Source organism: Camelus dromedarius, chromosome 35, assembly GCF_036321535.1.
Source record: "Camelus dromedarius isolate mCamDro1 chromosome 35, mCamDro1.pat, whole genome shotgun sequence".
In the NCBI taxonomy this organism is placed as follows: Eukaryota; Metazoa; Chordata; class Mammalia; order Artiodactyla; family Camelidae; genus Camelus; species Camelus dromedarius.
In genome coordinates, this window is record NC_087470.1 from 7,826,649 (window position 1) to 7,970,827 (window position 144,179).

Sequence of the window (144,179 nt, forward strand, 5' to 3'; positions counted from 1 at the left end):
ATAACCTATGCACATCCTCCTGTATACTTTAAATCATCTCTAGGTTACTTGTAATACCTAATACAATGTAATTGTTTGCAAATAAAATGTAAATGATATGTAAATAGTTGTCAGTGAATAGCAAATTCAAGTTTTGCTTTTGAGAACTTTCTGGGAAAGTTATATATATACTTATATATATTCTTGCTTTTGAGAACTTTCTGGGAAAGTTATATATTGATCTACTGTTTATACCTGTGAATGCAGAACCAATGGATACAGGGGGCTGACTGTACCAGATTTTTGTTGATTCTTAATATAGATGGAATACTTTCAGCATTGTAAGAATCAACTCTGAAGTGATCAGTTTTAAATATTAGAAATTAATTTAAAAGCTTGAATTACCTTCTCAAAATCTGTGAGATATTGTATAGTAACTTGGCCCTTTTTCAGTTTGAAAGAAATTTAACTTTAGATTTAAGTGAAGGATAGAGTTCTCTAAGCTGGCTAATGATATAAGGAGAGAGACTTGTGAAGTGTACAGGAATTCCTACAAGTTCAAAGGAGTTTAAGGATACAGTGTCCTCCAAATAAGAACTTAATCCAGAATGTAGTTGTTTGAGGAACTAAGTAATTTTACTAGGGCAGCTTGTAATAAAATGTATTATACTTCAGAGTATGAAAGTAATTTCCCTCCATAAGAGTTTCTTTTCTTTAGTTTGCTTCAAGGTATTTGATGTTGACCGTGATGGAGTTCTCTCTAGGGTTGACCTGAGAGACACGTGGTTGCACATTTAGAGGTCTGGAAGGACAACTGCACCGATGATACCCTGGTAAAGTCTGATTGTATACATCTTCTTGCATGTAAACTTCCAACAGGAACATAGAGTGAAGAATTTTTTAAAAGAGGTTGAGAAAAAGATTTCTTACTACTTCCAGGTTCTATATTATGCTACTCAAAATATTCATAGCCAAAGATGAAAAATTGGGAAGAGAATTTGCCTTAGAAAATTTAATAAACTGAATGTATTATGTAAAAAAAAAATGAAACCACTGGAAAATTGTCATAATCTTTAAGGTAAAGAAGCAATCTATTTCTGTAATTAAAAAAAAAACTTGACTGAAAATACTTTATACTTCAGCTACTGGCTAATAAAAATGATACCTTCTCTTTCCTAACTACTGACTTGGGTTTCTGGTTTTAAAGGAATTACATGTGGATGTATCCAACATTGTAGAAGACAGATAGAATGCACATGACACCACAAAGCTGAGTCTAGCAGAGATTAGTTTGTTCTTTTCTAAAAATACATTATATTCTAAATTGGTATACATACCTTACATATACATACTTGAATCTCTTCTACATCATCCCTGCTAAATGCTTATTTGGACCTGTGGTTACAGTGCCTCCAAGTTGCCCCTAAGGAAACCCCATTCCACCTTTAAACAACTCCATTAAGTGTTATTTACATAAAAACATTATATTTTATAAGCTAGGCATTTTATAAAATTTAAGTAGAGACAGCCCTTGCCATCTGTAATTTATAATCTTTACTTCTCCCATTTTAATACATTATGGTAAGACAAAGCTTATATTGAGCAAAAGAAGCCACAGAATAAAAGAACACATTGTACAATTCAATTTATATGAAGTTCTAGAACAGAGACAGAACTAATGTCAATAAGTGTTACAATAGTGATTTAGGAGATGGGTGATTTAACTGGGAAGGACCGTAGGATATCTGGGATGATGGAAACTATTTTTTATCTCAATGTGGGTGGTGTATATATTTTAAAAATTTTTTTCAATAATATTGGTGAGGGTCTGTCCTAAGTTCTTTAATAGCAGCCAGAATAAGTGTATAATAGCAGAAACAAGCATGTACTTTACAAAGAATAAGTCCTTGAATTTTTTTAGTTTCACAACATTTATTGAAGATATTATAATTGGTTTGCCTTAATGTCTATGTGAAACTGAAGATAATCCATATATGTGAGACACATATGAGTTAATTTGACCCTTTCTATTCAAATCTTGACATGTACCAAGTAGCAGATGGTAGGATGTAGACCATAGTGGTCTTATACAGGCTTAGAAAAATAAGTAACATTTTTTTAAATCACAAATCCAGAAGAAATCATCATAGTCTTATTAACTGACACTCAGTAGAAATAAATAATAGAAATTAACTTTTCAGGGCTTGATTTTTGTTTGGCAATTCAGATAACCGTCTTCATTTACTTTTCTGCCCAAAGTAAGGTAGCCATTTCTATTTGGTATATATGAAAACAGAAACATAGGAAAGTTTCTTTTAGGAAATACCTTATGTAGAGATACAATTTCCATCGCCTTTTTTCTGGGTGTTTGATAAGTATGGAGGTTATCATTGCTGTCTATTTTTATGTAAGTCTGAGTTTCTTCTTATGGCTGTACTTTTGAACATTAAAAAAAAGATCATTTAGCTGCTCCATCTCCGTGTAACCATAACAATGAAATGGTAAAAATTTAGAATAGAATTTGGACCTTTCAACCAAACCTATTACCCATATTCACTGGTAACTAGACTGTGACAATATTACCCATTATTTTGTATCATTACATTGGTATTAATATACTTTAATGGAAGTTGCATCTTGAAAGATAATAATTACCACCACAGTGCTTTAAAATCTTTTCTTATAATAAGTGGTATTATATATTGAATGAATACATGAATATCATTAATAATAAATATTACTAAGAATCATTAAATAATAAATCGTTAGATAATAAAAATATAATTAAGTAATAAAAGCTAAGAACATTATTATTCATCTAGGATTGTTAAGGTGATTGTTCAAAACATGAAGTAAGAAGCATTTGGCTATATTTTTGCCTCCCAAGAAATATGTCTACTGTATATAAATGTAATTTTTGGTACACTATGACACCAAAAAAAAAATACCACTTTACTCAACTTGTGAAAGTAATTTTAAATTTTATTTTGAGGAAATGTTAATATAGATACTCATTTATTATATATATTTAGTTCTTTTAAATCTCTTAAGAAGTCTAATGATATTTCCAGGTGTTTTAAAGAAGATCTTAGAAAATTATTAGGGTCAATGGGCATAATCCAGAGAGTTTGGAAAGATGCTTTCAAAGTCAGTAAATAGTCCTTTTTCTCTACCCAGAACCTTTTGTGGGTTCTGTTAGTAAACTTCACCTTGAACCAGAAGATACTGTGAGTTATTTCCCAGGTCTTACTGGAGGAAGATTTTTGGTGATAAATTGCCCACGTTATGACTCACTACTTCAGAGTTTGGTTACTTTTGAACTTATTTTTGCTGGCCTACTTTTAGATGAACACATAGCATCTACATTAAATCATTAGTTTTCTTTCAGACAAATGACCGTTGCAAGTTTAATAAAACAGATTTTATTCAAATAATATAAGAAAATGAAGATTTAAGATATTCTTAAACATTGTTTCTCTTTCAGAATGGCCATCTTAACTCTAGAGGAATATCAGATCTGGAGTGTGAAAAATGTTCTTGCCAATGAGTTTTTGAATCTACTTTTCCAGGTATGTTTAAGGTAGGTGACAGAGACCGAGGGCAGTGGTACCAGTAGTTCTACATCTTTTCCATTATGTAGTAGTTAGACAACTAGACTACAAAACCATATATTGTCAAAAGAACTGCATTAACCTGTACACCACCTGCAGATTGTAAGTTAGAGCGTGCGTGCTTCTCAGAGTCACAATGTGCATGATAGGAAAGTAGAGTATAGCTGATAATGTTTATCTTAATAACTCATGATACAGCAGATTGTAAACACATAGAAAAGAATTTAAAATGTAAAAGCCATTATAATTTGCTATTTTTCTTTACTTTGTTTTTTTAAGACCCTTCCTAACAAGTAAGGCAGTGTGGACAGAGACAAAGATCATAAGACGGCAGCTGTAAATTTTTCACAAAGTATACAATCTTTCCAGTTAGGAGGTTATTTTAGATGCAAAGCTGTTTCTTAATTTTCTTTTTTTTTTTTTCTTTTTTTTAATTTAATTCTTTAGAAGGCCCAAAAAAGATTGAAGGAGAAAGGAGGAAAGAAAAGCTGTCAGGGGTGAACATGAAATCATAAAACTTGCCAGATTTTAACTATTTTCCCAGTTAAAGTAGTTCTCTTTGCTCCAATTTAAAGAAACAACTTATAGTTTCCCATTTTTCATAGTTCTTCATAAATATATGTTGACTTAATAGTATTTTACAGGGGGGAGGGTTGTGAGTAGGGACAGACTGGAAGTTCAAGATTTGTAAATACTGACAGTATATATAGAATAGATAAACAAGTTTATACTGTATAGCACAGGGAAATATATTCAAGATTTTGTAGTAGCTCATGGGGAAAAAGTATGAAAACAAATATACGTATATTCATAAAGTACTGAAAAATTGTGCTGTACACCAGAAGTTGACACAACATTGTAAACGGACTATAACTCAGTAAAAAAAAAATCAAGATAAAACTGTTAGAACACTGTAAAAAAAGGAGTATTTTAGATTTTTCTTATTTTATTCTCCTTTTCTTATAAAAGCACCCCTATGAAGATCAATAAGGCTTGATATCTTTATATCTATCATGATCCTCCATTGTAAATACAGAGTAACCTGCCTGTGACACAGCTATGTTAGAATAAATGAAAACTGAACTCTTCCTGACAGCTAATAATTAATGTATATTTAAAGCATATGAAATCTGATAAGCCTATGATACCCATTTATATCAATCAGTTGCTCCACTGTCAGTTATCAGCCAGGATCTAAGTTGATGTCTTTATAAAATATAAGTACATATAAAAATAATATGAACATACTGCAAACAGAAATGACTTGCTTAGTAATATGAAAATTGAGCAGCTATCTTTATCTCATTCAAAATGATGCCCTCAATTACTTTAAGTTATCATTAATTATATAAACATTTTGACCACTTAAGTTTGTGTCTGAGTCATCTTGAAGCTCTTACATAGCAAAGCATTTTGAACTTTTATATTGCCTTTCCTAATTTCTCATACTTATCAGGGAATTGCATAGGCACTATTTTTTCTATGACTCTATAAACAGATGTATGCCTGAGATTTTGTTTTGTGTCTCAGTGTTTCTAGAATTATATTACTGACAGATTTTTTGTTGGTTATCAATCTAATTTTTTTCCTGGAATATATAGTCCTTTCAAATATATATATATATATATGTAGTCAGTTTAAATGTTGTGTCAATTTCTGGTGTACAGCACAATGCTTCAGTCATACATGAACTTACATTTATTCATTTTCATACTCTTTTTCACCATAAGTTACTACAAAACTGTATTGGATATAATTCCCTGTGCTACACAGTATGAACTTGTTTATAAATTGGGAGTTTTAGATTTGCATGTACTAAATATTAACATTGCATTTTATGATGCTCACTTTATCCCATATTCAGACATGCTTTTAAAACTTTATTTTCACTTAATATAAAAGTAAGCACTTACTCTAAACTGTTTTATTTTCTGTCTGTTACTAAAATAGAATTAGCTAGTAAATTCAGTGATAAATGCTTGAATTATACTTTTATTTTATTTGCCAAGATCCCACTCCTGGCTGACCATTTTGCGTATTTAAGTATAAAGTAAGTAAATGTCAGTAGAATTAGGAAAACATTCCTGTGGTAGTATTATTTTCAGTCCTTTCAAATAAACTCAGTGCCCAATATTTTGCAGAGGAAACATTCTAAACATGATCAGGATCTTCTATCTTGTACGTTTGTCAGAAAGCGTCAAATGTTAAACAGTTTGATAAACAGAATAGTGCACCACACTGACCCCTAACTATATGCATGCTCTAATCCTGAAATCTGTGAATATGTTATTTTACATGGCAAAGGGGATTTTGCAGATGTATCAGGTTAAGGACTCTGAGACAGGGAGATTATCCTGGATTATCTACATGGGCCTAGTCTAACAACAGGAGTCCTTAAAAATTGAAAAGCTTTCCCAGCTGTGGTCAGAAAGATATGACTTTGGAAGAAGGATTAGAAAGCTGTAAAGCTTTTAGATTTGAAGATAGAGGAAGCGCCATGGGTAAAGAAGAGTGGGTGAACTCTAGAAGCTGGAAAAGACCAGGAAATATATTCTTCCTTTGACCCACAGAAGGGCATAGCGCTGCTGACATCTTGATTTTTAGCCAAGTGATACCTGTTCCTGACTTGACCTACAGAACCATAAAATAATAAGTTTGTGTTGCTTTAAGCTGCAAAATTTGTGATAATTTGTTACAGCAGTGATAAAAATAAGGGAGATAATCCAAATTTATGGATTGGAGGGCTCGACATTTTAAAGATGTCAGTTCCCCTTCAACTGATCCGAAGATTTATATGTGCACATCAAAATCCCCAAAAGTTAATTGTTGTTACTGTTTTTTTTGTAGAACTTGACAAGCTGATTCTAAATACATAGAGAAGCGTGAAGGGCCAACAATAGCCAAGATGATATTAAAGAACAATGTTAAAGGACTTATTATAAAACAATATTAAGTCTATGTGATAACTACCTAAAGTTAGACATATAGACCAATGGAACAGTATTGAATTAAACCCTGTACCATACATGAACAGTAATTTTAGATAGATTATAAATCTAACAAACTTGAAACATAAAGCAAAGCATCTGGGTGAGGGTAAAGCTCAGGTGGAATGTGTGCTTAGCATGCATAAGTTCTTGGGTTCAACTCCCAGTACCTCCATTAAAATAAATAACCTAATCCCCCACCAAAATAAACATCTAGAAAATGATTTAGGAGATATTTTAATGACTTTGAAGTGGCAAAGAGTTCTTAAACAGGACACAGCACTAAACATAAAAGAAGAGATTTAAGTTGGACTTCAGTAAAATTAAGAATTATTTTTATCAAGAGATACCATTAAGAAAGTGAAAAGCTAAGCCACATGGTGGGAAAATATATTTGCTATACCTATATCCAACAAAAGACTTGTATCTAGGGCATATAAAGAACAAAAACCAGTGGAGAAAAAGCAGAACCTCAATATTAAAATGTGCAAAAAAATTGAACAGGTGCTTCAAAAAAAAAATCCAAATAAGCTATGGAAAGAGGCTGACCTCTTTAGTAATAATGGAAATACGTACTAAAACCACACTTGGAACACCATTAGACATCCACTAGAATAGTTAGTTGTTAAGTGATATGAAGCATTGCTGAGGGCAACAAGCAATGGGGACTCTTACACATGGCCAGTGGGGATATGAATTCTTACAAATACTTTGGAAATAGGCTTTTTGAATGAAAGTTATATATGTATATGTGTGTATATATATGTACACACACACACATACACATACATACACACACACACACCCTATTACCAAGGGTAACCCATGTGTGTACCCTTCAGAAACTTCTACATCTGAGCAACAAAGGACATCCAGAAAATTCTCATAATCACTATTTCTTATAGCCCCAAATAGAAAAGGACCCAAACACCTGTCAACAATAAATATATAACCATAAGTGGTGGCACATGCATACAAGTTGTATACTTTAAAGCAATAAAAATAAATATACTAGTTTACAGAAAACACTAGTGGATGAATCTTACATAATTTTGAGTGGAAAGTACGGGACCAAAAATTTCAAAAGCAAAAAAGCCAATCCATGGTGGCTGAATTTATGATGGTGAGTCCATCAAAGGTGTGCCGTAGTATCTGGGAAAAAACCCAAAGTGGAACAGCAATGTTCTGTTTCTTGACAGGATGAAGGTTACATAGATGTGTTTACTTTGTGAAAAATCACTGAGCTGCATACTTAAGATGTGTTCACATTTAAGCATGTATATTATATTTGCATTTTTTTAAAAAATGTTAGCTTGCAAAAAAAGATACCCAAAGCCTAAGTATTTATCAGTAGGAGAATGGATAAAACAAATGATAGTATATTCAAACAATGGAATACTATTTAACAATAAAAAAGAATCAACTACTGATACAAGGATAAACCTCAGAAGCCTAATTTATACATTTCATTGTCAGGTAAATTTTAACTCAGAAGGTAAACAAAACTATAAACAGGCATGTGCCCTGGGGGAGGGGTGCTGTAGCCTTTGTCTCCTCAGATCTGTGCCATTACTGGCACATCTCGCAAGAAGAGAGGCAGAGCTCAGCCACAGCTACCATCTCCTGTTCATAGTGCCTGGGCGGGGGCAGGGCTGAGACCTGAAACTGCATGTGGGGGCTCCACAACCTCCTAGGCAGGACTGAGACTTGTTTATAGCCCAAGGCAGGGAGGATCTTTCTATCCTGACACCTCAGAGAACTTGTGCTGCCAAGAGAAACAAGGAGCTCAGATTTGGCACAGAGTGTAGGCAGGGCTGTTCCATGGTCTTCCCCGAGCCCACCTACAGACCGCTTACCTGAGGCAGAGCAGGCAGCTGCACAGAGCAGCAGAGTTCCAGCACCAGGAGAGGGCAGGTGGGCAGCCACCCACCTTCCTGGCAGGAAGACAGCACTTGACCACGGTGCTGGGATGGGGTGTGATCTGCCCACCTGCCTCCCCCTGAGCACAGCATCTGACTGTGGCATCAGGAGGGGGAGTGAGCTGCCCGCCCACCGGTTAAGACCTCAGCTCCTGACCTAGTGTTAGGATGGGGAACAATCTGCTAGCCAACAGCCACTGAGAGCAGCACAGATGAGGGCGTCAACAGAAGGCCTATGAAACAGCAAGCTGAGTTCACGAAGCAGGGCAAAGACACAAAGACCTGTCAATAAAATCATTAAGGGCACACCATCTCCAGGTTAAGTACATAACTGATACTCCTTAAGCCACGGTGCCAGAGAGATATGAGCAATGTGAAGAAGCAGAGAAACCACTCACAATTAAAAGATCAAGAGAAATCCCCTGAAAGCATGATCAAGGAAATAGACATTGATGGCCTACTAGATCAAGGTTTCAAAAAAAGAGTGATCAAAGTACTGAAGGAACTAAAAAAATAGGGTTTAGGGATATAAAATATGTCAAAAATGAAATAGAAACTATAGAGAAGAACCAAGTAGAATTAGTAAACTCATTGGCTGAGATGAGAGCTGACCTAAAGGCTGTGCAAAGCAGACTAGAAAATACAGAAGAACAAATATGTGATCTAGAAGACAGGACAACAGAAAGCACCCAATCAGAACAGCTGAGAGAAAAACAAATAAAAAACAATGAAAACAATATACGGGACCTATGGGGTAATATAAATTGTGCCAATCTATGCATAATAGGAGTTCCAGAAGGGGAAGAAAGAACAAAGGGGATTGAAAAGTTATGGGAAGGACTCATGACTGAAAACTTCCCAAACCTAAAGAAGGAATCATATCCAAGCACAGGAGGCTCAGAGGGTCCCAAAAAATAAGAACCCAAACAGACCCACACCAAGGCACATCCTAATCAAGATAGCCAGAGTCAAGGATAAAGAAATGATCCTAAAGGAAGCAAGAGGAAAACAAAGAGTGAGTTACAAGGGAACCCCCATAAGGTTTCCAGCTGATTTCTCTACGCTGTTTACAACAGCTAAGACATGGAAACAGCCTAAAATGTCCTTCAACAGATGACTGGATAAAGACGTGGGATATTTATATGATGGGATACTATTCAGCCACAAAAACTGACAACATAATGCCATTTGCAGAGACATGGATGCTCCTGGAGAATGTTATTCTAGGTTGAGCAGAACAGAAAGAGGAATACCATATGAGATCACTCATGTGTGGAATCTTAAATATATGCAAGATCTTGTGGTAACTCACAGCAAAAAAAAAAAAATGTGACAATGAATATATGAACATTCATGTATAACTGAAAAATTGTGCTCTACAGTGGAATTTGTCATAACATTGTAAAATGAATATTACCTAATAAAAAGTGTTTAAAAATAAGTAAAATATAATATAACCTTTAAAATACTGTATAATGAGAGGTGTGATGTTCTAGCATCTGTTCTAAGAAGTACGTTAGACACACATAAGTATAGCCAGTGGTCAGAAAGAACACATGTTATCAGCTACCACCCCATGTAAATTAATGGCATTTAGTAGATATTCATATATGTGTGTACATATATAAAATATGTATTAGTATATATGTAAATCAAATAAAATAATTATATTATAATCTAATGTAAAATCATATCAGCAAGCGCACTGTGCTGACATAAAAGATGCACAGTTACTATAAGGCCTCTCCCCTTATTTACTATCAGTGTCAGAAAGTCTCTTGGAATAAGTTAGCAGAATTAAAAAGTCTAAAAAGACACAAGAACGCACTCTGTTAAAGAAAATAAACCACAAGAAAAAAACAAATGAATGGACAATGAAGATCCTACAGATAAAAAAGCCAATTTTTATGGGAAATAGCCTTAAAATAAAAAATAAGGAGATTATATTCTAATTTCACCTTTTGAATAAAGATATACAAAATTTAGCTGAATACTTTCATATTTTGCACTTATGAAGAAAACATGTATTTGCAATGAAAAAGCAGATATTATCCTGCCTTTTGAGTATTCTAAAGTTTTAGGTTTGAATATATTTCATCTTAAATGGTCTTAAGCACTATGCAGTGGTTGGTGTTTTAAAAATACCACTGTGTGTGGAACTTCTAAAAGTGATTCAAAAAAATTTATATTTTTGTAATGATTTAGTAAAGGCCTGGATATTATTTTTAACAAGACTACTCACCATGGAAAGCTGCAAGATTTTTTCAATGAGTTTATATTCACACATGTTTAAGATTGTCACTATATTATGAGAAAATGTCAACCGTGGCAGTATTTTGACTTGAAAACGAGGTAAGCTGAGAATCATATTTTAAGTATAAAATAAATGATTGCATTCCTTTAAAGACAAGAAATTAAAAGCATAATAAACTCTGACTTTGACAAACTTAAAATGCAAAAATTAACATAATGTGATTTTACACTATTCTCTTTAACTCTTTCAGTACTTCCTCAGCCCCTTTCCCATTACACCCGCGTCCCCGCTCCTGACCCTTGGTGTACACACCTCCTTTCACACGGGGGAGGGGGACCCGAGCGGTGAGGACCAGGGGCGCGGACACTCACCCGCTCCCGGCGGGCGAAGAGAATAGTCGAAGCGGGCCAGCCAGCGCACCCGTCCCCTCCTGCCCAGCCGGCCGGGGCCCCAGCTCGGTCAGGTCCACACACACCCCGGCAGGAAGAGGGCTCAGGCAGTGGGAAACCGGCGTAAATTCAGACAGCAGGCGGGGAGAGTCCTTCTCCCGCGGACACGCAGGCAGCGCTGACCCAGACCCTCCCTGGCGCCGCCCGCTCAGTCCTGAGGAAAACAAGCTCCGCCCCCAGGGAAGATGCTGGCTGCTGACGCGGACTGCGCATGCGCACCACCACCTAAGACACGCTGGCTTCGCGCGCCCCCTGCAGGTCCTCGAGGGTGGTGCAGGATACTCAGAACTCACTGTAGAACACCTGACCCCTCCCAGCCAGGATGCTAAATCACTGGAAATCTCAGTGCCCTGGCCTCTTTATTGATGGCACTGGCGATGCTCTCATCCAGCCATGCCTGCTCTCTTGCCTGGCACATGCCTCAGTCCTTGGAATCACGCCTGAATCAGATTCTGTTCTGGAGGAAGGACAGGTGCAGAAGAATCTCAAAATTCCAGACTTAGAAGATGATCAGGAACCCAAACTCAAATCTGTCAACCCCATGGGGTCCCTTGAGGAGTGTGGTTTTCTCAGAACCATCTGCCCTGTGTCAGGAGCAGACCAAGCCTCAGGTAGCTTAGAGAGGCTATCATGCAGCCCATGCTTTGGACGGTTCTCAGTTCTGACCTGCATGACCTTGAGACCCTTTTGTAACTCCTAACACTGTTTTCTCATACCTATAGTGATGGTTATTGACGACTGAGTTAATCCTCTTACAATGCTGACATGCCACTGTTCCTTGGATAACAGAATATTTTGAAGGGGTCAACTGTTTATCACTTCCCCCTAATTAAGTATGTTTTTAAAACTAGAACTGTTTCAGGGGGCACTCAGGTCCTCCTATTGCACCAGTTCCTGAGGTGTTGGCAGTTTCTGTTCTGAGCTACAGATCCTGATCCTGCCGGTGGTCTATGGTGATGCCAGTGTGTACATGCTCTTCCTTGTGCACCGGTGTGGGAAGGAGACAGCCCTTCCCCTACATGAGGCTGCAACCTGCTGACACTCAAAGCAGGCACAATGAAGAATCAGCTAGAGTTCCCGGCACCAGCTGTCCCAGGTAGAAGTATCACCTTCACCACAGTGTTCCTGTGCTCCTGTCAGGCCTTCACTACTCCCAGCAGGCCATGCATGAGCAGTGTGACAGGTGACTGCCTGTCCCAGCACAGCACGGTGGTGATGATCCCACCTTATCTGTTTGTCTTTGGAGTGTCCCCACATCTCTCTGAGCTTCACTTTGCTCTTCTCACAGGCAGGGTTGTACAGGCATGAACCTCACAGGGTTATGGTAGGTAGTCATGGTAGCTGCTCACACAGTGGCATGCTCTGCCGAGAGGGCTGCTGGGAGTTCTTTGTGTCTTCACAATTGTCCTTCACTCTCCCCAATGAAATCACACTTGGCCTTATCCTTCCCTGGCCTGTGGCCTCTCTCTGTTTGCAAAAGAATATGGAAAAAATCTGTTTGCAAAGAAGTTTTGAGGTTCTGTCCATTTGGTCCAGGAAATGCTGACTCTGTTAGATGTGCTGTTGGGTGGGCTCTCATGGGAGAGGCTTGGGCAGGACTTCCCTTGGCAATAAGCTGCCCCACCCAGGCCTTTCCATGATCCAGACTCCTGGGACCAGGGTGCAAATCCCCAGCTCCCTACTTGTCAACAATGTGACCTGGGCAACTTTCTCAAACCCAAGCTTTGTCCACCCAAGGTCAGCAGAGATGGGGGATAACAGGATATCTTGCACAGAGTGTCTGTGCAGATAAAGTGAGGTAGAACAGACAGAACAGTGGTGGGGCCTGGCCCGTTGGTTGGCAGAAGGGAGCTTACCATGTGCAGCAATTTCCGCGGGTCACCCAGCAATCTGCCCAGAGGCTTAGCCACTCCATCACTATCATGTCTCTGAAGTCCACTTAACCACATGGGAGAGAAACAAACACATATTCTGAGTGTAGCTGCCACAGGAAAAAGTGCATCTGAGCGGGGAGTAATACCAGAGGGTGATCAGGATGGTGGAAGATGCCCCCTGAGGTTGAGAAGACTGGAGCTGCCCTCCAGAGCCTGGGGTTAGTGAGGATGGGCTTGTAGAAATGCCTCTCTCCTTTACCCATCAATGCTAGGTCCTGCTGGTACTGAGTCCCACAATCGGTGTGCTGCTAGTTCCCTCAGCACAGAGAAAAACCCAGGAGTTCCCACAAGGATTCGGCCACGTCCTCTGCTTCCTGAACTCCCACTCTGGTGACCCCACCTGGGATGCAGAGATGAGGTGAGGCAGGGGCCTGTGCTGACAACACCACTGCTCTACCCTGGGAATCTGGCACACAGTAGGTGCTCGGTAAGTCATTGTTGAATGAACAGCAATACTGGGCCAAGATTCTGTGGGTGTCTGTGCCCCCAGATCAGGGACCCCTCAGGGCCCACCTCACAAGTGACATGAAAATAATAATGCCACCAGGAGCAATAACATTTCCTCAGAATAAGTGGGCTTTTCCAAGCACTCTCCACCTGTTGCAAAGGCCTCCCAGCAGGGAGGTGGGCTGTGAGGGGCAGCACTGCACTCTCCACTGTAACAAGGAGAAAGCCAAGGGCCACAGAGAGGAGTGCCTTTCCAGTGTCACTGCTCACTTTCACACCTTTTGGGAGACTGGGAGGCTTTTCTACTACATTCTGGCTCTGAAGCCCCAATACTGTGTGGACATGCCTCCCTCCCTGAAGCAAGGAACCACTAAGTGACTTGTCACTTGTCACCAAGCAGACAGGCACATTCCAGCTCATTGTGCCACCTGCAGGTTGTGCTAGTAGCAGGATCCTCTGGGAGACATCACACTCTCCCAACCTGAAAACAGGTGAACAGCTCACAGGTTTCCTGGAGAGATGGTCACATGGCCTTGATCTGGCCAGTCAGCATTTTCCATCCTCCCTGGCCACTGTGATTGGCTCAGGGCTGGGCACTAGCCCAGTCAGGCTCCACGGAGGTCAGGCCTCGTTGCTGGAAATCTGGGAGCAGAGAAGTTCTATTTCAGTTGGGAGTTAAGGGGTGGTGATGTCAGCCTGTGGCAGTTGGTGACTATCTTGCTCTCATAAAGGCAGAGCCATGTGAAGATGACAACAGTGGCAGAGCTCATAGTTGGGGAAGTAAGACTTCTGCTGATGTCACTGAGCACCAGGTACAGCCCTGCCTGAAGCTGTCTCCCTGTGGATGTCTCAGGTATGTAAGTCATTCTCTCCTGCCCTGTTTGCTTCTTTAAGCCACTTTTGTTTTCTGTCACTGGTTTTAAGAAAAAGTTTGACTATTCCTTCAAGCTGGCTAAATGGAGACCCTGGAACTGCAACAGTGTGGTGACAGGCAACAATGTGGCTAATAGACTCCAGAGGCCTCTGTTCAAACAGGGGACTGTAAATGACAAGGGAGAGTACACATGGCCTCAGTGAACAGATTTGCTAGTGGTAGCTCGCAGTTCCTGGATATTAGAGTGCATGCACTCAGCCAAGTCTCAGCTCTGCTGTCACACCTGCTAACCCACTCATCTCCTCTCCCACCTGCCCGGCCTAGGGGTGCTGGACAGCCCGGGCATCTGAAACTTCCCAGGGCTTTGTGTTGTAATTTACACAGGCTGCCCCCACTTCTGAGGGTGAGGGTGACTGGGTTCCTGTTTACAGAGAAAACAGACTAGATGGTCTCACTGGTGAGATGTGGGGGTGGGACACCAATCTACCATCTGACCTATGACTTCAGAGTGGACAGCCTCCCCACCCTCAGCCAGGATGCTTGCTAAGCCTAGGGGCTCAGGAGTCCTGCTCCCTCCAGCACCCCTCCTGGAGGTGACAGTGAGAGGGGCTTTTCCCTATAAAACATTCACCCATGCAGGGGCACACGTGGGACCTCACAGTCTGTCATCCCTTCCTTATGACCTGGACCTCCTTGGCAGGGCATGAGAGGTGCCTTGATGTGTGAGTACTGCAGTTCATGGGTGCACACGTGGGCAGGTGCACCATGACTGAGAGGAAAGCACCCCAATTTAAGCCCCCTCCATGATCAGATGATTACATCCTGGAATTGAGGGGTTCCCAGGGGTCAGGTGGCCAATTCTGGCCTTAGGGGCAAATTCTTATCACCCACGGGGCTAAATTTTAAATTAAATTACGCATTTACAATTCAATAGTCAAGCCCCTTTCTCAGCAGCCTTGTAGCCTCTCAGCTTTTAGCCCTCCCTGTGACCATGTTCTTAGCTTCAAATTGAGTGCCATTATGGACATGAACATGTCCCTGTCATGTGTCACCTTCACAGTAAGCGGCCACCACAAACTCCCCTTCCTTCCCCTTGTCGATATCCCCACACAGGGAGTAGGGCTCTTTCGATGCAGTTGTGCAAATGTGTGAACTAAGGGTTTAGAATGACCAGGCTAGGAGGGGTCTGCCCCATATTGCAGGGCAGGTGGGCCGGCAGGGCAGGTGGGATGATTTAGTTGTAAAACCTCAGCTGGTGTCAGGCAGCGGAAACAGACTGGCAGCCAAGGGCTCAGCTGGTGCAGAATAAGCGGATTAAATGTGTTCACCCAGAAGCCTTGGGGATGGCAGCCCTGGATTACGACTACAAGTGAGAAAGGTGGAGGGTCCCCAGTGCCTGTACCTCCACCTTCTAAAAATCAGGACTGAGATGTGGCTTTGAAATCAGAACACTGTGGTTCAAAGCTTACCCCACCACTTGGTCAATAATTCAAAGCAAATGAGCCTCGGTTTTCCCATGCGTAAAATTGGAACATTGAAGCCTCTCCCTCTGAGGGTGTTGAGGGAACTAAATGCGGTGACAGCAGAGCACAGGAGCTGTCTGGGCTGAGCCTGCACACAGGCAGGCCTTTGTTGCTGCCATGACCACCGTCTTCCAGGGCAGGGTCTGCACACTCTTCCTATGAAGGTCCAGACAGTAAACATTCTAGGCCTTGAGGGACCTAGAGTCCCTGTCACAACCACCACCTTCTGCTGTTGGAGGGCAAAGGCAGCTTCTGCAGTAGGTAGTCCAGGCTCGCACCCCCGCTTCCTGAGATAAGTATTCTTTCGATACAATTGTCACATAACTTTGTTGGCCTTTGGTGTGCAGCATAATGTCTTGTTACATGTGCATATTGTGAAATGATCACTGCATTAAGTTTACTTGATGTCTGTCATCACCCATAGTCACACATTATTTTCCTTGTGATCAGAAATTTTAAGAGGTACTCTCTTAACAACTATCAAATGCACAATGCAGTGTTGTTAACTACAGTCACCTTGCAGTACATTATGTCCCCAGGACTTGTTTATCTTCTAAGTGGAAGTTTGTACATTTTGATTATCTTCCCGAATTTCAATCACCCCCTGACTCACCTCTGGCAACCACCAGCCTGATTTCTATTTCTATGGGTTTCGGTTTATTTTGTAGATTCCACATGTAAATGAGATCATAGGTATTTGTCTTTCTCTGTCTTATTTATTTCACTTAGCATAATAGACTGAAGGTCCATCCAAGTTGTCACAAATGGCAGGATTTCATTTTTTTAATGTCTGAATAAGATTCCATTATATATACATACATATGCATCATGTTTTCTGTATCCATTCATCTGTTGACAGACACTTAGGTTATTTACATATCTTGGTTATTGTAAATAATGATACAGTGAACATGAGGGTGCAGTTGTCTCATTGACATAGTGATTTCATTTCCTTTGGATATATTCCCAGCAGTGGACTTGCTGGATCATATGGAAGATCTAATTTTAAATTTTGGGGGAGCTTCCTTACTCTTTTCCAGAGTGATGGCACCAATTTACATTGCCACCAACGTTGCACAAGTTTCCCTTTACTTCGCACCACCACCATCACTTGTTATCTCTTGTATTTTGATGACACCCACCCTGACAGGTGGGAGGGGATATCTCGTTGTGGTTTTGATTTGCATTTCCCTGATGGTGAGTGATGTTGAGCACCTTTTCATGTACCTGTTAGACATCTGTGTGCCTTCTTTGGAAAAATGTCTATTCAGTTCCTCTGCCCACTTTTTAAATCAGATTGCTTGTTTTATGCTGTTGAATTGTAAGAGTTCTCTATATGTTTTGGGTGTTAACCCCTTATCAGATATATAGTCTGAAAGTACTTTCTCCCCTTCTGTCTGTTACCCTAACCTCTGCTTTCTGGATGACAGGGGTCCAGGCACTTGGGTATCTCTGCTTCTCACGTGTTTCCAATGGTGGGTGGGTGAGGGCTGTGTTCTGATAAAACTGTGCACAACCGTGTGTCACTACCCCTTCTTTTAGAAGGTGGGCTCTGAAGAGTGCAGTGTGGGCAGGGATATTTCCCTGAAGTCTTCATTTGGATGGTCATGTGCCCTGGAACTCACATCTTCTAGCCCGAATGAGATGGGGCAATTTGCAAAGGGAGGACCTTGCAGCTAAGACACTTACCAGGTGCTCTTGTGTCTTGTTGGAAGGACCTGGAAACAGAGTTTTGTGGAACAGGGACTCCTCCAGGTCACAAGGCTCAGTTCAGACTTCTGGGATACAGAGACCTGCTCTGAGCCACTGTCACTGAGGAGGGAAGGGCCTCAGGCAGGAGGGAGGAGTTGCTGGATTTCACTTGCCCTGTTTGTCAAGTATCAGCTCTGGTGATGTGTGGCACATGGGCTTAGCTTTGGGCATGTAAGAGGAGAGGTTCCTGGGGAAGGGCTGAGTTTTTCCTCTGATTGAGGTCCTACTGTGTGCCAAGCACAGCAGTCCTCTGAGTCAGGGCTGGAAAGCCAGGCACAGAGAAGTCAGGGAGTTTCCAGGTCACACAACATTTGGGGCATCATTAGGTTCTGATGCAGACCTAACGCTCAGACCACATTCTCTCTCCTTTCCCAGGACCGTCATGATAGCACATGTCAGAATCCCCCAGAGAGGTCCAGGCATGGGCACTGATGGGGGCACAGAGGGCCCGTTTCTCTGATCACTGCTTTCCCAGAAGGCTCAAGGGGTTGACTGTATTCACTGCTGGACACCCAGGCCTGGGCCCAGGCCAGCCACACTGCAAGGCCTGAATCAATGATTGTTGAGTGTATACCTGGAACTCTGCATGTACATGCATGTTGCCCCCGTTTCCTCATCTCCACAGCTGGCTACCCAGAAAACACCTCGTGTCATCAGACCTCTGCCAGGGACAGTCAAGGGGACCAGAGCTGCTCATCTGGGGACAGGGATCCTCAGGGGCCCTGTGTCTGTCCCAAGCATCTCCTGGGCCAATTCACAGGGAAGCCCAGCCAGCTTCCAGGAACAGCAATCAGGACACAATCCCAGGGGTGTAGAGTAGGTCTTGAGGGGTGTTTCCTGAGACTGACTTTGTGTATGAAGGTGTCCTGGGGGTCAGGCTGCTTTCAACCTCCATTCCAGGCCCACACCCCTGCTGGCAGCATGGAGCTAGTCATAAAGGACACAGGCGGTGGGGCCAAGGTTATAGCAGGGCTCTGCTCTCTCTCTATGGCTCAGTGTCCTCAACTGTAACAGAGAACTAGTAACAGGGCCATGGGAGGGCTCACTGAGACCCTCCTCTGTAGCTTTGTTTGGGCACTGCCCTCTCTCTGCTCAGTGCCCTTCTCTGTAATAGGGAACTAGTAACATTTTTCTTAGCCTCTTTTGGCCCCATTTTTCTGAGTCTCTTTCCACATTGTGCCCAGGGCTTTCACAGAGATCACAGACTTGGGAGGTAATCAGAGTGTGGTCACAGCCCTAGTGGTCCCATTTGAGGCCAGAGGAGCTTCGGGAGGGGTGGGAATCCAGAAGTGCTTCATGGAGGAGGTGAGATCTGAGCTGTGTCCCCAAGGATGAGCTGTCATCCAGCTGAGGCCTGGCACTGAGCAGGACCCATGTACATGGTGAATGAGGGTGTGAATGAATGAATGGGCACCCCTCTAACAGAGAGTAAGGGGGGAATTCCCCCAGGCCAAAGCAGGAAACACAAGGCACCCTGGGGGAGCAGAGGGCGGGGCTGCAGTGTGATGCCTGCCTCACCCTTTATGGGTGTCTTGCCCACACTTTAGCCTATGTTCTGGTGGATTGGGAGCCCTTGCCTCTCCTCTGCTCCAGGATCCTGCTTTTCATTCCCAGCAACACCGGCCTGTGTCACCTCAGTGTCCCCAAGTGGACCTGGACCTGTCTTGTGGGAGATTGTGAAGAGGGATTTGCTGTGCAGCCCAAGACTGAAGTGGGAGGGAGAGGATAATAGGGACCTCCAGAGGGGATCATGGGCTGGGGGAAATAGGAGTGGTGGGGAAGGCAGACACTCAGGGCTGAAGGATCCTGCTAGTGGTGTCTCATTCACGAGGGGCTTCACAGGGAGGAAGCATTCATGGGGTAAAGGCAGAGCTCAGTTTGGGGCTCGCTGACATGGAACAGCTCATCACAGAGACGTTCAGAGGAGCTGGATGTAGGGAACGAAGGTGCCACTGATGTCAGGTTCAGAGCCTGAGACCCAGATGAGGTGGGGCGGTGGTGCAGGGGAAGGGGCTTGTGGATGTCAAGATGTTCATTCATTGGGGTCCTCAGGGTGGGGAAATTCATGTTCATTTCACAGCCACCTGGTGCCTGACAGAGCTAGGCTTAGGGAGCTCACTGAGTAGACACGTGCTGACAACCTAGATTCTCCTGTTTCCACATAAAGTCTCTGGTGTGAAGCCAGCTGGCACTCTTTAGAGTCATACACCCTAATTCCTGGGCTCTCTGTGTGCCTAGAGCCCAGTGGCACCTTACCTCCCACTCCCCACTGCAGGACACTTTGCACACCTGCATTTCCACAAGCTATAAAACATCTTCTCTTGCTGTGTGTTTACCCTATGTAAACTCATTGCCCCAGGAAGAGAGGCCTCACATCCTGCCCTTATTAAAGTGGTAAAGCCTGTTGTTCAGAGAAGCCCCTGTCAGATCTCACAACCAACCAGGTACCTGTGCATGAATTGATCATGCAGCCCCCTCCTCCTTGTGTGCACAGCAACCCCCCAGTAACAGACCCTACACACTCAACCTTGGCGCTCGTGTAGGCACTACTTGCCTGTGTGGCCTGATGTTGCCTATAGCAGTGTCCCTATTAAACTTTCCTAGACCCTTCTCAGACGCGGGTAGTTCTTTACCAACCCAAGTAACTAGCCCGCCATTGTGCCCACAACACCTGAAACAGAATTGGCTAAATTATGCAGATTGATGATGCAGGTTAATTTGTATAAAGGTGAAATCAAGGTTTACAAGTAAAAGCAACATACATATCCAAGGCAGGACTTAGAACTCACACGGATAACTAAGAACCTCCACTCGCATCCCACTGTGGCCTCAGGGCCTTTGCGCTGGCTGAACTTTCAGCCAGGAACTCTCTCCCTCTGCTTCTTAAACACCTCCAGGAATCTGCTCAAATGTCCTCCCTGACCTTATTTTTCTCCATGGAACATATCACCTCCGGACATTGTGTATATTTTACTTAATTTTCTCTGTGTCCCCACCAGGCTGTCTGCTGCATGAGAATGGAGACATGCCTGCTTCACTACCTGCTGTGCCCGGTATCTGGAACCCGCCCAGCACACAGTAGGACCTCAGCGAATATGTGACGGGTCTGTGATCACTGTAGGCCACAGACAAAGTTCTTCCCAGCAGTGATGGTAAGAGTCATTCATTCTCTACTTACTGAGCCTTTCTGTGTGCTGGATATTGACCTGGGTGGGAGGCATGCAGTGGGTGAGACACAGTGAGCACACAACATGTTAGGAGGGACACGTGCTCTGGAGAGCACACAGGGCTGGGGGAATTCAGGAGTGCAGGAGTGAAGGAGAAGAGGGCCAGTTGGAGACAGTGGTGGCAGGGGAGACAGAGAGGTGGGGCCAAGGTCATGCAGGGCTTGATGGCTCCCGTGAGGGCTTTCCCTCTAGGCAGCTGAAACATGGCTGGGTGCGGAGAAGAGGCCCGAGTCCTGAATGCTATGCAGGAAATGGAGCAGGTGTCTGCTGGGGAGATATGCTTGGAGGAGGCTGTCCCTTTAGACTGTGCAGGCAGGGAAGGCTCCTTTGAGGATGTGACATCTGAGCTGAACCATTGTATGGACCACCTTTCCACCTTCTGTAGACTGGACGCTTTCATTTGCCCTGCAGGACTGTGCAGGATATGACCTGTTCTCAGTCAACTGGACTTGGCCTCCTGCCTCCATTGTGTGCCCTCCCGCCCCAGAAGGAGTCCTTCTAGATCTAACCCACTACCTCCTCCACTGGACATGGACTCACACTGAGCCACTGTCCAACTGACCAACTCACCCAGAGTCAAGTCCAGACACTTGGGGAGACCCTCCACCCCAGAAAGCAAATCCCAATCCTGCCTATGAAAGTGGCAAATCCTATGGCTTTGGACACTGAGTTCAACCTCAAGGCCTCCTGGAAATTTCAGACCTGATGCATGATGGCTCTGACTGAGCCCCACACGTGCTCGATTGGTAAAATAACCAATTGGTCCCTGAATCTCCAGATGCATTGGATGTGGCCATGGGACATTTCGATAAACACACACTCGCACGCCAGATTGGTTGGTTTCTCATTTGGAACCCAGGCCGGTTTGCTCTCTTGATAGGACCAACCACAATCCAATACACCCTCCAGATCACTGAGATTCAGTGTGTGCCATCATCAACAACCATATCCCTCATCTTGCCCAGCTTCCACTAGCTCAAATTTGGCCACTCGTATCTTGGTCTGGGAATCAACTGTGGGGATATTTTGTGCTGATTTCTTTGAGTTCTGTCACCCAAGCATCTGCTGTGCCCTCTTCTAACACGCAGTACAGGGCTTTCAATCCCTTGTTTCCTGACTGCCTGAGAGTGTGTGTCCAAGTAAACGAGAGTTTCACCTTGGCTGCTCCTTCACCAGAGGTCAGGTCCTGCACTAATTTCCATTCTCTACATTTCTTTCTGCTCCTTCCAGGTTTTGTGAGGCCTCTTCCTGTCTTTGGAAGTAAGAGACCACTCTTCACCAAGTGTCCCAAGCCAAGGGTTTGTTGAGTCCATATATATCTTTCTGAGCACATGTCAGTGAATGAGCGAAATTTGCACCAGTACTCTGCCAAATGGACATCGATAAATCAACATTTCACAGACATAACTCACAGAAATGTGATTCTTGTTTAGCTCAATTTTCTGTACAGACATGGTGGGACGGTTTGTCTGAAAACTCCATTATTGACATTGCGTTGATACCTCAGTGGCAGTCTTTCAAATGGTTAATGGAATTGATTTACATATTTTGGGATTTGTATCAAAATGAAGTTAACTTTCGAAACATACTGAATCTAGCCCCAAAGCACATTTGTCATTTTCTGGTACTAATTTGTCAGCTCAAAATAAAAATAGAAAGAATGTAAAATAGCAGTCCCAAGTGTTGAAGGGGACAGGTGAAAGCTTTATTATTTATGCATTCAACAACAGGAACAATGAGCTAAATATAGGAACCATGAAATAACCCCAACCCTGGGTTTCCCTTGTTGATGTGCTGCCCTTTCCTCCCAATGACACGTACTTGTCAAAGTTGGCTAGTAAAGGGGCAACTTTTCTCTCTAGTTAAACACAAGGAAACACAAACAACATATTTACACGTAGGCTTGGTTCAAATAGCACCTAGAAGCATTATATCTATGAGAAATCTGCTGCAGCTTTGCTAGACTATGGAGAACCAGGTGCTCTTCTATCAACCATGAGAATATATACTCATCCGATCACGTTTGATAAAGCAATTTAACCCATCCAAGACTGCAACCCCATGATATCCTGCACCCGGAACTTGACTGAAGGGAAAAGACAATCCACAAAACATGTGTCCATTCATGTCTATGGTGATTTTAAAGATCATTTCAATAACTGACTTATAAGATTTACCTATACTCTCTTGAAAAACTGAGGCTTACTACATATTCAAGTTCAATCAAAGATTCCCCTCACTTACCACACTCCCTTCACCCCAAAGTAGACAGAACCGCAGCATTTGCTGAATCTAGGGGAAGGTCATCATTTCGCGGTGTGATCTAAGAATTCAATTGCAATCTGTTTTAGTCGAGAGTAATTGACCATGGAGGAGTTCACTGTTGTTCACAGAATGTGAAGGTATTTGAACTCTGATTCTAGGAGCGGCTTGCTCTGCTCCTAATGGCTTCATTGCAGCTCACGTGCTGATGCCTTAAAATGGATGCCTGTGTTGGGGAGGGAAGAGAAAGTGCTTGATAGCTAGGCCCCACCCTGGGCGAAGGCTTACCTGGGCTTGGTGCATGGTGGTCTTAGTGTTTTGAAATTGTCCCTTGTGACGTGTGGATTCTCACGACCTGTTCCAAGAACATGAGCGCTTTTATGATCTCTGCCATCTCTTCTATTTTAGACGTCCAGAATCTTGGACCCGTTCTTGGAGAAGTGAACTGAGAACTTTTCAAGTGCACGTTGCCCCTCCACAGTTTTCTGCCAGTATCAGTGAGGCTCAATATGTCTCATGAATATCTTCCGAGCCTAGTATTCTGTACAGAATTCTCCATACCACTAATCTCCAGTGTAGCAGAACAGCAATCATCAAAGTGTTCACATCTCCCCTCAATCCGTGCATCCAGCTTTTCTGCCAACTTCTCTTCGTGTCTCCCTTAAAGTTGACTTCTACAGGACTGGGCATGTGTCAAACTAATTCGGAGTCTCACCAGTAAGCTGAGGACAGGCAGAACTTCCACTGTCTGACCTTTCAGGTTCTGGAAACTGACCCGTGATCTCAGGCCATTGGGCAGCAGCAGTATCTTCTCTTACACAGCTTCCCGAACAAGAGACATATCCCAAGCTTCAGCGAGGGCGGCAGCCCCTCCATGACACTGATCCACCCACCGTGTTCTGCCCAGTTACCTTGGATCCACCAGCCACAACAAGCCACGCGGGACACACCAGCATTCCACCTGGATTTCAACTGGTAACTGCCATCCCCAATGGTTGCTGCATCTTGTCAGTGTTCGGGGAGGGGCTGCATCAGTCTAGAGTTTCCTAAGGTATGTGTGTTTCTCTCCATTTGTGCCCCATGTTTCTTATTTTCCATTCCTCTTTTCTTATGTGCAGTTTTCTATATAAAGTAGAAACGGAGGAAGTACGTCCATGTTAAGTTTATGGATTCACATGTCTATAAACTTTCTAACAGTTAACAGTACCCAAAGACTCACTACAGTAATCTTATATTTGTGTCATATACATTCACCGAGAATGCATATCTCTCTGTTGCTTTTCTGCTGAAAAACCCACACTCTCAGAACTTGGATTCGTTTGTTTCATTGGGGCTGAATTTCCTAGAAACGAATCCAGTCCCATTATACAATTTACTGTCTGTCTTTTTTACTCTTTTAAGATTTGGCAGAGCTACTTGTCTTTATTATAGGAATATGCCATTTATTCTCCTCGTAGTATTCAATATGCCATTCATTCATCCTAATGGAAGGCTTGTATTTCTATATCACGGACTATGGATCTATTTTATTCAAAATAGTCGTTTGGGTTAGGTCACAATGTGCTCTTATGTATCAATATTTATTAAGAGTTATGCACGCATGTGTTTTCTTAATACAAGGGTGTTGTTTATATGCATTCAGCCAAACTGTGTCAAAGCGTGCTGATTGATCCTTGACATCCCCTTTAGTATTTTCTTTTGAATTTTCTTGGTTTCTGCGGATATATGTCACTCAACCGTACGCTTTTGGTGATTGTTTGTTTGCTTTTTTGTTGTTTGTTTGTTTTGCAAACACATTATGCAATGTATCACTCCATTTGATGAAAATAGTCATATATAGTGATTAAGATACAAAATTGCTGAACATCACCTATGTTTTCCTGCTTCCTTCTCCCATCCTTAGGATTTTGACGTCCTCTTTGCCTACTTCTCTTTTCTTCTTTGCAACTTATATTGTATCTCCTGCATTTCCAATGATGGTTTTCTTATTTCCAGATCATCTTTCTAGTTTTCTATTCAGGGTAGAATTCACAATCTTTCTTTTATGATAAATTTTGAAGTTCTGAGTTCTTTTAAGATTGGCCAGTCAGTGAAATTGTCTACATTGGCCAGTATTGTAAATGGCAGTCTTGTGGCATAGGCTGCACTAGACTGCAGCTTTTTCTCATTCAGAAATGTGTCTGTGTCTTGTCAATGTTAACTGTCCTGCAATGAATCTGTCGAGATATCAGCTGAAACCCCTCTGGAGGTTCTGTTGTGACTAAGTTGCTTTTACCTAGGTGCATTTAAAATCACTCGGTGGATCATGAACTTTGATGATTTGAAAGATAAAACAGCTGCTTGTAGGTCTTTTGGGATTCCACCTTCTTTGGAGGCTTTGTGCCTCATCATTTCTTATACATGATTGTTTCTTGCCTTTCAGCAAGTTTCAGTCTGATATTTTTACAAGTACATTTTCAGATTTTTTTTTATATACATATCATGCTTTTCCTTCTAGGAATCCTATGAATCCTAGCTTTGCATGCTTTGTCTTATCCAGGATTCAGCAGCATTTTTTGCATTGGTTTTCATTTGCTTTTCTATGTCATCTTCTGATCAGGGTATTTCTGTTCTCCTGTCTTCGCAGTCACTCACGAGTCCCTCTGCATTATCTAGTCCGCTTAGGACTGACTTTATCTGCGCTATTATCCCATCCATCGAGTTTTCTGATTTATTTGTCTTGTATATAGATGTTCTCTTCCCTTTTTCTTGTATTCTGCCTTTTGAAATTCTAAGACAATACTGTTCTTCAGTGCTTCTCTCACCAAACTTTTCAAGGCTTGCTCTGGAATTGTTTCAGAGTCTAATTCTTTAAACCATTTTCTGGAACCTTCAATCCCTTTCGGAGTGAAAATGGTACTTCCTGTCTCTTTTACTATAGTTTTGTAACTCTACTGGTCAAGTATTTTCAGGTATATAATGTAGACTTGCTGGGCTTGTTTAAGTGAAAATTTTAGTCTCTTGGGTGTATGCAATTCCATGATATTTCTGTGAGGACAATATTTCCTAGACAGTGATGCAATGTTGTTTTTCTGTGTGTGTAGTGTGGTATATCTCTAATTGCTGGTGTTGCAGTGGTTGTCATGTACAAAACCTACTCTTGTCGTTTAGTAGAACTTAATTTTTATTACGATTATATCACAGCTCTGAACGTGCATGGACCCTCCCCCTTGTGGAAACGAAGCTTCTATAAGGTTTCTGCTTGGCAGGCTGCTGTATGTCAATTTGGAGTGTTTCCAAAACACCATTGTGACAGTGCAATTGTCCTTTTTATTGCAGTGGTATGTCCCAATAGTACAAGGTCCCAGAGCTTCTTTGTCTACAGAAACACCAGTGGAAACATATCTAAGGATGTCATGCATCAGGGACTGCTGCAATGATCCCACAGCCCCACCTTGATGTCCTCGTTGCCGTAACATGTCAGTGCCATCCCAAATGTAGCATCTGCCTTTGGGAGATAATGCTGAATTAAACGCTTCATCTTCTCAAGCAGCGGACAGGAACCACTCATCTTTGTCCTCTCATTCTGGTGGCATGGGACCATGAAGACTACTACAGAGCTGACCTGCATCCACTGCCTCTTACCAAATCCTAATCCCAGTCCTAGCTATGAATATGGAAGATCCTATGGTACTGGACACCAATTTCAACCTCAAGGACCTGTAGATCATTGAAACCAGATGAATGATATCTCTCATTGAGCCCCACACTTGTTCAATTTGCAAAATTCCAAATTGGTTCCTTGGACTACAGATGCTGTGGATGTGGCCATGGGATATTTCAGTAAAGTCAAACTCGCCCGCCAGTTTGGTTGCTTTCTCATTGGGATCCCAGGCCGGTTTGCTCTCTTGATAGGACCAACCACAATCCAATACACCCTCCAGATCACTGAGATTCAGTGTGTGCCATCATCCTTAGCCCTGTCCCTAATCTTGCGCAGCTCCTGCTAGCTCAAATTTGGCAGCTCGTATCTTGGTCTGGGAATCAACTCAGGGGTTATTTTGTACGATTTCTTTGAGTTCTGTCAGCCAAGCATCTGCTGTGCCCTCTGCTAACACTCAGTGCAGCGCTTTCAAACTCTAGTGTCCTGTCCGCTTGAGTGTTTGCGATCCAGTAAAGCAGAGATTCACCTTAGCTTCTACCTCACCAGAGGTCAGGTCCTGCACTAATTTCCAATCTCAACATTTCTTCCTGCTCCTTCCAGGTTTTGTGAGGCCTCTTTCTGTCTTTAAAAGTAAGAGACCACTCTTAGCCATGTTCCTTAGCAAAGGGCTGGGTGAGTCGATAATTATATTGCTCTGTATATGGCAGCAAGTGTGCGAAATTTGCACTGGAACTCTGCCAAATGGACATAGACAAATCAACATTTTTCATTATAACTCACAGAAAAGTGATTCTTCTTTAGCTCTATTATCCTTACCGCCATGGTGGGAGGGTTTTTCTGAAAACACCAGTATTGACATTGTGTTGATTCCTCAGTTACAGTCTTTCACATGGTTAATGGAATAGATTTACATATTTTGGGATTTGTATGAAAATGAAGTTAATTTTCAAAACATACTAAAACTAACCCGAATCCAGTCTAGTCATATTCAGTTACCAGTTTGTCAGCTCTAAGAGGAAAATAGACAGAAAAATGTAAAATACCAGTCCAAAGTGTTGAAGGGGACAGGTGAAACCTTTACTGTTGATGCCTTCAACAACAGGAAACATGAAATAAATATTGGAACCATGAAATAACCCCCACCCTGGGTTCCCCTTGTTGATATGCTGCCCTTTCCCCCAATGACACATACTTGCCAATGTTGGTGATTAAAGGGGCAACTTTTCTCTCTAGGAAAACACAAGGAAACACAAACAACATATTGACATGTAGGCTTGCTTCCAATAGTACCCAGAGGCATCATAGCTATGAGAACACTGCTGCATCTTTGCCAGTCTATGGAGAACAAGGTGCTCTTCTATCAACCATGAGAATACTTAATCATCTGATCATGTTTGGTAAAGCAATTTAACCCATCCAAGACTGCAACCCCATGATATCCTGCACCCGGGACTTGACTGAAGGGAAAGGAAAATCCACACAATATGTGTCCCTACATGTCTATGGTGACTTTTACAGTTCATTTCAATAACTGACTTATAATTGTTACCTATACTGTCTTGGAAAACTGAGGCCTACTAAATATTCAAATTCAGTCAAATATTCCCCTCACTTACCACACTCCCTTCACCCCAAAGTAGACAAACACCCAGCATTTGCTGAATCTAGTGGAAGGTCATCATTTCATTGTGTGACCTAAGAATTCATTTCCAATCTGTTTTAGTCGAGAGTAGTTGACCATGGAGGATTTCACTGCTGTGCACAGAATGTGAAGGTGTTTGAACACTGATCCTAGGAGGGGCTTGCTCTGCTCCTAATGTCTTCATTGCAGCTCAGGTGCTGATGCTTTAAAATGGATGCCTGAGTTGTGGGGAGGGAAGAGAATGTGCTTGATATCTAGGCCCAACGCTGGGAGAAGGCTTACCAGGGCTTTGTGCATGGTGGTCTTATTGGTTTGTTATTGCCCCTTGGGACGTGTGGATTCTCACCACCTGTTCCAAGAACATGAGCGCTTTTTTGATCTCTGCCATCTCTTCTGTTTTAGAGGTCCAGAATCTTGGACCCATTCTTGGAGCAGTGAATTGAGAACTTTCCTCAAGTGCACGTTGACCCTCCACAGTTTTCTGCCAGTATCAGTGAGTCTCAATATGTCTCATGAATGACTTTCGAGCCTAGCATTCTGTACAGAATTCTCCATACCACTAATCTCCAGTGTAGCAGAACAACAATCATCAAAGTGTTCGCATCTCCCCTCAATCCGTGCATCCAGCTTTTCTGCCAACTTCCCTTCGTGTCTCCCATAAAGTTGACTTCAACAGGACTGGGCATGTCTCAAAGTAACTCGGAGTCTCACCAGTAAGCTGAATACAGGCAGAACTCTCACTGTCTGACCTTTCAGGTTCTGGAAACTGACCCATGAACTCAGGCCTTTGGGCAGCAGCACTATCTCGAACTTACACAGCTTCCCTATCAGGACACATAACCCAAGCTTCAGAGGGCTGCACCCCTCCATGACACTGATCTACCCACATGGTTCACCTACTTATTTTGGATCCACCAGCCACAACAAGCCACGCGGTAAACAACAAGTTTCCACCTGGAATTCAACCAGTAACTGCCATCCCCAATGGTTGCAACTTCTTGTCAGTGTTGGGGGAGGGGCTGTATCAGATGAGACTTTCCTAAGTTAAGTGTGTTTCTCTCCATTAGTGTCCCATGGATCTTATTTTCCATTCCTCTTTCCTTATGTTCCTTTCTGTATAAGTAGTACAAACGGAGGAAATATGTCCATGTTAAGTTTATATATTCACATATCTTTAAACATTCTAACAGTTAACAGTACCAAAAGACACACTACAGGAATCTTATGTTTGCATCATATCTATTCAGCCAGAATGCATATCCTTCTGTTGCTTTTCTGCTGAATCACCCACGCTCTCAGACTATGGATCCATTTGCTTCATGGGGGCTGCATTTCCTAGAAACGAATCCAATCCCAATATACACTTTTCTGTCTGTCTCTTTTACTCTTAGTACGGTTTTGCAGAGCTACTTGTCTTTGTTATAGGCATATGCCATTTAATCTGTTCGTAGGTTTGAATATGCCATTCATTCATCCTGATGGAAGGCTTGTAAGTCTATATCACGGACTATGGATTCATTTTATTGAAAATAGTCATCTGGGTTAGGTCACGATATGCTCTTATGAATCAATATTTATAAATATTAGTGCACGCATCTGTATTCTAAATACAAGTGTGTTGTGTAGATGCATGCAGCGAAACTCTGTCAAAGCATGCTGAATGATCCTTGACATCACTTTGAGTATTTTGTTTTGAATTTTCTTGGTTCCTTCGGATATATGTCAGTCAACCGTACGCTTTTGGTGTTTGTTTGTTTGTTTGTTTGTTTGTTTTTTGTTTGTTTTTCAAACACATTATGCCATGTATCCCTCCGTTTGTTTAAGAGAGACATAAAAGCTGATTCACATAGTGAAGTGCTGAAAATCACCTATCTTTTCCTGCTTCCCTCTCCCATCTTTAGGATTTTGACGTCCTCTTTGCCTTCTTGTTTATTCTTTGCAAGTCATTGCACTTCTTGCATTTCCAGTGATGATTTTCTTATTTCCAGATAATCTTCCTTGTTTTGTATTCAAGGGAGAATTCACAATCTTTCTTTTAGGATAAACTTAAAACTGCTGATTTCTTTTACGATTGACCAGTCTGTGAAATTCTCTACATTGTCCAGTATTGTAAAGTGCAGTCTTGTGGCATAGGCTACACTAGACTGCAGCTTTTTCTCATTCAGAATTTGGTCTGTGTCTTGTCCCTGCTTCCTTTCCTGCAATGAATATGTCGAGATATCAGCTGAAACCCCTCTGGAGGTTCTGTTGTGACTAAGTAGCTTTACTCTAAGTGCATTCAAAATCACTCGCTTGATCATGAACTTTGATGATTTGAATGATAATACAGCTGCTTGTAAGTCTATTGGGATTCCGCCTTCTTTGGATGCTCCGTGCTTCCTGGTTTCTTATAGATGATTGTTGCTTGGCTTTCAGCATCTTTCAGTCTGATTTTTTTCAAATAGATTTTCAGAGCTTTTTTCCTTTTTTCTTTTTTCTTTTATTATCTTGCTTTTTCATCTGGGAATCCTATATGTCCTGGCCCTGCATCCTTTGTCTTTTCCTAGGTTTCAACAGCAGTGTTTGCATTGGTTTTCATTTGATTTTCTATGTCATCTTTTTACTGACGTTTTTCTGTTCTCATGTCTTCTCAAACACTTCAAGTCCCTCTTCATTATCTAGTCTGCCAATTCCTTTCTTTAGCCGTTCTATTATGTCACCCATCAAATTTCTTTTTTTAACTTTTTATTGATTCATAATCATTTTACAATTTTGTTTCATATTCCAGTGTAGAGCAGTTTTTCTTTTATGCATGAGCATATATACGTTCATTGTATCTTATCTTCATTTTCAGCCAGCACAAAATCTTGTATACATTTCCCTGTGATACACAGTACAGTCTTGGATATATTTTCTGCATTTTGCTATCCCAGTCCTTTCCCACCCTCATTCCCTTTGACCAGAAGTTTGTATTCTATGTCTTTGATTCTGTCTCTGTTTATATACATGGCATTATGTTGTCAGACTTTATGTCTGAATAGTATTCCATTTTATAAATATACCATATCTCCTTTATCCAGTCATCTGTTGATGGATGTTTACGCTCTTTCCATGTCTTGGCTATTGTAAATAGTTTTGCTATGAACATTGGGGTGCAAGTGTCATTTTGAAGTAGGGTTCCTTCTGTATATATGCCCAGGTGTGGTATCCTGGGTCATATGTTAGGTCTATTCCTAATCTTTTTAGGAATCTGCATGCTGTTTTCCACAGTGGCTGCACCAAACTGCATTCTCTCCAGCAGTGTATGAGGGTTCCCTTTTCTCCACAGCCTCTCCAGCATTTGTCATTTTTGGACTTTTGAGTGATGGCCATTCTGACTTGTTTGAGGTGATAACTCATTTTACTTTTGATTTGCATTTCTCTGATAATTAGTGATATTGAGCATTTTTTCATGTGCCTATTGATCATTTGCATGTCTTCCTTGGAGAATTGCTTATTTGGGTCTTCTGCCCATTTTGGTTTGGGTTGTTTGCTTTTATTCTTATTAAATTGTGTGAGCTGCTTATATATTCTGGAGATCAAGCATTTGTCAATTTCATTTGCAAAAAAATTATTTCCCATTCCCTAGCTTGTCGTTTTGTTTTACTTATGGTTTGTTTTGCTGTGCAGAAGCTTGTAAATTTTATTAGGTCCCATTTGTTTATTCTTTCATTTATTTCTATTGCTTGGGTTGACTGTTCTAGGAGAATATTTTTGAGATGTATGTCAGATAGTGTTTTGCCTATATTTTCCTCTAGGAGGTTTGTTGTATCATGTGTTATGTTTAAGTCTTTGATTCATTTTGAGTTTATTTTTGTGTATTGTGTAAGGGAGTGTTCTAGCTTTATTGCTTTACGTGCTGCTGTCCAGTTTTACCAATACCATTTGCTGAAGAGACTCTCTTGATTCCATTGAATATTCTTGCCTCGTTTGTTGAAGATTAGTAGACCAAAAGTTTGTGGGTTCATTTCAGGGCTCTCTATTCTGTTCCAATGCTCCATGTATCTGTTTTTGTACCAATACCATGCTATCTTGATTAGTGTAGCTCTGTAGTATTGTCTGAAGTCTGGGAGAGTTATTGCTCCAGCCTCTTTTCTTTTTCTTCAGTAATGCTTTGGCAATTCTAGGTCTTTTGTGGTTCCATATAATTTCTTCTTTGAATTTAATAGATACAGAAAAAGCATTTGATAAAATTCAATGCCAATTTATGATAAAAATTCTCACCAAAGTGGGCTTATAGGGAACATATCTCAACATAATAAAAGCTGTTTATGACAAATCTATAGCCAGCATAAAATTCAATGGTGAAATGCTGAAAACCTTCCTACTAAAATCTTGGAAAAGGCAAGGTTGTCCACTCTCACCATTTCTGTTCAACATAATCTTGGAAGTCCTAGCCACTGCACTCAGGCATGAAAAAGAAATAAAAGAGATCCAAATTGGAAAAGAAGCAGAAGGAGATAAAGATCCCTGTGCTATACAGAAGAAATTTGTTTTTTTAATCCAGTTTTTATATATTGTGGCCCAAATTTGCAAATCACAAACTCCCAAACTTATCCCTTCCTACTCGCTTTCCCCCAGTAACCATAAGAATATTTACTATGCTTGCAAGTCTGTTTCTACTTTGTAGATGAGTTCAGTACTTTCTTCCTTTTCTTTCATTTTTTAGATTTCACATATAAGTGATACCATATATTTTCTTTCTCTTTCTGGCTTACTTCACTTATAATGATGATCTCTAGATCCATCCATGTTATGATTTTATTCTTTTTTATGGCTGAATAGTATTCCATTGTATAAATATAACACCGCTTCTTTATAGTGTCATATGTCAATGGACATTTAAGTTGTTTCCATGTCTTGACTATTGTATATTGTGCTGCTATGGACATTGGGGTGCATGTATCTTTTCAATTTAGAGTTCCCTCTGGATATGTGCCCAGGAGTGGGATTACTAGATCATATGCTTGGTGCAGCCATTATGGAAAACAGTATGGAGGTGTCTCAAAAAACTAAAAATAGACTTATTGCATGATCCACTCCTGGGCATATCTATTTCTGAATTATCTGAGTATAATTTATAGAAATCATGTCTCAAATTCAGTGACTATTTTTTTAAGATTTTCTCTTATGCAATCACAATATATTTATCAAAATCAGGATACTTAATACTGATTCAGTATTATTATGTATGCCACAGTTCATATTCAAATTGCACCAGCTGTTCTAATCATGTCCTACTTAATAATTTTTTTCTTGGTCCAAGTGCAATCCAGATATTTGTGGGAAGGTTTTCAGTTTTTCACCATTGAATATTGTGCTGACTGTAGGTTTGTCAAAAATAACTTTTATTAAACAAGATTATGTAAATTTTATTATGATTTGTTCTACTTCTGTGAAATATGTCCTGGGTAAATTGATAGGGATCACCTTAAATCTGTAGATTGCCTTGGGTATATGACCATTTCAACAATATTGATTCTTCCAATCCAGGAGCATGGGATATCTTTCCACTTTTTTAAAGTCTTATTTAATTTCCTTCATCAGTGTTTTATAGTTTTCTGTGTAGAAGTCTTTCATTTCCTTGGTTAGATTTAGTCCTAGGTATTTTATTACTTTGGGAGCTATTTTAAAGGGGATTGAATCTTTACATTCTTTTTCTGTTGATTCATCATTAGTGTAAAGAAATGAAATTTATTTTTGAATGCTAATCTTGTAACCTGCTACCTTGCTGAATTCTGTGATTATTTCTAGTAGTTTTTGGGTTTTCTATATTTAACATCATGTCATCTGCATATAGTGACAATTTTACCTCTTCTTTTCCAGTTTGGATCCCTTTTATTTCTCTCTTGCCTGATTGCTGTGGCTAGGACTTTCAAGACTATGTTGAATAGGACTGTTGATAGTGGTTAACCGTGTCTTATTCCAGGTTTTAGTGGGAAGATTTTGAGTTTTTCACCATTGAGTACTATGCTGGCTGTAGGATGTGTAGACGGATTTTTGATTTAACATTCCCTTTGGATAATTGCCCAGGAGTGGGATTGCTGCATCATAAGTTATTTGTATTTTTAGTCTTTTTAGGAATCTCCATTCTGTTTTCCACAATGGCTGCACCAAACTGCATTGACACCAACAGTGTATTAGGGTGCTCTTTTCTCCACACCCCCTCCAGCATTTTTCATTTGTGGACTTTTGAATGATGGCCATTCTGACTAGTGTGAGATAATATCTCATTGTAGTTTTGATTTACATTTCTCTGATAATTAGTGATATTAAGCATTTTTTTCATGAGCCTATAGGGTATTTATATGTGTTCATTGGAGAATTCTTGTTTAGGTCTTCTGCTCATTTTGGGATTGGGTTGTTTGTTTTTCTTATTAAGTCATATGAGCTGTTTATATATTCTGGAGACCAAGCCATTGTCAGTTTCATCTTTTGCAAATATTTTCTCCCATTCCATAAGTTACCGATTTGTTTTGTTTATGGTTTCCTTTGCTGTACAAAAGCTTGTAAGTTAATTATATCCCACTTGCTTAGTTTTGATTTTATTCCTATTGTTTATGTAGACTGCCCTAGTAGAACATTGTTGAGATGTATGTGAGATAATGTTTTGCCTATGATTTCTTCTAGGAAGTTTATTGTGTCTTGTCTTATGTTTTAGTCTTTAATCCATTTTACATTTATTTTTGTGTATGGTGTAATGGAGTATTCTAACTTCATTGATTTACATGATGCTCTCCAGTTTCTCCAACACTATTTGCTGAAGAGACTCTGTTTATTCCATTGTATGTTCTTGCCACTTTTGTTGAAGATTAATTGACCAAAATTTTCTGGGTTTACTTCTGGGCTTTCTATCCTGTTCCATTGATCCATATTTCTGTTTTTGTACTAATACTATGCTGTTTTGATTACTGTAGCTTGTAGTATTTTCTGAAATCTGAGAGGGTTATTTCCCCAGCCTTATTCTTTTTCTTCAGCAATGCCTTGGCAATTTTGTGTCTTTTGTGTTTCCATATAAAATTTAATATGATTTGTTCTATTTCTCTGCAGTATGTCCTAGGTAATTTAATAAACGTTGCATTAAATCTGTAAATTGCCTTGGGCAGGTGCATGGGATATCTTTCCATTTTTTCAGGTTTACTTTAATCTCCTTAATCAGTTTCATTGTTCTTCATTTATAAAAATTTCACCTCCTTGATTAAATTTATTATTAGATATTTTATTACTTTGGGTGCTATTTTAAAAGGGAGTGTTTCTTTACATTCTTTTCCTGATGATTCATTATTAGTATAAAGAAATGCAACCGGTTCTTGTCCATTAACCTTGTATCTGCTAACTTGCCAAATTCTTTTATTAGTTTTAGTTTTGTGTGAAACTTTCAAATTTTTCTGTATTCAGTATCATGTCATCTGCATATAGTCACAATTTTACCTCTTCCTTTTCCTATTTGGATCCTTTTTATTTCTTTTTTCTTACCTGATTGCTGTGGCTAGGGCTTCAAAGACTATATTGAATACAAGTGGTGAGAGTGACAACCTTGTCCTTTATGAAGATTATACTGTATAGCACAGGGAAATATATACAAGATCTTGTGGAAGCTCACAGCAAAAAACAATGTGACAATGAATACATGTATGTTCATGTATAACTAAAAAATTGTGCTCTACACTGGAATGTGACACAACATTGTAAAATGACTATAACTCAATTTTTAAAAGTTAAAATAAAAAGCTTTTATTATGTTGAGCAATGTTCCCTCCATAACCACTTTGGTAATGTGTTTTATCATAAATTAGTGTTGAATTTTATCAAATGATTTTTCTGCATCTATTGAGATGATTGTGTGTGTGTGTGTGTGTGTGTGTGTTTTCTCTTGTTGTGATGCATTACATTGATTGATTCTTGTATGGTGCAGCATCCTTGTGTTCCTGGGATGAATCCAAATTGATCATGGTGTATGATCTCTTTTATGTGCTGTTGGACTCTGCTAATATTTTGGTGAGGAGTTTTGCATCTATGATCACCAGTGGTATTAGTATGTAATGTTGTTTTTTGGTAGTAACTTTGTTTTTGGTATCAGGCTAACGGTGGCTTCATAGAATGAGTTTGGGGGTACTCTCTCTTTTTCAGTCTACTGGAAGTGTTCGAGAAGGACTGTTATGAGTTCTTTGTATGTTTGGTCGAATTCCTCAGTGAAGCCTTCTGGTCCTGGACTTTTGTTTCTAGGTAAGCCTTTATTTCTAATTCAATTTGATTTCTCCTGATTGGTTTGTTCAAGTGCTCAAGTTTTCTTCATTCAGTCTTGGTGGACTCTATGTTTCCAGAAACTTGACCATTTCTTCTAGGTTATCCATTTTGTGTCCTTATAGTTGTTCATAGTATTCTCATATTACATTGTGTTTTTTGTGGTATTGTTTGTAATTTCTCCATTTTCCTTTCTTATTTTGTTTATTTCTGCTCTCCCTTTTCTCTTCTTCATGAGCTTGGCCAGAGATCTGTCAATTTTGTTTACTCTCTCAGAAAACCAGCTGTTGGTTTGATTTATTTTTTCCATTGTTTTTTAATCTTTATTTATTTCCTCCATGATCTTTCTTATTTTCTTTCTTCTGCTGACTTGCTTTTGTTTGCTCTTGATTTTAGCTAGTAGGTTAGAATTTTTATTTGAGATTGTTCTTCTTTTTTGAGGAAGTCCTGTATTATTATGAGCTTCCCTCCTAGGACTGCTTTTCCTGCAAAGCATAGATTCTCTGTGGTTATGACTAGTAAAACTTTAAATAGATGTTTTCCAAGAGCAGTTTTATGTTCACATCAAAACTGAGAGGAAGGTACAGAGATTGCCCATATGCCCTGTCCCCATACTTGCACAGCCTTCCCTATTAGGCCACTTTGGTGGGGGACGTCTCTATCTGTTACTGTTGATGAACCAATAATGACACATCTTTATCACCTGAAGCTCATGGTTTTTATTAAGTTTCACTCTTGGTGTGCATTCTGTGGATTTGGACAAATGTGTAATGACATACATCCATTATTATAGTATCAAGTGGAGTATTTTCACCAGCTTCAAAATCTTCATTGCTTGCCTATTCAGCTCTCCCACCCAAAATCCCTGGCAACCACCAATCTTTTTACTGTTCATATGGTTTTGCCTTTTCTAGGATGTCACATAGTTGAAATCATACAATATGTAGCCTTTTCAATTGGCTTCTTTCACTTAGTAATAGGCATTCAAAAAAAAAAAAAAAAAGAAACAGGCATTCAAATTTCTTCCATGTCTTTTCATACCTTGATGGCTCATTTGTTTTTAGGATAGAGTATTATTCTATTGTCCAGCTGTACCACAGTTTATTTATCCATTACCTAATGAGGAGCATCTTGGTTGCTTCCAAGATTTGGATATGATGGGTAAAGCTGCTCTAAACATCTATATATTGTTTTTTGTGTGGACATAAGTTTTCAGCTCCTTCGGGTAAATACCAAGGAGTGCAAGTGCTGGATTATATTGTGCATGAGTGTTTAGCCTTTTAAGAAATTGACAAACTGTCTTCCACAGATTCCCTACCATCTTGCATTCCCATCAGCAGTGAATAAGAAGTGCTATAGATCCACATCCTCACCAGGGCTTGGTGTTGTCTGTGTCCTGAATTTGGGGTGTTCTAATATGTTTGTTTCCATTTGCCTAACGACATATGATGTGGAACATTTTTTGATATGCTTATTTGCCCTCTGTGTATTTTCTTTGGTGAGATGTCTGTTAATGACTTTTGGCTACATTTAATCAGGTATTTTTGTTTCACTGTTGAGTTTTAATTGTTTTGTGTATATTGAAGATAACAGTCCTTTATCAGATGTGCTTTTTGAAAAGATTTTCTCCAAGTAAGTGTCTTCTCTGTCATTCTCTTGGCATTATCATTTCTCCAGCAAGTTTTTAATTTCAGTTATACTTTTCAACTTCATGTTTTCCATTTCTTTTTTTTTAAAGTAAGTTCTCTCATATTATTTTCTATTAGATGAAACATTTGCATATCTTCCTTTAAAATTTTTATCATGATTTTTTGTTCTTATAGGAGTTAAATGTCTAATATTATATCTATAATATCTAATATCTGTGCTCAGATATTGAAAAATAACATTCATTTGATTTGTACTTTTATTCTCCTTTAGTATGGAACAATTTTCAGCATTTCTTTTCTTTCATGATCTTATGATTTTTGAAGAACATATATCATTAATTTTATAGTGTCCATTTTATATTTTTCTGATATTGCCTCATGACTAGTTCCATGTCATGTATTCTTAGCAGGAGCACAACAGGCATCAGTGATGCTATGTTCTTCCCAAGGTGTTATTTTAGATGGCACAAGATATCAATTTTTCCATTTATGGGTGATGGCTAAGTTCATCAATTCACTAGGTGGTGTCTATTAGGTTTCTTCCCTATAAAGTTCTTTTTTCCTTTGTGACTAACCAGTAACTTGAGATTATGTAAATATTCTGTTCTTCATCAAGATTTCACCCACTGTTTTTAGCATCTATTAATTTGAGATTATGTAAATATTCTGAGATTATGTAAATACTCTGTTCATTTTTTAATACTTATTCAATTTCATTTCTAGTGATCAGTTTGTTCTAGTGGTCAATTTCTTCTTGATTCAGTCTTTGTGGACTGTATATTTCCAGAAACTTGTCCATTTCTTCAAGGTTATTCATTTATTTTCCATAAAGTTGTTCACAGTATTCTCATATGATATTTTGAATTTCTGTGGTATTGGTTGTAATTTCTCCATTTTCCTATCTTACTTTAATTATTTGTGCTCTGTCTTTTCTCTTCTTTGTGAGCTAGGCCTGAGGCTTGTCAGTTTTATTTACTCTTTCAAAAAACCATCTCTTCATTTGATTGACTTTTTCTATTGTTTTTTTAAATCTCTATTTTATTTATTTCCTCCCTGATCTTTATTGTTTTCTTCCTTCTGCTGACTTTAGGTTTTGTTTGCTCTTCTTTTTCTAATTCTTTTAGTTGGTTGGTTAGGTTGCTTATTTCAGATTGTTTATCTTTTTTGAGGAAGGCCTTTATTGCTATGAACTTTCTTCTTAGGACTGCTTTTGCTGCATCCCATAGATTTTGTGTGGTTGTGATTTTTGTCATTTGTCTCAAAGTATTTTTTTAATATCTTCTTTGAATTTAACATTGACCCATTGGTTTCTTAGTATCATGTTATTTAATCATCATCCTGTCATTTTTTTCTCCTACGTTTTGCTGTAGTTGATTTCTAGTTTCATGGCATTGTGTTTAGAAAAAAATGCCTAAAATAATTACTATCTTCCTAAAATTGTTGAGTCTTCTTTTGTGCCCAAGTGCATGACCCATCCTAGAAAGTGTTCCATGTGCACTGGAAAGAATGTATATTGTAATTTTGGGGGATGTAATATTCTGAAAATATCAACCAAGTCTAATTGTTCTATTGTATCATTTAGTTGCTGTTTTGCCTTTATCTTTCTGTCAGGAAAACCTGTCAAGTGATGTGAATAGGGTGTTAAAAATCTCCTACTATGATTGTGTTCCCATAGATTTCTCTCTTTATATTTGTTAGTATTCACTTTATGTATTTAGGTTCTCCTATGTTTTGTTCTTGTATGTTAACATGTATACTATCCTCATCTTGCATTTTGCCTTCAATCATTATATAGTGCCCTGCTTATCATTATTTATGGCTTTAGTTTTTAAGTTATTTTGTCTGTAATCAGTATTGCTACTCCTACTTTGTTTTTTTTTTCCATTTGCATGGAATATCATTTTCAATCCTCTCATTCTCACTCTATGTCTCTTCTCCTCCCTAAAGTGTGTATCTTGTATACAGCATACTGCATGTTCTTGTTTTATTTTCCAATATACCACTCTGGCTTTTGATTGGAGCATTTAGTCCATTGACATTTACAGAAATCATTGATAGACTTGTATTTATTGCCATTTTGAACTTAGTTTTGCAGTTGATTTGGTATTTCCTCTTTGTTTTTTTTTCTTTTTCTTTTTGTGGTTTGATAATTTTCCTTGTATTATCTCTGTTTTATTTTGTGTGTGTCTCCGTTGTTAGTTTTTGTCATGTGGTTACTCTTTTATATATATATACTAACCCATTACTATATCTGTTTGTTTTAAACAGATAGTGATATAAGTTCAAACCATCCTGCCAAAAACAAGAAGAAAAAGAAAAAGAAAAATACTCTTAATTTTCTTGCTCCCTTCTCCCACTCTTAATGATTTAGACCTCTCTCTTACAATTTCATGTTTATCCTGTTGTTATTCATTGCAGTTATCATCTTTCCAATTATGTTCTTTTTCCTTTCAGTAGAAAACTGGCCATCCTGATTATAATATGTCTTGGTATGGTTATGTTTGGTTTCTTCTTGTTTTGGACCCTCTGTGCTTCCTGTACTTGGATATCTGATTGCTTCTTTAGGTTTGGGGAGTTTTCAGTTATTTTTTTCTTTAAATGCCTTTTCAATCCCTTTTGCTCTTTCTTCTCCTTCTGGGACCCCAAATATGCATACATTGACACACTTTATATTATACCATATATCACTTATATTGTTTTCATTGATTTTTTTTCTCTCTCTCTGCTGTTCTGATTGGATGATTTTGTTTTCCTGTCTTCTAAGTCACTTATTCATTCCTCTGCATTATCTAGCCCACTAGCTCTCATTTCAATAAATGGGTTTTCCAATTTTATGTGGCTCCTCTTTATAGTGTTAATTTCTTTTTTTGACATATTCTCTGTCTCTATGCATAATTTGTTTCATTTCCTTCTGTACTGTGATCAGTCATTTTTTGAAATAATGATGTAGTAGAGTACCAAATTCTGTTTTATTGATTATTCTTTCAGGGAATTTCTCTTGTTCTTTTAATTGGGAGTGATTCTTTGCTTCTTTATTTTCTTATCTTTCTCTGGCACTATGGATTATAAAGTATCAGTTATCTACTCTGGTCCTGAAAGGTTTTATTTATTCATTTATTTATCTGAAGTGGATGCAGAAATAAAACTATAAAAGAGAAATGTAAAATAAAAAAATTGAAAACAGTGTATAATCAATAACAGAAGAACAAAACAAATAAAAATCAAGTTGAAATCAATTTAAAATTAATAAAAATATTTTAAAGAAAAATTTTAAGTTATTAATGAATAAAATATTTTTAAAAAGTAAAAATTATAGAAAATATGGATATATTTCTCTATAGACTGTTCCCTTATAATTTTGTTGAGAGTTCTTTCTTACTCACAGGTAGTTGCCAAGTCTTCCTTCCTTCCTTTTTGCCTGTTATTACTTTGGTTGGGGATGTGGCCAGTGTTCTGGTGGCAAGAGCATGCCCTGGCTATTTACTGGGCCCTCCTTTTTGTTCTGTTGTTGTCACCGACACTATCCTCACCCTGCTGCATGAATTCCTCTCACTGGTTCTAGAGGCCCACCAGTCATGTCCCTGGCTCAGGGAAACTGGCCTCACTAGCCCTTGTCCCTGCTCTGTGCCAAATCTCTTCTTCTTATTCATTTGTCTTAGAAGCACGAGTCCACAGAGGCACCTTTGCAGAAAGATTCCCTCTGCCTGGGGCTGTAAACAAATCTCAGTCTCACCTATGAGGTTGCCGAACCCTAGGTATAGCTTCAGGTTTCAACCCCACTTTCATGTGGGAGCTGCACACTGGAGAATATGGTTGTTGTTGTTAAGCCCTGCCTCTCTTCTCCCAAGGATACACAAATAATGGTGCCATGGGTCTGCAGAGACAAATGCTACAGTGCCCCTCTCCCTAGGGCACACCTGCAGTGTAGCTTTGTGTGTGTGTGTGTATTTTATAAGGGACCCAGGCTTTTCTGATCTGTATATCCCCCTAGCTATGGCACACAGCTCATTGAAATCCCCCAAGCTTGCCTCTGTACAGTTGGCCCATGTCCTTTTCCTGGCTTGGGCAGCCTGTCCTGTCCCAACCCTGCTGGTTGATGTCTATGCCTGGGGATTACAGGGATCCTTTGTGCCCACTTAACTTAGTTCTGTCAGTCAAAGGCCATACCATCCAGATCCAAGCCTTGGAAGTTCCCCCTCCATCCCACTGACCTCTCCTTTGGAGTGAATGAGACCCAGCAAATGAAGGCTATTTCTTTTTTGTCACTCTCTCCCTGCAGGACCGTTTCCCCACTATTTTCCTTTCTCTTCCTTTTTTTTTTTTTTTTTCTTTTCTCCTACTCGATTGGCAATGTATTTGGTCTTTTGAAGAAGGCAATGATCTGTCAAAGTTCAGCAATTGTTCTGTTTGGGTGGGTGGGTTCATGGATATCAGTCTTGGTGTATTTGTGGGAGATGGTGAGCTACAAGTGTCCTTCTACTCCACCATCTTTGCCCTTTTCCTCTGCTTATTTTCTATTTAGAGTAAACCTATCATTATTTACTTTAGCATAGGCTTAGTATTGCTGAATTCTTTTAGTTTATGCTTGTCTGTGAAATTCTTTCTCTTTCTATTCTAAAGTACAGCCTTACTGCATAAATTATCCTAGGTTGCAGCTTTCTCTCATTCAGAAATTTTAATATATATTGCCACTCCCTTCTGGCCAGCAGTGTTGGTGAAGGGAAACCAACAGATAGCCTTATGGGGTTTTTCTTATAACTAACAATTCATTTTTCTCTTGCAGCCTTTAGTATCATTTCTTTATCTTTAACTTTCACCATCTTAATTTTAATATGTCTTGGTGTAAGTCTATTTGGGTTCTTCTTCTTGAGTACTCTCTGTGCTTCCTGTACTTAGATATTTGATTGCTTCTTTAGGTTTGGGATATTCTCAGTCATGATTTCTTCAAATACCTTTTCAATCTCTTTTGCTTTTTCTTCTCCTTCTATGACCACTCTTATGCATAGGTTGGAATGTTATATATTATCCCAAAGATCCCTTATATTGCTTTCATTGTTCTTTTTTTTTTCTTCCTGCTTTTCTATCTGCTGTTCTTATTGGGTGACTTCTCCTATCATGTCTTCTAAGTCACTTATTCATTCTTCTGCATTGTCTAGTCTGCTTTTGACTGCCTATAGCTTGGCTCTTTTCATAGCCATTGAGTATTATGTTTTTAATTATCGCCCCTTTATAGTTTCAATTTCCTTTTCATAATGTTCTCTCTCTCTATTTATAGTCTCTTTTATTTCTTTCAGTGCTTTCATCCCTCCAGTTTTGAAGTCATGATCTAGTAGACTATTCAGATGTATTTCATTGACTGTACTTTCTGGGGATTTCTATTGTTCTTTTAATTGAGAATCATTCCTCTCCTTCTTCATTTTACTTATATCTCTCTGGCACTATGGATTATGAAGTATCAGTTATCTTCTCTGGCCTTCAAGGGATTTTTTTTTTTTTGAAGAGGATGTGTTCCTGTGTAGACTGCGCACCCCTAATAATTTTTTCGCTAGGTCTGTTTTTAGTATGGATGGTAGCCATGTCTTTCTTCCGTGTGTGTTATCTGTTTCCCTTTTGATTAGCGATGTGGCTGGTGTTGTGGTGACCAGAGCCTTCTCTGTTTTTTTAATGTGGTCTCCTTTTTGTTTTGTGGTTGTCATATCTCTGTCAGGGACTGAGTCTGTTTCCTTTTTGTTGGGAGTGAGGCTTCCAGACCTGGTTCTGAAATCTGGTGCATAATAGGTGGGGTTGGAGCACTTTAAGTACTTTTTCTTGACTCTGAACTTGTCCTAGCTTTAGTGACAGGAATGTCAGTCTGCTGCTCTGGTGTCCCCCAGGTTCTCTGCCCCCAAATCCACTGAATTCTGGGTCACACACTTGGTTGGTGATGCACTATCAGGTCAGTGACATCCCCAGCAGCAAACAATGCACCTGCACTTTCCCTGATACACAAACTATGCTCACTTGTCTTAGATGCCTACACCAGTAGGGCTTCCAGCACTCAGTGACTACATTCATGCTACCAGATCAGCACCATGCCAAGTCCCAAATGCTGCCCCTTCAATCACCCCACTTTGCAAATTCTGCTCACTCTTCCCAGACGCCCACAGGTCATGCAACTTGGTCAGAACTACTCTCAGTGCTGCATCCACTCAGGGTAGGTGGGCTCACAGAAAATGGCCACACCAGCACTCACCCTCACTCTGTGCCAGAACTCTAGTCCTTGCCCAATTGTCTTAGAGGAGTGGGTCCGCAAAGGCACCTGCATAGCAAAATGGCCCCCTTTGCTTGGTGTTGTAAACAAATTTCAGTCCTGCCTGTGAAGTTGTGGAGCCTCTAGATATGAATTTGTGTTTCAAATCCACCTCTGCCTGGGAGCTGAACACTAAGGAATATGGTTGTTGTGGTGGAGCCCTGCCTCTCTTCTCCTAAGAACACACCAGCAATGGTGCCACAGGCCTGTGTAGACAAAGGCTATGGCCCAGCCTCATTGTGCTCCTCCCTGCAATGCACACCAGCAGTATTGCTTTCTTTTTTTAAATTTTATGGGGAACTCAGGCTGTTCTGTTCTCTATACCCTCCCAGACATAGTTCATAGCATACTTCAGCCCCCTGAGATTGCCTCTGTGCAGTTGGCCCCAGTCCACCACTTGGCTCTGGCAGCCATTCCCAGCCCACCCCCTGCTGGTTTGTGTCTAAGGCTGAGGTCACAGGGAAATTTAGTGCTCATTTTACTTATTGTTTTGTGGGCCAAGGGCTACTTTGCACAGATACAAGACTTGGAGTCCCCCCTTCCCCCCAGTTTAAGAGTGCGAATCTTCCTTTGTCACTCCCACACTGTGGGATTCACCCCACGCTATTTTCCTTTTACTTTTTTCCTACCAGACTTGTGGTGAATTCTGTCTTTTGAAGAAGGTGATGTTCTGTTAATGTTCAGTAGGTGTTCTGAGTGAATGGGTAGGTCCCGGTGTGTCTCTCGGTGTATTTGTGGGAAAGGGTGAGCTACTAATGTCTTTCTACTCCACCATCTTGGCTGCTCCTGACTCCTCTTTCTTAAATTTGATACTGAAATTACTAATAATTGGCCAGAATTCTCAATGTTTCCATGATATATTGAGACAGATATTGTATACCTGTCTGAAAATTAACATGGCATTTCTTATTTTTTAAAAAATTGACAGCACATTCTGCAGGGAAGAAGTAAATATAAGTGTAATCCTATGAATTTTCAATAAAAGGATGAACTGATGGAAAGTCTGGTAGCCATGTACAGTGAACATCAGTTATCTTTGTTCTACCTTCCTTGATAATGCCTTTTTCTGTGGTACTAATTTCTTCTCTTCCCTCTACTGATCAAAACTTCTCCACTTCAAGGCATATAGTGGTGAGTATAGCTGCCTTCCAAAACTTCTCCACTCTCCCCTGTGAACAAAACTTAAAACTAAAATGTCTTAGCCAGACATCCAAAGTCCAACATAGTTTTATCTTAATTCCACTCCCCCACAATTCATATAATTCTAGGAAATAAAGGTGAACATGTCAGTCTAATACTGGAAGACAATGAATTTATTTTGAATGTTTATTGATGGATGTCTAATATCAGTTTTAGATTTTTTTTCCTCTTGGTCTAAATCTAATTCCCCGAAAGTAAATATTTAAGTATTTTCTCTGCTGGGTTTAAGCCTTGCAAGTTATTTATTAATTATAGACTAGAATCATCCTTATATTATGAGATAATGAAATACAAAACACATTTCAAATTGCTTCTCCACTCACTCCCCTCTTTCTTTTAGAGAATAAAAGTTTACTGTTGAATTTTAATGCATAATTAAAATATATCTATATATATTTATTTATATTTATTTATTGAAGTATAGTCAATTTACAATGTTATGTCAATATCTGGTGTACAACATAATGCTTCAGTCATACATTAACATACATATATTCTTTTTTATATTCTTTTTCACCATAAGTTACTACAAGATATTGAATATAGTTCTCTGTGCTATACAGTATGGAATTGTTGTTTATATTTTATATATATATTAGTATCTGCAAATCTCAAGCTCTCAATTTAGCCCTTCCCACTCTCTTCTCCCTCTGGAAACCATAAGTTTGTTTTCTATGTCTGTGAGTCTTTTTTGTTTTTTAATAATTTCATCTATTTTTTAGATGCTACATATAAGTGATATTTTATGGCATTTTTCTTTCTCTTTCTGACATCACTTAAAATGATATTCCCCAGGTCCATTCATGTTGCTTTAAATGGCATCATTTTATTATTTTTTTTTATGGATGTGCATTATTCCATTGTATAAATATACAACTTCTTTATCCAGTCATCTGTCCTCTTGTTAATCTTACTGGAGAAGCCAAATCTTACTGGAGAGACCAATGCTCACAGCCTAGGTCACAAGTGGAATAGTCAATTTGTTTTGGCTTGCTTTGAACTGAAAATAGTTGTGTTAGAGGATTTCATTTCCTATGATGATGCCTTTTCCCACACAGTAATGTTCCCACTGTTTAGTCATACCTTTCCTGAATCTCCCTACATGGACAGAAATGTCAAGCTTCACCATAAGAGACACAAGCTCATAGACTTTATACTTCCAGAATGATTCAAGATTTGGATGTAAGACTCAGGTTAGAATCAGTGCATTAAGTTGTTCAACATATAAACTACACAGACTTAGTGTATGCCAACCTCAGACACTGGCTGCAAGTGGAGTCAGGGTATTCACAAACCAGAAGACATCACTGAGTTTGATGTCCAGAGCTTTTACTTGGGCTTTATAATTTATTAAATCATTGGACACATGATTAGTCTCCATCTCCAGCACCACCTCCTCCCACCTTCCCAGAGTTCAGCATGGCCCTAATTTTCAACCCTCTAATTATGTGGCTGGTCTTTCTGGGATTAGCCCTCATGCTGAAGTTAACTTGGGGCCCACTACCATGAGTCACCTCATTAGCATAAGAGACACTCTTCTCACTCAAGAAATTCCAAGAGTTTTGAAGTTCTGTGTCTGGTACCAGAAATAAAGGACAGATATTTTATTTATTATACCACTGGTAATAACTAAAAATGTGGTATGCATGAGAACTACAAAGGAGATTGCTTAAAATTTTACCCTTTGTAGAACTGAATTGAGGCTCAGAACTTCCCAACTTTCAGGAGCACATAAAGAATGCTACAATGCTGATGAGCATGTAAATTCCTACAATCACCTGAGAAGCAAATATCTGTCAGTATCCACTTTAACCTGAACATACAGATAAACCTATTCCAGCAAATCTGCTTCTAGGTAAATACCTAATAAAAGTGGCCACTGTCAGGAAAAACTGAAACATTTTGAAACACACACTCAACCACACAAAAGATTACTTGGTGTCTGTCTAGCTCACCCTTTGAATATTTCAAATTCAATGTTACTGAGCTATTTTCTAACTCTGTAAGTAGTAGGAAACATACAGTGATATAAATTATTATTTTTCTGTAGAAATGCTAATGTACTTAATCTTGTGGAATGCAATTGCTGGGTACCATTGCCTCAGTGTGCTGTGGTTTGTCTAGATTTCTTCTTTAAAGGAACCCTTCATCTCCTCTCTAATTCACCATTTCTAAGAGGGTCAACACTTAAATTGGTGTGAAATACGAGACATAAAATATGATAGCACATCTTAATTTGACCTTCAAGGACTTTTACATTCTGGCCTCAAGCATCATTTCCAAATTCACCTTTTTATTTCCCTTTCTCAACTCATATCCAAAGATTGTTACTGACACTTCAGCCATCTTGCATGATGTCTTCATCCATTACTCAATTCCTCTCCCAGCACGCATGCTCACACACACAAACACACACAAACAGGACCACTTCCACCTGCCTTCCTTTCCTCTTTGAACTTTTTGAGCACTACTGTGAGCCACTCACTTAAAGTTCAATTATACATCATCTTACATATTTACCTTAGTGCAATCTCTCCTTTTGCTTGGCAAGTTCTGAAGGCTTATCCTTCCTGTTATTAACTGATTTGTTATCTGGTCCTGGGGTGAAGTCTTTTATGCATATGAGTTGAAAGAGAAGCAGTCAATGGAATGGTTGATGAAGAAGTATAAAAATTGCCATGTTGGAAAATCTAGGACAGCAAAAAGAAAAAACAAACAAAAATAATTGGTCATGCAGAGAAACTGTGAAACCAATGATCTTTATGCTTTAAGTCCAAGATTACCTCCCTGCCTAGTTCATCGGAATTCAAACCTAGGAATTTGCCCATGTGGTCCCAAACCAGCTCCACTTTCTGCTTCTGCTATTCATTCTTGTGGAATTTTCTTTATGACATCTGCCTTCAGCCTGTCTTTGTCTTCTGGTTTCTGCTCATGTCCCTTCATCCCAGTTCTTAGTGACTTGTCAGATGTCACTGAGATCACAGCCATGAAGTTCCTTATACCATGTCTGGTGCAGGGTAGGTGCTCAGTGAGGATTTTCCTTCTTCTTAAAGTAGCTCAGATTTGTTATTATGCTTCCCGTGGAAGTGAGCAAAAGGCTTTTATTAAATTAGGAAATAAAAGCAACCTGTGTTGTTTCTTCGTCAAAGATGTCAGCCTGAGGCAGAATTCTAAGTAGGATGCTTGGATAGTCAGTTGGAGCACCACAGGGCCCTCTCCCTCCTTGTCTCTCTAGATGGACTCACTTGCTCATTGTCCTTTAGGGGCTTAAGGAGCAAGTCTGAACTCACAGCTCCTTGTTCACATCAGAGGCTGCCATCCAACCACTGTTGCCCTGACTCCACCCTCTTCTCCAGCAGCACCAGCTCAACTCTAGAGTAGAAGCTGAGAGCAGTGTCTGTAGATCAGGGTCCAGACAGCTAGCTCTTCCTGCATAAAGTGGGGTGCCCCGGCACTGAGCTGTGTTGAATGGCAGCAAGCATCCACTTTTTAGCAGGTAGGGTTTCCCCCTTACCCACTCTCTCACCCTTAGAGTCTCTTCCCCCTCTCCCCTTCCTCCCCTCCATCCTTCTCTAACACACCCTTGAATAGATGATGCTGGCTTGCAGCTGTTAATTAAGTTCTTTTTTATAAACCCAGTAGTTTATTTCAAAGTAGAAATTTTAGGTTTACTGGACAAAATCCCACTACAGTTGACACATAGAGACACTAGACTACTGTACATTTAAAAAAAGAAAAAATCAAGAAGGGCCAAGGTGGTGGAGTAGAACGAAATTCTTAGCTCACCTTCTCCCACAAATGCACCAAGACTGACATCCACTGACCCACCTATCCAATCAGAAAGTCTGCTGAACTTTGACAGAACCTTACTTTCATCAAAAGACAAAACACGCCATTAATCTGGCAGGAGAAAAGGAAAATAAAAGGAAGGAAAAGGGAAATAGTGCAGTCCAGTCCCATGGGGAGGGAGCAGCAAAGGTGGTATAGTGCTTATTTGCTGGGTCTCTCCCACTCCAATGAAGAGGTAAGCTGGATGGAGGGGGAACCTCTGAGGCTTGAAATTGTATAGAATAGCCCTTAACTGACAGAACAAAATTAAATGGGGCAAAAAGTATCCTCATGATCCCCAGGCTTAGACACCAACCAGCAGGTGTGGGATGAAACAGACTGCATGAACCTGATGGAGGACTCGGGCCAACTGTACAGAGGCAACCTCAGGAGATTTCAATGTGCTTTGTGCCATCGCTGGAAAGGTATACAGAGCAGAACAACATGAGTACCCTATAAAATATAAAAAAAAAGGCAAAGCAACACTGCTGGTGTGCCCTGGGCGGAGGGGTGTCATAGCTTTTGTCTTTGAATACTTGTGGCATCATATCTGGTGCCTTTTCTGCAGAAGACAATTGGGACTCAACCACACCCACCATATACTCTAATGTGCACCGAGGTGGAGGCAGGGTTGAAATCTCAATCCCTACCTAGGGGCTCTGAAACCTCATAGGTGGGACTCAGATTTGTTCACAGCCCCAGGCAAATAGGAAAGTTCTGCTGCAGTACCTCTGTGAACTCATGCTTCTAAGAAGAACAAGAAGAGTTCTGGCACAGAGCAGGGGTGATGACTGGTATGGCAATTTTATCCAAGTCCATCTAAAGAGCATGGAACTGAAGTGAAGTTGGGAAGGGCACTGAAAGGCAGAGAGACCCAACCACCTACCATGCACAAGTGCACCACCACAATACAGCATTTGGAGGAGTCATGACCCATGGCACTAGGAGAAGCACAGATTGGGGGCACAACTGGAGGGCCTCTGGAACCAGTGAGTGGAGTTCATGCAGCAGGGTGAGAACAGGAGCAGTGACAACCACAAAATAAAAAGGAGATCTCATTTAATAGCAAGGGAAGACTCTTGCTACCAGATCACAGGCCAAATCCCCAACAAAAAGGATAACAGGCAAAAGACAGGAAGACATAGTAACCACCCATACTTCAGACAGAGCTATCAACAAAATTATTAAGAGCACATAGTGCCCAAAAGAACACGTTCACATTTTTTCACTTTTTTTCTTTTACTTTTTAAATTTTTACTTTTAAAAGATTTTTATGTTTCTGTTTAACCCCTTTTAAAATTGGACTTTAAAATATTTAATGTTGTCTTTAGTTTGTCTCAATTTCATTTTTATTTCTCTTTGCTTTATTCTTCTAATATCGATTAGACTATGTTCTCAAATTTTTTTCTTCTTTTAAGCTTTTTAAATTTCTTACAATTTGCTTTTAATGTCTTTGTTTTGTTCTCTTATTTATTATAATCAGCTTTCAGATATTATTTTCTAATTTTAAGACTTTTAAAATTGGTCTCAATTTTTATTTTTCTTTGACTTGTTCTTCTGTCATTGTTCATAATCTGTTTTCAAATCTTATTCTTTTCTTTTAATTTTTTTTAGCTTTATTTCTGCACCCGTTTTAGGTAAATAAGTAAAAAGAAAACCTTTAGAAACAGAAGAGATAACTGATGCTCCATAATCAATAATGCAGGAGAGGTATAAGTAAAATAAAGAAGTAGAGGAACAACTCCCATTTAAAAGAACAGGTAAAATCCCCTGAATGAATGATCAATGAATTAGACCTTGATAATCTATTAAATCATGTTTTCAAAAGAGGAGAGATAAAAGTACTAAAGACACAAAAAGAGATTGTATATGGAGGCACAGAATATGTCAAATAGGAAATTGAAACTTTATAAAATGGAGTGAATTAAAACAGGAAAACAAATTTGCTGAGATAAGAGCTGAGTTAAAAGTTGTAAAAAAAAAACTAGGCTACTTAATGCAGAAGAATTAATAAGTGGTTTAGAATACAGGACAACAGAAATCAACTAATCAGAACAGAATAGAGGAAAACAAACAAAAACCAATGAAAGAACAAAATTCAATGAAAACAATTATCCTATGGGATAATATAAATCTTGCCAAATCCTACACATAGCAGGGGTCTCAGAAGGAGAAAAAAAGCAAAAGGGATTGAAAAGGTATTTGAAGAAATCATAATTAAGAACTTATGAAACATAAAGAAGCAATCAGATATACCAATACAGGAAGTACAAAGGGACCCAAACAAGAAGAAACCAAACAGACACACACTAAGCTATATTATAATCAGCATGGCCAGGGTTAAAGATAAAGAAATGATGCTAAAGTCATAAGGAGAAAAACAGAGTTATTTACAAAGGAAAACTCATAAGGATTTCAGCTGATTTCTCTACACATATACTACAAGCCAGAAGGGAGTGGCAAGATATATTCAAAGTCCTGAATGAAAAACATACAAACAAAAAAGATTCAGCCTAGGATAATTTATCAAGCAAGTCTATTCTTTAGAATAGAAGGAGAAATAAATATCTTCACAGACAAGCAAAAATAAAAGAATTTAGCAACACTAAATCTATACTAAAAGAAATATTGAATGGTATACTCTAAATTGAAAAGAAGTAGGTTGCTTTTGAAAGGAGAAAACCATAATTGGAAAGGTGATAACTACCATGAATTACAACAGAATAAACATGGAATTGTAAAAGAAGACATCTAAATCATTAAGAGTGGGAGAGGGGAGCAAGAAAATATAGTTTTCTTCATTCTTTAATTTGTTCATTCTCGGTAGGATGGGTTTGAGTTTATATTACTATATGTTTAAAACAAACAGATACAGTAATGGGTTAATATACGTACAAAAGTGGGTAACCATAAGACAGAAACTTACAAGAGAGTCACAAAAACTAAAAATTAACGAAGATAATAGAAAGGAAAACTTAAAAATAAAACACGCACACACACACACACACACCAGGAAAAAGAAAGGAACAAGGGAAAAAATGCCAAATCAACTGCAAAATTAAGTTCAAAACGGCAATAAACCAAAGTTGATCAAAAATTACTTTAAATTTCAATAGGTTAAATGCTCTAATGAAAAGACATAGAGTGACAGACTGGAAAATAAAACAAGAACCTACAATATGCCACATACAAGAGACCCACCTTTGGGAAAAGGACACAAATAGAGTGTGAATGAGCAAATTGAACAAGATATTACACACAAACAGAAATGAAAAGAAAGCAGGAGTAGCAATACTGATTTCACACAACATGAACTTTAAAACAAAGACCATAAAGAAAGATGAATGTTTTACGATTTAAGGAGCAATACAAGATGAAGATATTACATCCATTAACATAACTATACCCAATGTAGGAGCAACTAAATACATAAAGCAAATACTGACAGATATAAAAGGAGAAATTGCTGGGAATAAAATAATGGTAGGAAATTAAAACATCCCATTATCCTCACTGGAAGATCTTCCAGATGCAAATTTAATAACGCAACAAATTAAATGATATAATATACAAATTAGACGTGGTTGATATTTTGGAACAATACATCCTAAAAAAATACAATATAGAATCTTTATAAGTGCACATGGAACATTTTCTAGGATAGATCATGTACTTGGGCACAAAAAAAGACTCAACAATTTTAAGATGATAGTAATTATTTTAAGCATTTTTTTCTGAACACAATGCATGAAACTAGAAATCAAATACAGAAAAACAAAGGAGACAAATGACAGCATGATAATTAAACAACATGATACTAAGAAACCAAAGGGTCAATGATAAAATCAAAGAAATTTAAAAATACTTTGAGACAAATGACAAAAATCACAACCACACAAAATCTATGGGATGCAGCAAAAGCATTCCTAAGAAGAAAGTTCATTGCAGTAAAAGTCTTCCTCAAAAAAGATGAACAATCTGAAATAAACAACTAACCAACTAAAAGAATTAGAAAAAGAAGAGCAAACAAAACCTAAAGTCAGCAGAAGGAAGAAAACAATAAATATCAGGGAGGAAATAAATAAAATAGAGATTTAAAAAACAATAGAAAAAGTCAATCAAACAAAGAGCTGTTTTTTTTGAAAGAGTAAATAAAATTGACAAACCTCAGGCCTAGCTCACAAAGAAGAGAAAAGACAGAGCACAATCAAAATAAGAAAGGAAAATGGAGAAATTACAGCCAATACCACAGAAATTCAAAATATCATATGAGAATACTGTGAACAACTTTATGGAAAGTAAATGTATAACCTTGAAGAAACGGACAAGTTTCTGGAAACATACAGTCCACATGACTGAATCAAGAATAAACTGACCACTAGAACAAACCAATCACTAGAAATGAAATTGGATAAGCATAAAAAAAAAAAATCTCCCAACGAACAAATGTCCAGGACTGCATGGATTCATTGGGGAATTCTATCATACATACAAAGAAGAACTCATACTAGTCTTTCTCAAAATCTTCCAGAAGATTGAAAAGGAGGGAGTTCTCCCAAACTCATTCTATGAATTCACCATCACCCTGATACAAAACCAGACAAAGACACTACCAAAAAAGAAACTCACAGATCAATATCACTGAGGAAACATAGATACAAATATTCTCAACATAATATTAGCAAACAGAATCCAACAGCACATAGAAAAGATCATACAACATGATCAAGTCGGGTTCATCCCAGGAACACAAGGATGGTTCAACATATGCAAATCAATCAATGTAATACACCCCAACAACAAGAAAAAGGACAAAAACCACATGATCATCTTAATAGATGAAGAAAAAGCATTTGATAAGATTCACCACACATTATGATAAAAATCCTCACCAAAGTAGGTATAGAGGGGACATATCTTAACGTAAGAAAAGCTGTTTATGACAAACCTACAGCCAGCATAGAACTCAATTGTGAAAAGCTGAAAACCTTCCCACTAAAATCTGGCAAAAGGCAGGGTTCTCCACACTCACCATTTCTATTCAACATTATCTTGGAAGTCCTCGCCACTGCAATCAGGCAAGAAAAAGAAATAAAAGTGATCCAAATTGGAAAAGAAGATAAAAAATCATCACTTTATGCAGAGGACATGATACTATATATAGAAAACCCTAAAAGGTCCATGCATAAACTACACGAACTAATGAAAGAATTTGGCAAGGTACAAGGATACAAGATCACAAGATTAATGTACAAAACAATACAAGATTAATGTACAAAAATCAGTTGCATTTCTTTACACTAATTATGAATCAACAGGAAAAGGAAGTAAAGAAACAATCCCTTATAAAATTACACCTAAAGTAATAAAATATCTAGGAGTAAATCTAACCAAGGAAGTGGAAGACTTATACATGGAGAACTACAAGGAAATTAAGGGAGACTTTAAAAAATGGAAAGATATCCCATGCTCCTGGATTGGATGAATCAGTATTGTTAAAATGTCCATGTTTCCCAAGGCAATCTACAGATTTACTGCAATCTCTATCAAATTACTAAGGACATATTTCACAGAACTGGAACAAATCATTATAAAATTTATATGGAATCACAAAAGACCCAGAATTGCCAAAACATAACTGAAGGAAAAGAATGAGGCTGGAGGAACAACCCTCCCAGACTTCAGGCCATACTACAGAGCTACATTAATCAAAACAGCATGGTATTGATACAAAAACAGACATATCAATGGAACAAAATAGCCCAGCAATGAACCCACAATCTTTTGGTCAATTAATCTTCAACAAAGGAGGCAAGAACATACAATGGAATAAAGACAGTCTCTTCAGCAAATGGTGTTGGGAAAACTGGACAGCAGCATGTAAATCAATGAAGTTAAAATACTCCCTCTCACCATACACAAAAATAAACTCAAAATGGATTAAAGACTTAAACACAATACGTCACAATAAAGCTCTTAGAAGAAAACATAAGCAGAACATTATCTCACATACATCTCAGCAATGTTCCCCAAGGCAGTCTACCAAAGAAATAGATATAAAAGTAGAAATAAACAAGTGGGACCTAATTAAACTTACAAGCTTTTGCACAGCAAAGGAAACCATGGGCAAAACAAAATGGCAACCTATAGATTAGGAGAAAATATGTGCAAAAGATGAAACTGACAATGCTTGTTCTCCAGAATATATAAACATCTCATACGACTTAATAAGAAAAAGACAAACAACCTTATCCAAAAATGGGCAAAACATCTAAACAAGCAATTCTCCCATGAAGACATACAAATAGCCAAAGGCACATGAGAAAATGCTCAATACCACTAATTATCAGAGAAATACAAATTAAAACTACAATGAGGTTTCACCTCACACCAGTCAGAATGACCATCATTCAAAAGTCTATAAATGACAAATGCTGGAAAGGGTGTTGTTCAAAAGGGACCGTCCTACACTGTTGGTGGGAATGTAGTTTGGTGTAGCCATTTTGGAAAACAGTATGGAGATTCCTCAAAAGACCAAAAGTAGACTTATCATATGATAGTGTTCCCACTCCTGGGCATATATACAGAAGAATCCTTAATTCAGAAAGACACCTGCACCCTAATGTTCATAGCAACACTAGTTACAATAGCCGAGACACGGAAGCAACCTAAATGTTCATTGACAGATGACTGGATAAAGAAGTTATGGTATATTTATACAATGGAATACTACTTGGCCATGAAAATTGAGAACATATTGCCATTTGTAGCCACGTGGATGTCCCTGGAGAATGTCATTCTAAGAGAATTAAGCCAGAAAGAGAAAGAAATATACAACATATCACTTATATGTGGACTCTAAAAAATAAGACCAATGAACTTATATGTAAAACAGAAACAGACTCACAGACATATAATACAAACTTGTGGTTGCCAGGGGAGAGGGGATTTGGAAAGGATAAACTGGGAATTTGAGATTTGCAGATACTGAGTGACATATATAAAATAGATAAATAAGTTTTACTGTATAGCACAGGGAATTATATTCAATACCTTGTGGTACTCAATTTTTTAAAAAGAATATGAAAATTAATAAATGTATATTTATGTATCACTGAAGATTTGTGCTGTGCACCAGAAATTGAGGCATTGTAAACTAACTATAACTCAATTTTAAAAAGTAAAAAAAAAAGTTGTCATTAAGCTAGCAAAAATGCTCAGAGAGCACATACAGATGAGCCCACTGCCACTGTCAAAATGAAATCACAGTGGGTTAGGAGGAAACTTCCACTGATTTCGAGAAAAACAGGCAATGAGCCCAAACCAAACAATATCTTCCACTCCGTTTTTCCCTTTGGGCTTCATTCTCATGGAAATCTGACATGGAAGGGAAGGGTTAGGCACTTCAGGCTAGCTGATGCTCACTCCATGTTCTCTGATCAGCCATCTTAGCTGCCACAGGGGAGCGAGTCTCTCACTCCAAGTGGAAGAACACAACACCAAGGCAGTGGGGGACCTCAAATACATCCACAGCACAAAGAAACAGTTTCTCAAAACATTTTGAGATATATGTCTACCAATCAGCATCATCAAAATATTCACTTGTATGTACTGCTTATGAAGCCATCACTATGGTCTCTGAGGGTACTAGAATTACAAGAGTTTACAAGATCTGACAAATAACATAATGAGTTTTTCTTCTGTCTTTAAAATTTAAAGAAATTGAAAACATTATTTTGGTGGGCTAGCTGCCTCTATTGAGAAAAATTTAAAGAAGCACAGCTACAAATATAAATATCAAACCAAGCTCAGTCTCTGTACTGATCACTGGTCCCTGGCAGACACAAGATGGAAATGTGTAGCTCAAGTTCTTGGCATGAATTACTTGCTATTAATTTCTCATTAACAGTAGATTCTGTCAAACTTAAATTTAATCATATTGATTTGTTTTCGAAAATAAAGACCTCTCACTTAAAAAATAAAAAAAAAAATCTTCAAAACCTAATAAAAACGGGCAACTTGCTATAGCCTGGTTTATATTAGACATTAGGAAGGTCTTCCATTGCCTTCTTATTTACACTTTCACGTGCAATAAAGAAAAATCAGGTTGCAGTTTAATCTAGTTCTTTTAAAAGATCTCTGAAGCCACCATAGCAAGATAGATAGGTTGATTCACACACTAGCTTCTCCAAATTTCAGATAATTTTTACGTGTCATTTATTCCAAATTTGGAAACACCCTGGAGGAAGGTAGGGATGAATGGTGGTAGGAGACACAATGTAACTATAGGAAGGACCTTCCCTCTTCCCTGAATGTGTAGAAGAGCAGAGTGAGTCATGCTTGTGGGGAGTGGAGAGGAACCGAGTGCAGGTTCCACTGTGGATCTGCTGAGGGTAGGGTTGGTGGGGTGCTGTTGATGAGCATGTGCTCCAAGGAAAGGTGGGGTCAGGGAGTCCAGAATCACTGGAAATGGTTTCCTGGGACATGTGCCTAGAACCAGATGGCCTGGAATGGAACTAGCATGAACAGAATTCCACAGTCCCACAAAGGTAGATTCCCAGGTCCATGAACAAACAGGACCACAGGTGTGGGGGAGATGAAGGTCACTGTCTGAGAAAGTGGGAACAGGCCATGAACAGCAGTGAGGGTGTATGTGTCAGGGCTGGGAGGTGGGGTAATTCTTAAATCTTAGTTCACATGTAGACTACAAGAGACTGGGTGTGGAGAAGCCAGTCAGGGTGAGGAAAAGTAGTGGGATATTTTTGTAGAAGGACACACTGAGGCTTGGTGATGTGTTAAAAATAGGGGAGTACCCCTGGTTTTTTTTCTGGGGAGACTAAAACCGACAGCAGTTGAATGAGAGGTGGATTCGAGGAAAGAAATGACATGGTGATGTAATGAAGACGCTCTTCTGGGGAGGTGAAGAGACTGGAACAGAAGTAAAATGTCTCTTTTCTCCAAAGGGATCCTCAAAGGCACAGAGAGTTCAGAAGTCTCCCATTCTGCTCCCATTACCTGTTGCTTTCAGGGACTCCGTGAGGGATAGGGAAACCACCTGCTTGATTATCACAGTAGAGAGCATCCTTGGTGGAGTGGAAAAACTTAAAAACTCTATTTGAAATTATATTTTCTGAATGCATCCATTTAAGGGGTTGCCATTGGGATTCTTTTTTGAGAAGACTTGGACTTACAAATAAGTGCAAAGTATCCATTGAGATCTGCCCTGTCCAAAGTGGCAGCTGCTAGGGGGGAGGGTATTGCTAAGAGATAGAACATGTGCTCAGAGTGCACGAAGTCCTGGGTTCACTCCCCAGTACCTCCATTAAATATAAATCAATAAAAACCTAATTACCCTCCCAAACAAACAAAACAAAAACCAAAAAATCACAGTAAAGCAAAGTGGCAGCCGCTAGCCACATGTAACTATTGCTTGCTTGATACATAGCCAGCTGAAGTTGAGATGCATGGTACGTGTAAAATACACTCAGATTTTGAAGGTCTAGTATGAATAAAACCATGTGAAATATCTCATATTTTTTTCTGTTGATTATACGCAGCAATGATAATATTTTGGCTCTATTGGATTAAATATAAATATATTGCTAAAATCAATTCCATTTTTTTTTTTACTTCTTTAAAAAAGTTGGGGAGGCTTCTGGAAAATTTAAAATTACATGAGTTGTTTGCATTAAATTTGGACATCCCCTGAGTTGATTTACCAGAAACATATTTTTGCCAGTCCTGTTCATTTTATGATTTGTTTAATTATTAGAATTACATTTTCATGCTGTAACCTTTACCAACCTTCTGTCTGAAATCAAGCTCAGTGAGGAGCTGGCATTTTTGGTTTTCCTTTGTGAATTTGATGAATGACTGCATTACTGTTTTGTGTTTTCTTTTCCAAAATTTAATTGTGTGCTGGTTAATTCCAGGACGGTGATATCTGAGATTTTTGTTTTTGTTTTTTTTCTTTCCCTTTTTAAAGGTAAAATTGCACCATCCTGGAAATAGTTATCTCAGGGTATTAGGAATTATTTTTTAAAGCATTCACCTCTCAAAATTCCTTCACTGGGCCTGGCAGCACACACCATGACTCTATTGCTCTTTAGAGCTGTATTTTCAGAACATTTTATTGATGTATATTTGATTTACAATGTTGTGTTAGTTTCAGGTGTACAGCAGGGTGATTCAGTATATACTTTTTTTTCTTTTTCAGATTCTTTTCCACTGTAGGTTAATACAAGTAATTGAATATAGTTCCTTGTGATATACAGTAGGTCCTTGTGCTTATCTATTTTATATATAATGGTATGTATCTGTTAATACAGCCTCTTTTTGGATGCAAAAAACATAGGTTGGGGCTCGGAGCCTTGAAAAACGAACACTACTAAGGCCATCCGCCCAGGCTTTGGGGGCTTTCTGAGTTTCTCTGCCCCTTCAGGGGAAGGCAATGGGTCCTGTCATGGGATGTGATGGTGCTTGGGCATCAGGGCTCTTTCCTGTAGCCACGGCTGGGTGTCCTCAGTGAGCAGGGCAGAAAAATTGATGCCTATGCTGAAGTGGACGGGGGGTTCTGTGGACAGTGTGTTCTCACAATATTACCTTTTTCTGAGTGGCAGGGGATAATTATTTGACAACTTCTGTGTGACTGACAAGAAATGTGTGTGGTAGAGTAGCCTTTCACATCTTACTTCTTAAAGCAATCACTTTCCCTCCCTTTTTGTTACAAAAGAATTTATGTTGTTGGGAAAACTACTCATTAGGTGGAATTACCATAGTCACAGCCTTATGCCACTTAACCATATTTTCTTCTTGTGCTTTCCAGAACATTGTAAAGCTGATAGAAAGAAAACAAGCAGGAGGGAATACTCCCAAACTCATTCTGTGAAGCCACCATCAGTCTGATACCAAAAACAAGCAAAGACACCACCAAAAAAGAGAATTAAAGACCAACATCACAGAAGAACATAGATGCAAAAAATCCTCAAGAAAATACTAGCAAATAGAATGAAACAGCACATAAAAAAGATCATACATCATGATCAAGTGGGGTTCATCCCAGGAACACAAGTGTGGTTCAACACATGCAAATCAATGTGATACTTCACAACAAGAGAAAGGACTAAAACCACATGATAATCTCAATAGATGCAGAAAATGCACTTAATAAAATTCAATGGAGAACTATAAAACATTGATGAAGGAAATTAAAGAAGTTTCTAAGAAATGGAAAGATACCCCATGCTCCTGGATTGGAAGAATCATTATTGTTAAAATGGTCATACTGCCCAAAGCAATCTACAGATTTAATGTGATCTCTATCAGATTACACAGGACACTTTTTATAGAATTTGAACAAATAATCTTAAATTTATATGGAATCACAGAAGACCCAGAATTGCCAAAGCAATATTGAAGAAAAAGAATGAAGCTGGAGGAATAACCCTCCCAGACTTCAGACAAAACTACAGAACTACAGTCACCAGAACAGAAATGTATTGACATAAATACAGGCATATGGATCAGTGGAACAGACTAGAAAGCCCAGAAATAAACCCACAGACCTACAGTCAATTAGTCTTTGACACAGATAGGCAAGAAAATACAGTGAGTAAAGACATTCTCTTCAACAAATGGTGCTGGGAACACTGGACAGCAGCATGTAAATCAATGAAGTTAGAACAACTCCCACACACTATACACAAAAATAAACTCAAAATGACTTATAGAATTAAATATAAGACAAGACAATGTAAATCTCCTAGAAGAAAACCTAGGCAAAACATTCTCTGACATAAATCATAGCAATGTCCTCCTAGGGCAGTCTACCCAAGCAATAGAACCCCTAGACACCTCTTCATTCCACGATTCCACAGTGTTCAAAGCAGTAATTCACTTGTGCAGCTGGGTAATAAGCCACAGCTGCCAGATCACTGGGCTTTTCTAGATTTCTTGGAATGTCAAAGAAATCCAGAAAAGTCATTAGCTATTTGAAGAAATCTTTGGTATCTCATTTTACAGTTAAATTATTTATTCCATTTTTCTAAAATTCAATACTGATTATATTAAAGCATAATCATACAGACATCATTTTCAGGTGTACCCACTACACTTTTTTCTTATCATTATAAACAAATTTCTATTAATCAAGAAGTTACAATGAATTACAAATTATGTGCTAGGAAATGAAGCAGATACATAATATGTGAAAAAGAGCAATCTTTATGGTAGTTTGGAATCTAGATGGACACATAAGTACTATGTTGTACCATCAAACAATTACTTGGTTTTGTGTTATATTCCAGATATATAAAAGAAGTTCCAAGAGAAGAAATCTTGTGTGACTAGAAACATGACATAGCTTTGCACCTGAAGGACACTCAATAAATACTAAAGGAGGGAACAAATGAATGAACAAGAAGAACCAGCATAGCTGTGCAGATACATAGTATTGAGCAGGGTTTTCAACAACCAGCAACACAAAATCTGCTCCTCGCCAAAGAAGAGCCCTCAAGTCTAAATACACACCTGAAATATTTCATTGAGTCTAAAGGCACATATTTGTTTTCATGTCTCAGCTTCTCAGAAATTGATGAGATGCCATAATTTAAAGAGTAGCATTTTTTTCTTTCTTATAGTTAAAATAAATGTGTATCTCATGCCTCTTAAATTTGATCAAACATATCGATTGACTCTAAACAAATGTTATTGTGTGTAAGATGATTTCAAAATTAATCACTTAATACATGCAAATTTAGATCCCTAATTATAACTTTTAATATTCATAACAGCTCAAAAACCTAATGAAAACTTGGGATGTCAAATTCTGTGAGTTCTAATTCTTAACATTTCAAAACATAAAACAACAAAATTACAACAACTACAAACTCATACAGCACATCTTAAAATCTAGAGCATGCAGAATCTGCAATGTTACTGCAAACGGTGCTGTGAGGTAAATAACCGCAGATACTGTAAACAAACCTGTTATAGAAACAAAGAAGATATTCTTTCCTTTTTATACTAAAAGGTGGAAAGCTGGGGAAAAGAAAATAATTTTTGTTGCTATAATTTTATCTATAAATACAAGAATAAAATACTGACCATCTTAACATGAAGAAATTTTACTGAAAAAAATAGAAATGTGTTAACTTCACATTAATGAATTTCATATTCATTTATAAATTACTCTAAAGGAAGACTCACACAATCAACATAATGCAGTAACATAAAACAAGCAACCTGCTATATTTTATTTTGACCGGGGGAGATGCCATTTTTTTAAAAAGGAAGCAATGAATTTGCCAATGTCAGACTATTATCAGGCAGCTAGGGAAACATTTTATAGTCTACTGGAAAAGTGCAAACAGGCATGAGTTAAACTGCTGACACAACCTTAGTACAGCGTCCTATTCTAATTAGTATAGGAAGTTACATCAAGGAGAGAGCTTCCCTACCAATTTTTTTTATCATTATCAGCCTTAATATCTGGATAGAAAAGGATATGAACTAGTGAAACGTTAATCAATTAAGGGAATAATAAACCTTAAATCTGTAGGAGAATCTGCATTTATCTATGAACCTACAGTTATGTATGTGTGTATAGGAATTTCTCATAAGAATTACATAGTGAATCTGACTTTTGCTATGTACAGGGGTAGCTAGTCACTTAGTATTTTTAGCCTTAAGATTCATCACTAGAAAATGAAATAACACTTGTTGAGTTTCTGCAATATGCCCATCACTGTGCTAGATGTTTTATGTAAATTATCTCAATCTCCAAAAGAATCCTACCAGATAATTAGTATTTACTTCACATAACCAAAACTCATTCACCTAAATTTGATTCCACTGGCCAAGTCAGCCAAATCCCAAAGCTCTTTTCCTTTACTACATGGTACTATGTATATATAAACATGAATGTGTACAAATACTGTCCACTACATGAATCATGACATAGCAATGGGACAGCTAGAGACTACTGTCTACTTTTTTTTCTACATAACACACTTCTGTAGTGAGAATCAGTTCATTCATCATTAAGGGATAAGGTCAGTATAATGTGAAAGTCACATTGGTCCAGAAATAATTGTCTCCAGCATAACAATGTTTCAAAGCCTTGAGGGATGAGCTTTCTCACAGAGTCTTAGCAATAAATGATGACCTTAAGGAAAATACCTGACAATCCTTTGGAAGAGGGCAAACAGAGGCCAGTTAATGGCTTCAAGAACTACTAGGATTTCTACAATGTTAGACTACCTGGCTGAGCTGCGAACACAAATAAACCATGAAAAAGTTTCCCCATGTTTACTCAAAAAAAAAAAAAAAAAGAGGGTAGTATCTAAAGAAGAAAGGCTACATCCTGGATCAGAATTTTTAATTTTGACAATTTATCTTTAACAGAATTGAATGCCCTTGTGGACTTACATTTCAAAGGAGAATACTAACTGATATTGGGTGCAAATGTTCAACTATAGTAGAATTTTATGAGAACACTTACCAGTTTTGCTAGTACAGAGATTACAAAGCTGCATAGTTCTGAGTGGCTTCTCTGTATTTTTAGGGTATGATTTTGCAGAACTTTAGGTTTTTTCTAGAGACACATATATTGTTTTACAAGAGAACTGCCTGCATTATGGTATTGTAGAAAACTCAGTTTCACCACCAGCTTTATTCAGACCTAGTCTAATTTCTTCAGTATTTGCTGTTACAGAGTAAAACCAATCTAAACTGAGAGGTTAAATAAACTTTATTGCTGCTAAACCCTTAAGAATTACTTTGTCAAAGCAAATCATTGCTCATTTTTATTTTTACTTTAAGAAATAAGAAAGAGTTGGAGTGAAATATTTGAAATAAATAAAAACTAGAAAATAACATTTTAAAATACAGATTATATTAATAGAAGTAGAATATGTGATCTCAAAATTCTCAAAATTATTCTAAATTAAATGTAAATTCTTGTATATACTATATATTAAAAAAATATTTTGAGTCAGTTTAAATTTCTTTTTAATTCCACAAGGCAGATGACATTCATTACAATAATAATACAGGTTTTTCCCTTAGAATTAGTCTATAGGTAGCATACTTGAGATTATTTTCCTTATGAAAATGTAAAATTATTAAGGAGAAAACAATATTAACCAATATTGGCCACAGGGAATACACTTAACTAAGTTGGCTTCTTCATTTAAATCTTTTTCTGTAATGTGTCTAAGACATCACTAATACTTTAAGAATGTCAAATCCTAATCAAATTTTAACTCTGGTAAAGTAAGTTACTAAAAGTTATGAATATTGAAAGTTATTAAATTTCCACTGTGATAAAACAAAATAGGAATCGAAGTTAAACAGTCCTACATAAAATAAAATGTTTATTTAACAACTAGAGCTTACGCTGCTCAGTAAGTGTTTTACTCTCCTCATTGAGATGACTGAAGATTTCAGAGCTAGGCTTCTGTCAATTTTCTACCTCTCAATCTCAAAAGGCTTTTGTTTCTTGATTCCTCCTTCCGTCCTTCCTGTCTGTGAAGAAAAAAGTGATCCCTATCATTCCCAAGACTAATATCAGTCCTTTTGATTTTTGTCTACCCCATGTCTCCTCCAGAATCTTGCTCTTTTAATCATCTCCCTTCTGCTTCAAAGTTCAATTGCTTTAATCTCATTTGTCTCTCTTTCCATGAACATTATTCTTCCTAAGTTTAAGAGATAATGGTGTTCCATGAAACTTACCTGTGTTTTGTGTATTCAGATACCCTGCTGTAAAATGTCTTACTATGACTCACAGTAAAAAAAAAAAAAAAGCTTGAAAGTTACTAAACTAATCTTGTGCCTTCATTTCATATATGTGAACATTGAACCCACAGATCTGATCTATCAAAATTCACTCACTCAGTAATAGAATCCTTGGCCTTTCAGTTCCCTCTATGGACAGAACTTTTCTTTACTCTTCAAATTATGTCATGACATGGTGTCATTTAGTGACCACTACCACTTGTCATTATCTTAAGGTTATCTGTCAATAGACACTTTATGTTAATATTAACTGAAAACTCAAGTTACTGGTTCCAAGCAAGGTCAGAATTCTGGATCAAAACTATTAACATCTCCACTTTGTTCATGTGCATCTGTTTTATTGTAGGTCCATGAAGTGCCATTTTTTTTTCAGTCACTTTTTCCCTTTCTAGGTCATACCTCAGATAATGCTGTCTGCCTCGGAGATCAGACTCCATCCTATCTTGGGTGTCTGACTGTAGAGGAGAAGGCAAATGTGTGTATTCTCCCAGTTTTCTAGGATGCTCTTTGTCCTGTGAGGTGACATATTGGAGATACTTTACATAAATGTGTGCTGTTGGGAAAGTAACAGGACTTGCCTTACCCTGTGCGCAGGCTGGAAATGAAGGTCAGTCGTGGGCTTGGCAGTGGAAGCCGCATAGGCTTACTGAGCCGTCCTCCACCAGGGGGCAGCACTTCCTTTATTGCTGGTGGAAGGGAGGGAGAGAGTGTGTGGGGGGGCCTTCCAGTACCTTTGCAATAACTGTAGTATGTGCTTTACTATGTTAAAGAGCTCCTCCCTTCACTCTTGAAATAATTTGATTTCTTTGAAATTCATTTTTGAATAAAGATCTACAGAATTAAATCAGCTGTATTCAAAGAAGTTTAAAAACCCTCCTATCTTTAGTAACAAATTTACCATGATTTATCATCATGTTTGTTTAAGGACCATTTAACATTGCTTTTGAAATAGAAGAAAAAACATTTTAACTTTCAAAAATAAATTAATTATTTTCTAATTATGCATTTATTACATTTATTTTGAAGTAAAACTTGTAATCTTTAATCACTTAAAGTAATCACTGTTAACATTTTCCTATGTGCAATATTTTAATGTATAAATAAATTTTTTAAATATACAGCTAGACTGAAGCAATATGCTGTATACCAGAAATTGACACAACATTGTAAACTAACTGTAATTCAATTAAAAAAAAAACTCCTAAAAGAAAACATAGGCAAAACATTCTCTGAAATAAATCTTAGCAATATTCTCCTAGGGCAGTAAACCCAGGCAATAGAAATAAAAGCAAAAATAAACAAATGAGACCTAATTGAACTTATAATCTTTGCACAGCAAAGAAAACAATACACAAAACAAAATGACAACCTATAGAATGGGAGAAAATATTTGCAAATGATGAAACTGACAAGGGCTAAATTCCCAGAATGTTAAAAAAAAAAAAAAGCTGATACAACTTAATAATAAAAAAACAAACAGTCCTATCCAAAAATGGACAGAAGACCTAAAGAAGTAATTCTCCTATGAAGACAAACAAATGGCCAATAGGCACATGAAGAAATGCTCAGTATCGCTAATTATCAGAGAAATGCAAATTAAAACTACAATGAGGTATCACCTCACACCAATCAGAATGGTCATAATTAAAAAGTCCACAAATGATAAATGCTGGAGAGAGTTTGGAAAAATGGAACCCTCCTACAGTGCTGGTGGGAATGTAGTTTGTTGCAGCTATTATGAAAAGCAGTATGGAGATTCCTTAAAAAACTAAAAATAGACCTAACCTATGACCCAACAATCCCACTCCTGGGCATACATCTGGAGGGAAATCTAATTCAAAAAGACACATGCACCCCAATGTTCATAGCAGCACTATTTACTATAAGCAACCTAAAATGTCCATCAAAAGATAGCTGAATAAACAAGCTGTGGTGTAATTATATAATGAAATACTACTCAGCCATGTAAAAGAATAAAATAATGTCATTTGCAGCAACATGGATGGACTTGGAGATCATCAGTCTAAGTAAAGGAAGTCAGAATGAGAAAGAAAAATACCATATAATATCACTTATATGTGGAATCTAAAAAAAAGTCACTGATGGACTCATCTACAAGACAGAAAGAGACTTGCAGACATAATAAACAGTCTTATGGTTACTGGGGGAAAGGGGATGGGAAGGGACAAAATGAGAGTTTGAGATATGTAAACATTAACTACTATATATAAAAATAGATTAAAAAAACAAATTTCTTCTGTATAGAACAGGGAAATATACTCAATATCTTGTAGTAATCTATAATGAAAAAAGTGTGAAATGAATATATTTGTGTATATATATGACTGAAACATGCTAATCACTAGAAATTGACAAATTGTAACAGTATAATTTTAGAAAAGCTTAACTGACCAAAAAAATAAAGTCAAGGGAAAGAAATATATATATATATATGTATGTATATTCAGCTAGATTCCTAGTCTTATCACTTAATGTGTAAGGGGAATGATTTTTTTTCCTTCTGCCACCTTCTTACAGGTTGATGCGTTGGGAGTCTCCCTGGGCCTCTCCATCACCTCTCAGTGTGGAGACTGTCCGCACTTCCCGCTAGAACTTTGGTGTTCTTGTGGCTTTAGTTACTGTCTCTATGTTGGGATCCAAATCTGCATCTCTAGTCCCTAAGGCTCTTTTATATTCTTCTAAATGCCTGTCAGAAATTTTCAACTGGATGTTTTATAGGCACCTCTTCATGTAAATCTTTACTCTCCCCTGGGGCTCTTAATGTGACCTACAAACTGTTTGCAGGCACATTGGTGTATTTCTCTCCTGTCGCCTTACTGTCCTACGTAGTTCTCTCCCACCCCTTCTGGGCTGGTTTCCTAGCTTTTGAGTGTCTCCTTCCTTCAACTTGGCCTGGCTAGTCAGACATCAGGTTTCAGAGCCTGATCTCTGGGAAATGTTTTTGAACTCCCCTTTGACCTCCTTAAGACTGGGTCAAGTGCTTCAATGTACCCTCTGATACCTTTTTCCACCATAGCATTTGTCACTTCATATAGTATTATTGTTGCCTGTTTACTAGACATAAACTTCTTATTCACAATTTCCTAACACGTAGTCTGGGGCCTGGCACTTAATAGGGACGTAATAAACATTGGTTGGATAAGTGAGCAGTATTATGAAATGTCCCCAATCTAATTAGCTGTAATTAGTCTTCTACAACATTATTTTTAATGTCTTTGATGGTATTGGCATTTAATAGCATAAAGGTTCACCCAGTATTTGGGCATTTTCCTTTCTTTTTTTCTTTTGAGTACAACACGAATGGGTTTTCATAGTTCAGTGTTCAGAAGAAGCCTCCCCTTTACTTTCTCATGGGAGACTCAGCTGAGCTTAACATGCCTGGGTGGTGCATCTGATTAGGATAACAGAACCGGAGTTGTTTCCCAGCTCTGCTGTGTCCTGCTTTATTGCCCTATTCAGCTGCTTATATGGCTCTTATGAGAACTTCATACAGGCTTCTGATTATTTTTTAACTTACCTACCCTCAGACTCAATGGAGGTTAATTTAACAGTCTCATCCTCTCCCTACACGGTGCTGTTAGCTAAAAATATGTTTGAAAAGAATTCTCTAACCTAACAACCTCCCCATATCTGTTTAAACTTTGTTGTTGAGACATTTGTGGAGCTGGCCCTTATTTATGATTTCCTCTTAGTATTTTGCTAATACCAGGGTAAGGAATTGGCCCTTGTGTACAGAATGAGGTACTTTTCTTTTGGTGGTTTCTGACCGGCTGGCAGTATCTGGCCCATAAAAAGCGGCCCTTACCCCCACTCCACACTTCTCTAGCCATTCCTTTCCTGGTTCTCTTGTTTCCAGAATATGTATTACCCAGGTGCTCTTTTGGGCCTTGTTTTCTCTTCATCTTCATCTTAAAACAATTGCAAACATTATTGACAAATTTTACTTCTTGGTTATCAACTCAGATTGCAGTTGCTTCTTGCATATCCCATAAACCTGAGAGTGAGGCTTAGATAACTCAAGTATCTTATATGATTAACTGATTAAGCAGGGCTCTTTCCCCTTCCTTCACTGAAGTTCTGAGTTGCTCCTGTATTTGTAGTTTTTGAAGACTGTGACTATCACTGCTGTCATCTGGGCTCTGAACCTGGCCAGATCATGCCAGTTTTATTTCCCATAACATCTCCTGAATACCTCTATGAGGCACACACTACCACCATCAGTTCAGGTATGAATTGTCTCTGACCTGCTCACCACTCTTCCATCTGACCCCTTCCTCCAATGCCTTGTGAAGGTGCACATTCACAGGGAGCCTCGGGGGCTTGACTTTCCTAGCTCTGCAATGCTTACCACCTGTTGCAAATTGCATAGCCCTTAACATTCCTACCAGTTCTGCCCCTCTTTATCAGGACCTGACAGTGCCTTTTCATGTGAATTCTCTGATTGTAAAACTTAAGCACCAGATGAAGATCTTTTGTAACTTTCTTTCAAAATTGTTCCAAGTTTAAATAGACCCTTGGCTTTCAGCTATTATCTGCTGTTTAAAAACAGTGCAGTGTTTTTTGACTGGAGACCGTGGACTCTTAAATACTGGTGCACCTCTAGAAAGATCCAAGAATCATTTGGAACTGTTGTGACCTTGTCGACAGTCTTAAGTGAGTAGGCCATGGGACCGAGGTCAAAGTTCACAATAACTTGCATGTGCGTGAGGTGGGAAGTAAATGTATGCATGTGCCAATAGCATGAGAAAAATGTTATGAACAATACGCATGCGCGGGCATAATAAAAAGACAAGCGCATACGCCCGAGGACGCGCTTCACCCGCTTGTACTGCGATAAACTGCTGTTTTGCTACATGTCAGCTACTCACGCATCGTGTCAGCTCCTTGTGCATTTTTCCAGTTGGGCAGCTCACCTCCTCGCATCCCTCTCCAGCCTCCCGCGGCTGACAGACCTAAACCAGTATTTCTCAGATTATTTCTAAGGCTGTAGTTTTGCTCATGCTACTTCCCTGTACCCCAAAATTATTTGTATTCCCGCTGCTTTCAGAATGTTTACGTAAGTTCCAGATAGCCTGGCATTCTGGGTGCATTACATTTTGGCTTAGAACTATGTTTCCAACCTCATAACCTGCCATTTTACACCATATTCCTGGTATACCTCCTGTCACAGCCAGATAGGTGTATCTGAGGCCCGCTGGTCTGGGGTGCCCTGTTCATTCCCTCCCCCACACCCTTCATCCTCTATGTCATAAACTCTTCTGTTCCAGCTCCATCATAAGACTTCTCTGGCATGCCCAGATGAAAATACCACACTTATCACCTCTAACACCTAAAACTATGTACACTGGATGATAGTTTTTTCTATGCACTGCTCCTACTCACTGGATGTTCTCACAGCAGGACTTTATATCCCTACAGCACCCAGCAAATAATAAGCACTTGCTATTTTTTGATGAAGAAATTGTCATTTAATCAGTTGCCACCTGTGATCCACCTGTTTGTAAGTTGAGAGTACTGCAGATTCATTGGTTTAGCTCCACACTATGAAATTCTTCTTTGTGGAAAAACTTGTTCATAAAGGTGAAATTTCCCTTAGCTCACCATGATTCTGTTCCACTAAACTAACTCATTTTGAAGTTTACAGATAGGGCATGAGAGTCAAAGTGAGCCTGTGGGCATATATATTTTTACTTGATAAGTTGTAGAAATTTACCGGTATATTGAGAAGATGATCAGATTAGGACTCAGAATACAGACCTAAATTTGAGTTCTACATTTCCACCTAAGCTTAGATAAGTCATTTAAAATCTCTTGGTCTTAGTTTCCTCTATAAGGGAAAAGTTGCATAAGATAGTTTCAGGTGTCAGTTTGCAATGAAAAAGCCTATATAAATGCTTTTGAACAGGAGGCTGCAAACTTTTTCTTTAAAGGGCCAGAATGTATTTAAGGCTTTGCTAGCCATAGACTGTTGCAGCTCCTCGACACTGCTATTAGTAGCTTGAAAGTGGCCATAAACAATATGTAAACTAGCATTTCACTATTTTATTTATGAGAACATTACTATAGTTTCATTTTTATGAAATTATAAAATAAGCAATACTTATCTGTGCTTGAAAAAAGTTCAAAATTATGTCTGCCTGTAGGATGGAGGGTGTGGGGATTGACAGCGTAGGGACATGAGAGAGATTTATAGGGTGATGTTAATGTTCTCTATCTTGATAGTGGCTTGGATCATATAGGTTGAACTCAAGTAATGGTACACTGGAGGTTTGTGTATTTCACTGAATATAATTTGCTCTCTCAATTTTAGTTAATAGGCATGGAGTGTTTAGGGGTAAAGTGTATGGACATCTGCAACATGAAATGCATTAAAAACAGATGGTGAATAGATATAAAATAAATATAGTAGACTACTGTAGAATCTAGGTGGGTTTATGGATGTTCACTTACATTTCTTCTAACCCTTCTATGTATTTGCAAATATTTCTAATTAAATGTTGCAGAAAAAATAATAAATGAAAATATTGATATTTTCCTTGACTTCCTTCTACCAGTCACGGATTCTTTCCTGCAGGTAATGATTGCTTGTCAGTTTTCCTACCAATGCTTTTCCAACACACTTATGTACGTCTGTCTGTATCTCTGTATGTGTGTGTGTATAGATGGGTCTATGTGGAATATGTAGGAATCATTTTCTTTTCCACTTTTACATGAATAATAGGAAGAATGTATGTTCTTGAACTTATTTTTCCCCACTTAATGTCTTGATTGTGTTTCCTTGTCTTTCTCTATATATATTATACATGTATAGTCCTTTGAATCATTGCAAAATATTCCACAGTGGAGGGATATATATCCAAGACTATATATATATTTCTTGGTGATATATATTTAGATTTTTCCATTTTTCTCTTACAAATTGCTGCAGAGCAATTAGTAAAAGAAAAAAACTATTTCTCTAGGGTAGACACAGAAATGGGATCACCAGGTTGTAGTATGTTATTTTTATATTAATAGATTGTCCTCCTGTAAAGCTGTACCAGTAGTCCCTCCAGCAGAGATTAAATTACCTGTTTCTTTTCAACTTTCTGAGCATTGATTATCAATTTAATTTTTTTTTTTTTTGCTAATTTGATTGGATGCTGGTATCTGGTTGGGTTAATTTGCAGTGTCTCTGGTGACTGCAACTGAGCATATTTTTATGCTTGCAACATTTCCATTTCTTTACAGTCCTGTGCTCATCTTCTTGCTCTCTTTTGTCTTGTAATTCCTTTATTTTAGAAATTGTACTTGTTCTAAATTAATATTTTCATTTTTATGGGCTATTCCTAATCATTTATCCCAAAATATATTGCATAATCCGCCATTCCTCATTATTTCAATTACCAACTGTGTTGAATGCAAAACTCCATTTTATACTGATCCTTTCCTAGACACTGTTCTGTTTTGTTAATTTCTACCTCTGTTCTGTGCCATTATCACACTGTAGTATGTAAGCTCTATGTAAGTGTTTGTAAAATAAAAGTAATGTGTGAAGTTTGTGTGAGTACCGTCTCTCCAATTTTGGCATCTGTGTAGTATTAGCTTTATAAAAATCATTTAAGTAAACTTGCAGAAAAGGAAAATATGTGTAGAAAAATAATGTATTTCTTGAAAATTGGGAGAACCAACTAAAGACATTTGGACATTAGAGATAGAGTTCTTTTTATTTTTTCTAAGAACTCCTGATTTGAAAATGTTAACCAGCTCTTACTTAGATAGTACCAGTAGGTCTTACTGCTTTCTCTTCTCACCGTTGCTTTATGTATTTTTCTTGTCTCAGATTTTTTTAAAGAAAACTTTAAAAAATGAAAAATATAAAATTACATTAAATTTCTGGAATTTAGTCTATGAGATTTGTCCTTTTTCTCATGTTAGACAGATAATATATAAGAAAGTTTTCTCCCCCAACCAAAAAAAATATATATATATATGCCTCTAGAGGGCAGCATTCCTCATACAACAGATATGACAAATAAAAAAAGAATTCCACTGTCCTAGAAGTTTAAGAAACAAAAGATAAACAAGCTTTTACAAGTTTCTTTCTTGTAAGATGTCTCAGAATCTTTAACATATTATTGTGCATTATAACTCATCAATAGGCCACTATTATGGTACACAGTGTTTCTTCAAACTTAATCACAGAAACCTATCTTAAAGGACCATCTCTAGTGACTACTCCTACAGAATGCATTTGGAAACAGTCTAGTAGAGAAATTCTCTAGTTGACAAGTTTCAATTCCTTTTTTTATTCATAGACTTGCTCCTATGATTTTTAAAACAGGTCTTTAGACATCCCCCTCTATTCACAGATCATGACTGAGAATGGAATAAATATTTACATTTATTTTGGGGAAATCAGAAACATGGAGAACTTACTGCTTGACTTGCTGAAAGGACAACAGCGAAAGAAAGAAAAGAAGACAAAATAAAAGGCAGAAAAGAAAGAGAGAGAGAGAGAAAGGCTGGTGGTATAACTAGTTGAGAGACTTCTAGCTTTAAAAAACACAAAGCAGTTGAGGTATGCATAACAAAACATTTTCATACTTACCCAAACTCAGAATATTAAATACTTGAACTCCATTAACTTCTTTCCACAGTCCATGTCAACTGAAATTAAATTTCCTAATTTAAAGATCTGTTGTAAGCCTGATGAGACCTCTATAGAGCTCTATAGATGAGATATTCTTAAATTGTAACTTGTGAGAGAGCGCTTAAACAAAATTACTCCCCTCTTTTGTTGTCATTTGGTCTTTCACTGAAATGATGAAAGCAGGTTTAGAATATAGACATGCCCCCACTCCCCATGTACTCCTGCAGAATACTTGGAGAATAATGGGGGATGAGCCATGACTTCAAATATAATACATGTGTCCAAATGTTTGATTACTAAATAGCCTTTTTCCATAAACAATGTTTGAAATTTTTTTTTAATTTTGCATAAATATGAGGCATGCCACAAAGACAATGCAAGTACAGGCATACCTTGGAAACACTGTAGGCTCAATTCCAGAATACCGCTATGAAGCCAATGTCACAACAAAGCAAGTCACAGGTGTTTTGGGGTTTCCTAGTACATATAAAGTTATAGTTACAATATACCATAGCCTGTTAAGTACACAATAGCATTATGTCTAAAAAAATACATACCTTAATCAAAAAATACTTTATTGTTAGAAAATGCTAATCATCCACTGAGCTGACAGTGAGCTGCAATCTTTCTGCTGGTGGAGGGTCTTGCCTCCATCTTGGTGGCGGCTGACTGACCAGGGCGGTGGTTGCTGGAAGCTGAGGTGGCTGTGGTAATTTCTAAAACTTAAACATTGAAGTTTCCTGCATCAATTGGCTCTTGCTTTTACAAGTGATTTCCCTCTAATGTGTAATGCTGTTTCATAGCACTCTATCCACAGTAAAACTTTTCAAATCTGGACTCAATTCCCTCAAACCCTACTGCCATTTTATCAAGTTTATGTAATGTTCTAAATTATTTTGGTCATTTCAACAATCTTCATAACATCTTCACCAGGAGTAGGTTTCATCTCAAGAATCACTTTCTTTGTTCATCCATAAGGAGCAACTCTTCACCCATTCATATTTTATCCTGAGATTGCAGCTAATTCAGTCACATCTTCTTGCTCCACTTCTGATTCTCATTCTCTTGCTATTTCCACCACATCTGTAGTTCATTCCTCCACTGGAGGTTTAAACTCCTTAAAAAGTCATCCAAGAGGATTGGAATCAACGTCTTTCAAACTCTTGTTAATGTTGATTCTTTGACCTCTTCCCACAAGTCACAAATGTTCTTAATGGCATCTAGAATGGGGAACCCTTTCCAGGAGGTTTTCACTTTTCTTGGCACAGATTCATCAGAGGAATCTCTACCTATGGCAGCTGTAGCCTTGCAAAATATATCTTAAATAATAAGACTTGAGAGTTGTAATCAGTCTTTCCATGGACTGCAGAACATATGTTTTGTTAGCAGGCACATAACACCAATCTCCATCAGAGCTCTTGGGTGATCAGTTGCATTGCCAATGAGCAAAAATGTTTTAAAAGTAATCTTTTTTTTTTTTCCTGAAGTCTCAACTGTGAGCTTAAAATATTCAATAAACCATGTTGTCAATAGATGTGCTCTCATCTAGGCTTTGTTGTTCCATTCATAGAGCACAGGAGAGCAGACTGAACATAATTCTTCAGGTCCTGATGGTTTTCAGAATGGTAAATAAGTACTGGTTTCAACTTAAAGTCACCAGCAATCTTAGACCCGAATGAAAGTCCTAGATGGCATCTTCCAATATAAGGCTGTTTCATCAACACTGAAAATCTATCGTTTAGTGTAGACACCAAAATGAATTCTCTTATTGAGATCTTGAGGCTGACTTGCTGCACTTTCTCCATCAGCCTTTATTGTTTCCCCTTGTACTTTTGTGCTATGGAGATTGTGTCTTTCCTTAAACCTCATCAGCCAACCTCTGCTAGCTTCAGCCTTCTCTTCTGCAGCTTCCTCACCTCTCTCAGCCTTCAGGGAATTAAAGAGAATTAGGGCCTTGCTCTAGATTAGGTTTTGGATTAAGGGAATGCTGTGGCTGTTTAGATCTTTTATCTAGAAAAATAAAGCTTTCTCTGTATCAGCAATTAGCCTGTTTCACTTTCTTATTATTTGTGTATTCACAGAGTAGCACTGTTAATTTCCTTCAAGAACTTTCCTTTGCTCACAATTTGGCTCATTTGCACAAGAGGCCTAGTTTTCAGCCTAACTCAGCTTTAGCATGTCTTCCTCACTGCACTTAATTGTCTCTAGCTTTTGATTTAAAGTGAAAGACATGCTACTCTTACTTTCACTTGAACACTGGGACCACTGTAGGGTTATTAATTACCCTGATTAAAATATTGTTCTGTATTAAGGAATAGGCAGGCCTGAAGAGAGGGAGAGAGATGGGGGTACGACCATTTGGTGGAGCAGCCAGAACACACAGCCTTTACCGATTGTTTGCCATCTTAAATGGGTGTGGTTTTTGGCACCCCAAAACAATTGCCATAGTAACATCAAGGATTACTGATCACAGATTACCACAAGTATAATATAATGAAAATTTTTGAAATATTGCAAGAATTACTAAAATGTAACACAAAGACATGAAGTGAGCAAATGCTGTTGGAAAAATGGCACCAACAGACTTACTTAACACAGTTGCCACAAACCTTTAATTTGTTTAAAAAAATGCAATATCTGCAAAGCACGATAAAGAAAAGTGCAAAACTAAAACAAGGTGTCCCTGTAGCTTTCAGCAGCTCATTCCAGGTTTCTTGAGTCATACATAAGCCCTCTTTGTACTGCTCCTGTGACATTAACATTATCAAAAAAAAAAAAAAAGAAAAAATGCTAAAAGGGCTATAATCTTTGGTCTCAAGTCATCAAAATATTTTAACCAAGTATATAACCAACTCTCAAAGTTTAATTTCCAATACATTAACTATTGGCTGCATGTGACTAGTGAACACTTGAAATGGGACTACCATTACTGAGGAATTGAATTTTATTTAATTATAATTAATTTTTTCTAAATTTAAAAGCTGAGGCAATGTAAAATATCTATCTACAAAAGAAACATCTATTGTTTTTATCTAGTCAGCATCAACTAACTATTCAACTAAAATGAATTTTCTCTACACATCAATGTAATAATAGAGTAAATCATTTATTGAATTTTTTGCAAAGTACACAAGTTACAGTGATCCCTATGTAAATTATAACTGATAACCAGAGATAATTTTTATTTTAATTTTTATGGAAATTTTTAATTTTAACATATTTTGAATTAAGTTGTTTTCTTTAACTTTTTGTTCTGGGCAAAAGGGGATAGGGTATAACAAAATTTCAAAATTAAAACACAGGCATCCTACCCAAGCAGAATCAAGTGGAGATGCAGTGAAGCTAGCGCTGCCACCGGCACAGTGAAGTGAGACTAGAAGAAAACAATACACCAACTTTAACATGAATAATAATCACAATTAGCTCTGGTAGAGCAAAATTTAAAAACTATTACTTACATAAAAATATTTTAAACAACATGTAGACAATATTAAGAGACATTTTCAGGAAATGCATAGTACATTTTCATAAGAAGTTTCCTAAGTCAAAAGAAAAGCAACAAAATTATTCACCTGAGATCAGAATTAAATGTCCAACAAACATTTTTAAAAGATTTTTAAAGGATCTGAGCTTATTACTCTCATGAGCTATAGAATGGCATGGATTCTTGCAAAAAGAAAGGGAGGGAGGGAGAGAGAGATGAAAGAAAGAAAGGAAGGATGGAAGGAGGGAAGGAAATAGGGATGAAACCATATTTAAGTAGAGAGATGGTAAATAAATTATTTCACATATAGATATTTTATTAGAAAATTATGAGGAATACTAAAACAGATATTATAGAAAAAGTAGAAGGCCTTCAATTAAGCCACCAAACAACTGTCCGTCATATGGAAGACCTGTCTAACAGTATCAAAAATCAGTAGATTCAAAATATGAGAAATTACTTTTCTTTTAGCTTTAGATAAGTCATGTGATACGAGACACTACCAAAGTACAACTTTAGACACATTTTGTTTGAAACAACTTCCAAACTTAAGAAGAAATGTCAAATATGTACCTTAAAAAAATCAAAATTGTAGCATGGATTATTTTTCACCTTTTAAATGGCCAAAGAATTTCAGCTATATATTAAAATATTAGTTTCCGTCTCAATAGAGAGCTCCAGGCATGTTAGGTTAAAAACCTACACTTATTGGACTTTTAAAAGAAGAAAATGATATTCCTCTTATTGCTCTGCTCCACTGTATGATATACATAGAGTAGATTTTTGAAGGGGCTAGTATAGCTCAGCGATAGAGCGTGTGCCTAGCATGCACAAGGTCCTGGGTTCAGTCCCCAGTGCCATCATAAAAAACAAACAGACATACAAACAAACCTAATTATCTCCCCCTCAAAAGAAAAGAATGAAAAATGTTTGTACTCAGCATTCTAAAGCTATGAAAAGTAGCATGTATTAAGTTGTTAAAACTGATAAGTATGTACCTGAAAATAATAAGAATCCTAGCCAGCTTACAAAACTACTGAAAAAATAGAAAACAATACATTTAAGAATCTTGTGTTCTTCGCTCAATGGTTGAGTAGAGGAAGAATTTCACAAAGATTTACTGTATTATTAACGCTGATCAAGAAAGTATTTTTTTTCAATATTCAATAATCAAAGATAAAAATGGCAGTGCTTATGTTTTCTCACTGGTATCTCAGTACAGGTAAACAAGCATGGCCTGAATTACCAAAGAAAGAGAAATTGTACCTAAGACCTATTTACACAGGTACAGACATTTATGTTGAAATTGAAAGTTTTCATAATTGTGGGAGCCCGTGATTGGGTTAACAAATTGTAACAGATCCCAGCCCCTTATCTCCTTAAAGAAGATGTGCTTAGTAACTGCCTTTAGGTTTTAGCAATGACCCAGGTCCCTGGCTATAAACGCTGGGTGTGCCTGCTGTTAGTCTTCTATCCCCAAAACAGCCTTGGGCTGGAATGATAAAAAGCTGCAGACTCAGAAGTGAGAAAGCTGGGTAGCCAATGACGGGAAACATCTCCTGAGGGGGGCAACCTAAGACAGGCACAGTCACCTGAGTCCAAGTTCTTAAGCAGCTGATTCTCAGATGTTCTGCCCTGATAAGCTGAAAGGCTCAAAACCCACGAACGTGATTCACCAAAAAGGGTCTTCTGACCTTGAGCCCAACACCAACAATAAACAAAGCCTTTGTACTCACTGTGATCCCACCCTGTCCTTCCCTAAATTCCTGCATTCCTCCTTTGACTGTACTCAATAAATTTGGGAGATTTGAAAGGCTCGAGGCTCCCAACTCCCTCTGGCTCTCTTCACTTTTCCACAGAGTCTTGAGTAATTTATTCCGTCTCGGTGGGACTTCTGCTGGCCAGAACCCACAACTGGTGATGAACCTACAATAATATGATTTGATAATAAAGATTTTACACTTTTCCCTAATGTGAATCAATATACAGAATATTTTATTTACAATGCAGAGTGTTGTAAAAATTGGCTGCAAAAATAATCATAAATAGTTGAACACTTTTTTGTTTTGATCGAGTTAATTAAAGTTGTTCAACTTATGCAATATCCTTAGGAAATGATGTTAATAACACTAAGTTGACACAAGAATTAGTGAATTTGCTTAATTTAAGAAGCACAGATTTGAAACTGTTAAATTTTTGCTTCAAATTCTAAAAAAGCATGAACAAGTCTTATCATAATAAATAAAAATATTAAAAAGAAAAATTTTTGGCACTTAATTCAGATATTGAAAAGTATAAGTTTCTTTGGAAGAACTTAGTCATGTGAATCTACATTTTCAACCATAAATTGTTTGAAGTCTCAACTAAGATCAAGCATTTTTGATGAAAATTCGGTGATCCAATGAAGATGTAAAAGATCTACTAGGTTTCAAGGAATTGGTTTAAAAAAGTAAAATACATAAAGAAGTTTATACTGTATAGCACAGGGAAATATACTCAATAACTTATAGTAGCTCATGGTAAAAAAGAATAAGAAAATGAATATATATATATATATATATTCATGTATGACTGAAGAATTGTGCCGTACACCAGGGATTGACATAACATTGTAAACTGACTATACCTCAATTTAAAAAAATTACAAAAATTATTTAATAAATATAGAGTGAACACATAGTTCCAAAAACTTGAAAAAGTATTTAAAAAATGTAAAATATCTCAATCCTGTTATATTGTTTAAATGTTAGAATGATAATATCCTGGATATGTCAGATTAAATAAAATACATTAAAATTATATCTAGCCCTTTTTAACTCTTTTAAATGAGGCTACTAGAAATGTTTAAATAACATATGTGGCTCAAATTATATTTCTATCACACAGTGCTATTCTAGGCAAGAGTAACTAAAGATAAACATAATTAAGTTCATGCAAGAGGAGCACATGCTTTAGAACTTCGCTATCAACTACTAAAAATTTACCCTGGAAGTTCACATTACAATAGCTCATCTCACTATCTGCAAAACACACAGTGAAAAAGTCTCAGCACCAGAATATAAATTTGCCCAAGAAAATTTCCGTATTTGCAGATGGATGGGTAAAACCATACAGAAGGAGGCAAACTTCAGTAGTATAATGGCTTAAAGTGCCTTTCATAAAAAAACTAAAACATGAAAGACCCATACTCTAGGAAACTAGTTGCAGAATATAACAGAAATGAATTATAAAAACATAACAAGAGTAATAAAATTAGGTGCTTAAAGTAAAGATACAAATTATACAACAGCAAAAAAAAAAAAACTGTAATATCTAAATTTTACAACTTTGCTGCAACAGGGATAAGCATCTCATATACTATACTAATGACATCATAAGGGTGGACTCACATGAAAAAATAGAACGGCAAAGCAAAAGTATAGTACTTTTAAAGTAAATGAATGGAGTTGCAAGTTGTTAGAGAAGAGAAACAAGTCTTGTGCATTTTCATGCTTCCCTCAGAAGCCCAGGGGTGTACATATCACATAATACTAAAGTTACTTCTTTATAATTTACTAAGTGCAATATTTTAAATGTTTAAAGTTATTCATAATTTTAGTCTTATCAAGAACAAAAAGTTAAAATAACACTTAAAGTGCCTAAAGAAGTTTTTTAAAAGTATATAAAACAGCATGAGAAATGTATATTCAAAACAACATAGTACATAAGAATAGACATATACACCAATGAAACAGTACTGAAAGTCCAGACTTTAAGCCATAAATTTATTTTCAAGTGATTTTGATTAGGGTGCCAAGTTCATTCAATGGAGAAAGAAATGTCTCCTCAACCAATTGTGCTGGAGCAACTGGATTTCCACACATAAAAGAATGAAGTTGACCCCTGCCTCACACCATATACAAAAGTTAACTCAACATGGATCAACAATCTACATATAAAAGCTAAAATCACAAAACTGTTATGCAAAAACACAGGGGTAAATCTTCATGATTGTGGATTGTCATGATCATGGCAGTAGCTCTTAGATATGACACCAAAGTACAAGCAACAAAAGAAAAAATAGATCAATTGGACTCCATCAAATGTAAAACTTTAAAATAAATAAATAAATAAAACTTTTGTACATCAAGATATTATCAATAAAGTAAAAAGTTAACCTACCTAATGGGTGAAAATATTTGTAAGCCATATATCTGATAAGGGTTTAACATCCAAAATATATAAAAAATTTGTATAACACAACAAAAAGACAAACAAGTTAATTTTAAAATGGGCAAAGGTCTGGAATAGACATTTCTTAAAAGGAGATATATAAATGACCAGAAAGCACATGAAAAAATGCCTAACATCATCAGCCATTAGAGAAATGCAAATGAAAATCACACTGAGACACCACTTTGTGCCTACTGGGGTAGCCATAATTATTTTAAAATTTTAATACTTTTTTTAAAACAAAATATAAGCACTGGCAATGATATGAAGAAACTGTAGCTTGTTGGTGGTAATAAAAACAATACATACACTGTGGAAAATAGTTTGGTATTTTCTAAAAAAAATAAAGCAGAATTACTATATGACCCTCAAATTCCATTCCTAGATATATACACAAGATTTGAATAAAGTCTCTAAAAAATATTTATACACCGACATTCATTGCAAGCCTTATTCACAACAGCCAAAAAGTGAAAATAACCCGTGTTCATTAACAAAAGAATGGATAAACAAAATATGATATATACATACAATGGACTGTTATTCAACGATGAAAATGAATGAAGTTCTGACACACATTCTACAACATGGATGGACCTGGAAAACATTATGTTAAGTGAAATAAGCAAGGCAAAAGGGACAAATATTGTATGAGTCTCCACTTGTATGAAATATCTAAAATTAACAAATTCATAGAGACAGAAAGTAAATTTGAGGCTACCAGATTCAAGGAGAGGAGAGAACAGAGAGTTAATCTTCAAAATAACTCACTACCCCTACAAGCTAGGTAAAACAGATAATATAAAACAGCAAACGGATAACTGGCACTCTGTACCTCCACCAGGAATTGGAAACAATTTACAGGAAATGGACACAGCAATGTTTCTCCTTCATCAGGATCACCTGAGGGCTTGATAACCCACACTACCTCTTCTCGGTGTTACCCAAGAAGGCTACCCTTCTAACTAGTTCCCACAGGAGGCTGGCACTACTGGGGGTAGGGGACCACACTTTGAGAACCACTAGTAAAGGTAATTTACAAATAAATACAAGATAAATTAATAAAGAGTATGAATGAAATCTGTGGTGCCAAAACAACACAGTCTAAGAACATGGAGTTCTAATGACTCCCTTAGTTTTAAGTTCAAGTGTCTAGGAACTAATGGCTTGTAAATAATGCTTCATAATTTGTCTTTTCCACCATTCTAGAGACTGCAAAATTTGAAGTTACAGTTTGTGACAGGGATCTAATTTATACTGTATATTAAGAGCAAAGATGTGTTTTACATGATAAATAAGGAGAAAAGGCTGAAATCTTTTGTAGACATTGTAAAGCCTAATCAAAATTGTACTCTGGATAGATGGCCAACCCACCTTGGAAGTGAACCAAGAGAGTACTTAAAGCAAAGTCAAGATTTTTCTTAAGGAAAAAAAAATTGAGTCTGCTATACTAAAAATATGGAGAATATAAATATTTCTATACTATAAGCATTGGAAGAAAGCTCTTGGAAAAGTTTTCAAAACTGTTATTATCAAGTACTCAATGAAACCAAAGAAAATCTTCAACCATGTTTCCATGAAATAACATATTTGGCACAGTGGAACCTGTGCAGAAATCCTCCCACTTTAATTAGTGCAAGATGAATCTGCTGGGAACTAAACAGAATATACTACAAAGGGAATTACTGGATATAAACTAACTTCTGTTCAACAGAGTTACATGCCCACATCCTCCAAAGTGGTTTTATATTGGAAAGATTTTTAAAAGATGGTGACATACAAGTATGAGGGAAAGAGCATAGAAGAATTCCAATCTTCAATAAAGACAGCTAATCTTCCTTGGTGAAATGGCTAATTCCAGGGCTAGAGCAGAGAATGCACAAGATGAGCCTGGGACATCCTGTGGTACTAGAAAGCCCGTCAATCCTCAAAAAGTGATGGGCCAGAAGCCTTCTTGAAGGGGTTCCCTAGGGCCAAACTATAATAATTATAGCACAAAAATAATGATGGTAATAGATTGAATCCATAGAATAAGAATCTGTAAGTATATTTGATATAAGTAAAATAAAAATCCTCAAGGCTATTCTGATATAGATTTAAAAATTGAACACATACCTAAGAAGGAAAGCTTTTCTTTTTTTTTTTTTTTTGATTGAATGTAGATTTATTCAGAGAGATACATTGAACGGCAAGAGAAAGGGCATGAGGTGTGGGGTTTGGGTGCTCAGATTAAAAGTAGGCACACACTCCATAGACAGATTGTGGGCTGTCTCCAAAGAGGGAGAGAGGGGGTGGCTGTGAAGGCGCCGTGTTGCTGGTTTTTATGGGCTTGGTGGTGAAAGCTTTTCTTTATAGGAGATCCAACCAATAAATGCAGAAGGAATGACGGAAACAGAAAATCACCATTTGGCAAACACCACGGTAATAATATCATTTCAGGTAAGAATCATCAATGAAAATAAAAATTAGAGAGTATGATGAAAAATAAGATAATTACCTGGTCACAAAGTGTTTTCCTACAGAACACTTATTAATTACAAAGGAAAAGCACAACTACAGCAGACAAGCCCAATTGTATCACCTAAACCAAGTGAACAAGTTAGCATCACTGGTAATTGTACAAATCAGTAGCACGTGCCTCCTAGTAAGCTTAATAACGTCACTTGTAGAGTTCTCTTAACCAAAAATTTTTAACATTCATTGAATCATGGGGAAACCACAGAAATCCAAATTGTGGGGCATTCTACAAAATTACTGACCAGTACTCTTCAAAGTATAAGAGTCGTGAGAGACAAAGAAAGATTTTGGAATGGTTTCAGATTAAAGAAAACTAAGAGGGGACATGGCAACTAAAATGCAACTGCATCAGATCCTGGACAGAGGGAGGACATTACTGAGACAACCGGTGAAAACTGAATACAGCCGGGAGACTAGGTAACAGTACTATATCAGTGTTAGTTTCCTGATTTTGATAACAACACTGTCACTGTGTAAGCTGTTAACATTTGGGGAACCTCAATGAAGACTACATGGGAAAACTTTGCAATATTTTGGTAGTTTTTTCCTGAGTTTGACAAAAAAATAAAAGTAAAACCACACACACACACACACACACACACACACACACACACACACACACACACACACAAAGCTAATAAATCAGAATAAAATCTTGCTTTTATATCATATCAAGTTATTTCTGTACCTGTGAAGAAACTATTACTGTTGACCCAGACTTTCATTGGGATAATAAAAAAAAATGACATGTGCTAGGGCAGATACTCAAGTTAAGTAACTTAAACTACCATTGCTTCTTGCTAAAGGAACGAGAAAAAGAGAAGCCAAGAAAATCAGAAATAATCTTATATAATTTCTGCCAACATTTTTATAATAGTTTTTAACTGGCTGCAGTATTACCCCCTTAATGACAGTTGAAGATGTTTTGTGAGTCAGTAACTATACACGACTGTAGCACAATGGCATCACAGTGGGGTAGGGGACCAGAAAAGCACGGGCCTCTCTCACCAATGAGTTGTCTTGTCCAAAACAAATAATGGCACCCTGACTGACACACACTCCTAGAGGAAGGTGGAGAAGTTGATTGTGGGCAACAGTGAAGAGCTCGTTTGTTACCACTGTCCCAGGTCAGTCTGAGAGGCCCAGATCTGCAGAAACTCCTGCTCAGGAAGGGCCAAGGGCTTGCCATCAGTCACACGCCCCTGCAGGAAATCAGCTGTGACTTTAAACTGAGCTCTCCAGTGCTCCTTGAAGTACGAGGAGGGAAAATGTAAAGCAGAAGACTTTCCTAGCTACAGCAGGTAAGACACTTTCTCAGCACTCATGAGTCAGTAGCATGTACACCAAGATACTCACTGCAGCATTTTGTATACTGAAAATCACTGGGAACAAGTTAAACATCCAGTAGGTAAGCTATAACATACCTCCACTGTGCCAGGAGAGCTGGGGTAGGTTTAACGGCTCTCTTGTTAGTAAACACTAAGTCACAGGCTGCAGATGTGCTGAATTTCTATCAGAACAAAGAATTTTCATCTTTAAAGGACTCACCTTTCAGATAAGGTTGCATGAGCATATCTGTAGCGCTCAGTTCCTGGAGATACAGCTCCTGATTCACAGGGCATCGGCACCTTATTTCAACAGATAATCCAAAAAAGGCTGCATAAATGTACAACTCCCAGCAATGGGGAGGGGGGAGTGAAGGAGCACAGAGAAAGACAGATCCCTCCTGTCACTGGTCACGCCCAATAAGGGACGAGAGCACAACTACAGCTTTTGTAACTAAAACACATCAGGAAAGCTGTGAGCCTGTCCCAAGTTGGTGTTAAGGACCAATTACAGAAAATACAAAACTGTGGGAGCACAAACTTGGGTTAACAAACTTTGATATTGTAATGATTGTTTAACTAAATCATATTCTCACCTTTATGTAAACACATAAGAAATGTATAATCAAAACCCATGCTTTCTGTGTTTGTCATTATACTGCTCCTTCAAAGCAAAATGTCCAAAAGCACAAAAGACTGAACTCTCGGTACCAGTCACCGCCTTAACTGAGGGACTTCACTCAGCTGCCTTTAAGCTGCTGTGCTAGCAGGGACCAGCTACGAACTGTCTCCTCGCCGTGAAAAGCAGAGACATGCTTTGCTCACTTGGCTTAGTTCAAGGTCATAGACTCAGGGCTGCTTCTGCTTATGGAAAACCATAGCTCATCCCTCGCCCTAACCGGCAGGACGTGCTTGGCTTACCAGGCGCAGGTGGATAGTGTAGGTCACTCCTGCTCACAGAAAACTGACTTAGCCCTCAGCTGGGGGCAGCTGGGCTGCTTTGTGTGCTTAGATCATTTCTGATCATAGTATGGAGACTCTGTGGTGGCCTGGGGTTTCATTATCAATTATTCAGAAAACTGCAACCTTGCTCATGATTGTTTTGAGGCTTAAAATAACCATTTGTATTATCAATATTGTAACCTTCTAAGTATAAATTAAGATTATAATGTTTTTGTTTTTCATGAACTGAAACTGCCGACCGGCATCCCTGCACATACACCATACCCCTTACTCATTCCTATGATGTATTTCACTTTGATTCTTTTTTTTTTTTTTTTTTTTACTATTCTCAAAAAATATAAGAGCTTTGGAACAGCTTGGGAGTTGGTCTCTGGCTCCCTCTCACTCTCTTTACCTGATAAAGTCTTGAGAAAATTCACTCTTCTACAGTGGGACTTTTGCTGGAGAAAACCCATGACAAACAGAACTCTCACAAAAATATAGTGATCGAGAAAAAAATGAAATTTTCATAGCTGTACTCACTCAGTTCAGTCTAGTAAGAAAGCTAACCTCACAAAGTCCTTTTATATTATCTTTTGTTTAATTTGTAAATTATTTTTTATGTAAAGACTGAAGCAATGAACAGGTGGTGTTGTTGTTGTTTTGACAAGTTAGAAATTTGTTGCAACGTAAGTCACCAAATCATGGGGGAGGGTACAGCTCAAGTAGTAAAGTGCAACCCCCAGTGCCGCCTCTAAAAATGAGGAAACCTAGTTACCTCTTCCCACCAAAATAAAAAATACTTATGTAAACCAATAATAAATAAATAAATTTTTAAAAAATCATCAGATCATCCATCCCTCACCAATCTGAAATGCTGCCTGCGATAAATACCTATGTATAGTGGGGTCTCTTTTTCAGTAATTTACTCAATTCATCCTAAAGTGTTGTTGTTGTTGTTGTTGTTGTTGTTGTTGTTGTTGTTGTTGTTGTTGTTGTTGTTTTGACAGGAAAATAGGATTTATTGGTGGTTGTGTGGAAGGAGGGGACAGCACCAAGGCTCTCATGAGTGCAGGGCCTGCCATTTGTCCAGGGGGCCACAATTTGAGATGTAGTTGACCCTGCAGCCATCCGGGATGAGCCACTTTTCTGCCACCATGTTTTCAAATTCATTTGTGTTAAACTTGATAAATCCCTACTTCTTTGAAATGTGGATCTTCTGGTGACCAGGGAACTTGAACTTGGCCATGTGCACGGCCTCAATCACATGCTCCTTGTTCTGCAGCTTGGTGCCAATGGACATGATGACTTGGCCAATGTGGACCCTGGCCACCATGCCCTGGGGCTTTCCAAAGTCACCCCGCATACCTGTCTGGAGCCTTCAGAGGAAAGCTGTTCATATTCATCTGACACCATTTGGCCACAGAGTGGGAACTCATCCACTTTTGCCTTCTTCCACCCCAGGTCAAAGATGCGGATCTTAGCATCAGGGACACCTCAGCAGAAGCATGGCTGTGGGTGTGGCTTTTTCTTACAGCACTGGTAACACCAGGCGGGGTGGCGGCCCATGGTGACACCAGGATATTCAGTGGTGCACAGAAGGGAAAGAACTAAAGTGTTTCATTTACTATCATCTCATGATACTTTTTTATATCAGAAATAGTCCTTTTTAAGATTGAAAAGCACACCTAGAGGCTTCAGAATGCAAAGCTTCTTAAAGGACTAATCCAGAAAATAAAGTCTGGAATTCTATTATTTCTGTTGAAAAAGAAGTTGGCATGATTTCTCTCTCCTTTTTTTCATCAAATGCAACATGGATACAGCAGGGAGGCCAGGAGATTGGAAACACCTAGATTAGCATCAGGACCTTGCGCTGGTTGCATGATCCTGGGCAATTACTTAAATTTTCTGATCTTCCATTGTTTTCACCTATAAACAAAGTCCAAACATCTGCACATTGTTTCCTTTTTCCCATTTATATCCCCTTCTCTCTTTTTCTAAGTATAGGTAATCACATTTCAAGTGGATACACATTTTAGAGAAATTATCCTGCAGGAAAAAAAAAGTGAGAATGTTCTCAATGTACTATTCTGAAAAGATTTCTAAGATATACTGTGATTTTTTTTAAGTCTATATACTATGTTCTATTTTTCCATATAATGGGAGAAAAATGCCACTATACATTTATATCTGTGTGTGTATATGCAAAAAATAGTCGGGAAAATTATTTTTAAGTTTATATAAAAATATTTCCTTTTTAACAATTTCAGACATGTCAAAAAGGGAAAAAGATTGACACTATCTGGATTAAAAAAAAAAAAAAAGCAGAAAAACTGAGGCCCCGGAAAAAAATAACCATGCTAATCAGAAAATGAGTGATTTGAATGAGTTCCACATATCAAAGGCTGACTCAAATGAGGTGCTTTTTCACATTATATGAAAATGAATGCCTCTGTTTGACATTATGGTCAAATCCAGAAAAGTTTTTTCTTTGTTTTCCTATAATGTTTCACTTTACTCTGTTCTAATTCTCCAGATTACATATCTACCTTCAATCTACTCTTTGGTTTGTAAATAAAGTCTTTATTCTTAAAAATTTAGATCATTTTAAAATGAATTAAATTGATGAAATTATATATATCATTTACATAATCTATATTCATATGTAGCACATATTTTAGAAATAATAAACTACAACACAATGGAAAAGAAGGGTGAAAAGGAAAGTAGCGAAGACTTTTAATGCAAACTAGGCATCTTCTATTTTGTTGTACAAGCAATAGGGAGCCACTGAAAGTTTTGACAAGAATGGGACATAATATGAAGAAAGTAATGTTTTTGAAGAATGAGTGTAATCACAAAAACTAGATTATTCATAATAGCCAAAAATTGGAGAAAATCAAAATGACCATCAACTGAAGAATGAATAAACAAAATGTGGTATCAGCATACAATGGATATTACTCAGACCTAAAAGAATGAAGTACTGATACACAATACAACATAGAAGAACCTTGAACATTATGCTAAGTGAAAAAGGCCAAATATAAAAGGCCATATATTGTATGATTCCACTTATATGAAACGTCCAAAATAGGCAAATGCATAGAAATAGGAAGTAGATTTGTGGTTGCCAGGGAACTGGGAAGAGGGGAGATGGGAAGGGACTGTTAATGGGCTTGGGGTTTCTTCCTGAGGTGATGAGAATGCTAAAGCATTCAATAGTAGTGATGGGTGCAAAACTTCATGGATAAACTAAACCCCACTAAAATGTATACTCTGAAAGGGTAAATTTTCTGGCATGTGAATTATATCTCAACAACACAGAAAAGGGGTGTGTGTGTGTGTGTGTGTGTGTGTGTGTGTGTGTGTGTGTGTGTGTGTGTGTGTGTGTGTAAAATACTACAGGTAAGAAAAATAGAAAGCAACCATATTGGTTTAGCAATGAATACGTAAAGGCTATCAGGGCTTCTATTGTTAAGCCCATCTAGGGAGCACCATTCAGATAACCAGACTCCACAGAGGACCTCTCACAGGGTCCCCATGGTGGAATATAGCCTGGGACTCTGAATGAGTAAGTGTAAGCAAAGGGGCAAAAGGACTGTCAATAACAATAAATATATGAATATGAGGAGCAAGGAAATAAGACAAAAATAAATCTCTTTTCTCTTTAATTGAAAATGAAACATTCACAAAGAGGAAATTCAACAGAATTCAATACTTACCATCTTTGGATTAAGAAATAAAGGCAATCTGTAGTCTCTTACCCAGACTTTTTCAAATTTTCAACAATAAGCTTACCTGTATAAGGAGGAAAATGTATAAAAATGTATTTGTCTTTATTAACAAAGTATTTTATATCTCAACCATTGAAACCATTCTGAAATACGCAAGCCCTAACCTATTAGAGAGTCAAGCATTGTTAAAGCCAATTTCTTGTGGAATCCATACACTACTGTCTTAATGGGAAAAGTAAAGTTCATAACCTACATCTTCACTGTCCAATATACCAGCCAAAAGCTAGTAAGCACTTGACATGTGGCTAAGTCTACACTGAGACATGGTGTAAGTATAAAATATACTCCAGATCTCGGAGTACTAGAAAAAGAATCTAAAATATCTCCTTAATAAGTTTTCATAGTTTCATATTGATTACATGTTGAAATAATAATATTGTGATATATTAAATAAAATATATTAAAAATTAATGTCACCTGTTTCTCTTGCCTTAAGTAACAGGAGAACAGCCTCAGACAGCAATGATGTGAAATTTTTTAGGAGCTTGGAACTCCCAGCTGAAAGCCGCCGCTGTTGCTGGGCCTCACACAGACAGCAAACAGAGCAATGGGCCAGGGAGCCACGCACGCACACGTGTGGGGCAGGACAGCCAACTCCGACAGGTGGTGAACAATGCCCAGGCAAAGTAGAAGTCAGGGGTAGCCCACAGTAGTGGCCAGAAAGCTTCACGGAGAATCATTTTACCCCCACACTGAAGGGATAAGCCTAAGACCTAAAAAGGAAATTATTTCTCTAAGAATGAGGGGGTCTGGAGAAAACCCCAAAATTAAGAATACTGTCTCCATAACCATTTTTTCTCACTTAAATACCAGAAAATGCTAACTAATCTACAATAACAACAACAACAACAACAACAACAACAACAACAACAACAACAACAACAATTGCCCGGGGTGAAGGAACTGACTCTTTTGAGGCTGATGGAAATGTCTTCATTGTGGTAGTGTTTCCATGAATACAATTGTCAAAACTTATCAAATGAAACCCTACATGGGTGCAGTTTACTGTATATATTATATCTCAATAAAGCTGATTGCAAATAATTAGGAAACAAACAAAAGCAATCACCATTTGCCCTGTGGTGGTCACAATGTAGCTGTCATTCCCTGGGCATGTGCAAATTGGTCACTGACAGTTTATATCATTGTAAGTTTTGCTGAATTATGTGTACTTTGGGTACACACATGTCACATTTATGACCCAATTTTTAATATCCTCTAAAAGATTACTCTATGATTCAGCATTAAAAAAAATTGATTCTTGCAAAAAAGCACAGAAAGGCAGCAGTGGGGACTAAATTTGATATTCATGAAGCAAATATTTGTGATTAGATGAATGACCACAATTCTATTTTTGTTTTGTTTTATTTTTTGGGTTTTTTTTTTTTTTTTGGACAAAGCAATATCCAAGTACTTATAATGCACTCTATCATACTTTAAGCCAGCATTTTTCTTCCTTATTGACAAATAAAATAACAATTTGTCTTATAATTGATCATGTGGTGGGCAGAATTCTAAGATGGCTCCCAAGATTTTAACACCCTGGTTTACACACCTTCTCAAAGTTATTCAACCAAATAGTAATCTAAATGCTGCTGTGAAAGGATTCTATCAATGTAATTCAAATCCCTAATAAGCTGACTTTAAATTACTGAGATTACTGTAGGTTGGCCTGACCTAAAAAAATCAGTTCTTATGAGAACACTGTCCTTAAATAGCAAACAGCCATGCTGTGAACTGTGCATACAGAAGGCCATGTGGGAACCTAAGCGTGGCCTCCAGGAGCCTCTAGGGGAGTGTCTGTTACTCCCAGCCAGCAAGCAAACAGGAATGCCATTCCTACAAAGGCAAAGAATTGAATTCTGTGAACTACCAAGTGAGCCTGGGAGAGGACTGTGAGCCTCAGATGAGTTCGCAGCACTGGCTGACACTTTGATTTCTGTCTGGTAAGACTCAGAAGACAGGACCCTGCTAACCACGCCCAGACTTCTGATGGACAGTGACTGTGAGGTGAGCTGCTAAAGCAGCAATGGAAAATTAACACAGAAGGCTTCTTAGATTTGAGGAAATATGGTTTATATTATTTCTCTTAAAGGCTGCTGATATGCTCCATCATCAGTACAATTTCTTACATTTCACATTATTATGAGTGATGTGATTCAATTTCACAAGGCAGCAGGATGAGGTAATACTACTCTCAAAATTTTACAGGTAAAAAACTTTAGAACACATAATAATTTGTTTCCTCCAGCAACTGGGCATACGATTTAGCATATTTGCCTCTGTCTTTCTAAACCAATATCAATCCAAAAATAAATAAATAAGTAAAAACCTTAGTCCTTATCCATTTCAAAAGGAATGAAAATAAAGTTGAATGTGTGGTAAGAAAAGCTAATTTTGAGATCTAGCAAGGCCATATAATTTGAGGCAATCATCTAGTTTCTAAGAACTTCAGGGAACTCAGCTATTAAAAGAAGGACTAGCGGAAATTTAAATCAAGTCTGGAGCCTAATTCATAGCAGAAAAATATACAGACATATATACAGACACAAATGGATAATGACATGCTCTGCCAACCTTATAGAGTGTATAATTAAATGCCATTGCAAATGGCCTGCACTTCAATAGCCCTTGTGTGCCAGACACTCGTCTATAAATGATATATGAAGTGTACAGACAAGGACTACCATATAGAATAGTGGTGAGGGTTTCCGGCCACAGCCCCAGACCTCCTGGCTGCAGCCCCGGGCCCACCACTGACTGAAGGCGAGGTCTTGGGCATGTCTAGCCCCCCCTGTGCCAAACCTTCAGCTGTAAGACAGGGACATGGACAATATTTATCTCCGAGGGCTGTGGTGAGGATTGAATGAGTTAACACATACAAAGCCCACAGAAGAGTGCCAGGCACATATTAAGCACTCAAACGCTGACATCAATATTGTTTTCATAATAGTGCCATATTAATATTCACTTCTAAGAAAGGCAAACTGTGCATCTATGGAGGATACTAACGGACTGTCCCCCTGGGATGGCTTTTACTTTTATTCTATGAATTTGCCAGGACACTGTTAAAATTGGTTACTGTGTTTTTTTTTTTTACCTTAGTGAAATGTTTATGGGTTCAAGTACTGTATCTATTTCTGTGTTAAAAATCTAATTGAAACTTACATGGAAACATTAGACACTGACATTCTAGGGCTTTGCTATGCAAAATAGTTTTGAGGACCACCAATTCAGCATCCCCCAGCTGCCTGTTAAAAATGAACAATCCCAGAAGACAGTACATTTGGCCAATATACTTTATGTTTCTTTTCCATGGGAGGGATAGTGTCTCAGGCTTTTCTCTTCTTATTTTAATAGTCAGTACTTCCTTTTCTGTGCCTGTAAGGCTCCTGGATGTTATTCAGTCTTTTGTATAGCAGGTGCAATATTATTTTTCAAAATATTTTAAAAATCAAATAACATTATCTAGGCCATAGAAGCCTTTTACAAATGTACTTTTATGCAAATCAGATACTAGGAGGCAATACTCAAATCCAAATAAATGTTGCTTTAAAGCTCATGTTGTTGCTTTATTACCCAAAACAGTGCAAGCTAAGAAGCAGGAGTAGGTAACCAATGCAACATGAAAAACTGATGTCTAAAATTGGGTATTGCTAATTAAGGTTACAAGTTCAAAGCCTTAATTTTTATACACAAGTACTTGAACTTCTGAAATAAGTGGTTTGCATCACCTCATTAGTACAGTACATTGGTTCTCAAATTTTGGGCCCCCAATCATCAGTATCACTTGTGAAAATGTAAGATTTATACTCCTGGGTCTCTCCCTAGACCTGCTGAATCAAATACCAGGATTGGGGACAAGCATCTATGGTCCTACAAGCCCCTAGATGATCCTGATGCTTGCTAAATTGTGGGAACTACTGGAATAGTGGTTCAGACACAGTACAATTATGCTGAGTTTTTCATCACTAGTTTGAATGCAATTCTGCCTGGTCAAGTATGAAAATGTATGAATGTTGGAAATAGGACACAAAAATAAGGAAACCCAACATGTATGCCTGCAAATAAGTGCATCTATGACCAATTATAAAGAATTATGTGATTTAAAGCTGATGTAATTCAAAGTTACTGCGCATTTACTTGATTGTCTACTATGTATGTTTGCAGAATTATTTATAAACTTTCTATAACCTTAAACTTTTTACAAAACTGTAAGTATGCAAGCTTACAAGGTAGAAATAAAACCTGTTTGCCTGGTTGAAGGTGGTGGGGGGGATAAAGATAGATAATGTGAAAAAACAGTAAGGTGCATAAGACAGGATCCTTAGGTCTTGACAGGATTATCTGACTCCCTGTACACCAACCATAAATTCCTATTTACCACAATTTATTTCATTCAGGCATTTTCTTTTTTTTAATTGAGTTATAGTTAGTTTACAATATTGTGTCAATTTCCAATGTAGAGCACAATTTTTCAGTTATACATGAACATACATATATTCATTGTCACATTCTTTTTCACTGTGAGCTATTCAGGCACTTTTAATCTTTAATAGACCATCATTCAGCACACTGCTTTTAGTGTCTGCATGTAACTTTTGATAAAATTTTACAAAGGCTTTGAATTATAATTCTGGAAGGAGCAAAGTTCAAATGTATATAACTACAGTTAGAAATACAGTATTTAAAACACAACCAAGAGGAAAGAGAAAATCTTCTATGAGACATTTTTAAAGACCAATATTCAGGTTTAGCTCTTTTTAAGGTAACAAAATAAAATTCAAAACTATTTAAATCTCCTAATGAACAAATAAAAAAAACAGGGCACAGACGTCAAAACTATGTTCTCACTGTATTTATTAAATGTAAAACAACTATAAATAAACTAATTAAGGAAAAGTCCCATACAAAGTATGCAGAGGAAGGAAAAATGAATTTTATTCTAATGACAAACACTATCTCAGCAAACAAAAATTGTTTAAAAAACCACATAAGAAAAACACTCTGCTTGTGCCCACTGACTTAATGTATATCTTAGAGACTAACGAGTGCTGCTTCCCAAATTTTCTGCTACCCATTCCCAGCATGACAAACCGTACATTTCCAAATCTAAATAATATATTTCTGAGGCTTGTCTCCTAAATAAGAATCTCTTTCAAAAGATTTAACTCTAATGACAAAACACATTTTACAGATAGAAAATAATTATTTATAAACATCACTTTGCTCCCTAAGCCTTTAGATTTGACCTACACAGGCTTCTTCTACTGCTAAAGATGTATCTGGGATGCCTGTCCTGATGGTGATACCAAGGGCAAGACTGAATTTAATTTAAAAAATGCAAATTACTGCAAGTTGGTTAAATTACAGGTTTAAATTTCATAATTATTTTGTATAAGAAAATAAACGTGGAAACTGCTTTTCAAGAGTCTGTCAATCTTCTAATATCTGTATAGGATGAAATCTGATTATTTTCCCCTCCTATTTCAGTACTACAATTTTCAATATAAAACTTTTCACTAAAGGGGGAGGGCATAGCTCAGTGATAGAGTGTGTGCTTAGCATGCACATGTTCCTGGGTTCAATCATCTGTACCTCCTTAAATAAATGAATAAATGAATAAATAAATAAGTTTAATTATCTCCCCCAAAATAAATAAATAAAAACACAAATTAAAAAAAAAACCTCCTCCACTGAAACTTAAGAGGCAGCAGCACGGTGACTAAAAGCATAGACCACAGTCAGATGGATCTGGATTTGAATCCTAGTTCTGTGAATTCAAATTCCTAGCTATACATTCTTGGAAAATTCTCTGAATCAGTTCTTCTCCCATAAAACAGGCTTCTTAGTATCTATTTCATAGGGACTGCTGTGAGAAATAAATAACGTATGTAAATATCCTTAGCAGAGGGTCTGATATATTGCAAACATTCAATAAGTGGTAACAATGATAATCAAAACAAATAATGATCAAATTATTAATTTATCAAATGATCAAATCTACACTTTTATCCGGTAGATTCTCAGCCCTCTCCTAGTTAATTCTTTATAAATAAATAGGGGCAGCTCTGAGGTATAAAATCAATCATCAAAAGAAATAGACGTAGCAGGCACCTTCCTCAACCTTGTTCTCTCCCATGTTTCAACAGCCTTAGTCATTATCCAAACTTGAGAATAAAGACCTGCTCACACTAGGCAGAGGAGATCAGAGGCCATATTTAACACCTGTACTTAATGATAGCGCACCCATGGTGTAAGGCTGATACCATATACTCATTTTTCCAACACATTCAACATGAGAATGGGGACTTAGGTGGAAAAGAAATCAACCAAAAGCATCTTTCAGGAAGTACCTGTTGGATCAAAATTCTCATTGCTGAGTCAAGAAGAAGAAGGTCACCTTAATGCATCACATGTACCAAAAGAATAGGCTGTTTTGTACTTTCTAGAAATGAAGGGAAAAGTTCACATGAAATCTCTATCAACTTTTGTGACTTCTTCTAATTCATTTAATAAATATTTTTTGAACACCTTTGGACTGACACTACACTAAGCACTTGGATACAAAAGTGACAAGATAATAATATTCTCCTCTTGCAGAGCCTATTAGAAAATCATTCCCTTTTTTTCTCTCTCATTCATTGGTTGACTTACTATATGCCACTATGTGGCAGCAAATGTTAGGCATTTAGGGGAGGAGAGATTCACTAAAAAGATAAATAAGATAGAACCATTGTCGTCAAAGAACTGACAGGCTAGTAGAAGAGAAAAATACAAATACCTATGTTAAGTGCTATGAAAGCCACATAGATACTGTGCATAATCAGGAGGAAAAACAACTAACTCTACTCACATTAACCAGGAAAGACTTTCTAAAGAAGATGGTATTTAAATAGAGTCTTAAGGGATAAATGTTTCACAGAAGAAAGGAGAACAGTACTCCAGACAGAGGAAATAGCCAGGTGCAGACACATACATGAAACTATATACATGCACACACACATATACACACACAAACTGCATTAAATATATACATGTTACATACAAATGGAGGTACAGTCAGTTTTTAGATGGAAGCAGACAGTCATTTGAATTACAACACAGAAAATGATGCAATTGCCTACTTTTCCAATTCTCCCAAAGATGGTACACAGCTAATAATATATATATAAGGGAAAATTTAGTTCCTTCCAATTCCAGCCTTAGAGCATTAGCACTTAAATCTCTCCCTGAAATAAAGGGAGGTTTGAATGCTAGGTTAAATCTGGACTAGAAAAGGCTCTCCCTTAAAAAAAGTATCAATTCAGGTAGGAAAATAAAGGAAAATAGCAAGGGTATCAAATTAGAATCTCCTTAAATGGACAGGGTTCAATTTTAAACAGTAGGAAAAAAATTAATTCCTCAGTGAGTAATAAAACTTGAAGGAAGAAAGGGAAATCAGATATGATGCAAGGTTTCTCCCAATGATCATTCTATTAACACTGATACTTGCATTTTCCATTAGTGTGTTCTTGACTTTACACATATTTACATATCATGGTACTCACATTCTGTAAGCCCCCTAACTCTTGCTATACTTTCACGTGAATAGTTTGCCATTTAAAAAAATTAAATTCAGGCAGATGGGGTGAATAAATTTTTTTAAATTGTATAAAAATTAGTAAAATCACCTGGAAACCTTTCCTAGCTTCTGAATAATAAGTATAAATACTTTTACTTTTTGAGTAATTGCCTTATCATCTTTAAAAAAAAATCATGAAATCTGTTAATTTTCCTTTATGTCTATGTTTTAAAATATGGGTTAGAGGCTTATCCATGTCTATGCTTTATCTTTATCAATAATCAGTATTTACACAAAATCTAACTGGTAAAGTACCTTATACTACAAAGGAAGTAATCAAATGAGAAACAGAGAATTTAATGATGGAGCAAGGTTTCCCAAACTTGGTATCTTTGACCTTTTGGACCAGATCATCCTTCATCATGGGGTGCTGTCCTGTACAAGGTTTACACCTGGTCCCTACCAACTAGACACCAGCAGCACCCTCACACACAACTCTCCCCTACTTGTGATCATCAGAAACATCTGCAGATGTTGCCAAATTCCCCCCTGCGGCCACTGCTGCATGCGGGCAGCGTGCTACGCTGCTCGGTGGTTATCTCACTTCACCTAACAACATAGTGTCCATGAAATAGTTGTTATTTCCCCAGCTCAACAAATAAAGAAACTAAGGCCAAGAAAATTAAACAACTTGCCAAGAGTCACGTAACCAAGTGTGGCAGCCCATACCGAACCCACACAACGGGGCTTCAGTCCCTGCTCTAGTCACCGTTCTGTTGTCTCTTATTAATGCCTCAGCCTTTTTCATGTGACACTTGAAAAGTAATATTTTGAATCTTATCTGAAAATAAAAAATAAAATTATCCATACAAGAGGAATTTAAATTAAAAGACTCCCAACCTCAATTCAGGATAAACTAACAAGTACTTTTTTAGCACTGACTGTATGTATGCCCAGTACCAACTTTAGGAACTAGAGTGATTCAAAGAAAAAAAAAACTACATTTATTAAGGATTTGGCTCAAGACCTTTTCCACACATTACCTCTCTGAAGTCTCACAACATCCCTGTGAGGTAGGTATTAATATCGTCAGTGGATGTAGACAGTGTACCAGGTTCTTGTCCCATCCCAGAAAGAATTTTGAGATAAGATGTAGTGGTTAAAAAAGGTAAAGTGAGAATTTATTAAGGGATGGATTGTACACTCTCAAGAGGAGAGCTAGCAGGCTCAGATGAGCAGCTGCCCTGTGTTTCTCTGGCAAGTTAGTTACATAGGGTGTAAAAGTGAATGGGTGGATTATTCATTGGGGAAGGAAGGGTTTGGGGTCAGATTCGCTGATTATCATCCCAAATCCACATTCCCAAGGAGAAAAGGGATTTTTGTCATTATTTAGTCTGGATCAGAAGTGTCATGGCATCAGTTCATGATGGATACTTCTAATCTGCAAGGCTAATATTAATGAAATGAGGGCATAATGAGAAAAAGTTTCATTCAGACACTGGAAATTCCTGCCTTTTCTCACCTTTCTTTATTGGTCTCCAGGCCACTGATCACCCCTAAATGTGTGACCACTTATGAGCTCAAAGATTCCTGCTTTTCTTTCTCTGCCCATGGACCCCTGGTGCTTACATGATATGTGGTTTCCTGCATTTGGCCTGTGCCCCTGCTTTCTGCCCAATTGCTGCCATTTGGTCTGTGTTCCCCTTTCTCTGCTTATATCTAGCTGTCTGCCTGCTCTAACATTACCTTTTTCAAATAAGGAAGCAAAGGCTCAGAATAGAAAGGTAGCCCCTGACCTAAGAAGGCTTACAATTCAATTGAAGAGACACACACACACACAAAATGTTTTTTTAAAGACACAGAATAAGTTAAGTATCTCAGTTAACAACACACAGAGGGTGAGAAATACAAATGAGCAGAAGGAAAGTATGAAGGAGGATTAATAAAATGGCCACACTTAGGCTAACAGATTGCTTATTCTTATGCTCACCCTTAAAATGGTCAACTGACATGACTGACCGGTTGCTACTCATGGTTACAGGCCCACTGTTGAAACTGAAGCTATTGATCTTACTGTTTCTACTTTATTCCAGCCATTGAAAGTCATCATCATGCTGGGTATCTGAGTCCTTCTCCAAGAAGAAGGTCTGGTCACAGAACTGTCACCTAATAAAATACCCTGAATTACCAAGAAGACCACACCTTGAGATAAAGCGATCTAACCACTACCCTCCATAGAACGGATCACCTGAAGGCATCATAACACCATTCTGAGTTTTCTGATGAGAAAATGATTGTGTTGATGGTTATCAATGCTTTATTGTTTGAACTATGGCTCTAGAACCACCCCCACCCACTCCATCCCCAAGGTGGGTACACAGTTTGGAAGGCACTAGCCTGCTGTGAATCCCCTTTGCCTGACAAAGCTATAAAGCTGCCTCTTTTCTTCTAAGCTCCAAGACCCAGTCTCTGAATTCTTTGGCTTGTCAGGGAGCGGGGGCCAATGTTTTGGCAACAAGCATACAGTTAGATTAGTCAGGGAATACTTCTTAAAAAGGGTTTCTAGTATCCTCTCTTAGGAAAGGAAATGCATGAGCAAATTGTAAGAAACTGAGGAGGAGAAACACATCTGAAAACAACAAGAAACAGAAGTGTGGGGACTGAAATGTAAGCTTTGTGATAGCCAATGCAAGCAGCAACTCAGGGAAATGATGAGGAGTGATACGTGCCTTAAAATTCAGATGGAGCAGTAGCTGGAGATGAGACTAGCTCTGTGCTTTTAGGGTGCTCCTGCCACAAACACTCTCAGGCATAACTACAGGAATGAACAAAAAAGAGGTGAAGGTGAAGACTAATGGTTGGTAGTGGAAGCTTAGACATACGGAGTCAAACACCAAAATTCATAAGATGGGTGATGGGTCATCTACTTTGCTTTATGTATTTTGTCTCCCCCAAGCAGAATGTAAGTTTCCAGAGGGCAGGGGCTTTATGTCCTGTTCAGTTAGATCAATGCCTGTCACAGTAGGTGCTCAGTAAATGTCTGCTGCTGAATAAAGGCAGTTTTCAAAACAGTTCACCTATTCAGAAACTAAGGCCACAAATGTATTCAGCATTCAAAAAACAAAAAAACCAACAAACAACAACAACAAAAAACCCAGCAAGCACACACACAGAAATAAGAAGACTATTGTCCTATTCATCGTTATTACAACAACTAACATTTACTGGGCACTAACTCTGAGAAGACACTGTGATCCATTATCTCAATCCTCTTAGCAGCCCTGTGACAGAAGTAGGTAGTATTATTATGATCCCAGGTTTACAAGTTCAGACAAAGAATAAATAACCTGCCCAAGGTCACAAAGCAGCACAGCTGGAGGAAGCTGGGTCTGTCAACTCCAAGGCTTGCCTCTCAATTACTACGTCACATACACAGAACTACAAGTATACTTCTTAGGCAAAGCTAGGGAAAAGTGGCCAATGAGGAAAGAAAACAGCAAAACAAAACAAAATAGAAACTCCCATGTAGTCAAAAACCATTGGTCTGCCCCTCTCCTATAGCGGCTGCTGTGGAATCTCCCCACCTGAGTACACTGACTACCCCATGCCCAGCACAACTTCAGTGGTTTAAAAAATCCAGATGCTGAAAAGCAGGAACTAGAGTCAAGCATCTAATCAACATTTCAAAGAGCGGTAGATAACAAGTGGTAATGCCCCAGGGCCACAGCCCGAAGAAGAAACGATGGCTGTGACCTCAGACTAAGGCTGACCTCAGACCTTCCCAAGCCCTGCTCCCAGTGTCTGCCTCTTCCCTCCCTCCTATGCCCTGCGTGTCTCTCCCCACCTCTGCACCTCCTCTCTCCCACTAAATGGCCTTCACAAACACTCTGAAAATTTTTGTTTCCTGCTCTAAATTTCTCATCTAGTAAGTTAAATTTGTAATATTTCTCTAATGAAAAGAAGTCTACCTGTAGACAAGTAGAAAAATGTTCTCTGAATGTTGCAGCATCAGTCCAAACGGCACATTATCAAATTCACACAGTAGTCACTAAAGAGACCACCAATCAAACAAATTAAAACTGACATCCCACATATTTATTTATGTAGCCTTCTGGTGTTACACACATAGTAATTACACAGGAGGACATTAAACCCACTAGATAGACTCTGCTCTTCTCCCATTAGTCCAGTAACACATCCATGACTGCAAAGTTCTGAAAATCTCTAAAATGGAAAGATTTTTAACTCCAGAAGCATGATTGCAATCGTTGCCAACAAACAAAAATATTAAAAATATTGAATTTGCTTAAAAAACTAGAATATTCATTAAATTAACTACTTAGAGATGCACTAATACATAAGCTAATTTAATTTCTGCATTTACACCAAAATCTAAAGCAAATGTGCCTTAAAAGCAGTCAGAGAGTAAGCCAGAAAGAGAAAGAAAAATACCATATGAGATCTCTCATATGTGGAATCTTAAAAAAAAACAAACAAACAAAGCATAAATACAGAACAGAAATATACTCATAGACATAGAATACAAAATTGTGGTTGCCAAAGGGGTGGGGGGTGGGAAGGGATAGATGGGATTTCAAAATTGTAGAATAGATAAACAAGATTATACTGTATAGCACAGGGAAATATATACAAGATCTTATGGTAGCTCACAAAGTGTGACAATGAACGTATATATGTTCATGTATAACTGAAAAAGTGTGTCCTACACTGGAATTTGACACAACATTGTAAAATGATTATAAATCAATAAAAAATGAAAAATGTTAAAAAAAAAAGCAGTCAGAGAATGAAGACAAGACTTGGCAAGATAAAAAGTACTAAGAAATATATCTCAAACATTTCTTTCTGCCTTTGGATTTTTTTCACACATTTATCTTAAACATAGAATTCTATTAAATAAACAGACTATGAAAGCAAATTCATATTGCTCTCAAAATAGAAATACTTCCCAAATACAAAAAAAAAAAAAATCAAGAAGCATTTATTTCTTGAATTGGTCAGCTGAACACTGATTATGCCAAACCTAATGAAGGAAAGGAAAATTATTTCTGAAAATGGATCCTGTATGTAATAAATATTAAGCATGAAAAGGGAATGTCCACCCCACCTTCACATCATTTTAGGAAAAGGAGAAAATCAAAATTCAGTTACAACAAAAAATCACCTGAATAAAATTCCATCAATCATAGTTTGCAATGTAATGATACAAATTAATCTTATTAAACTTCTTCATTTTTTTTTAAGCTTTTCATTTCCAAGCATTAAACCAAAGGATGTTAAAAAACTTGATAACCCAATTACATCCTGGTATTTCCAAACGGACAATTTAAGCCAAAGTCACTTTCAGAGCTAATCAATGAATTCATCAAAAAGCATCCTTTCTGATCTAAGCATACTGAGGTCTTTGGAGATGAATGGAAACTCTAGTTATGTTCAAATCAGTCTTTCTTTTCTGTAAATAATAAGCACAGTAGTTCTGTCATTTCTCCACTTTTTAAGATTTTTAAATAATATGTTAATGAATCACACACTAGCACAGATGCTTTTGAAAACACTGCAGAATTACTTCAGTTTAATTTATCAAGCTCCAGGGCTGAGTTTAAGTGTTGGGCAACATAAAGCCTGACTTTAGCCTTCTGTCTGAGTCGCACTGTAAAAGACCTTTAACTCACATTAATAGTGTGGGGCCACGCTGTCCTATGCACGGCGCTGGGAGAGCTCTGCATGTGCTTTATATTATCTCATTTAGTCCTAACAACCCTGGGAAGGACATGGTTTTTACATCCACATGTGATGAGGCCCATAGTGAAAAAGGATAAGTAACTCATTTCAGGGCACATAGCTAAAAATGACAGTGCCTTACTAATGAATCTTCTGCCTCCACAGTGTGAATATATTTTATGAGGGAAATGAGAAGTGAACTAGCAACACGGTGCTGGCTCCAGGTACACATAGTGCTTCCAACCACGAGATTGTTGCAAATTACCCACTACTACTAGTGAGACAAGTCCTTCTCAGGCATACAGGATGTCATGCAAAGGTCTATTATTAGACCCTTAACTGACCTAAAAAGCATGACATTTTAAAAGTCTCATGAGATAGATACATTCTTCCAAAAATAAACCAGCAATGTGTCTTGATACTTCACATTTGGCCCAAAATATTGATGCATTCAATGTATTATCCTAGGGTGATCTGCTCAGAGGAAAGGCTATGTGACAGAAAAATATTCTGCATCATTAATATTCCATAATTTCATAGACGTCATGCAGAAAGGAGCATTCAGCATGACTCAGGCTCCAACAGACACAAGATCAGAACGTGCTGCCTCCTGCCTGAAGCCACCCAGGTCTCCAGTAGCCAAACTTCAGCTGGAAAAAAAGGCGGCAGAGGCCACACAGCAAAGCAACAGACACTTCATGCTACCTGACGGATCTGGCAGCTGTCCCTTAGGTGATAGGGGAAAAGCAAAATATAAGATACTCAAGCAGTAAGGACTCTTGTGCATTTGTATTATTTTTCAAAAGCCTGCATTGCAGGATAGCACAACACAAACATAGGATCTTGTATTTACTTGTATCAACTTACAATTTTAGAGAAACCAATTGTTACTCAAAACTTTTTAAGGGAATATTTTAGAAAAACTGTCATACGTTGGTTTGTCTCTCAGGATCCAGATCAAGGACAGATGTTCCCTCATGATAATTCATAAATTCTGAAGGTAGAGTAGGAGGAAATTTTAAACATATTTGTGGGTAAAAGTATAATTATTAGAAAATATATATCCCAGTGTTCAGGAAATGTCATGTTGATTTAGGAAATACACTCTAAACACATGTGAAAGGGAGCATGAGAAAGTGCCCAGGAGGGGTCAGGAGAAAGCAGGGAAAACCTACAACTACATGAAGGCATAAGACGGGCTGGGTTTCTACTTAGTGTGAAAAAGTCTCAATGGTGAAAGGTTTAGCAGCAAGAGTTCATTATTTGAAAACAACTTTACTCATCTGTTTGTAATGAAAATTCAACTACACTAAAAAGAAAAAATAAACCAATGTTCCACTCTTCCCTGGTCGACTGAAAGTGTCAACAATATGGAACATTTCTATTTGGGATATTTGCAGATATGAGAGAAACACCTTGTGTCTTTTAAATTGCCACCCATCCTTAAGCCTGAGAATGACAAATTACCTAAAAAGGCAAAAAAAAAAAAAAAAAGAAAGCTTTTCAAAAAGAGCAAGGAAAGGATCATCTCCTAATGAATAGGAAAGTAACTTTACAGTGACCTTCTTTCTAAAAGGTATACTAAAAGTGTTAGTTTATATAAAACTGTCAGGCACCTTTCTTAAAGGAAGAGGAATTGAAGTATCTATTACATGTGTAGAAATATTATGTAAAGTAAAAGCAGGCTTGACAATAACTAACAAGTGTCACTATTGGAAGAGTAATCCTTTCCCCTGACGGAAACTGGGGAACCCAAAGATAAATAAGATTTATGAAACCAGGCAAAAATATACCATCATCCAACGTAGCTATTCGTTGACATATGAAAAAAGTGTTGTGGTGCTAGCTATGATGTAAAATTGACGAAAGTGAATTATCCTTTCTAAACAACACTTGTGAGATAGAGTCACTTAGGAAATAAAGGCCCCGCGCTGCCATCACCCCAGGCTGTGGCAGCGCTCTAACGCGCACGCGCACACGCCGTGCGGGGTCGCCTAGGAAACAGCAGCCGCCGGTAGCAGGACCGGACGGCACGGCGGAGCGGGACTCCGCACGCAGGGCCAGTCGCTGCAGGAGGTCAAGGCTCTAAGACGCATAAGTATCAAACCTCAGTGTTCTTACAGTTTGATGAATAATCCCATCTGGTTCAAACAGACCATAAGCACTTCTAATTTCACATCTAAAGTAAGTGCTTTTTTACAACTTATTTTCAGAATCTTTCAAAATTATACCCAGAAGTTTCTTCAGATACTCCAAAGACACTTCTGGCCATGATGCACAGCCATTATATCACTATGTGGTACCTTTTATATTATGGTATCTTTGAACAAGAAATGCAAGTGTCCCTACTTTTTGGCTGCATCCCTTCATAGATGGCATTGCCCATGTTCCTCAGTCCATGGTTTTCATTACAACGGAGGCAAAAGTAACTTGAACAGTAGACTGTGCAGAATTTTTTTAAGACAGACCCCAAGGAACACATCTCACTTAGAAAACAGAGGCCACCTGAAATAGCCAATCTCAGCTTTGCAGTAGTGGGATGCTCAGACTGCATGCAGGTGCACTTGGCAGTTGTCCACATCAGGGGTCCATAAACTATGAGCCAAATCCATCCTACCTCCAGTTTTTATGCATAAGGTTTTATTAGAACACAGTCACCTTGATTCACCTACAGATTGTCTGTGGCTGCATTTGCACTACAAAAGCAGAACTGAATCATTGTGACAGGACCATATGGTCCACAAAATCTAAAATATTTACTAACTGGTCCATCACCAAAAAAAACCAAAAAAACAAAAAACAAAAAAAAAAGTTTGCCAACCCCTCCTCTACACAACGAGATGCCAGAGGCAGCACAAGAATACTCCAAGTACCATCTCCAATGTACACGTATTGGGTTGCTGCTAGCCTAGGTATGGGCTGCTAGTTCATCTGGTGTCAAACACACAAACACAAATGCACACTCCTAAGCCTTTTTTATCATCTCATATCAATCCCAAAGTTGCCAGGGCAAAGCACATGACGTTACCATTTCCAACTACCAGAGTCCCACCCTTCCCACTGCCTTTACTAGTAAATTATGTTAACCCAAAAAGACTGCCCTTTAAAGTTCATCAAACGATGATTTCACTTGCATAAAAATGTTGTGGAAGATAGCGGATGAGGAGGGAAGTTGCCCATATGAAACCTGTTCAAGAACCACCTTAGATCTAGCTCCCCGTCTAAATAGATCTTCCCTGGAAGTTCTGCCATTGGAACAGTCATTCCTAAGAAAAGGCCAAAGAAGCTACAAAGGAGGTGGTGAATTCAAACTAAGGAACACAAGATAGCATGGCTATATAGATTCCCTACCTCACAATCCTCAATCCTTGTTGGCATCAACAGTAAATTCCACTCTTCACAATGAAAATTTTTAAATAGTTTGAAATTTTTAAAAAATCAGTCTTCCAGCATCTTATGCTTCAAAAATGTCAGGACTTTTTATGTGTCAAGTTGGTTTTATTTGTTAGTTTTTTAATAAAAATATTTTTTAAAGGCATTTTCAGCAATGCTCTGCCAGCAAAGGGCTGTCCCATCCACTGTATGGGACACAAAGATGCACACCACCAGCCAGCAGGAGAAGCAGCCTTCTTTGCCAGCTATTTTAACCCCACTTCATCATGTTGGGGACAAAACTCAGCATGATAATGAAAGGCAAATTTTAAAAACATGAATTTGGTGAAACAGATCTGTCCTTTATGTATAAGTTCCTTAACAGTGAAATCCTACATATTCTTCTGAACTTAACCTCAAGAGACTTACATACCCTACAAAAAGCTTGCCAGTAGTTTCAAAAATAATCATGTGTCCTGAGACTGACTGTTCCTCCCTTTTCCACCTCAAGTTTTACTCACTTTAGAAGCATCTATTTTAGGGAGAGTCTCATCCATCTCTGTTCTTACTGTACCTTTGCTAACTTTAACAGGTTCTCCTCTCCCAAGTAAAAATACCCATTTGTCAGCTCTTTGCTCTCCATCAGTGCTCTTGAGAAACCTTAATACTTTGATAATGACTTCCAATTCTACATTTTCAGCATATTACTCATTATTTTGCTGTCTTGAGATTTCATCGGTATCCAACTTCAACTCGAAAATTTAATGTCCAAAACAAAGTCCACTGCCCCATTTCTGAATTACTTTGTATCACAAACCACTAGCACCATGCTAATATATTGCAAGCACTTTTTCACTCCTCCATCTGTATCGCTCTTCAGTGACCATGGTATAAAAATGTTGACTCCCTAGAAAAACAAAATCCTAATCCAGGTATAATGCCTTGGTTTAAAATACAATTTCTCTATGGTTTAAAACTACCCTCTCAGTAACATTGTTCTCAACTGATTCTTTGAGCTGTAAACACATACCCACACAAGCACAAACTGACCCTAAGCTACTCAATAACTTCCCTATGATTTCCCATCAACCAACTTCCTAATTATTTCTGCTCCCCACATCCTCCAGTTCCAAAGGTCTTCAACACTTTATCTCCACCTGCTCTTTCCTTCCACTGGCTCAGACACTCCAGTATGTTCTGTGTAGTCCAATATCAACATTTCCCCAATGAAAAATGTACAAACACACTTACATCTATAATATACCAAAAACTTTCTGGCATATAGTGGTCATAGATTAAAAACTGGTCCATTTCCCTTTCCCTACAGTTTTGTGCAATCTGTGTATTATTGTCTCTGCCATTCATAAGTAAAAGCATCTCAAAGGCAGGACCCCTAATTACTTTGTTGTTTCTTTGCTCCTAAATACACAATAAAACACTGACATGAGTTTTAACCAATCTATAGTAAAAGCAATAAAAGTCTTAAATTTACTAAGCAACTCTGATGGAGTATAATTTACATTCAAACTATTTTGTTGGTTTGTCCTCCCTTCCTCCCCCCAAAAGCAGCCTATGCAGGACTAGATTTCTCTTCCTATCTTTGTGAAACATGGGATACATGACTTCCTCATGGTCACAAAATAACAGATCCAGCAACAGTTGTCTTTGATCTCACATCTAACATTACATCCATTACACAATAATTTAATGTCAGCATCTATTTAAAATAGACAGAATTTAAGGTTCATAACAAAGGCATAACAAGAACAAGGCATATAAAGAAGAATAAAACAGCTGGAGAAGTTCCAGAGGAGGGCAAAGTGATTGTAAAACAGACAAAAACAGTCAGGAACGATGACGGTAAAGAGGAATAATGAAAATCTACAAAACCAGGAAAAGATGAACTCCAGCTCGTTTTAGCATTTCTCAAAACACACGCTCGGGACTTGTCCTGGAACTTTAAAGAGACAGATTTTAGATAAATAAATGTATTGCTAATAAAAATGAGGGCTAATAAACTTGTAGAATTTGTCACTTCAGAAGAAAAAAGTACAGGCTAAAAAGTGTTTGAGAAAGTTTTAAATAAGTTTGATCAAGGTCCTGAATGGAAAAGTTAACACAGATGACCCAGGCTTACATTCACTCCACAGAGCCTCTCTCAGCAGTGGCTTCAGAACTAAGCCCACACAGCTGTCCGGGGGCCTGTGATCCTCAGTATGGTACTGTCTGCATTGTTATATAAAATTCCACCTATGCCTAACACTTAAAGTCTGCGTAAATATACAAAATATTCATTATCTTCATCCTCCTTAATTTGGCACTCTGAGAGGATACTTAAAATACAAATCAAAGATTCTATAGACTTCTCCTTTAAAGTAACAAAAGGGGATAAAAAATCATCCTCATTTAATAGAGAAGACAACTGAAATAAGTCACAAGTCATTCCACCAATTAAAAAATGCTGTCGATTAGGACATATGCTACTCAGGGAAAAAAATTTGGCTAAGGAAAAATGAAATATCTTTTTAAAAAACTGGTTAAAGTACTAAATGCTCTCCCCCAAGTCAGTTATGATTCCTAAGAACCCCAAGTTTCCTGAGTAACTGATCTGTTACCACATCCTGCTGATACGCAGGAACTGCACCCAGGAAATGAGAAGGTAAAAAGCTCCTGTACTGAAATGAAAACTCTCAAGGAAGAATGCAGAAAAGAAAATAAATTTTACATTCAGGGCCTCACAGAGTCAGAGGCTTCCATTTGGGAACCCAAATAAGAGTTGCCCAGAAACAAAACCTACAGCGCTGTTTCCCACCCGATGTACCAGGAAAAGCTACATACACAGAGATGTCCTATGTGCGCACATATGCTCTGGCTTCCTCAGTTTCCTTTTGCCAATTAATGGCCAGAAACATGCAAGTGTCCACTCTGCAGAAAGACAGAACTCCTCAAAAAGAAACCTGCAGGCTTGTGTATCACACGCACAGAGAACTAAAAGGTTACACGACACAGGACTGCCTGATGCCTTCTGCCCGCAGTGAGGACTCAGGTACCCCGCTCATCTATATGCTCCCAACACTCCAGGAAAACAACGGCAAAACACTGCAGGATGCACGGGCACCCTCCCCCTTCCCAGAGCCACTCACACTTTACAGAAGAGCCAGAGCTCTTTAGGTGGGCTGGTTCCCTTCCTCCTCGGGATGGAGGCGGCAGCTGAGGCAGGGCCCGCGCCTTACTGAGGAAGAAGCGAAGCGGGGCTGGTACCGCTAAGCCGGGCAGCCACCCAGGTCTTTTCAGTGCCGACAGAGCAGAGGAGGCAGCGGCCCCACTTCCCTCCTCTTCTCTTTCTGGGCCTCTTCAGGCTGCGTCTTCTGCCGGTTCTGGTCCACTTGTCCCTGGACAGTCAGGTTTGGGATGCTCTGTATTTTGATTTTAATAAAGTTCCCTCTGGGCGAAGGCTGCAGTCGGCCCTCCAGGTCCCCCCAAACCAGAATCCCTCGGGGCTGGGGTTGGGGTGGGGCTCTAAGACCTCCTCCCAGAGTCCCGCCGAGGAGCCAGGGTCCAGTGACTGGTTGAGGGAGAAGACCCCAAAGGGGGCAGAGGGGAGGGGGAGAGAAGGAAAGGATGGCGGCGCCGGTCCTGCTGATCCCGCTGCCCGGGCCACTACTTCATATTGGGGTCCCCGCCCACACCCCTGGCTAGGGGGTGGTGGCCGAACTTGGGGTCCCGGCTCATTTACTCAGGGTCGAGATGCTATAGACGCAGGAGGGTGGCGGAGATGACACCGAGGTGGGGGATCCAGCCAGCTCCGCTCGGCGCCGCCCCGGCTTCCGGCTCCCACAGGTGTCGCTGCGGCTGGGACCCCCTCCCTCCACCTTGGGGGTCCCTTGCCTCACGCCCCAGGATGAGACAGGGGCTCCGGCGGAGCCGCTGATGAGCCCCGCCCGAGGTAGCCGCCTCCCGGCCCCCCCGGCCGCAGGCTCGGGCTCCGGCGTGTGCAGATGCCGCTGCCGAAGGGGAGGGGAGGGGGGAGACGGGGGGCCGTGGGTCCTGCTGGCCCCAGGTAGGGCGCAGGTCTCTGTTGGGCCAGTGCACAGGGTCTGGGTCCCTCGGTTGCTCCCTCTCTCTCATGCTGGCGGTGGTGGCAGCAGCTCCAGAATCTCAGCTTGCAGTCTTGCTCCCTCAGTGCCTGGGTCTGGCCTCACTCCAGAGAGAAGGGAGGAAGGAAAGCGGTCCAGACTGATGACACTTATAAGGACAATAATCCCATTCGGGAGGGCTCCACCTTCACGACCTCGTCTAATCCTAATCACCTTCCGAAGGCCTCACCTCTTAGTACCGCTGAGCATCTCATAAGGAGGAAAAGGAAGGGGGGTGGAGGGGCAGAATAGAATTTCAACTTGTGAACATTCAGTCCATAACACCCTTAAAGATGTTTTTCTTAAGAAGCCCGTCTACCCCAGAAATGAAATGCCAGTGTTATAAACCACAGAAATTTCTACCATAGTTTTTGTTTTAAATAGCAATTTAAAACAAATTTGGTATGAAAATATTGGTAACACGTAGAATTTTCTTTTTGGCTTCTTAAAGTTTAAAACTTCTAGCTATGTAATTCCAGGATCATTTTTAATAAATGAATTTGTGATCTCTAGATGACTGGCTTTTAATTTCTTACACTATCATTGCAAAACACATCATATTAGTGACATTTTAAGCTCTTTTTTTAGACCCATGTGTAAGAATGATGATTAATTTCCCTTTTACAACCACAAATTATTTTTATTTAGTTTAAAACAATCTGAAACTTACAGAAAACTGCAACTAGAATATAAAGAACTTTTTTTTTAATCTTGAACACCCATTTGGGATTGAGTTACCAACCTGACTGTAGTTCCCTGAGGCAGCTCCAACCTTAGCTCCCTTTCTCAGAGGTGGGAGGTGGGAAGACGTGGACTATACCTGGCCCGATCTGCACAATAACTCCTCCATCATTTGCATTTCTGTTGTTCTGGGTGGGGGCAGTTAAGGTCTTGGCCCCAAATTCTGGGCCAAAGGCAGAACTCATGCAAACTGTCCCCTGCCCCAGGAAGTGCAGTTTCTCAAGTCGGTGGGAGGAAAAAGGCACACCCACAGCAGAGCAGGGGCAGCAGAGGGGAGTGACCCCAAATTTAAAACCCTGAGGAGCGGGTCTGAGGACAGTCTTGGCCCTGCTGTCCCGAGCATGAAGTGAGCATCCAGGCCTCACCTACATTTGCCTCTGAATTTCGTGCTTTCCCAGAACGTCTAAGGGGTGGACTTCAGCCCCCAGGCTGTCACATGACCCACTATGGTCATGTGATTCACGGACACCGGGGACAGTGGTTAGTGTCTTTTCACCTCTCTGAGCACAGGTTGGAGTGGCCGTGGTTTCCCAGGACAACCTGGCTGGTAGGAGCAATCTCCGCTGCCCTGGTGGAGGCTCTGTGGCCTCCTCTGTGCTCCTGGGAGTAGTGCAGTGACAACAAGGTCACCAGAGCCGAAGCAGGAGTGACAGGTGTGGTGGGCCCACCCATGGCTTCCTGGGAAGTGCAGGTTAGCTTCCCTAAACCTTGTATTTCCTCACTTCTCATCTCTCCCTAACCTTCTCCTCTAATGTCCTTTCAGCTTTCTGCTTTACAAGGGGAAGCCTGGGGGAAAAAAGTAACTTATTGGATGATTTCCAATCTGCACTTTCCATGTGTAAAGCCCAGTGTGGGCTTTGTGAGAGAAACGCAAACCTGTGAGAAAGAACTCTGTTGTTAGGATAAGGGACTGTGATCCACCATCTAGTGGACAAGAATTGAAAATACACAAGCATGTTTTCCTTTTCCCTTGTCTAGAAAAACAAGTGTCCCAGAAGTGCACAGCCTAGACCTAGGCTCCAGCCTTCGGCAGTGAGTAACCAAAAGCTATGACTGGAGCCCAGACTAGGTCCTTACCTCCTGGATGCGCTTCCTGGTCCTTCTGCTGCAGCTCGCTAAGGGTTCATAATACTCCCGGTCGTGGGTTTCCATGAAGAATTCTTGGGAGAGGATCTTCCAGCCACAGGTGTCCAGGTCGTGGCCCAAGCAGACCTGAAGTCGATGATGTTAGGTAGTTAGATAGAAATGAGCACTGGGCAGGGGGAGAGGAAGGGGGAAGGAACAATCCAGGAAATAACAGTATGTATGCATTCAGGATAAGGGACTCCAGAAATTTTTGCTTTCTCTAAATGACGGCCAGCAAAAGAAGCCACTTAAAATCAAAATGCTGCAGCTGCATATAAGAGAAGGACCCGGTGTAACTTGAATCAATGCTCATTGTAATGTAATTAACATTACAGTCTGAGCCCCCTCCCATTGGTTTCTCTATGTGCTTCATGGGTAAAAACCTGCCCAAAAGGGGATGGGCATGCCAGAGCACAAGGAACCTGAGCTGTCAATCAACCAGAGCAAAAGGAACTTGAGTTGTCAATCAGCTTGTTCACTCAAAGAACCTGAGCCATCACACACACACACAAACACACACACACACACACACACACACACACACACACACACACACACACACACACACACACGCGCCCCTAAGCCAGAATATAAGACAGAAAAACAAAGGAGCAGCGCCATTTTTCCTCTCTTGGATTGGCCAGCTCCCAATTCTTGGGAAAGTACTATTTTTTACTACCTTTTTATTTTACTAATAAAAATCTGACTTATATCACACTTTCTTTCTCTCGTTAAAAATTCTTTCTTTGAGGGATGACTAAGAAACGAGGTAATTCTTATTTCCCTTTTCCCAGTAACAGTAACAGTGGCGATCGCCTGCTCAGTCACCTCCGGGACGCCCCCAAACAGCACTGTCCACATGCCCAAGATCTCCTCGGGGAATATCAGCAAGCACGGCTCCAGCTGCGAGTTCACGGGGCTTGGCTGCTGGTGCACTGAGCGCAGATCCTGGAAGAAGCGCCCGGCCCAGCTTCACGCCTTGGCGGGGACTCCAGCTCCACAGCGGGCGTCCGATGCTCCATGACCGAGAGTCCCAGGTATGCCGGATCCGCCTCATCCTCCCTCACAATTTCTAGCACCTCAATCTAGGTCACCATTCTGCAGGCGCTCACTATCCGCACTGAGGACACCTGGGCCTCCATAGGCTCCAAGGGGGCTGCCACAGAGGCACATCTCTACCTGCAGATGTGCTCAGGATCGGGCTGGACTTGGCCCACACTGGGATCCAGAGAGGGCTTCCCACCTCTTTTCCAGACAAACTTCAGGGCAGCAGGTCCCCTCGAAGGCTGCACATGCTCCATGGAGAGCCACCCTCCGTCCAGGACGGGAGCTTCTGGGGCCCAGGGCTTCTGCCCTGAGTCACTGAGGCAGCGGCCTCAGGCCAACCCCTGCCTGCTGTGCTGCACAGCCTGCAGGTCCTGTTGGACATGGGTGTGCCAGGCTTGGCGCCCCATCCCGCACCCACCTGACCGCTGGTGCCGCTCCTCTGCCTCTGGGCCATCCGGTTGTAGCAGGTTATGACAAACTTGCCCTCAATCTCATTCCAGGAGATGATGAAGATGAACTTGTTCTTCTTCCGCTTGTAGAACACATGCAGCCGCCAGGCAACCCAGTCCAACTGGAGTCTCTCCTTGAGCGCCAAAAACATGGTGGCTCCAGGGCCAGGCCCCGGGGAAAGGGTCACCAGCCCTGCCCGCCAACGGACTCAGCCACTGGCCGTGCCGTGCCCAACAGCACCCCCGCCCCCACAGCTCACCCTTGCCAGGCACCTTCAGCCATCCTAAAACGCTGGGGGTGCTCTCCCTGCTTGCTCGCCCGCCTCTCTGCCCTCCGACCGCCCCGCTCCTTTGTGGCGCAGCTTGCGGGAAAGAGAACACGCCCCCAGGAGCATGTAGTTCACTCGGTCACGTGAAGGGGTATCTGTTTACAAGCCCCGAGCTGCCGCAGCGCCTGGCGCCAGCCCTAGCCACCCACTGGGGCGAGGCCGCGGTGCTGCACCTGCGGGTCTCCGGAGGTGAGGCGCGGTTCCGTGGGGCCAGGCAGGTGGTCGGGAACCGTGTGTGTGTCTCCACCGCTAGTACCAAGGCCGATCTCCCCGCTCCTCCTCCTCCTCTTCCCGGCAGCCAGGAGCTGGCTTGACGGAGGGTCGCGTCTCCTAAACTTTGTGCCTCAGTATTGTCACAATGTCGCCAGTCGGCTGCTGACTTAGGCTCCACCAGGATGTAAACACGGACACGTGCCGCACTCCGGTGCCGCGGTAGCGGCGGCAGCGCGCACAGCCGCCCGCTCCCGTTGGCCCCGCCCCCAGCACCCCCGCCCCGCCCGCTGGCTGCTGCGAGCCCCTCCCTTCTTCCTTCCTCGGAGCCGCCTGCAGGCTGGAGCCGCTGATTGGCCGGCGGTGAGAGTGGCAGGTGCGCCCTGCAGTAGAGGTGGCCTCCGAACCCAGGAAAAGAGGAACAAAGACGGAGGGACTGAGAAGTTTTGAACTCCATTTATTCAAAGGGACCCTCAAGTGTAAGTTTTCCTCCATTCACCCGGAGGGATAACTTCTAAATTCAGAAAGTACTCCGTATCATATGAACTATGTGCTTTATTTTATTGAGACCCCCTAGGCTGTTGAATTCTCTCCTAACATCCTTATGATACAATTTTTAAGATATGAAAGGAAGGTGTCTGAAGACAACTCAGTAGAACTCCGAAACAAAATAAAATTAAGTGAAAGTTAAAAAAAAAAGAAAGAAACAAATAGAGGAAGGAAGGGAGGAAGGAAGAAAGGAAGAAAGAAAATACAGAGAGACACCCCAAGCCCTACTACCTCACAGCACCTCTGTGGTTTCCCGCTACCTCTCCTTTTCCTCCATTCTACAGTGGCATCTTACAATTATTTTCTTGGGTTTTTATTTTATTTTTGCCATTGCTTCCTTTAAAAAAATAAGAACTTAATACACACTGGAGTTTCAGAGGACAGCATTTAGGATACTGAAAGGAAAATTGACAGCAGTTGAAATCAGTGTTGGCAGACGTAGTTAAGGACCTTATCATGTCTGTCCTGAACTTTTCATTCAGCAAGTGTTTATTGAGATACAAATGTGTACATGCCAGGAACTGTGCCCTATGATAAAGATGTGAATAATAATGGAGCTTTTTTAAAGCTACTATTTACTGAGCACTTAAGTTGAGAGGAGCTGTACACACATTACTTCACTTAACCCTTACAATCTACAAGAGAGATCAATGAAATTTATATACTTTTTCCAATATGTGCTAAATGGGCTAGGACAGTCATAATCCCTGCCCCAGTAGAGTGTTTGGTCTTAGTGGAGCAGATAGATAAGTGATCTGACAATTGCAATTCTGTATGGCAACAGCTACCATAGGAGAGGTACATGTGGCTGAAAGACATTGGAGGCCACCTCAACCCCTGGGAGGATGGAGAAAGCTTCCTAGAGGAAATAGAGGCTAAATTTGACCTAAAGCACCTAAAGGATGAGGCAGCAAAGGTTGATGAAGAGAAACCGGCCACTTTCAGTGAGAAAAACCCATGTGAAAAGCTGCACAATGTCTCTGTTATCCCCCCATAAAACAGACAGATAAAGTGAAGCACAGAAATTAAGTAACTTGCTCAAAGTCATGGTGGCTGAACCAGAATTCAAAGCTTGTTTTCACTTCCTTGCTTATCCAACTTCCTTTCTCTCATCCTCCCAGTGGTCTTTTGTCAATACTCTGAACCCTTGAACAACAGGGGTTGAACTGTGAAGGTCTATATATACACAGATTTTTCCCCAGTAAATACATGGAGAGCAGATTCCTAACATCAGCTGTCACAATGCAAAACCCAGGGCCTGCACCCAATTTCTGGATTTGTTTAATTTGAACAGACCCAGATACCATTGGCTAAAATGGAGGGTGAGTGCCCGTGAGAAAGGACTCTTTAATGACAAGAATAATTATAAACATTCTACCTACCCTTCTACAAAGGGCCTTATGAGAAAACTGTACCAAACACTTATTGGACTTAAATGATGCCCAGATAAATAAAAAGGTCTTCAGGAGGCCCAGGCAGTTGTGCAAGTTTCCTGAAATCTCAGGCCATGTGAACCAGCAGATCTGATGGTAGCTAGAAATAGCTGTGCTGATTAAAGAGAAAAAAAAATGTTGGCCTGGTTCACATGTGGGTTAGGGTGGCATACTGATGGCAGCCATAAGTGAACAGTTGTCACACTACATCTGCACTCAGAGCTCGCCCTAAAGGAACGCATCCCTAAAGGGAGATCCTCCCAGTGGGAAGAGCTCCAAACAGAACAATTCATACATTACATTATATGGAGGCAGAAGTGTCCTGAGCTATGGATATGCATAGACTACTGGGAAGTAGCAAATGACTTTTTGTCAGGGGCTTTGGTAAAGCAAGAAAAAAAAAGAAAAAGAAAACAGAGACAAGGAAATCTGGGGGCAGATATATAGCATGCAGAACATTGTCTCATGTTAGTGCCCACCAAAGAGCACTCTCTGAATAGAAGACTCTCAGCAATCAACTGGACAGCTTAGTTTGCTCTGTGAATGTGAACTATACTGCATCCTTAACCTTTAGAAGTCCCTTGTTTGGACAATTGACGCATGAACAGATATGACACCATGGCTGGGAAGAGCCGTGGGCACAGCAGACTAGGCTCCCTCTCCCTAATGCAAATCTAGACCCTGCTCCTTTCTGAGTGCCCAGCTTGTCAACAGTAGAGCCTGGTCCTGAGTCTGTGATATATTATCCCTCAAGGGGATCAGCCAGCCATTTGCTGTCAGATTAACTTTATTGGATCCCTTCCACTCTAGAGATGGCAACAGTTCATCCTTGCTAGAATGTAAACCTACAATGGTAATGCATTTTATTTCTCTGCCAGCAAAGCCTCCACCAGCACCATGAATTTGGGGCTTACAATGCCTTATTTATTGGCACAACATCCTCTACAACACTGTGTTTGAGGGATTAATTTATGACAAAAGTTGTGAAACTAGGGGTGCATGAGCACAGATTCCACTAGGATTACCATCTGTCCCATCACCTAGAAGGAGTTGATCTGATGTAGTGGTTGGATGAGCTGTTGATGGCTCAGCTCAAGTTTCAGGTTGGGGAAAGTGTGTGCTATGTGTGCTGTATTGATGGCTGAAATATGGTGCTGTCCTGTCAGGAACCAAGAGGTGAGAGTACAAATGGCCCCATTTACCATTACTCCTAGTGACTCACTTTCAAAGTTTATGCTTCCTGTGTCTGAAGCTTTAGGCTCTACTGGATTGGAGATCTTGGTTCCCAAGAAGGAAAACACTTCCACCAGAGGACAACATAAGCATTCCACAGGATCTGACTATCATCTAGCCACTTTGGGCTCCTAATTCCAGTGATTGCCTTCTCATTCCTGGGTCATCAAGCAAAATAGAATTAATATGTTAATATATTTTCAAGATTAACTTGCCCTTATTAACGTGAAGAACCTGGGCCACTGCTGTATAGTGGAGGCAGGAAGGAATAGTCACAAACTTCATTGATGCATCACCTGGTGTTTTGTGACAAGTGATAATGGTATCTTGGCATTTACAGCAACTATGTCCTCATGGAGGTAAAGCAAATCAAACCTAGATGAAGAAGGTCTGGCTCACTCTACCAGGCAGGCAACCTTAGATCAGCTGAGACACTGGTCAAAGATGAGAGAAATTTAGAATTAGTGGTGGGGAGGAGAGATGCTGACTCTCAGCAAGGCTTTGGGAGCCGCTGTAGCCACCAGGATATTCCACAAACCCTCTTATAGAGATTGCAGCTGGCCAGCACCTGGAAGGAGACTCAGGGGCAGATTAGAGTTAAGGGAGAGAAAAGGTGGGTCTGAGGAGTCCTAAGGCTCTAGTGCACCAGCACCCACTCTGAGCATCACTTAGCACCCTCCTGGCCCCGTGTCCTACTGCAGGCACCTGTCCTACTGCCAGTTCTTGGAGACTTTGACCAGCTTCCTGCAGGTGCAACTGGGGAGTCCCTTACTCTGGCTAAGGTGTGAGCCTCTCCTTTCCTTTCCTGGAAGCTTTCTGACAAGAAATGCAGGATGCGGAATGTGCAGCCTACAAGTGCTTATGTGATAGTCAAAGTCCAAGGGCCACTAAATCCATAGCAGGTGGAAGCCTGTGGGAAAAGCCTTCTCTTCATTTCCTGGCTTTCATGAGGCCTCCCAGAAAGCCTGTGGACTCCAGCACAGGTCGGCCATGGTCATTGTGATAACATATCCATACTTCAGCATTTCCTTTTTCCCTGTTTTCACCGCCTTGTTCATTATTCCTAATCTATGGGTCACATTCCCAGATAAATTCCCTGTGAGGAGGCCTTTTTGGGAGGAATTCATGTCAAGACAGTAGTCTTATTAACTAAGTTGAAGTAATGAATTCAAATAATTCAGATCTTAATATACAATTTTGCTTCCTTATTCATATGTACAGGATTTAGGAAAAATGATGGTTTTGTAAATTAAAATAATTGTTTCAACTTAGCCAAACTTTATTCAATTTCCATTTGAAAGCTAGTAGTTGCAGGAGTAGGTTGTTATATCAATAAAATATTCATTTTACTGTATGTAATGTGCACACATACACTTTGAGATTTATACACTGTGAATAAGAGGGAATTCTTATGCTTTGAAGTAGTATGAAATTGTCCAACACTCTTTCTATATTGTTGAATAATTAATACCGTTACATTCTCAAGGTAAATAAATATGAAAAGAAGGGAAATGATCTTCAGTAACAAGGTAAATGGAATTTGTGGCATTATTTCTGTTGATATGTGTAATGTCAATTTACATTTCCACCATCAGAGGTCATGAAAGAAAAATGGTGAAAAGAAAATTTGAGCTTTGTTGAAAAACTGAAGTTTGAAATCTGAACTGTAACATTCTTAGTTTTTTTTGTTTTTGTTTTTTTGTTTTTTTTTTTTTTTTACAAAGGAAGAGCCACAGTCTACTTAATTTTATATGTAAAGGAAGAAAAATAATTTTTAATAATAAACTTAACTGATAGATTACAAAAACATGAGGTTCTTATTTGACTTTGGTTCTTTCAAATTTTAGTTTAAGAATAAAATTGTAAATGCAAAATGGTGACTGCTTGTCTTGGGAATATATAATATTTATTTCAGCTGGGTTTGTGGGTCTGTAATTGATGGAAATTATCCCACATATTAAAAAAGAAAGGAAATAAATACAATTAATACTTAGAAATATTTAGGAATACACTTCTTTGTGAAAATAATATCCACTTCATAAAGCATAATAAAGTGTGTCTCAAAGTTTTCATTTGAGAAACTGACAATGCAAAATGTATCAAATATCTTATTGATAATAAATTTTAATATAAGTGTCTAGTATTGATATATATTTTGTTATAGGTAGCATGTGTTGATTTAAAACCTTTCTTGCTCTAAGTAAATGATTAGAAATTAAAAAATAACAGTGAGTTAAAATCATTATTTGAGTTTAAAAAAAGCACAGAAGTCATCACTTGTCATGACACTTTTGGGGAAATAGTAATAATTTTAAAAACCTTCTTATAAAATGAAGATATGTTTCTTATAAAATGAAAATAATATGTTTGCATTATCATAGTTTCATATGTTTTCAAAAATTCTGTGACACATTAAATAAGGAAGTCACAAGAAGACAACTGCTGTGTGAATTTACTTGTATGAGGTATCTGGAGTAGACAGATTCATAGAGACAGAAAGGAAAATGGTGGGTCTGTGCATTATTTACTGGGTATGGGATTTCAGTTTTGCAAGATTTGAAAAGAGTTCTGAAGATTCTACAACAATGTACTTGTTCTTAACATTGCTAATCTGTACACCTAAAATGGTTAAGATAGTGAATTTTATGTTATGAGTATTTTACCACTATTTTTTTAAATGGGAGATAAAAAATACTGTGCATATAAATTGACATCAGACAATCAAAATCCTGGTAGGGGGAAATTGTATTTGACTTACACAAGAAATTTAGATTAAAATGTGACACCATCCACCCAAGATTCCTCATTGATCCAACAAGTGTAACAAAAGAATCCACACCATATTGTCATGAGGAATAAATGAATTAAAACATTTAAAACTGCTCATCGGTGACTGTACATCACAATGCTCAATGCCCGTTAGCTCTCGTGTTGTTGTGAAACACGTCCTCGTATGCTGCGCCTAGTACCCAGATTTAATACCTATTATTATCATCATTATTAGTTGTTCTATTTTCCAATCTAGTGTATAAAAAGACACTTTTCGTATGTATCTTGGAAGCCCAGGGACGTCACAACCATCAAAAAGCCTTAAAAGTAATAAAAACAGAAGTCTTTATCTCAAAGAAGAATTCATTTTTGTGGACTATTTCTTTAAACAGCTAAAACTTAGTCTTCACTAATGTCCGTACAGGTGTCCCTCCCCTTGCTTGTCCTCTTTTATTGAATCAGTTCTATCTTATTGGGTTTAAATAAAGTTCTGGCAGCACCCATACTGCTTACATGTGCAGCCTGCTTCTGTCTGAAGTTGTTCTCCGTGTTACAGGCAACGACCGTGGGGGTGCAGTGGATGAGGAGGCTGATTAGCATCTGGGGCTTCAGAAATTTTCACCACAGATTTCACTTTAATTCATGCTCCTTTCTTGGTAAGAGTCACTATTCTAAAGTCATTCTTTGTTGTTGTTGTTGTTGTTGTTGTTGTTGTTGTTGTTTTAATTTTACTTTTAGATTTTTTTGTTGCTCTCACTTGTTTATTTCTTTAGTAAATTTAAGGTCCATCAATTTTAACATAAAAACAGATTCTGCTACTTCTGTGAATACTGATGTGTTCTGTTAGTTGAGAAATATTTTATCTTGGTTTGTTTTAGGTTATAAAATCAATTTCAAGAGGAAAAATATAAATTAATATTTGATATGAAATGGGAGAAAACTTTATTTTCTTGAAGTCCTTCTTTGAAGACTCCTTTATCCAGAAAGCCAAAGCACACATGGCATTTTCTAGTCTCCACATAAATCTCACTGATGGGAAACAAGATTTCTTTGAAAGAAGAAGACAGTATAAAGAGACCGTTTCTACAATTCCACCAAAACTTTCACCAATGCTTCCCAAAAACTTCCAAAAGGAATTTCAGCTCCCTCCCCTCCCTTGTTTGCCCTCTGCAGGATGTTTTAATGAGCAGTGAGCTGGTTCTCATGGTGAAAGACAAAGGAAGAAAAATCCTGAATAGCCTGCCATCTGCATTGTTCCACATTCGATAATTAGGGACATTAAGATTAGCGTTAGTTCTGTAACACCACTGCCTTATGGAAGGAATCCATTTACATTTGGGAAAACTACAAAAGGGACAAAAGAACATCCAATTCAACTTTATTTCATGCTCATATCCCCAAGCCTTCAGTGCCTTCTTATGCTGTAAGTTGGAAATGCTAGCTCTTCTTTGCTTCTATTTCTAGTAGAGAATTCATTTTTTCAGTATTTATGTATTTACTTACATGCTTACTTACTTGTTGAATACCTGCTCTTTCTCTTTCTGCTACTAGATCATAAATTCTTTTAGGGTGGGTGTTGTGTTTTCAGTTTTCTGTGTAAGACCCATGTTTTGCACTAGTCAGTGTTACATAGCTAGTTGTTGAAACCTTTGGCTTTAATGTTTCAGTTACACTTTATTATCTCATGGTTTAAGTTATAAGTTAAAACATTTATAAAATGATTGTTCTATGCATGGGGTAATGGTGTCCCACTCCCCCACTAACCTACCACTATGTATTGGGGACAGAGAGAGTCCTTTGGCCTGAGCCTGGGAAGCCACATTATTTCTAGGTGGGAGGAATCACAATCACAATCTAAATGTGGTGATGATCCATTATGACTTTCTCTAACTTCAGAGAGAGCCATGAAAACCAAATGTCTAGGGGGAGCACAGTGAGACACGTGGGAACTGTAGCATCATTTCCATCAGCTCAGCAGCTGCTCAGAGTCAACCCACATTTCTCCGCCATCCCAGGGTCTAGTAAATGGATGGATGAGTTGCTTCTCATTATGGATAAATATCGCACGAAAGGGAAATGGTTCTCTTTTTATGTCTTAATTCTCAAAGGTTCAGAATAAATTAATAATATTGACTAATTGCTTACTATTTCACAATAGGGTTCCTTCTCTAGAATCAGAAAGACCATTTGTGATGACCTATGTGATAAGGTACCTGTCCCAATATCTTTGAGAAGTCTGAAGAAGATTTGCAATTTTCACCACATTTTTTTTTCATAAATTAAATTAACAAGGTAAAGAAACTGTCTTCAGGAGTTTAATTTCCTACCTCTTATAAAAAATAAACGCATTTAGGCTGTTCACCCACTCTGAAAAGCTATTTTTTAAACATAAGTAAACATTCAGGATTAATGCTCCCCTCCCCGTGTCCCCACTGGGAAGAGAGGAGATAATGATTTATTTTGCTTAAAAAAAGAGAATAAAACCCATGAGATTATGACCGCCATATTTCAAGGTTGTTTCCGATTTCTTGATACTATTATAAAAGAGATACATTTGAGTTAATTTTAATTGAAATTGAGTCTTTTATCTAAAAATATGTAACATGGAGACTGCAAGAAATAAAGAAGTAAAGTCATATATTAACAAAAATGTACATTTTGTGTAAATCTAAGAAGAAACCTTAGGCTTATTAGGGGGACTTTCATGGCAGACCCAGCTATGACTTTAAGCGTGGAGGTAGACCCTATATAGAGCTTGGAAATGCCACCATCACAAATATACTTTGAACCCAAACATCAAGGAATATGGAAGTTGAATGGCCAGAGATGTCTGTCATCCTGGAGGAGAAATTTGGATGGTCTGAGAACTCCCAGTCCTGTGCAGCAGAGCCACAGGTAAGTAAATCACAAGAGTGGGGAGGCAGGGCTGGCAGGGTCAGCAGGCAATTGAATGGAAAGCAACTTGGGGGAAGGCTACTGAAAAGGTAGAATCTGACATTAAAAGAGAATTATATATTTTTGTCTCAGATCAGCAGTCTTTTTTTTTTTTTTTTTGGTAGAATCTTTTTTTATTCAGGAAAAATACACAAAAAAACAAAAAAGTTATCCAACCACACACAGGAAGGGTATGAGAAGAGGGAGGTGTCCATCCAGCCCTGGCCTCTGACCATGTGGTTTGGGCAGCAAAAAGGGATGTGGGGTAATGGTCCCAAAAATAAAAATGGTGTATGTGGGGGGGAAGGAGAGGGTGCAAAATCAGTGGGGAGCAGTAGGGGGAAGGGACAGATGAGGTCAGTACTGTGAACACCACAGAAGGGAGCCATTTTATAACATTTCTCGTTGATCATACCACCGTGGGCACCTTCTTTGCCCATCAGCAGGACTAGCGTCTTGGCAGTCACGGTGACCATGATGTTGAAGGAGAGTGCGCCACCTGTGATCTTGGTACAAAGATCCATGGGAAATTCCCCATCCTGCAGCAGTGAGTCCCGGATCACAGAACATTTCTGGCCCCCAAGCCTTAGCCCACTCATGAAAAATCTTGACCAGTCTGTCAATCAGGACACCAACCTCAGCTGGTGTGATGCTAGCAAAGGTTTTCCTGGGGTGGCGGCGCAGATGTGGGGCGAGTCCTTAGAGCCCACCATGGCCGCATCCTGACAGGTCCCGTCCACGAGCAGGTTGTGGATGTAGGTGTTCCCCGCCTGCTGCTGGGGCCGCAGGCGGGGCTCGGGAGGCCTCGGGCTGGTGGGCGGGGGGAGGCGGATAGCTCGGGGCACGGGATGCCCACTGGACGGCGGCTCTGCGAGCTGTCCCAACAGTCTTCTAAGGTCTGGATCATATAACCAGAATATACTGCAAAACTGGAGTTTACATTTTGAGTTCTGGCAACTCTTCAAGAACAAAAGGCGAGTTTATTTTTGGTTTCTTTTGTATTTTGAAAAGCTCTCTAGTCTTTAAAGATTGAAATCTCTGGGTTATATATATATATACATGTAATCCCCCAAAAACAGTCTGCGGTCTCAGGTGCACCCTTTGGTCAGCGGTGGACACAGGCGGGGGTTGGGGGTTTCTCAAGGCCTGGAGGGCGTCCGCATGGACTTTACTGGGGTCAGGTGGACCAGAAACACTAGGGAGCAGCTGGATAAGAGCTGGGCAGGTTCCAGGAGGTCACTTCTGGGAGAAAGGATGGGAGCCCCTCGTAGTATTTTGATGGCCCAGCCCTGCCACTGGTCCACTCTGGTCCATGGAAGGACAAGAAAGGAGGGGAAGAGGCTGATGTTTGGTAAGTGAGAAAGTTCCTGAAGACCGAGGCAGGTTTTGTCAGCTCAGGCCTCGGCTGCCCCATCCGGTGGTGATTGTGTCACTGGAGGGGCAGCCCAGAGCCACAAAACTGTCTTCCCCGCAGAGCCCTGAGGAGGGCTGATGTTCCCCTGCCTTCGGTGAGGGCCGAGTGTCTGGGTTTGATTACAAAGTTGCTGCAGATTGGATAATCTCTGGTTCCTTTGTGTGAATGTGCCCGGCCCTCCTAAGAGGGAAAAGCGCGGTGCACTTCAAAAGATACTGAAGGTGTTCACACCAGTATAAGAAATCTGTTGCTATTAAATGAAACCAAAAGGAAAAGGCAAACTGTAGCAGAAGAAGACTTTCCAAATACAGTTATTAGAAAGGAAGAAGGAAAGGAGGAGGGGAAGGAGGGCGGGAAGAGGGCTGCTTCCTGACCTAAGCAGAAGCCCCGCTGCTGGCTCACCCACATCTCCCGGGTCCGGGTCTCCGCCTCAGGCTCTACTTCTGTGAGGCCGTGCAGTCATTATCCTTCTTAGTTTCTTCTTAAAAGTTTTTCCCACTTGACACCTGAAAATAAATGACAAATTTAATGATGAGATGGAATTTACTGTGAGTCACTGAAGCCTTGTGGCTGCCACTGATCAGTCTGCTGGGCTCCCCGCATGGCCCAAGGGAAGGGGGAGACTCGGGCATGTGCCCTATGTGTGTGTGATGTGTGTCTGCATGTGTATGTTTGTGTGTGGGGTGTATGTGGTGTGTGTGTTTATGTAGGGTATGTATATGGTGTGTGCCATGTGTGTGTTTGTGTAGCACCCAGCAGCCTGAGTCTGCAGGGTGAAGGGCCAAGTCCCTGCTTCCTGTGGAGGAGCACAGGCCAAACACATGCCCCCACATGTGGAGACCCCTGGCGCAGAGCCTTGGACCCCAATGGGTCAGGTGGCCCTTGGCCGGTGTCACTTGAGGATTGGACACAGACAGACCCGGGGTGGCACCTGATGTTTGGATCCCAGCTTTGGTACCCAGGACACCTCCCTATGAGGGAGCTCCCATCATTTCCAGGCTCCTGGGAAGAAGGGGCCACCCCCAAGTGAAGGCCTGTGGGACAGTCATGAGGATCCTCAGAGAGGCTGAGCCAAAGATTCCAGCCCAGTTCATGTGGACCGGGGTAAAGGGGGTCTGCCTGGGTTGGGCTGGAGGGAAAGGAGGCCATAGGGCCGCCCCCTGCAGCTTCATCTGCTCTGCCCCATCAGTCCTGCCCCTCAGTGCATCACTCCCCCTTTCCTGGGCATCCCGGCCAGCCTCTAGTCCCAACCCCGTGGGCTCCAGCTCACGGAGCACCCGCCCAGCACCAGGCCGCACCCCAGGAGGGAGACGGCTCCTTACTCCAGCCCTGCAGTTGGAAGACCACTGGGAGAGGTAACCCTAATTACCCAGAGTCACAGAGCTGGTAGCTGGTGGAGCCTGCGTTCCCAACATCAGGGTTTTAACTCTTCTATTTCCTCTGTGATCACAGCGTCTAGTATTTACATGTACATGTGTTTGTGAGTTTCAGTTTCCTCATTTTTACATCTAAAATAATTATTAAATACAGTATAAACTCAACATGATTGTAATTTTAAAAGGGGATGTACAAACTATTGTATAAAAAATAGATGTGCATCCTGGGGAGTTAAACCCAATATCTTGTAATAATGTATAACGGAGTATAATCTGCAAAAACACCAAGTCATTATGCTGTACACCTGAAACTAACACATTATTGTAAATCAGCTATACTTCAATAAAAATAGAATAAAAAGAATACATATTACCTTGTTAATTAAGATATTAGGAATGCTTCAAATGGGACAGCAGAAGCTAAAGTGCTTTAAAACAAAGGTGCTGTGGCAGTGGAGAGGTGGGGGGTGTATTCATTGCTCCTCTTAGTATTTTATTGTATTTACATGATTCTTTCATTGGAGGAAATGGGATTAGTGAAAAGCCACAGGTCTTTGGTCTGGTGACACAGAGGTTGGCTGGTGACTGGAGACTGAGGTGACCTCCAGCCCTAGGAAAGTGAGAACCTTGGGTGGAGATGTCTGAGGGGGGCCCTCCTGGAAGGGGAGCCTGGGTGGCAAATGGGAAGGTTTCCATTTTTCTGTGTCCATCATTTCAGAACGTGGGGGCAATGAAGACAGTGCCCTGATCCATGGGCAGCCACAGTGCCCCTAGGGAAAGTTACTCGACAGGTCCTAAAGATGGAACACTGTATTCAGGAGGAACTCTCCAAGGGGTGACATGGCTGGGGGAACCAGGCCCAAGTCCAACTTCGGCCTAGGCCAGTGGGGTTTACAGCCCAGGAACAGGGTAGGGTCATGGATGAAGACTCACTGAGAGGAAACATCCATGGTCTGGGCTCTGGCTGGCCCTTAAGGGGTTCCTGCTGCAGGTAGGCCAGATGGTCAGATTTCTTTGGGTGGTCATATCCCAGCCCAGGGTAAGCTGACTCAGCAGGGGACTTTCCTGGGTGACATGGGCCCAGCAGGATGATGCTGAAGGTCAGATGATGGAGGTCGAGTCTGGAGGAGCCAAGGTTTTGTCAGGGAAGTGTCATGTGCCTAGTGGAGGATTTGTTTGCCCAGGGGGAAGTGCTCTCAGACTCAGACCCTGGAAGCAGGTGTTTCACACACTGCATGTATCCAGAGATGTCCTGAGGCTGTGAGTTAGAGTCTGCACTGGTGGGGGCTTTGTAAGTGGATAAGAAATCAAACTAAGGTTAGAGGCCTGGAAATTCAAGGCTCAGAGAGGGCAAGTAACTCTTCCAAGGCTTCACAGTGAATGTGTATTGCTTCTTTATACTGAAGACAAGTCTCCCATCCTCATCTCCCCTGTGAGGCGTTCCCACTACTGCTGCCCCGAAAGTCCTAGCACAACACACTCAAAGGACTCCCCACGGTCAGCAGGTCAAAGAGCAGAACTCTTTATGTTTGCCAAGGACCTTGTTAATTTGAACAATACAGAAAACTACAAAAACGGAAAACAAGTTTCCCATAAATAGGCATGTCACTATTAGTAATATTTGTGTTGTTCCTTATGTTTAACTGCCGGAACGTGAGCTTGTATATATTCGCCATCATTATGCGTACATTATGATATGCTCACTGAGGTCATTGTAGGGTTTTAACATGAAAAATAAGATAAATAAATTAGAAGAAATCAATCATTTAATTTAAATGTAAATTACATCACATTGTGAAATTGTTGCAAATTCCCTCTCTGTTGCAATGTGTAAATTGTTTATATTTTATAGAGTAGCAAATTTCTTAAAAATTCAAAACAGCAAATACTTTTTGAACACCTGCATACACACTAGGTATATGCTATGTATGATTTATACATAATAGAATGTCTATGTGTCAATATTCATGTATATAACTGCATAGACCTAAGTGGAGATTTCTCACACTGTTCCTTGGGCTTAATTCCTACATGTAACCAGTGTTGAAGTTTGGTGCAAATCCTATTCGGTTTGTTTTGTTGTTGTTGTTGTTGTTTTTAAGTAGAGCTGAAATTATAATCCTGGTCAATGTGCTCCAAATTCCGTGTTCTTTCTATGAAATGAGATAATGCACATAAAATAGAAGGAATGCCTGGTATGTAGCAAGACTCAGCATTAGCTGTCATCCTGTTTCATTTCTATCAATGTTGTTAAATGGAATTAGCTGCTTAGTCAGTGAATACTTGGTGCACACGTTGTTCTCAGCACCACAGTAAGTACAGAAGGTATCTGAGAGGGTTTCAGTGACAAAGGCTATGCAATGTCATTTTCATTTTAATATATGCCTACAGTTAAGCATAGCATAGAGGCCATTGTAATATATCAGGTTATAAAGTAGATCCTAAAGGCCACATTGATCTTAAAGTTTACAGATTGCCTTCATTCTCCAAATATTACCATTGCCCCTCCCTTGATCTTGATAAAGACAGGTTGTAGGAGTGTGGCAATTTCTGTGTGGGTCTTTGCTGCAGTGTGTGTAACCAGCAGCACACAGATACACCTGGCTTTGTGGCCCACCTTTCCAGAAATATATGATTTCAAGTCTGGCTGCCCTCCTGTTCAGATCAACCTCTATACCAGCCCACTGGGGATGAGGAACTGTCTCCTGAGGTGGCTCAGATAGCTCTGATTGCTAGAAAGTTCCATGTGGTGGCCTTTAAATTTAATTTGGCCCTAGTAAAATCTCACTAATTTGAGCCTTCAGACAGAGATGGCACACTTGATCTTTGTTTACACAGACCTGACGCCAGAAAATTTTCAGGATTCTCATCCAATAAAGGCCATTCAGGCTAATGTTACTAGCTTCCTCCACAGAGGGCTCAGTACACGGAAGTTTCTTTAACCATGTGCTTCTAGATGCAGAGATGGGCTCTTAGGTGTAAGGGTTGTAATTCTGTGACACTGTGTTGTGAAAGGTGCACTTCTTATGAACTTTAATAAAAGCATGAGTTAATTTAATTAATAAAACTCATAAATGAGTGAATGACTAAGGTCACATTCCTAGAACTCCTGAAAACTGCTCAGAATTTCAGAATGCCTGAAGCTCTGGGACAGTCACCTGCCCCCACCCCTTGCATCAGGAAATGTGCTTTGGGTGGGTGGCCTTCCCTGCTGTGTTCTGAAAATAATGCAAAATGTTGTTTAAGTATTCTGGAATTTAGCTTTTTGATTTAGACAGCCTGGCCTTGTTCCAGATAAGATGGCCTGGATATGCAAGAGGTTACAGTTTAATTTACAAAGGAGATGTTCAAAGCACAGGAATGCAGACATGCAGACCTAAAAGATGCCAGTGATCTGGGCACAGGCCCCCTGTGCTGTGTTTGGGAGAATCAAGGGATCCACATTGTTTGTTGAAGTGTTCTGAGTTGGTTTCCCATGTTTTGTTTGTAGTGACATTGAGGGGACTGCGTTTGGATCCTGGCTTTGTTTTGTAACCTCAACTTTATGGTTTTTGACTCATCAATGTTTGTGCTTGCAGTGGATTTATTTTGACAGTACCTCTGGTCCCTGGGGTACAGGCTCATCCTGTGTTGGCAGTACCTGCCCCAGCCATTGCCACGTGGACACTCAGGGTTTCCATTCCTGAAGTCTCCACAGCTCAAGCTTATTTGACCTGTTTTGAAAAGGTGTGCATATATACATATTTAACATTCTTCAGTATCCCCATGAAGAAGGAGGACTTTAATTTCTACTGGATAGAGTGTTCCTTTTTGTTCATTTCTTTTTCTTTTCAGTGGCCCTGAGTGCCTGCACAACGTGAGTGTGTCCCACCACGCTGCTTCATGCAATCCCACGCCCACTGTACCACCGGTAGAGTGCTCCTTAGTTGGTGCTCTGTGGTTTTATATCAGTTTTTAATATTGATGTCTGGTGGATCCAGAGGTCCTGGTGATTGTCTGTGTTTATCTCATGAGCCTTATTGTTGCAGAAAGAATGGCCCCTGTCCCTGACAAGCCAAATAACACAGAGACAAGGTGTTAGAGTTTAGAAGAAAAGAGGAAGCTTTATTACTTTGCCAGGCAAAGCGGACCCACAGGAGGCTAGTGCCTTCAAAACTATGAAGACATCTTGGGGATGGAGCAGGGTGATTAGCCATAGGTTAAACAATGAAGCATTGATAACAACCAACAGGATCATTTTTTCATCAGAAGACTTAGAATGGCATCATAATGCCTCCAGGTGACCAATTCTATAGAGGCTAGTGGTTACATCTCTTTATCTTGTAAGCACTTAAGATGTGTTCTTGGTAATTTGGGCTATTTTGTAAGGTTACAGTTCCGTGACTTTCTCCCTGGAGAAGGACTCAGAGACCAAGCATAATTATGACTTTCGATTACTGGAATAAAATAGAAACAGTAAGATCAATGGCTGTAGTTTTAACACTGGGCCTGGAACTGTGGGTAGCAACTGGTCGGTCATGTTCATTAACCATTCTAAGGGCAAGCATCAGAATAAGCATTCTGTTAACCTAAGTGCGACCATTTGATTATTCCTCCTTCATCATGACTCATTGAGAATGGAAGGTGGGGACTTCTGGGCTTCTTGCCACACTCTTGCTTTCCACCCGACATTTAAAATTTATCTTATCCCATTCAGCTCCTTGGCTCCTCCCAGGCCCTAACCCTAACCCTGCAGCCACTGAGTGTGTACTTGGGGCCCTTGCAGGCCTCTCCCAAAGACAAACTCAGAGTCTCTACATTTTCGAGATTTGCTGCTAATCACTTCTGGAAAAAAAAAGTACATTTAATTTTTTTCCAGAGTAGTAAGGTTATAAAGCTCAAGAATGTGTTTACAGAAGCCTAAATTTCAGAATTCTTTTTATAAAACGTATTTTTAAATTCCTCAGGTAATACATATTTTGTGTGAAAACAAGCAATACTGAAATATATGGAGTAAAAGTTTCTCCGTAGATCTTAGTCTGCTGGTTGGAGGGTTTGCACATTAAAAATTTGATAGATACTAACAAATGGATGCTTTCCAAAGGTGTCATACCATTTACAGCCCACCACCACCGGCAGCCTTTGAAGGCTTCCCAGCAGGTTTCCCAACACTGGGAACGTCTTTGCAAGTGTTTATCAGTTTGATAGGTGGGAAAATAGCATTTCACGTTTGATTGTATTTCTCTGATTATAATAGAGTTGAGTATCTTTTACTATGTAATTGTTTGGCTCTTTTCTGAGACAGGAAATAAAAGTACTGGGAAGGTGTGAGGTGCTGTTACTGAGTCTAAACACGTTCTGCTCACCACATGACAGACCAATAAATGGGGAGACGAGGTGTTGGAGCAAGGAATAGCGACTTTATTTGGAAAGCCGGCCAATTGACAAAATGGCAGACTAATATCCTGGAAAACCATATTCCCCAGTCAGAATTCAGGCTCCTTTTACACTAGAAAGTGTGGGCTTTATCCAGCAGTAGTCCCAATGAGATGGAATGTATTACTCAGGACTCTGTGGAAAGTCAAGAGAGTGAGAAGGAATCAGGGACCAACTCAATTGAGCCTCTCAAATACTCTCACATTTATTGTGTAGCATGAAAGAAAAAATCACCGACAACTGTGTGAAGGATGCAGGAAATTTGCTCTTGAGCCTTGGGCTCCTAAGAAGGACATGTTCAAAGCTCCCGTCCCCCTTCCCTCTGCCCCCAGATGAATGAACACAGTCCCTGAACCCACCTGGGCTGAGCCCAGGCCACGCACACAGCCAACCGCCTGCTGTCCATCCCCAGGATTGGCCGCATCCTCCCCTTGTCAGGTCCATGTACCCATCACCTCTGCCCTTGGGGTCTGGTTCACCATCCACACCATTAGCCTGGGACCACCCTGGTGCACAGCCTGGGACACCCTGAGCTTCTGGCTCAGAGGAGGTACAGGGCACAGGGGGAAGGGCCCCTGGGCGGGAATTTGACCTGCCTCCAGTCTTGCCTTCTGAGCCCCAGAGCCTGGACACAGGGCTGTTTGTCCGCACACTGCACCAGATCTCTGACTGGTGGCTGTCACCATGGTGACTGGAGAGTGGACCGCCCCAGCACTGATGGGGTGAAGGGTGAGGGGGTCAGCTTGGGGTAGGGGAGAGACAGGATGGAAAGGGGCAGGCTCAGCCATTCAAGGAATGCTACAGCAATTATCATTAAGATGGTGAAAGAGTCAACCCCCAGTGGGCCTTGAGGCTCAGGATAATGAGAGATTAAACTTCAAGTAGATCTTGAGCTTCATTATACTCTAAGTGTAATAAACTAACATGGTAAATAACACTCCCACAGTCACCATGGAAGTCCAAAGGCTGACCACAAAAGGTCAAAGAGTGGGAAATGGTCAAATTCCTGGGAATCCCAGCCCCTTCCCCTGGCTACTTAGACCTGTCCTTCCACTTATTAGCATATGAAGCCACCAAGCCTATTAAAACCAGCAACAGGGCATCTCACGGCCGCCCCTCTCTCTCTCTTTGGAGACAGCCCACATCCTGTCTATGCAATGTGTCCCTACTTGTAATCTGAGCACGCAAACCCCACAACTCGTGAACTATCTCTGGCCTTTCTCTTGCCTTTAAATGTATCTCTCTGAATAAACTACCTTCACTCAACTGTGGCTCTCTCTTGAATGCTTTCCTGCATGAAGCCACGGACCCACACTTGGGGCACGTCCCAGAGGCTCAATTGAGACCTGAGACATTGCCCTCCTCACGCCCCACATCTGTTTTCCTGCATCAGGGGTGCACTCAGAGTGAGGGGGTATCGTGCAGTGGGGGAAACATACTGAGGGTTGGGCCCCTCAGAGTGGAAGTGACCTGGCTGAGGGTTAAGGCTGCAATCCCGGGGTGAGAGGATAATCTTGGAATAGGGGACCTGGGGTGAGGTATGAGGGGACAGCTTGTGGTGCAGGGTCCTTAGATTAGGACATAGTGGGGCAGAATGTGGCGGCGGGGACCTCAGTCTAAGAAGGTGTTTCATCTTGGGGGTCCTGTCAGGGACCTGGCCTGGCCTGGGGTGGGGGGTCAATGACAGGGGTTTTGACAAGCAGGAGTGGGGTCGGGGGTGTGGCCTGGCCCAGGGCTGATGTTGGTGGTTTCGCTTGGGCGCCAGGACCTGGTCTGTGGCGGGGTGGGGCGTTGGGAATGGGCCTCGCCCAGCCCAGCTCGCCGCGCGCTGTGCTGCAGGAGCCGCTGCCCGCCCAGAGCTCGAGGAAGTTGTGCGGGAGCCGGGCTCTCCTGGACCAGCACCCCCCGAGGAGGAACACGGCCTTGGATCTGGGCAGCCGCCTGCCGTCCCCTTCGCTGGCGCCTCTGGGTAGGTGAAGGGATGCTGGTGGGGGCACGCAGGTTGGGGATCCGGCGGGGGAGGCGCACAGGTGTGAGTGCGGAGGTGAGGCCGGGGCCGCGTGGCTCCTTAGGACCCCGAGGCGGGTCCGGGGCCGCCGCCATGGTTCGTTGTGCCCCCCAAATTAGTAGTCACTGAACCCCGCACCTTCACCGCCACTCATAAGAGGGTTTGGGAAAGCGGTCGCAGCCCCAGGAGGTGGGAGGGCGCCGGCCGTGCCCGGAGCACCTCCGACTGACACTCAGGCCAGGGTCCCCTGGCGCAGGTGGGCCTGCCTGATGAGTGGTGACTGCCCCCGACCCTTCAAGGTACAGGCGACCTGGGGCGGAATAATGGGCGAGGCCCAGGTCTTTGGGAGCTTGTCAGCCTGCCTGAGATCAAAAGCCTTTGACAAGTCTACTTTTAGTCTTTTGAGGAATCTCCATACTGTTTTCCACAATGGCTGCACCAAACCACTTTCCCACCGGCAGTGTAGGAGGGTTCCTTTTCTCCACAGCCACTCCAGCATTTGTCATTTGTGGACTTTTGCATGATGGCCATTCTGACTGGTGTGAGGTGAGACCTCATTGTAGTTTTGATTAGCATTTCTTTGATAATTAATGATATTGAGCATTTTTTCATATGCCTATTGGGCATTTGCATGACTTCATTAGAGAATTGCTTGTTTAGTTCTACCCATTTTTGGATTGGATTGATTTTTTGTTATCCAGTTGTATGAGCTGTTTATATATTCTGGAAATTAAGCCCTTTTCAGTTTCATCTTTTGCAAATATTTTTCTCATTTCATACGTTGTCTTTTTGTTTTGCTTATGGTTTCCTTTGCTGTGCAAAAGCTTATAAGTTCATTTGGGTCCCATTTGTTTATTTTTGCTTTTATTTCTATTGCTTGGGTAGACTGCCCTAGGAGAATATTTATGAGGTATATGTCAAATAACATTTTGTCTATGCTTTCTTCTAAGAGGTTTATAGTGTTTTGTCTTATATTTAAGTCTTAGTCATTTTGAATTTATTTTTGTGTATGATATGAGGAAGAAGTCTAACTTCATTGATTTACATGCAGCTGTCCAGTTTTTGCTACATCATTTGCTGAAGAGACTGTCTTTTCTCCATTGTATGTTCTTGCCTCCTTTGTCAAAGATTAACTGACCAAAAACTTGTGAGTTTATTTCTGAGCTCCCTATTCTGTTCCATTGATCCATATGCCTGTTTTTGTACCAATACCTTGGATGACTGTAGCTCTGTAGTATTGTGTGAAATCTGGGAGGGTTATTCTTCCAGCTTCGTTCTTTTTCTCCAGTAATCCTTTGGTAATTCTGGGTCTTTTTTGATTCCATATAAATTTTAGGATTATTTGTTGTAGTTTTGTGAAAAAAAAATCCTGGGTGATTTGAGAGGTTTTGCATTAAATCTGTTGATTGCTTTGGGTAGTATGGCCATTTTAACAATATTAATTCTTCCAGTCCAAGAACTTGGGATATCTTTCCATTTCTTTAAGTCCTCTCTAATTTCCTTAGTTAGTGTTTTGTAGTTCTCTACATATAAGTCTTTTGCTTTCTTGGTCAGATTTATTGCTAATTATTTTATTTATTGGATGCAATTATAAAAAGGTATTATTAGTTTCATGTAAAGAAATGCCACTGATTTCTGTATGTTGATGTACCCTGCTACCTTGCTGAATTCTTTTATTAGCTCTAGTAGTTTTTGTGTGGCGCCTTTAGGGTTCTCTATATGTAGTATCATGTCATCTACATATAATGACAGTTTTACCTCTTCTCTTCTAATTTGGATCCCTTTTATTTCTTTTTGTTGTCTGATTGCTATGGCTAGGAATGCTAATACTATATTGAATAGAAGTGATGAGAGTGGGCATCCTTTTCGTGTTCCAGATTTTAGCAAAAAGGCTTTCAGCTCCTCGTGGTAGAGTATTATAATAATATGTGGGGGCACACTCAGGGGTTAATAGGTTGTAAGGCTGCGATGCAAAAAACTGCTGCTCTGTGTCTTGCTGAAAACAGTGAGACAAGCCTTGCTTATCTTCGGTGAAGCTTGTTATCTATAGGGCTGCTTCTGCTTCTTGGGAAACCATCGCATCACTCCCTTGCTGAAAACAGCAGGGCATTCTTCTCTTCTCTAGTTAGATCTTGAAATTTATGGGGTCTTTGTGCCTGCCTGGTTTCCGTTATCAGTTGTACACTCCCTGAACCTTGTAAACTTCTCCCTGAAAATGTAGATTAAGACTAGTGTTTCTATTTTTCACAAAACTGCTGACCTTCATTCCTGCACACGCCCTGCCCCTTGCACATCCCTGTGCCGTGCTTTGTCTTAATCCTTTGTTTGACTATTCTCAATAAATACGAGAGCTGCAGAGGGGCCCTGGGAGTTGGAGTTGATCTCTGGCTCCCTCTTACTCTCTTGACTTGCTGAAGTGTTGAGTAATTCATTCTTCTGCGGTGGGTCTTTCCCGGACAAAGCCCACAAGCGGTGACCCCGACGTGACAGTCTTGAGCAGTAGAACCAACACGCTGAGGGAGGAGAAAGCATTTTGGGCTGAAAACTGCCTCCCGGTAAGGGACAGCAGCCCCCGCCTGGAGCAGCTGCCACCGTGGCCAGCATTCAGTGCGAGCTGTCTTTCTCTTTTCTCACTTCCTCTTTTAAGATGGACCAGCAAGTGACTAAAGAACAACTTCTTTACCTCAGGATATTACAGCAACTCTTAAAAGGAGCCCAGTGTTCCATTCCTGAGGAACAACTAGTTAAACTACTGCAAGTCGTATGGGATTTCTGTCCTTGTTTCCTGCCCAGGGAACAATCGATTTAAAATTATGGGAGCAAGTAGGGAAAAACTTAAAAAGAAAATATGAAAAGGAGAAAGTGTGCCCGCATTTGTTCTTGTCACCTGGAGCTCAGTCCGAGCCGCATTGTGCCTTGAGGGAACAAGAAGATGCCCCCCTGCCGCGTCTTCCCCCTCGGCCTGCCTTTTACAGACAGTGAGCCTGACTTTCCGCCGCCGCCTGAGAACTCTCAGAAGTGTGTGGGCCCAGAAAAGCCTTCTGTCATACAGCAGTGTCTTAGAGAAGGCTTAGCCCTTGGAGAACCACATGCTGTCCCTGTCACCCCTGTGCAAGGGCCACCCCCCAGACACGATGCTCTTCTTTTTCAAGTTTTCAAAGAACCGCAGCACAGCATCGAAGGGAACGGGCTACAGTGCCCTGTACTAAGGGCATCACTGGGGTAATAGGGTGTGAACGAAAATACTGCAATGTGAGTGAAAATACTGCAACCATATCAGTAAACAAAGAATGCTGAAACCAGGTTATCAGTGGCTGCCGCCAACCCCCAATGGGGACGGGCCTGCAGCCCAGCCTCTGCAGTCACTCACAATGGTACCTTCTGAGTGGACTCAGAATAACAAAGGATGGGACACTGGCCCTGGATAGCTAGGTGCTTGTCAAAGGAATGAATTCAGTGAGTCCAAATGTTTGCTTCCTCCCATACATAGAAAAGCACTAAATTCTTTAACTTGAGATGCCTGGCTTTCTTTAGATAACAAGTAATCTTTTATTGCTCCTACTACCTGGTCTTTCTTGTAAAGCTCCTATATATCCTAGCTCCTCCCCAACCTCTTCGGAGCAGTCCCTCAGAGCGATCTGACAGGCTGTCATCCCGGCTTGAGTCCTCCCACCAAATAAAACATAACTCAACTTTTAGGCTGTGCATTTATTTCAGTCGACAGTTTTGGCGACCACAAAGGGACCCAGAGCAGACTTCTCCTTCCCCTGAGCTCTACAAGGAGCTGGAGCCTTGGTAAAAGCAGTGGCCCTTTGTGCCCACCCGTCTCCTCGGGGAGTCTAGATGAATTTGGGTGAGTCTCTCCTGGTTCTCAGATCTCCCATATTGGTTCATGATCCTGAGTTTTATTTGGTGGTGTATCCAGGTTCCTGGCCCTCCAGTTGAAAGATACTGGGGGGAAATACCTACCCAGTGGAGATGTCCCGGGTGGGGCCCGGTTGAAAGATACTGGGGTCTGGACTGAGTGGTTAGGTAAGAGGCTGGTCTAATGCTTTCCTCAATTTGGCTACCTTCGTTGAATTTGTCAGGATAAAAGTAAAATCTTATGAGGAAACTTTCAACTCCAAAAATGGGACCCTCCTCCTTGTTGGCAACAGCTTTCTCGGGTGACTGAGAAACTTGCAGGAGTGGTAGAGGCAAAGACCTCATGCCGTGAAGTTGTCCCTGCGGGAAAACGTACTAGCGATTTTATTCTGACAATCAGACCTTAGAATGGGAAATAAAACTTTCAAAACAAAAGAAAAAGAAATGACAGATTGTCAGCCTCCAACTAATACCCCAACCAGGTTTATGTACGTACAAAACTTACAACTTTAATTGAGAATTAAAAAAAAAAATCTCACTCTGAAAATAACTAGCCAGGCCTGATAAAAACATTTTTTTTTTTTAAATTCTGACCTTATAAAAATAAAAGCTCCTTTAGAGGGAACTTGGATTTCTCTTACTGTGTCCTTGAAATGTAAATGTTTCATCTTTCTCTGGGTGTTTTATGTGTATGTATGTATATATATTATGTGTTTCCTTTTTTTTTTTTTTAAGGAAAACTTGGACTCTGCCATGCAAAGGTACAAGTATTATGTAAACATGGCGGCCAAGCAAATAAATTGGGATTCTCAACAATCCTTTGATTGTACCAATTCTCAGGCATTTTGCCAACTTAACCTTTGTTGCATCAGCCTGGACCACAAAGGCCTTTACTTTTTGGGGAGTAAAATTTTGAATTTTATTTAGGCAACACCCCCTCTTATGTCGAAAAGCTTCTTCATCTTATTGGTTTAAAATCACTATATATATATATATATATATATATATATATATATATATATATATTAATTGATGGCCATATGACGGATCCTTTAATTTAGAAAAACTTCTAACTTGGTGAAAGTTAAGAGAGTTCTCATTATAAACATCTGTTTTATTGGTACCTATTAAAATCAATCAAGTTTAAAGGTGGGAAAACATATCTAATGGTTAACCTAAGAACTTAGTTAAAAAAAAAAAACAGTTTATAAAGCTACATTTGTGTTTTCCCTTTCCCTTCAATGGGTTTTAGGGATGCTAATAAAAACATTGGAATAATTCATGTTAATTAGGTTGAGTAACTGAAAAAAGGAATGCAAAAATGTCAAAAATTTTTTTTCTTAACAAGAAAAAAAAATAAGGGACTTATCACAAATGAATAAATGTTTTTAAATGGTTATTTTGAATGGGATAAATAAAATGGACATTTTTGGATTTAGATACAAGGTTTTGATATTACGCTATGTAAAGTTAATTAAAGGCCAAGGGGATGACCTACTGGTCCCCAACATTAAAGTGCAAACAAGTCCGCTTTATTTACTCCAGTGTAAAATATATATACTTATAGGGGTGGAAAAAATATATATAGACTGAGATATTAGATTAATGATTGGGGCAACAGACCAATTAATCAAATTAAAAATTCATAAGGGCCTAAGTCCTTTGGCTCAAACTTGGGGTTTCCAGAGAATTTTACATAAAATTAGATAAAGTGGACAAGAAATTAAAGAAAAAGGCTTCTGGCACTCCTAAAATTAAAATTATTGATTAAGCCTAATGAATATTAAAATTCAAGTTATAAGAGTTAATAAAATTAAGATAAAATTTGTAAAATTGGTATACTTAAATGGGCTTTATATAAACCTCTTTTGCTTAATTATGTTGTGGGATAGATATGTTTCAATGGAAAAATGCTTCGCCTCTTGGTATTATAAGGCTTGGCACATATCTGTCCCTCAGAAAATATTAATTAAACTAAAGGAAACCAACAGTGAACCTGAGCCATCCAATATAAAGTAAAACTAAAAACTGATATTCAGGGGATAATATAAATAAATGAATGAATGAATGAATGAATGAATGAATGATTAACCCCGGGTTTAACTTGTAACTCAAGGAAAAGAGATATTACTAAGTGCCTTAGGCATTTGCTTTAACATGGAACAATTTGTTTGGAGCAAATTAAGGAGATACAATTGGACCTAGGTGACAGAGCAGTTCTTTGGGGAACTGGAAGCAACTGTCTTTGTCTTGCAGATCAGAAATGTAAATACAGCAGACAATGACCTGAGACTGAGCCTAATTAGCTCAATGAGGTAAAATTTAAGGTGAAAGAAATTTTTGGCATTTTAGAACTCAGAACTCTGATGGGTCCTTCAGACTGTCAAGGACAAATAGGAATCTTTAAAGTCTTTTTCATAAATAGTAAGCCTTACTGATTTGAGCAAATTCAGCTTATTCCAACTGTTATTTATAAGCAATAAATTTATAAATACCCAACTCATAACTAAGTTTTAAAGTGAAGCTATGAGATATCTAGATTTGTCTGTTCATATGTCTGTGTACACACTATAGATATGAGATATCTCTACTGCTAAAAAATTTCCAAAATTAAATTTATAAAAGAGCTCTGTTTAATTCCAGCAGTGTAACATAATGTGCTTAAAAATTAAATATTTCTAAAATAAAAACTGAACAAACTGACTTTCAGGTTTACATGAACTGGAAAATATTCAATATTAAGTTAAAACCTGGTATTAAGTTCAGTTTAAGTTTGTTCTACTTAGTATAGATGTCTTTAGAGTCATCAATATTAAGTATAATATCTTTACTGTACCTAGGTTTAATGAAACTCAAATACAATCTTGTTATATCTGTTGCAGATTTGTCAAAAAATAAAAAATAAATAAATGTAATTTGGTGTGATAAAATTCTAAGTAAATTAAATGCAAATGAGATAAGCGCTTTCGGGTAAATACTTTTAAATATATTTTTAGACATGTATGCTTAAGATAATCTGTATAAATATTTGGTATCTTAAAATTCTAGAGTTGTGCTAAATTAAGTTAAATAATGGGAGTTTATTAAATGCTATGCCATTTTGATATAAAATAAGATTGAAACATTAATTACTTAACACTCACTTCCTCTTACAGAGAAATTAAATGTGTTTAGATATATTAATAAATTGTTGGTACAGAATTCTTTTGACCTCCAGCTAAATCTGGGATGCTTCATAGGGCCCCAAAACATCCCACAGAGAGATTTTCATAGTGACATAATTTTATCTGACCAAGTGTTTTGAAACTTAACAAGTTTCCCAAATATCAAATTTTAATCAGAATTCTTTTGATTGCCAACTAAATCTGGAATGATTCAGAGGGCCCCTGAAACATCCCAAAGAGAGATTTTAAACTAGTAAGTTTCATATGGTAGTTAAATAACATGGGAAATATTGCCCAATTAATAATAAATCTTCCTAGGTTATACTGTATAAGCAAACATGATTAATATAGATAATCTAGAAGTTATATGGAATCCCTAAAAATCTGGTATGTCTGAAATGTCACTAGTCACAGTTCTGGTCATTGTGACCCGTCTCTTTATTGATTGCAGAGTAACTAGGTGTTTAACCATGCTATTAAGTATTTTCTTATTTATAGATAGTTATGGTTTTATTCTGATGTTTTTGCAAAATGCTTTCTCTTCAAGGAGATTTACTGGTTTCTAATAAATTAATTTCAAACTATAGCACTGATCTAAACTGGGTAAGAAATTTTAAAGATCTGATGAAAACTCTGATTTCATAAAAATGTTAACAACAAATAAAAGGATTAGTTACATGGGACTAAGTAAACTGTTGAGTACGGTTATAATTTTTGGTTTTGTCTAAAATATTACTGGCTTTTAATCTGTGTTCCCCAGATATAAACAAACCCTTGTCCTTAAGCTAATTATGACTCAGCAATTCGGTAAATTATACCTATGTAAGCAGACTTGGAACAGTTATCTTTCCTCTATCTGATCCCTCCAGAGACTAGAAATTCTTAGGTCCTCAGTGGCTCTATCAGATAAATCAGGAAAATCACCTCCTAATAGGTATAGGAATCTCAAGGCATTTTGAGGACCTTAAAGAGAAGAGAATTCACCTAAATCTGTAAGGCAAAAATATATGACAAGCCCTTGATGTGGCTTTCCTGGCCTTAGAAAACCTTATTAAAATTCTAGCCTGAAAGTCCTTATTAAAATTTCCAACACAGCCAATTTAAAAGAGCCTACATGATCAAATAATCAGAAAACTTATAAACAAATTAATCTTGATTTGGTTATATTTTATAAAATGAGGGAACTTTAAAGGGAAAAAGATTATATTTTAGTGGGTATTAAACTCTAGTTTGTTGATTGAGGTCTATATTTTACTAAGGCTCAATTCCCAGGTCATTCCTTGCTGTTATGTTACATTGCTGCAATGTTTAATTGAATTATTAAAAGGGCACTCTAGGTTTGTTTCTTAAGCTCAGTAATCTATTCTTCACTGAATATCCGATGTCCCATGACCTGCAACCAGGGGATTACACATACAGGAATAGACATAACTTATAGAACTGTCTCAAACCTGAATGGAAGGACACTTTATCAGGTACTCTTAACTAGACCATGCACAGTGAAAGCTAAAGGAAATTGACTTTTGGATAAATTTTCAATCAGAAAGAGCCCTTGCATTGAACTGACCTATAGAGTAGTGCTCACCTCAAATCAATGCTCAAATGGAGAAGAAGCTACCAGGCCAGGATGAGAAGAAGATGACATCTGAGGTAGACAGCTGACCTGAGACCCCAGACAAGGCCTGTTTATCAATTACTCTGATAATTGCTCTTACCTTTGATTATGAACTAATCCAATTGTAGGTTTATGGTCAATTACCTATATCTTGTACTTTTGTGTTATCTTGACAGGTTTCCCTACTCCAAGGTTCTAACTAGATAGCCCTCAGAAATGTATTTTAAAAAAAAATTATAATTCTATTTAGGCCACTATTGACATTACAATTTGGGAGACCTCACCTGGCCAATTAATAATACCTGCTCTGAGCCTGACCATAAGTATGAATTTTCTTATAAGATCACTGAAGCTCAATCAAGACAACAAGCAAGATTTCCACCAAAGAATATAACCTCCTTTAAATATGAAAAGGATTTATATAGTTAACACCAGGATATGGACATTTAAGTTTAAAGGCTCTCTTATGTTGGAAAAATTAAACTGTACTAAAGATAACCAACCTAATAACACTATGGAATTTGGCTGGGAGACTTATGAACAATGCCTGTATAACATCTTCTTTAAAGATAAGGATTGGTACAGAACAGACTAAGTCAGATGACCTGAGGATACACTGAGCTTCATCTAATGGAAGTTTTTCAATTAAATTCTTATGACTTTAGTAACACTGCTATTTGTATTTTGTCTGTTTTACAAAATTGTTTCTGCATTACCAAATGTGTAACTAGGCCTCCAACAAGACAGATGATGGCTAAACATCTTGAATAAATAGATAAAATTTATAACTCTGCATAGAATAATTGTAATAGTGTGATTCTAGGTATGTTTATCAATTACTTTGATAATTGCTCTTACAATGAGGGGTAACAATTTCCTGGATCATAATAGACTAGTAAGACAGATGATCCAGAGAATTTTTGAGTATCAACAGGGCCAGATCCAAAAATTAACACTTGAGTGACATGTCAACACTATCTTCCGCCTGATCTAGGAATGAGTCTTCCTAGCACCATGGGACAAAATTGGTCATGAAATGTCTCCCAAAATATTGGTTAAATTTAGGACCCATGGTGAGCACTGTAAATGAAAAACACTGCAAACCATATCAGTAAACAAAGAATGCTGAAGCCATGAAGTCATCAGTGGCTGCCGCCACCCTCCAGTGAAGAAAAGCCTGCAGCCCAGCCTCTGCAGCCACTCACAATGGTGCACTCTGAGGGGACTCAGAATA

General features: G+C 39.3%; 1 protein-coding gene, 1 long non-coding RNA gene and 1 pseudogene across 8 annotated transcripts; 1 reads left to right on the plus strand and 2 right to left on the minus strand.

The window, feature by feature from the left end:
- Positions 1 to 14,210: 14,210 nt before the first annotated feature.
- On the plus strand, positions 14,211 to 23,714 carry LOC116151915 (uncharacterized). Its single transcript, XR_010379064.1, has 4 exons — positions 14,211 to 14,433; positions 20,729 to 20,881; positions 22,187 to 22,254; positions 23,627 to 23,714. It is a non-coding gene; the product is annotated as an uncharacterized LOC116151915 (long non-coding RNA).
- Positions 22,620 to 114,886, minus strand: LOC135319961 (junction-mediating and -regulatory protein-like). 7 transcript variants are annotated; one of them, XR_010379059.1, is made up of 8 exons: positions 114,602 to 114,886; positions 113,089 to 113,223; positions 85,941 to 86,020; positions 82,407 to 82,472; positions 79,400 to 79,589; positions 77,491 to 77,552; positions 48,424 to 48,593; positions 22,620 to 24,340 (listed from the first exon to the last, which is right to left on the minus strand). XR_010379059.1 is itself a non-coding variant. In XM_064482296.1 (7 exons), the coding sequence occupies exons 1-7, from the start codon at positions 114,782 to 114,784 to the stop codon at positions 48,545 to 48,547; spliced, it is 765 nt and encodes a 254-aa protein (XP_064338366.1). In that variant the 5' UTR covers positions 114,785 to 114,886; the 3' UTR covers positions 42,722 to 48,544. The 7 variants fall into 7 exon arrangements, 5 of the variants coding, with proteins under 5 accessions (XP_064338366.1, XP_064338365.1, XP_064338367.1 ...); XR_010379060.1 differs by lacking the exon at positions 22,620 to 24,340 and adding an exon at positions 77,638 to 77,718 and having other exon boundaries at positions 48,576 to 48,593; XM_064482296.1 differs by lacking the exon at positions 22,620 to 24,340 and having other exon boundaries at positions 42,722 to 48,593.
- LOC135319962 (large ribosomal subunit protein uL16-like) lies at positions 86,966 to 89,329 on the minus strand (annotated as a pseudogene).
- Positions 114,887 to 144,179: the final 29,293 nt, after the last annotated feature.

What these genes read in the sequence shown, in the direction of transcription:
- LOC135319961 (XM_064482295.1), bottom strand. Translation starts at nt 114,784, where the DNA reads ATGTTTTTGGCGCTCAAGGAGAGACTCCAGTTGGACTGGGTTGCCTGG. An exon ending in GGAGCGGCACCAGCGGTCAG is followed by an intron (nt 113,224 to 114,601) that starts GTGGGTGCGGGA and finishes CATCGACTTCAG; the next exon opens with GTCTGCTTGGGCCACGACCT. An exon ending in AAGGACAGGGTGGGATCACA is followed by an intron (nt 77,553 to 79,399) that starts GTGAGTACAAAG and finishes GTTTTCTTCTAG; the next exon opens with TCTCACTTCACTGTGCCGGT.